At 33.7% G+C, this 144,179-nt stretch overlaps 3 protein-coding genes across 5 annotated transcripts; 2 read left to right on the top strand and 1 right to left on the bottom strand.

The window, feature by feature from the left end:
- Positions 1-16,750: 16,750 nt before the first annotated feature.
- LOC128163121 (twist-related protein 2-like) lies at positions 16,751-20,927 on the top strand. Its single transcript, XM_052826629.1, has 2 exons — positions 16,751-17,638; positions 20,096-20,927. Exon 1 carries the CDS (start codon positions 16,979-16,981, stop codon positions 17,609-17,611), a length of 633 nt encoding a protein of 210 aa, XP_052682589.1. The 5' UTR covers positions 16,751-16,978; the 3' UTR covers positions 17,612-17,638; positions 20,096-20,927.
- Positions 20,928-38,261: 17,334 nt separating this feature from the next.
- Positions 38,262-45,349, bottom strand: LOC128162116 (twist-related protein 2-like). The gene is made up of 2 exons (XM_052825315.1): positions 44,655-45,349; positions 38,262-40,685 (listed from the first exon to the last, which is right to left on the bottom strand). Exon 1 carries the CDS (start codon positions 45,245-45,247, stop codon positions 44,702-44,704), a length of 546 nt encoding a protein of 181 aa, XP_052681275.1. The 5' UTR covers positions 45,248-45,349; the 3' UTR covers positions 38,262-40,685; positions 44,655-44,701.
- Positions 45,350-58,867: 13,518 nt separating this feature from the next.
- Positions 58,868-122,303, top strand: LOC128163259 (5-hydroxytryptamine receptor-like). 3 transcript variants are annotated; one of them, XM_052826802.1, is made up of 3 exons: positions 58,868-59,196; positions 70,973-71,137; positions 115,766-122,303. In XM_052826802.1, the coding sequence occupies exon 3, from the start codon at positions 117,432-117,434 to the stop codon at positions 118,674-118,676; it is 1,245 nt and encodes a 414-aa protein (XP_052682762.1). In that variant the 5' UTR covers positions 58,868-59,196; positions 70,973-71,137; positions 115,766-117,431; the 3' UTR covers positions 118,677-122,303. The 3 variants fall into 3 exon arrangements, with proteins under 3 accessions (XP_052682762.1, XP_052682763.1, XP_052682761.1); XM_052826803.1 differs by lacking the exons at positions 58,868-59,196; positions 70,973-71,137 and adding an exon at positions 79,306-79,603; XM_052826801.1 differs by lacking the exons at positions 58,868-59,196; positions 70,973-71,137 and adding an exon at positions 110,216-110,610.
- Positions 122,304-144,179: the final 21,876 nt, after the last annotated feature.

The following is a 144,179-nucleotide window of genomic DNA, read 5'->3' as shown; positions in this document are numbered from 1 at the left end:
TAATGCCGAACTAAACAAAAATGTTAACCATTTGTACAATGATAAGTTAATCTTTCCTCAAAGTTTGGTTGTTCACGTCTCTGCCAAATCTAAGATCTTTTAGAAACAATATTTTTTGTCTCGGGACTGGAAACGGACAAACGGAAGTGAATAATAAAAACAAAAGCTGGTATTTCTCATACATTTGCTCAGCGTTCATCACTGTTTGTCAGGCTAGATGAAACACCCAAGAAAGTCAGTTAAACTTGTTAAAAACATGATTTGTTTGAACCTTTCCGGTAAGAACCGGAAGTGACAGTTGACCAAATTAAACCCGTTAAACACATACCCAATCAAATTTCTATCAATCATGAAAGTTCCGTGTCTAATTCGCTTACAGTGACAAAAATCTCGCGGACATCAAATTTATAAAAAGGAAAGCTACATAGAGACATTTGAGATATCTTACCGGAAGTAAAATTTATTTGCTAATTTAACATTATATAGATGACATATGTAAGATTGTATACTAATATTTTCAATTTATGTAAAATATATAAAATATGAAAAAAACAAACAAATTTTTGAAGTGCTTCCGGTGACGACCGGAAATTACGCAGATCGAAACAAAATAGTATATACACATGTACATACCTAGGTCTATCATCCCACAAAGTTTGATTGTTCAAGTCGTCACCGTTTTTGAAATCTCTAGGAAACAAGCTTTTTTGTCTCGGGACAGGAAACGGACAAACGGAAGTGTTCAATGAAAATGAAAGTTAGTATTTTTTAACCATTACACAACAGGACTTTATTGGCTATCAACATATCTTATATTGTCAAACAAAAACAGTTAAACTCTTAAACAACTTGAATTGTTTGAACTCTTCCGGTGTAGACCGGAAGTGACGGTTGACAAAATGAGAGCGGTTAAACACATCTTCTATCAATTGTCTATCACCCATGTAAGTTTTGTGTCTTTGTCACTTACAGTTTCTGAGATCTCGCTGTAATAATATTTGTTTTAAAAAGAGTACCTGAGATATTTGAGATATCTCACCGGAAGTAATTTTTTTTTGTTTATTAATCATCGGATAGATGATATATGAAAGCGCTTATACTTATATTTCAATTTTGTGTTAAAGAAATAAAATGCGTAAAAACATAATTTTTGAAGTGCTTCCGGTGACAACCGGAAGTAACAACGAACAAAACAAAATAGTTTAAACACATCTACAACTATAGATCTATCATCCCTCAAAGTTTGGAGGTTCAAGTCTTTATCGTTTTATGAGATCTGATTGTCCATAGCTTTTTGTCGCGGGACAGGAAACGGACGACAGGAAGTGGATTTTGAAAAAATTAAAAAAATACCTAAAGATATTTTCGTTCTTTATCAGTCCTAAAAATTTCAAGAAAATCCATCCAGCCATCTCTGAGAAATCTGGTTAAATTTTTCAAAAACTTGAATTGTTTGAACTCTTCCTGTGTGGACCGGAAGTGACGGTCGACAAAATGAAAACGGTTAAACACATCTTCTATCAAATGACTATCATCCAAGTAAGTTTCGTGTCTTGATCACTTACAGTTTATGAGATCTCGGGGTTCAAACATTTGTTTTAAAAAAGGCTACATGAGATATTTGAGATATCTCACCGGAAGTAGAATTTTTATGTTTAGTTAACATCGGAAAGATGCAATATATATGCATTTATACTTTTATTTCAATTCTCCCAGAAATATATTAAATGCGTAAAAGCATAATTTTTAAAGAGCTTCCGGTGACGACCGGAAGTTACGACGAACAAAACAAAATAGTTTAAACACATCTACAACTATAGGTCTATCATCCCTCAAAGTTTGGATGTTCAAGTCTTTATCGTTTCTGAGATCTCATTGTCCATTGCTTTTTGTCGCGGGACAGGAAACGGACGACAGGAAGTGGATTTTGAAAAAATGAAAAAAACGCCTAGAGATATTATCATTTTCTATCAGTCCTGAAAACTTGAAGTAAATCTATCGAGCCATCTCTGAGAAATGTTGTGGACAAAAACTGGGAAAAAAATAATAATAAAAAACCTTACAATCACTATAAGGTCTTCCGTTGGAAACGGAAGACCTTAATAAGAAAGAAAGAAAAAACCTAACAATCACTATAAGGTCTTCCGTTGGAAACGGAAGACCTTTTAAAAAACCGGCGGCGTGAACAGGTAAATTCTAATTAAGTTTAAAAACGTGTTTTGATACGATCCACAAGAACAGTCTTTTGTTTGCGGTCTGCAGTCAGCAGTCCGCAGTCGGGTGTCTGATATTCCGCAAATGTTCACTAGGAGCGCATGTTTTATAGGTCGTGAGTTCAAGCCCCGGCAGCGCCTCCAATAAGTGAATTTTCCTGTGCTGTATATTTTTCATATCAGTAATTCAAGTGTATTTTCAAAAAAGATTATATAGGAGATTGCATATCCTATTATTTTGCAGAAATGCCTGGTAACTTATCCTAATTTTTTGCAAGAAAGCATGTCAAAGTGGTAGCAAATCAATAACAAATTCCTGGAAAAAGTTATATGAAATTGAGGAAAACGTGTTGTCTGACCTTAAAAAAAAAGAATCCAATTTCACTTGGGTTTTTTCTTTCAAATTTTATGCAAGTTTTATATGTTACATATATACATGTATATGTACTCATATTTTTTGTTGAGTGATTGATTACTGATTAGTGTATATCATAGTTTTCATTGTAAAACATGTAATTTTGTAACTCATTACAGTAAAAAATAAAAAAAAATTGTCTTTACATCTAGGCAGCAATTATAACTCAATTTTAAATTTGTACTTGTTCCTTATGCACATTGCTTCTCTGTGGTTCAATATATCGCTCTTTGAACTTTTTACCATTGCATTGATATTTGTTTCAATCCAGTGTTTTGCATGATATTATATGTAGATACCTTTGATTGTGTTAAAATGAGTAGTCGTATTACTTCTATAAGATTATTGTGAAGATGATTTAATGAACATGATTAATAATGTTGTTTGAATTGTTTTCATTGATAAATCAATCAATCATAATTTATTTTCTATGTAAATTGTGTGTGTGTGTGTGTGTGGAAGGGGGGGGGGTAGGGGGGTCGCAGATTAAGGTTGTTTTCGTTTGATATTATTTTGGTGTACCTAAATACCTTATTATGCAATGTATCAAATGTTTTTTTTGTTATTTTTTCACCTCTTCCCTCTTTTTATTTATTCTTAATCTATTTATGTAGATTATGTAGATTTATGTAATTGTATATCTAGTTTTTAGCATGCATCGGATTTATTCATCCATTATTTTTCATTAATTCCGTGTGCATTAGTATGAACGTTACGGGATTTTAATTTTAAAAGAAATATAGAGTGCATCTTTAATTTGAATGAAGGAATGTGTAGCATTTGCCATTTTGAACTGATATATAATAAAAAATAGAACAGACATGCTCGTCAATTTCTGATGAATAAAGCACAAAATTCTTGTAATATCATTTGTGAATTAATCGAATCAGTAACAATTCTTTACACTGATGATTCTTAGCAGGCAAAAAAAACAATAATTTTTTCCGATTTACTTATTGTTGTCGCTTTATGAACACAAAATTCTTATCGGAGGCTTCGGATCTGGTTACGTGTTCCATGCATGTAGCATCGCTTTTGAAAGCGGGGGGCAGACCACCCCAAATCTTGACAAGCAACCCCCCTTAATAAAGCACAAAAATAAAAAAACCCATCATATTGCTTAGCTTCAAAGCTTCAAAATCGACAATTCTAATCCGTTGGGAGGGGGGGGGGGTGTTGATGCGATGTATCTTTAAATTTCGATCTACATGTGTGTGTGTGTGTGTGTGTGTGTGTGTGTGTGTGTGTGTGTGTGTGTGTGTGTGTGTGTGTGTGTGTGTGTGTGTGTGTGTGTGTGTGTGTGCGTGTGCGTGCGTGCGCGTGCGTGTGTGTGTGTGTGTGTGTGTGTGTGTTAGTTAAAGAAGGTGGGTGAATAAAATAAGGCCTGTAAACTGCCTATATGGGAATAGATTTACCAGGTATAATATGAACACATCTCATTATTTCTTTCTATATTATTGAAAACAATTATTAAATAAAACAATGTATTTACCATAACATCGATTTGTAACTTTTTTAAAAATGTGTTAAATATTTAGACTAGGTTGATTTAAACTGGCGTATGCGTGCCAAAACCTCCAAATAGTGTCATTTTTAGAACTACAATGCCTTTTCTTTTATAGAGTGGGTCTGGGCTCATGCGCGGATCTAGAGGGGGGGGGGGGTCGGGGGGTTCCCGACCCCCCCTGGAAAATGAAAATTTATTAAATTTACATAGTAAAATTATCGCGAAAATATGCCTCGGACCCCCCCTGGCAAACACAATTATCCTTCGGATCCCCCCTGGAAAAATTTTCTGGATCCGAGCATGGGCTTCCATATCTTTGTCATAGTCTATATCAGGTTAAAAGAAATATCAAACCGATTTCAATCAGCAAAAACGTGGAGAGATGACCCACTATACTTTAAAGATGTCATTTGGTATTGAACGTTTTAGAGAAATAGTCCGTAAATCCGTGGTTGAAGTAACATTTATCATTTAACAATGAAATTTGTAGTGATTGAAATGGCTCAGTAGTTAGAGCATCAGACATTAGGTAACATCATAGAGCTAGGGTTTTTAGGTTGTGGGTTCGATACCAACAAAACTTTAGAATAAATGTTTTTTTTCTTATCTTTTCTTAAAATATTCAAAACTGAATATAGATAGAAGTTGTGCTTTTGTAAACTTGTAATATAACATCATATAGTATATTTGGTTGGAAAAAAATTAATTTGAAATTGTATTTTACGACTTAACTAAATGGGCATTTGCGCTATCTTGTTCCCCCATCTTCTTTCACCAAATGGGGGCCCGCTCGTTCAAAGTTTATTTTTTCTACATCTATTTGTACATGTACACATTTAAGAAAAATCGACAGCCTCCCCCTTTCTCCTGTCTTGTTGTAAATTTTATTTACCGGGTCCCTCGATGCTACGATGTATTGTGGATTAACAAAAGGCTTTACATAATACATGTAATAAGATTGAACGATGCCAAATAAGCACATGTACTTTTCTCCTACCATAATTTTTATGCATGTACGTCCCTGCTTTTACTTGGAACTGTTTTTAGCTCACCTGAGCCAAAGCTTTAAAGGGGAGATAATTGAGAATTATTGAAAATTTGTTGGTATTTTTCAAAAATCTTCTTCTCAAAAACTATTAGGCCAGAAAAGCTTAAACTTGTTTGGAGGCATCTTCAGGTAGTGTAGATTCAAGTTTGTTCAAATCAAAACAAGAGGGGGATCAAATTTTACATAGGAATATAAAGAGAAAATCTTTAAAAATCTTCTTCTCAAAAACTATTAGACCAGAAAAGCTCAAATTAAAATTGGGAGCATCCTCATATAGTGAAAATTCAAGTTTGTTTAAATCATGGTCCCCCGGGGTAGGGTGAGGCTACAATTGGGGGATCAAGTTTTACGTAGGAATATATAGAGAAAATCTTTAAAAATCTTCTTCTCAAGAACTATTAGGCCAGAAAATCTCAAATTAAAGTGGAAGCATCCTCAGGTACTGTAGATTCAAATTTGTTCAAATGATAGTCCCTGGGGGTAGAGTGGGGCCACCATGGGGGGACCAAGTTTTACACAGGAACATATAGAGAAAATCTTTAAAAATCTTCTTCTCAAAAACTATTGGGGCCAGGAAAGCTTAAATTTGAGTGGAAGCATCCTCAGATGTGTAGATTCAAGTTTGTTTAACTCATGGTCCCCGGGGGTAGGGTGGGGCCACAATTGGGGGATCAAGTTTAAAATAGGAATAAATAGAGAAAATCTTTAAAAATCTTCTTCTCAAAAACTATTCGGTCAGGAAAGCTCAAATATGAGTGGAAGCATCCTCAGGTAGTGTAGATTCAAGTTTGTTCAAATCATGGTCCCCGGGGGTAGGGTGGGGCCACCATTGGGAGATAATTTTTTATACAGGAATAAATAGAGAAAATCTTTAAAATCTTCTGCTAAAAAACTTTTAGGCCAGGAAAGCTTAAATTTGAGTGTAACCATCCTCAGATAATGTAGATTCAAGTTTGTTCAAATCATGGTCCCTGGGGGTAAGAAGGGCCACAATGGGGGATAAATTTTTATATATAGAGAGAAAATCTTTAAAAATCTTCTTCTCAAAACTATTAGGCCAGAAAAGCCCAAATTTGGGTGGAAGCATCCCAAGATCGTGTAGATTCAAGTTTGTTTAATTAATAGTCCAGGGGTAGGGCGAAGCCACATTGGGGGATGAATTTTTACATAGATATATAGAGAAAATCTTTAAAAATCTTCTTTTTAAAGACTATTTGGCCAGAAAAGCTTAAACTTGTGTAGAGGCATCCTCGGGTAGTGTAAATTCAAGTTTGCAAAATCACAGTCCCTTGTGGTAGGGCGGGGCCATGATGGCGGTTTGAATTTTTACATCGGAATTTTTAGAGAAAATCTTTAAAAATATTCTGGGAAAGTTTTCGGTTCAAAACTCAGTACTTAGTGTGAAAGCACAGGTTATGCAGATTTAAGTTTGATGAAACCATGATTCCCCAGAGAAAAGTGGGGCCACGAAATGGGGGGGGGTACATAGGAATAGTGAAAAATCTTCTTACAGGTACAACAACAAAAGGGGCTTGGTATTTACCAAAAAAAAAGAGGTGGATAAAAATTGACAGATTTTCAATTTTTTTTAGCAAGGTCTACTGTGTTAGTTGTCAAGATATTTTGATACTGTAATGCTAATTTGATCAGAATTAAGGCAATTGTTGCTCAGGTGAGCAATGTGGCCCCTGGGCCTCTTGTTATGATTTTATTTTATATATATCAAATATATGGTATTTCTTTCGGATGTTTTATTATAAATTAAAATGGTCATATTTAAACATGAGTGCGTGTGTATATACATCAAATACATGAGTAGCGCAGTAGAAATATTTCGTATGTACGGGTTATCTTTCCTGGAACATAAGTGGAAACGGCAACTTGACGTCTCATTTCAACCAAACCGAACTGCACGCGCATTATAAGAGAATTCTCAGTTATTATTGGTAAAATTCGTCAAGGATGAAAAGAATTATGACCAAAGTCAAGTATTTGAGTGGGCAGATGTTACGATTTATAAGGCGCATTTCTATCGGCCGTAAAGTTCCCCCATTATTCAATGACGTTTTGGTTCATCACGGCAACTATCTTCATCATTCGATCATCACATTTTCTTTGAAGAGGTCGAAGCGAGGGATGGCTTCAATTTTGATCGGGTCGCGTTCGATTCCTTTTCTTGGCAATAGACGGCATAACGCTACGGTGGTCAGAACGGGCCCTTTGATCTTTGCCGCAATGTTTACTTTGAATTGAGATTGTGGAATTCGTGACCAGATATTTGACTCCCTCAACTATTACAACTGAACCAGCAGACTTCTTCCCAAAATACACAAAGGAGGTACTTATAGACAGGAGAAAACAAACATGGGTCATTGAAATTTCATCGCAAAATCAATTTAAACATTATGGCCATGACAGAGGAAAATTGCTTAGTTTTTTTTTTGCGCTATGTATATATATGTCTATAAGGTCTAAAGCTCAACAGTTTAATTTTTTTTTTTAATTATGAAATTTTTTTTTTTGGGGGGGGGGCATTTTGTTAGATGAAATTACTTATCTTCTCTACAAACCATGTAGGATATTTTATTTTTTATTTAAATTTCCTGCTTGAATAATTTATGAGTATATTTATGTGATATGAGTATGTTGCTAATGTAATTATTCCAAAGAGATTAAAAGTAAACTTTTTCTAATTTTCGATCATGTTTATTTAATAAATATTCCAATAACCCACGAGCACCTGGGTTTTTTTTTCCTGGGAACGTATACATGTATATTAATGAGATAGGCAACTTCTACATTCGCCATTTTTACTTCCCAAACTATCAATCCCAGTAAAATATGTCGTCTTTTATTAAATTATTTATATCCTCTTGTAAAAAGGGATGGATTTTATATATATTTTTAATCATAAATTGTAAATTGATTTGGATATAAAGAAAATAAACATAGATTTTTATATCCGTCCCTGTTTTTCCAACTTTTTAAAAAAAGTCTTTAAAGGTGCCAATTTCAAAACCAAACGCATGATTCTGCATTCGTTTTGTTGGTGCTCTACTATACAGTTTAATAGATTTACATTATATTATAATAATTAAAATTATTAATATATTATATAATATTATATTATAAATGTATGTGCTTTCTTTAAAGAAAACGTTCGAAGATTGAAAATATGGCAAATACTTGTTTGCATTATGGTTGTCTTATAATATTCAATCTAATTAAAACTATAGACATTTTATCTCTCTCAACATTCGATATTAATTTTTCTCGCTTGAAAAAGGGAATGAAAAAATTCATCGAATGGAGAAAGCAATGCTGAACATGAATTTGGTTTGTGACTTTACTGTTATGCGTTAACTTTCTGTCTTATTAATAATGGAGTAGCCAGTCGTCTTCTTACCGAAACCAGAGAACTATAACCACAAGATGGTCATCTTTAAAGAACCAATTATCAAAACCGGCCCTTTTACAAGCCCCGCACGTGCTGCAAATTGGGCGCGTTGCATAGCCCTGTTTGAAGTCGAGAGACCGTCTTGCTAAAAATTACTAAACATTCTCGTACGTTTTCATCCCTAGTTTGTTCATATTAATCTAATAAAAAGAAGATATGTATGAACTGAAGAGATATGCCCCAGAAGAAGGATATCGAATATCTGGCGCTTGCTAATAAACGCAAAGATGCACTGGGTATAGCTGATGATAGCGATGACCTCATGTTATTTCTACAGCTTGCACTGATTTTAATTTTTTAGACTTTCACACTTGAAGAATTGCATGTTCTGTTTACACCTGCAACAAAATCAAACACTCTATGGCTATTTACTGTTCGTTCTAGGTGCGACTCGTAGTCATATAGCAGATAATATTAGAGAAATTAAAAAATGCCAGAAAGGACACTAAATGTATATGTCCCATTATCAAAATTGTGATCTTATTTTGTCCACCTAATTGATTATAAAAAATAACAAACTTATACAATGACATAATTCTAGCGCAAGTTTGATATACATGATATATACAGTAGTTATTAAAGTTCTTCGGAAGTTAATTAATTTAAACCTTAAAATTGTCCTTATCTTTGCTTTACCACGAAAGAAGTTTTATATGCATTAAAATCACTACATACACGTATATGAATGACAGAATTACAGTTTCCTCCACAGATATATTTTCTAATGTTGGGACCAGGTTTACAGAATTAAGGGAATATTTGCATAAAATAGAATGATTATAAATACATGTATTTAAAAATAAATTTTAAACAAAAGTCGTTAATACACGTAGAATTTCAACAATTTTAAAAATCAATCGATCATTCAAACAGGAAATCTTTCTTACGAATGAGTTTTTAAGATTTTGGATGGATAAAAAATTATTAATCGAGCTCGAGCGAATGAAATTTTTTGAAAATATTCTTGTAGAAAATCATGATGGATTAAAAACTGACAACATATTTTGAATAAAATAGTTACATGATTATGAAAATTAAATTTTTACCGGTATATCGTTTACTAGTATGCATGTACATGTATATTTACATGTATGTACATACTGAGTATTATACAATGTCAATAGTGTGTCCTTCCATGTACTGTACGGATTACATATGTACAAGTACCTGTAAGTAAGATCTGCTTATCTTTGCCTTAACTTAATTATTCCAAGATTATTAAAATTTGATATATAAAAAGAAACTTAAACCACCGTCATCTTATCCCCCCCCCCCCTCTCCTCACGAACTCAAGAAAATAATAAATCATGAATAGAGCTGGAAAATATATTTCATAAATCTTATCAATTTTTCTTAGAACCGTTCTTGTCATATTAGTGTCAAGGTATCAATCTTCAAATTAACAAAATTAAAAGTCTTTTTTGCCGATAAAACGTACGTGTCATATTAGGACGCGGTACGGATAAAGTGCAAAACCAGCGAAAACCCACTGCCTAAGCTATTAGCATATTGTAGTACGGGTCACACTTTTTATCAGACTCATTAAAAATCGCTCCCTAAATTCATTAAACCACCCGCGATACCATATCTCTCACCTGGTGCTGACAACTCTCGCGTCCATGTTAACGAGACGACCCCCTCGACCCCCCCCCTCCCGCCCTACCCCCCCCCCCCTCCCCCCCTTGCATCCCACAATTCAGCATCCTTGCAATCGGAGTTGCAGCATCGCAGTCGGAAATCGCTTCAGCTAATTAATCCGGAAAATCCCAAGATTAGCCAAAATTTTGACACGTTCGGTATTTAGCACGGGCCATGCCATTTCTGCCGGCTGACACACGGGAAAATTCGCGTGTGGAATCTCGGAATGCCTTGTCCGTAATGCATAATGATTGAAACGAGCCGAATCAACTTAGGGGCTGCTGGTCGAAATTTGATTACTAAGATAATGCACGGCTTCTATATCAAATAATCACTCATATTTCGTGCCTAGGTGACGATTCCACGATTAAATTCGCTGCCGTAAATTGGTAGGCTACTTGGGAGATTAAAATATGCAAAAAATTGGAAATTTACTGTTTGCTTTCTTCCTGTAAAGTAATTTTAAAATAATTTCAGTACAGTCTTAAAAATTTTACATTCGTATTATCAAACAGATATATTTAAATTTTACATTTTCTTTTTATCAAATATTCCGACACATATATTCCAGCTTCTGAGAGCGATATATGAGTGGGGCTGGAGGGGGGGGGGGATATAAGACACTGCATGGTCAAAACTGTACAACATATTTTTTTTCATATCTTTAAATATTATTATCGTCATAATTTTGCCAAGATCCTGCAAATATAAAAATCCCTTGCGGCATCAACATGCCAAAACATCTAAAACACAATTAGGATATGGCATCGGCAATCGTCCATTTCTGTACACAATATTTCCGTCACACCTTCCGCTCGCCCATTAATCATAAGAGATTGAACGGTTCTACCGTAAATGGGGCGTGAAGAAACAACAGTGATGTCTCATGCGGTGCAATAATCAACAAATTGGTCAGCAACGGAAAAAGCGGGAAAACAAACGCGCCCTGGCCCCCAAAACAAACACGTCTGCTGAGAAATGGGAATGGGAGGAGGAAAATCCCTATTAAATCAGTTTTGACACCTCGAGGTATCCGCGAAATGTGTCAGGAATATTGTTTGTTTTCATACGTAACATTCTGGGGTGTAACGAGACAAGGTGTTATCCCAGGGGTCCGAGGGAGAATTTACCGTTAAGCAAATTATATACACACATCTTATGTATTAAGAAAAAATGTAAATGATACATGTAATATGTATACTAGAACCCCTTTTTTTATGAGAGAGGAATTCTTACATATGGAAAATAAAAATGCTGGCTATATTTGACACCCTGTTTGACACATTATTCCTGGATTAAAAAATACAAAACAAAATTTAAAAAACTCAAAACTGAAGAAAAAAAAACTTGCAAGATTCCAGTTCTATAGAAATGTATTTAAAACAATGAAAAATCATTTTTTTGCAAGTCTATAGAAGATAGTATGCAAACAGAAGTTTTCCCATCAAAGATACGAACGCAAATATGAAAATATGATAAAGCAGTATGGAAAGGGAAACGGTTGTCCATACAAGCAAACGATTTTAAGTTAGAAAACGATACAATCATGAAATGCATATTTGTTGATAAGATACAATGTTCATAAGAGTTCTTTCACGCTGAACCTCTTAAATTAGAACCAGGGAACTACATGCATGTACAAGGTACTTATATTAATCCCTGTCAGAGGGCGTGGTCATTCTATATTAATTAATTATTAATTGCATGCTTCATTATTTGTCTAAAAATATAAAATAATGAATTTATCTTTACATCTAAACTCGTACTTAAATGAGCTTTAATTAGGGTCTTCCGTTTCCAACGGAAGACCCTATTGTTTTTCTTCGGATTCTTTTTCATTATTATTATTCTTCCTCTGACTTTTCTTGAGGCTTATATCTCAAAAACTATTCAACCGATTACCACGAAATTTTCAGAACTTGTGTGGTATCGTAAATACTCGAGGTTGTTAAAATTTGAACGTATGACGTCACTTCCGGTTTCAGAAACTGACGATTTTGTAAATTTTTAAGGGTCATTTTGTCCACGCATCTTCTCCGAAACTAATCAAGATAGAAGCCTGAAATTTTCAGGGATTGTAGATAAATGTATGTAGATGCACCCCATTGCCTTTACTTATGAAAATTTTGCAAGGCTTCGAAGCTCGCCTGAACCTGAAAATAAGAACCAAATTTTTCCACGAAATTTTTGAACATTTTCTGAAATATCTTTTGATGTATACATATTTTGTTAAATAATGTAAAGCAAAAGATGTTTATTTTTGCAAGACCTTTAATTTGATTTCAAGGAAAAGGGGCTGGTCCCTCAAATTAGGGGCCAAGAGGGCTCTAAAATCGTCTTACAATAACTCTTTACTGAACAAAAATTTGTTATTAATTATAAAAGCAAAAATGTTCACTGTACAGCTGTTTATCTTTACAGTACCATAGCAAAGTCATATATTACGTAATTAGGGGTTTCAAGGGGCCAGAAGTTCAAAACTTTGACTATTAATATCTGAAAAAGGAGAAATATTTTGAAAAGCAATGTAGAACACAAAATGTTAAGAATAATGTTCTTAACAATATGGCAACTAAAAAATTTTTGTTGGTCGCCCCGATAAGGAGTTAAAGGGTCGGCCCCTAAAACACAGCTGTTCAGATATTTCGAAAACGTTTAACAATTCGTGAATACATGTGAACAAAATATGTTTACATTTGCGAGACCTTTATTTGATATAAAGAAAAAAGGGCTGGCCCCTAAAATTAGGGGCTAAAAGGGCTGGTAAGTCTTTTTATGATAACTTTTTTCTAAGCGATAATTTGTATTTTTCATTTAGCAAAAACAAAGAACTTTGTAAGCTTAATCTAACACTGAAATTCGTTTTCAAATCGGACCATGCACTACAGAGAAGTTCGGGTTTAAAATTTGATTTTTCCGGAAATTTTGATTCCGCGTTCTTGATTTCAAAAAAAGCGTGAAGTTAAATGAAAGATTAATTCGTACCAAAAATAATCGTGTCAAGTCGTACATAAACACATTCGGGTTTATTTTGTCAAGATATTCTTGAAATCGAAAAAGTTTTTGTTAAGTCGTACCAAGAATTATTCGATTTTATACTAAATTGTTTTAGTTACTCTTGTTCTTGGCTTAAGATACTTCTTACAGATACTTCTAGCTTTTCTCTTGACATTAACGGAAGACCCACTCGTTGCTTTGCAACGAGCTTTGCTCTAGTTTTGTTTCTTATTACAAATATCAATGATTCATACAACATCAATATTGGCTATGTCAATATGGTAAGAACAATTGGTAGACCTGTACAATTCGCCGATAGACTCCATACAGTTTAACTTTTTAATAACACAATCCATATTGATGTTACATCAAATTGTAAAAAACTTATCGATATTCATTTGGCATCATCTTTGAACATCAAGCTCTAGCGAATTACAATAAATTTAATGTATATGTCAATATCATCCGCTTTGCTACTGGGTCAAGTTCTCTTTTACCTGTTTAGTTTCTCATAACTTTTTATTGTTTAGAATAATAATCAAACATGAATTGCATTATAATATTATGTAGGCATACGAAATCTAAAAAATGTGATGATAAAAATTCAAATCTTAAATGACATCATCTACATGCAAAATGAATTGTAAAAATTGTTACCATGAAACACAAGCGCATGGTTTTGCTAAAGATAAACTGTAACATGTTACGATTTTTCTTTGGGGAGTCTGGATGAACAAAAGTTACGGGGGAGGGGGTGGTATGCTTGATTTGTATTTGTTAAAGCACCACTGATGCATTCATATTTTTAGGTAGACGAAAAGTTTCACAAATGGTAAAACGCTTCTAGATACATGTGTCTGTTTACAAAGTGTCTGTCGTAACTCGATTTCTTGTTGCTTATGCTTCTCTTCATCTTGTCAATACTCATCAAAATCATCGTCTTCTTTTAAAAAAAGAAATGGCGTTTCTGACACTTCGACTTTCTAATCGGTTGTCCACTAGGCTTGTTTCTTTGTGTCTGTACAATATATATCTTTTAAAACACTTCAAAATTTTCGTTTTTTAACACATCTTGAAAACTTCCGCACTTGTAACAAGGAAATTTATAAAAGCCATTAACAGCGTAACATTTAAAAAAAAATTAGCTTCCTGTTAAAGTACGTCGTGGGCAATTCTATACGTAGAAAAAAATTTCGGTGCCGAAGACAAAAAAAAAATCAACAGTTTTGAGAATCGGCGGACTTATGAATGAGTGTTATTTCTCTCTTTTTCCATCACTCCAATTCACAGACCGTGGGAACACGAAATCTTAGACTCTTGGAAAACGGAAGCAATGTTTTGGGTTTGTAGTAAATGTCTGCATTAATAGGCACCGTGTCACCGGGTTGCGAGTTCTGGGTTTTGCTTCTGCCGTTGGAAACTGAAGGAGCTGGTCTTGTATTAACACAGGGGGACCATGCTTGTTTTGATTTTATCAGCGATTGTTTTAGGGGAGGGGGGATTGTTGTGTCTTGGGGGTCCGATCCATCTACAGAAGCTATACCCATTTCTCCCCCAAAACGACGAACATTTTGACACCCACACCACAGTTCATAATTTATGACATATCTGAAAAATATTAATAGTTTAAATTTGTGTTGTAAACCACTGATAGTTTATTTTTAAATGAAATATTGCAAAATTATATAAGCAAGGATTCGCAAACAAGCAATCCGTTTCTTTGATTGACTATTACATGTACATGTAATATTTGTACCATTTTTTGTTGGGATTTTTTTTTTTTGGTTTTTTAGAGGGGTGGGGTGGGGGTGAATGGGGTGGGGTTGGTATTGTTGTGATTTGGGGAAATTTCTTCCCCCAAAAACGTGACCCCACCCCACCGTTTTCTATCTATGATGCAACTTGAAATATACATATAGTTCAATATTCTCTGCATTTAGAAAAGATGGCATTGTGTCTTGGGTATATTTATATATAAACATCTTCCTATGTGCATAAAAATGTGAACCACGTTTTTTTTTTTAAATTATAATAACTCTCGGATATATATTTGTTTTATTTTATACTGCTAATAGGAATGAAAGAAAGAAACCTGTAATTTATCCTTCAAATCAGAAAAAAGATACGCGTCTCTCTTTTTTTTTATATCATCATATTTATAATAGCGTCTAAAGGATAAAAGTCTTCTTATTCCAGAAACAAAAAAACTTTGACACCTACAGAAGGATCTACACGTACATATTTATATATACAAACATTACGGTATTTAAACTCAGTCGCGTTTTAATCCGGAAATGTAATTTTCTGATAATGTGTGAAATCAAACTCAACAGGGGACTGAAACGAGCGAATTATCAAATAAGGTTTGTAAACATCCTGCGTCCCTGTTTTTTGTATAGCGGGATCATCCAAAGTGCCCCGGACGAGTGCGGTGTGAATGGAAAAAAAATCCACAACCCCCGATTGTAATTTACGAGCGACAAGCAACACGTTCACTTATTTCACACATAGACCAAAAACACTAGTCACCGGAAGAGAGAAAACTATTCGCAAAAGAAAATGAAATCTTGTTTCTTTGAATTTTATTTCTTCCTGTGTTTTTGTACAACTCTTTTTTTTTCGTTTACAAAGGAAAAAAATCGTAAATAGTGTAATGATATTTATTGCCCATATATTTTCAGTAGTGATATATTTCATTTTCTTTGAAAATAAATCCTCATAATTTGCTCGGAAATGGAAAGTAAAAAGGTTTTGAACATCTGTGAAGCTTAATTAACCGTCATAGATTTAACTTTTTTCTGCTTTTCATGTTTAGTTTCGGATTATTTTACGCAAAACACAGGTGCAAAAATAATGCTTCCGCGCGTCGTTATAAAGACTTGCACCTGTCATGCGCCTGTTTTAAAAGAAGAGGGAAACAAAAATTTGGCCAGAGTTCTTGCATACCAATTAGATTACTCGAAATACTTTGCATGTCATGCCTCAAGATTGCTTGTTTTCACTTTTCAAGTCAATTAAAGTCTCGAAACCCTCTGAATGAACCTTTTTCTGCGATTGTCTATCTCAAATCTGTCAATTTAAACAAGTTCAAAATCTCGGCAGATTATCGAAGATTACGCATAAACTCCGTTGAGTGGCCGAATCGGCACGTTTAGGAGCTTTCGTAAATATCAACTCGGATAACTTCATCTTTTACTTATTTTCAAGTAGCCATGGGTCCCCTGACAGCCATTTCTAATGAATTTCCTTTTCTTCTTTCACGGTTGTCAAATTTATCACCGAAGACCGCGCACACGCAGGCGCTGTAACCAAATACTCCAACTGCGGAGAATTTGATTGGCAGTTCAGAATTGAGGCTGTGATTCCGATACTAGGCGGCTGCTTTCAGCTCACTGATGCGGTGGGCGTGGCGAAGTAGGCGGGGCGAAAGTGATGTGCAATGTAAACACGTCTATGATTTTATATACAGCCCATGCATGTGTTGCAAGGTCAGAGTAACTGGTGAATAGGGACTTGGTGTGCTAATGCGAACCTCATGTATACCCCCGATAGTATGTATCTGAAAAAGATGTTCACCTGCTTGTGTAATAATTGAAAAAAGTTGGGAAGCCAATCTACGACAAATTGCAGCTATTGGAGCGTTTTATTTTTATCTGCATACACCGGCGGCATTTGTTTTTGGTTATTTACGACATATGTCCCGATGGTTCTAACAGAACTATCTACCATGATTCCTCAGCACAGCGAGGTCAGCGGTGTAGGGGACTACCATCATCTCCAGTCCCAGAGCGCCTTGCTGGCCAGCATCAAACAGGAATTTTCGGAAGACTTTTCGCAGGAAAACTTCTCGGACTATCCCAAAGGAAAAGGCAAAAAGCGCAAGCGCTCGGACAAGTCCTGTGATAGTTTCTCGGACGCTCTCTCGCCCGCCACTTCCGACTGTTCCAGCAGTGATGTCGGACCTATCTCCAAGCGTTCCAAACAGCAACACAAGAACTCTAAATCTTACGCCGACGTGCTTTCCCAGAGAGCCATGGCGAACGTCCGCGAGAGACAACGGACGCAATCCCTGAACGAAGCATTTGCTCAATTACGAAAAATCATCCCCACCCTCCCATCCGACAAACTCAGCAAAATTCAGACCCTGAAGTTGGCCACGCGTTATATTGATTTTCTGTGTCAGGTGTTACAGACCGAGGACTCAGGGTCACTAGAGGCACAGCCCCAGGGGCAGGGACAGGGACAAGGGGGGTGCTCGTACGTGGAGGAGGAACGGATAGGATACGCTTTTTCCCACTGGAGGATGGAGGGAGCCATGAATGGTCCGACTCAATAGCTGTCCACTTACTTATCTGATAACCAGGTAGGTTCATGACGTATTTTCGTACATTTAATGTCTCTGATGGTGTTCGAAAACTGGTTTCATACGAATTCCTAATTTGCTTTAGGTCATATTGAATTGCAATTTGAAGATAATATAATGCGTTATATGTGTCAAATGAGAGAGAGAGAGAGAGAGGAGAGAGAGAGAGAGAGAGAGGGGGTGTGTGTGTGTGTAGACAGTTGGGATTTGCAGAATATGCACGCAATTTAAGATGATCGGTAATTAAAATAGGTACATTATGATGAATACTACAGTATCAAACATATGTAGGTAGTGAGAACTTCTTTTCCCCATAGTAATTGTGAAAATATATGTTACAGTTGCAAAATACGTATATTACTTCCGAAGAATAAAGGTCCATTATTCAAAGAATATATCGATACTACTTAACTTAAAAATGTTGAGTATTCATGCATATTCAATGCATTTGATTATGTAATGTTATAACACAATTATTCAATTTTAATCAGTGAGAATATTCAACTCACGATTAATATTAATTTTTCATCAAAAAAATTGTGAAGTTTTTACTTTTTCGTACAAAGCAATGATCAGTTTGATTTTAAAACAAATTGTTGATATTTGTAATAATTCGTCATAAACTATCTTATTGTTATCAAACAGCCACGGTAAACAGGAAACGGTAGAGAGAGTTATCTTATTAATCATTAAGCAATTGTCCTGGTTATGGTCATTCGCTGGACCACGTCTGCTAGAGTAAAATAATCCCCAGATCACTCCCTCCAAATGCCTTCTCCAGATGGATATCGCACCCTGTGTAATGTAACAAGTCCTCGCAAAGATCGGCCATAATTAGAGGAAATTCAGAGTACCCGCTGTTCACATTAGCGGCGAGTCCACCCTAGCTGACCAGATCTCATCCCATATCTCGCTGGGGGGTCAAGGGTCAATAAATCATAAATCTATTGAAAACTCATCAGATAATTTTTTTTATCAATTATCGGCGAAAAGAATTGAAAGGGCGGGGGACGAAAGAAGAATTTCTGAGAAACAAAGAGGTCGGCGTGATATTAGGAGAAGACGGACTTATGAAAGGCAAAAAGGAGTCATTAATCATTTTATGAGATATGAATCTAATGTCTGTAAAAAGAATGGCTCACGTGGGTCGATGATAACTCATAGTAAACATATACATGTACTATGTAAACAGGGTATAGATGTTCTTATTTTGTATTTAAATTAAAGATTTTGATCGAATAAAATTCTAAGAACTTTATATGAAATAAATAACATGGTTAATGTTTAAACAGAAAATTTAAATCTCATGGTTGAACTAAAAAATAGTACCCTTCTCCTCCTCCGAAAAAATCCCCATTAACGAAAAAGTTGTATAATAGCAAAATAATAACAGTTTCCCCAAAATGAAGTACATATCCCAGTCTATAAGTTTCTCTCTTTTCCCCAGCATAAACATTCCACTTGGAGCGAGTCTTTAGAAAGCCGTTAGTTTTCTTTTCATCTACTGTAATTACGTCGAGATTTCTTAATTATGACACAACTTGAGTATAAGGGTAAAAAGAGAGAATTTTGGTTAATAGCCTATACTTAATCATACTAGCCTATGATCTATCTATGTCAACACTACAAAGGGATATAGCTAGAACGAGAGAGCGCAAAAATGGAGAGAAAAAGAATAAAAATCATATTTATCAAAAGAGCATTTTCACGAAATCAGTGTTAGAAATTCTCAAATTAATGGATTTCAAATCTACAGTAATATTTCGGGTTCTCAAATGTCCGTAACATGAAAGTGATGAGAAAAGCAGGCTTGCGAACTTGAAAACAACTTCCCCTCGATGCCATTAAACCCCGAAAAGAACCCCTCGTTTCAAAGACATGTAAAAGAGAAAAAGTTGATTAACCGCACAGCTGCGAGAATAGGAGAGTCATTTGCAGGGAAGCAAAAAAGAAGAAAAAAAATTCCGGAGACCGCGAACGAGTCGTTTATTATAATGAAAATTGCACACACTCATTCTGTTGCTTGTCAGAGCGTTCGAAGTGATTTCTCGGTGTGTGCGTTTGGTGAACATTAAAAATAGAGTTTCATAAAAAAAAAAAATGATGAAATACAATCATAGCCATTTTTTTTGGAATTCTTTGTTTTTAATTTATCATTTTGAAACTTCAACACCCTTCACCTCCAAGGATAATCGATGACCAGTTTCAATGTTTCATAATTGTAATACAAATATAATTTATATAATAAATGGATGTGTCACACTCCATCATGTATTTATTTTAATTAAATACATTGCATAATATATTGTAAAGGAAAGTGACACAAACATGAATAAAAGTTGCACTTTCATATGATAAGAAAATATTAAAGTACATGTAAATTGATACATGCAATTAGAAATTTGTTTTGCATTGTAAAGAATGACAACTAATCAGATGATTTTTTTTTCATTTCAGATTAACTTGGAATCTTCATGCACGGACAATCCTACTATATTGATGAAAGAAAAAAGACTTCCCCAAAAAACCCCAAACCGACGGAATCCTGTCTTCTTGGACGAGAAACTCCAATTATTTGTTTGGATTACCAGGTGCATTCGACATAGAGATAGATTACGAGTTGACAGTAAGGCAGTACAAAAGACAAGATCGGACCCCCGATTTCTTCTGTGTATAGCTAAAACGGCCAGATTTACGCTGGGACGATAACACGCACCTGTCGGAAAATCCACGCACGTGCCGGCACGAAGAACGGATCAACTGAACTCTCGACTAGATATGAAGAGACGGTGATTATAAGAAACGAACCTAATAAAACCAACACAGTTGATATTCCTTTTGAAATGGTCAGGTTTCTTTCCTATTTAATTTTTCCAAAGTGCACTTACAGTTTTTTTTTACCATGGAAAAGGAAGAACATGTCATATTTTTGCTATTTTACATTGATCATTATAATTTTCCACTCATTCGTGTGTAATATTTTTTTAACCTGTTTAACCTATTCTTGCTCCTTGTATGTTTGTACATGTAATTTTGTTTTTTAACCTTTATTTTTAATTTTTTTTTCTCTTTCTCCGTCCAATACATCACTTGAACCTACAAACCAACCAATCATTATTTTCGTTATATAACAATCTCGGACCATGTCATTTTGATAATCGTTTTCAAAGACCATGATTTCATTGTAGATATTTTTACATATGTCGATGACAATTTTTATACAAAGAATCCAAGTGTGTTTGTGTGTTGACTTGGTTTTTCTTGAGATTAAATTATATATGTTGCAATACTTTTTGTTAACTTATTTATCATTTTAACTGGGGTGATTGGTATATATTTTTTTAAACTCTAATTACCCGTGCATATTTATAGAATTATATCCTCTGTATGCAATTGCCGGGAAATTTAAATATACGGTTTACATTCAAAATGGCCGGAAGTACAAGAGGGGGGGGGTGTATTTTGACATTTTTTGATTTACAATGCAACATAAAAGCTTTTCTTTTATTTGCACTAAAGATATACTGATGCAGCATTTATTTCGTCCTGGAATGAAATAATGAAATACGTTATTAGATGCTTTGAGCAACGATCGCAGAATGTCCTTAACCCCTCTCACCCACCCCACCCCCACACATACATAATACACAAAACACCCGCGCAGTGTACGGTCTATGTATACAGATTATGAAGCGAGTGGGCACCATGCTTTGGTTCTATAACGAAAGGAAAACGCCATGCAATTACACGCCAAAAGTGCTAATGCATGCGGTCACAGAATAACGTACCTCTACACTGACTGTTACAATGACCATGGATTGGGGGGGGGGGGGGGCTCCCCTCCCCACCATTTAGAATAAGATGGAATTGCATTTTACAAAAATACTGTCGCTTTTTTTATCGTTCTGGCTTTTGATATACTGATATAATTCAATAACTTGAGATACTGTAGAATAATACTGTGGAATAGTAATTTTTGAAATTTATGAAAACTTAAAAAGTCAATTGTATAAATTTTGAACTCATCTAGAAATCTTTAAAACTAAGTTTACAAATATTGGTCTGGTACTTTCGTCCCTGTCCTAAAACTAGAACGATGAACATTAACATTTCCCCACCCATCTTTCTACTGTATTGCAATTTTGCAAACTAAGGAAATCCATAATCTGGTGCCCGCAGTGGGAGGGGGTAGCGTGGGGTGGGGTTGCGACAGCGGGGAGTGTATTGACCGAGACAGTCGCTTTAGATACGACAGTAAGATTGTTTAAGTAGATGTCCTACTGTGATTAAACAGCCCTCTTTGTGGTACATGGGACATCTAATGATATAGGCGTCGGAACGGGTGGGGGATGGGGCTGGCTAGGGTAGGCTTAGCCTCCCCCCACAGACTTTTTTTTATCAGAGATATAAAACCATACCAACACCCCCTTTTTTTTTGCTTGTCAACTTTATTGATAAATCTACCCCCCCCCCCCTTTCAATTTGCTTCCAGCGCCACTGAAAAATAATCAGATATATCAATAGATTCCCCTCATAATCTAAAAATAAATAATATCAAAATTTTGACCTAAATCACCAATCAATATCTGGTCAAGGCTAAAAATTATTTTGCAAAAACTTAATCTGTTGATGATAAATGTGTCACAACGTTGTTATTTTATTTTTTTTTACTTCGGCTAATTGTGAACATGTCAATTGTTAAAATAAATTGTTAGTTTTTTTCAAATCCAGCTCTTTACAAAAAGATATATATTTTCTACAAGAAAATGTAGGTCGTTTTTCTTTGTTTCATTTGCTGCAGACAATAGGTCGCTTTTCTTATCCCTATATCTGCGGTGTGCATACACATAGTACTGTGAGAAAATCCCCCCAAACTCCCGACAAAATCAACTCGCGCATTCCAGACCCGTTGTTTTAGTTGCGATTCCTTCAAACAGAGACATTCTTCTCTAAATGATAATGCTCACGGAATTAGCCAAATTTTTCGGCGGAGGCTGTTTTCTCTGGTAACAGTTTGACACTGGTCGACGATGTTGACTTGAGAACTTCAAGAGGTAGCGGAAATAGAATTGGTATTGACAAGTGAAATCCCGACCGTGGAGATTCCCCGTGCGTTAGAGGGGATTCTGGGAATGAAAATGTCACTGCCAATTAGTGCATCTGTGCGTCTTAATCAGTTAAAACAGTCGCAGGCCGGTCATTGTTTGGGTTTGATGAGGAAAAGGAAAATAAAGAAATGAAATCATTTGTTCGGAAGACACAAAAAGTATATTTGTTTGATTATTTTATTTTCTTCTTCGTATTTCGAAAAAAGTAGTGGGTTTTTTTTACCCCAGGATCATAAAATTTTGAAAATGTCAACTATTGATGACGTAAGCTGACACGTGACTCTACCGACTCATTGACTTTTGGTAAAATATTTATATGATGAACTTGAGGTGTACTAAAATTATAAATTTTGGTAACATGTATTAAAAATGTTTGTTCAACAATTAAATCATAGGTAAAGCTATTGTGATAAAAAATATTCGTGTATATCAATATGTTTTACTTACCGTTTTTGACAGGATTTGTATTTTGAAGTGCATGGAAGCATTTGTTCAATTTTTAAAAAATTACAAATATTTAACTTCTTCCAACATGATTTGTATATTTTCTGATTCATTTCAAAGAACAAATTAAACGCAGAATGTATATTGTGAGTAATTTTCTGTAATCAGTTTTGGGAATTCATTAGGAAAACTGATGTAAAAGAAAATAAATCGCTCTAACACAATTGGTGTTCTAGATTTTAAAAAATCATAAGAAATTAAAGTTATTATAACACAGAGTCTTTGAAACGAAATGCATTATTCTAAATAGATTACTCACATTCAATTTCAGTGATGAGCAATCCTAAATAAATTCTTCTTTTTAGAATTTAAAATTTCAAAATTTTCATAATGATAATTAAGACAAAATAAATTATCAACAATATTATCAAATTTGAAATTTTTTTTTTTTCATCTTCATTCAACTTTTCTGTTTTCTTTGTTTATTATCGTTTATATAAAACCCCTGTTTTCTTGAAATGTAACAACGAATGAAGGCTAGAAAATTGATAACTACATGTAAAGATAAATAGAGATATAGCATGATAGTTGAAATTTCATAGCATTAATACTCGTTGATATACACTTAAATATCTTCAAAGATTTAAAATACTAAGATGTTATTATAAATGATCTATTAAATTCGAAAAGTAAAAACAAAAACATCAATATCACCATAGATAAAAAGAGGAAGTGAATTGATTCATAAAAAGATATAAAAAAAATAAAAAATATGAAAAAAGAAACCTTGCATCAGGAAATCTCAATATCATCATTAGATATATATAAAGTGAAATTTCCATACAACTGTCGAGAAGAAAAGAAACAAATTGATACAATGAAAACAAACCAGACTGATATATTACGTAGTAATTGCCCTAATCATATTATTTTCCTGTTTTCCTTTAGCTTTATTACACAGTTTTTTTTTACACTGATATAAAGCTCGGCTCTCTATAGATTACTCCTACAACTTTACATCAATTTCGTTCCTCAATGGCCCGGATGTATAATAAAACCCCGAACTTTTTCTGATAAGGATTATTTTTTTCCGGGGGATGAGGATTTGATTTCGATTTCCCATGATGTAAAGTAATGAAGATTTTAAAAGCTGATAATGAACGTGTACTTGACATGCTGGAATGAACTAATAAAAGTAACTGTGAAAATGTTTGATCTTCGTGAAATATCAGTTTTACCAAGCTACTTCTGCTGGCATTACGAAACAGGTGGTAGGTTCGAACCGAGACAGCAAGAGCCTGTGAGAAATCTTGGTGACTTTACCCATTAAGGTAGACGTTCACAGCGTCATCATATTTCACACGGAAGTACGTCATGTACGTTCGCACAAATTGTATAACAAACAGAAACTTTAGGAGCATATGTATCCTGACGCAACAAGTTGTAGGGTTTGATTTTGCTTTTTGTTCATTCGTTTGTTCGTTCGTTTGTTTGATTTTTTTGTTCGTTTGTTCTTTCATTCGTTTGTTTGTTAAGGTTTTATTTTTGTCAGAGTGAGGTTTATTTTAATCAGTAGAACGTTAACTTTATTAAATATTGTAATTGGTTATTTAGATAAACCCTTGCGTTAGAAATTCATTTTTGACTTGCATTCTTTATAAATATGATTTGTCTTCTCTGTATTCTAAGATTTCCCTTTTCCTAAAGCACCTACTTGTTCCACTTTTTAAAGCACATAAATATATGCCACCGCATGGGAGTAGTAACGAATGTCTCTTCACTTTTCATTCGACACAAAAAACCAAAAACAGAGCTGTCTGTGTTATTCCCTCTTAATTACTGCTAATTAGTCATAATTATATTACATCGTCTCTGTGGGTAAAAAAGAAACATGCATGGTTGTAACAGTTTTTCATTTTTGGGTGTGACGTGTGTTCGTTTTTTTGATTTTCTAGCGCGCAATATACATTATGGAACAGGAGCGGAAGTTGCGCAACTTGGTTATTTGACAATTAATGAAGACGAATGCGAAGATGCGATTTATCAATAAAAAAAAGTGACACGGGGATAGTTAGCGTTGCTGTTTTCATGCTTATTTTAAAATGAAACACTCCTTAATAGTCTGACCCTAACAATAGTACATCACTTTGGTATGAAATAATTAATGGGAGCTGTACAACTAAGATTCCGCATTAGTGCCAGTGCATAAAATGATAAATATAAGCAGTAACTGTAACTTTTCCTTCCCCTTATGTTCTTTGTGGCAAAAATATTACGTTGTACTACGAAGGCAAGAGTGCTTTTTAATTAAGAATCCATTAACTACAAACTTGTGAGCTAGCATGTCAAAATGCGGCTTGTTGATTTGATTTTTTACCCTCTTTCACTTAAACGCGTTTTTGTGGCAAGCTTGCTTTTTGTATATGTTTGTTTGTCCTGAAAAAAGAAAAACTTTGTAACTTCTGAAAGATTTAGAATTTCATAGATCAACATGTCACAACCGAGAATCGGAACAAAATGCGTGGAGGTACATTGTACAGACTAATTGTCGCTGTTACCGGTTTAGTTTAACCACTGCTACCTGCCGGTTTACACTATAATTTCAATTTATGGCATGTAGGCATATCACATGCAAGCTTTGGAATTATAACTTTCCGGGGGAAAGAGTAGATAATATACTTCTGAAAAATGCAGTTGCAATAGGTTTGATTTTTCAAAAAAGCTGTAAATTATTGATCATCAAATGAATATTGAAGAAATTATTTATTACTCTTTTGCATAACGTTTACTTACGTAATAACATAAAGACCATAGGAAATACTGAACTGATATTCCAAGACCAACGAGGAACTCTAAATAATGCAATGCGATTGATTATTGCCCAGAGTGATTTTCAAGGGCATTATCAATGGCTTGAAAAAAGACAATTTGTTTCGGAGGGAGAAGGAGCATTTTGGGGAGAGGGGCTGGGCAGCAATATAAAGCATCAGGGTTTTTCTGTGAGGCAAAGACTGATGTAATAAGTCTCCCTTTGTTATTTAAGACTTTTTCTTACCGCTATAAGCAACAATTCTGTAATATAGAAAAAGATAGTGTCTAGTTAAAGGAGAATAATTCTTTGGTATCGGTTGTTATACTTTAAATTCAATGCAGACCAAAAGGTTATATAACAATGTAATGAAAATGGTTCAGATAGGTTGCTTTGTTTCCATCTGCTTAATTAAGTATGTTGATTAAGTTAATTAATCTATGGCATACCAGTATATTACCAACAAGTTACCTCAATACCAACCTCTTCAGGTTATTGCAGAGCGGAAAAAAGTTTTGTATGCTAATGGGTTCAGAAGTTTAAGAGTGAGATAACTAATTAGATCCTGCTAATTTGTGAGCATAATTCGTACAATTTTTGTTATGGTATTCAATCAAACTTAATGATAAAAAATAAAATCTGTCCAATAAAAATTAAATATGTCTGGTAGGATCTTTTTCTAACAACGAGAAATGGAGATTATAAGTTGGTTTGTTTCATATTCGCATCTCACATATCACATTCCATTACACATATAATCTTATCCAATTGTTTGAGACCTAATGCAAATACCCTCTCCATTCTCCCGTTCCAATAAATGACTAACTCCGCATACCGCACACTAACCCCATCACACAGTTATGTTTTGTAATTACTGGCCTCGCCAATGACCCTGGAGTATTGGCTGACACCCCCTCTCACCCTCTCACCCCCAGCCAGACCCACTCTGACTTTATATCAGCTGACCCATTGTTTGTTCTGGACAGACATTCGGTAATCCGGATTGATCAGAAGAAGGGAAACCATAGAATATATGAAACGGCCCAGTAATGTAGATCGACGGGATCCCCTTTTGTTTTGGTCACTGTAATCAATGGTAATAGCTGTAAATGAATTGTTTTGTTTAGGAGTGGATGGACGGGTGTTTCGGCCTCTCCTTGGACCCCCAGATGTTAGCATGTTTCTTACTCACATAAATGTGTTATGTGCTGTATGCTAATTAGATACATAAACATCGATGTACTCTCTCTCTCTCTCTCTCTCTCTCTCTCTCTCTCTCTCTCTCTCTCTCTCTCTCTCTCTCTCTCTCCAAAAACTCTGGAATTCGGTTATTGGGTTATGTAATTATATAATTTTCGTGCAGTACATGTATTTGCTATGTGTTATTTAAACCACAATTACAGATGTATGCCAACCCTGATTATAATATATTTGTATGGCAGCATACATTTCTCGAGCAATCTAATTGTTATCTTAAATCAATTTGAAAATCAAAAAAAAAAAAAAAGACGAGAACAGCAACAATCCCCCTCCCCCCAAAAAACAACATCAACAAAAAGAACAAAACAACAACAACAGTTGAGAACAAACATCTTATTCAATCCTTTACAGTTATCATTAAACTTTAGCTTAATGCGACACTAAATTGAATGCTTAAAATTCTTTATAATACAAATTGTGCAAATATGCATGTACAATGTGGAGAAGATTCAGATAAAATGTTTTCATACATGTATGCAAAAATGGATAAATGTAAAATTTCTTTTATTATAAATTTGATGTAGTGAAAATTGTTGTTGACTAGCTTCTTTATAAACGACATATATCTCTTTTTTTCGGGAAAGGGGGTAGGAGGTTGGGGAGAATTAATCAGCTGATCATAGTTCATTTCTGAAACGACCAATTATAAGTGATTTTTATTACGATAACGAGTCTCCGACCGCTGCCATTAATTCGTCCGGACGCCCCGACTACCAGGGGGCGTGGCTGAGGTCTCGAGGAGTCTCGCGGAATCTCGCGGTTGATCTAAAACACCTGTATCTGGGAGTATTTCTTGTCAATAACGATAGCGCCATAAATCGATCATATCGGAAGATTGTGTCCAGCAAATATGCTGATTATTCGCCAATAACATTGACCGACCGAGTTAACGTCAGGAGTAGCCGTGGAAGATTCGAGTCATAACGGTGTCACTCAGACGCTTGAGTAACGCTGACGTGTTAAGGATGCAGAGAAATGACGGGTTATGTACGGCGGTGTTCCGAAATAATGAGTGCATCACATACAATGTCATAATGCTTTATTGTTCGTTATCATAATGATAATTTTGTGTATAATTATTGTTTTTTTTTAAGAAATCTTTTTATAGTAAACGTTTTACATGTATTTCGCAAAAAGCATACATGTACCTGCATGTCTATGAACTTATCTGCGGCGATTTTATTGGTAATTTGATTTTCATATTAGAATACAACAGAATTTTCCACATGAAAATGAAATCAGAATCAAAAGTATTTATATAACATTTAATATCTATAACTAGTGTTTATTTGAGAGGATTCTGGCGATATTATGTAGAGTTGTAAAGTTGAATAGCATTCGAAAATGTAAACGTATTTTTCATATCCGATGTTAAGTCTTTTCGATACATTTACTTATACAATTTAGGATTTTGTTTATAAAAGCAAGAAAAAAATAAACTTCATGATTATGATTTTGCGATGAAAAGAAAAACTAGTAAGATCGACATCTTAATTAGAATATAAGATATTTGATCGATATCTTAATTAGATAATACGATATTTGATCGATATGGCATTTTGTTAGTTTATTTATTGGTAAGATCGCCGTTATTCCCATAGAGTACCCTATGATACCAACCCACAAAAACAAAAACCGCTCGCTAGTTTTTGAAACAGAATTATCAGCTAGATCAGATTTTGATTTGATATAATTTTGAGAAGGGGGATTATAATCTCTCGAAGTTCTCTCCTGTGTGAACTAAGGTTTTTTGTTGACCATTTTGATAGTAAATTCTTAAATAAACCGATCGAGGAAGATATTTAATGCTTAAGTCCTGCGTGAGAAAATTTAGAAATTTCTGAAACAGGTCCGTCAGAAACACTGGCAGGGTTTCATCTGCGATATTTAAATCTTGTCAAAAAGTGATTCGATCAGTGGGAGAAACAGCATGGTGGCGATAAAAATAAAGAGAACAAAGAACGATAACTTTGGAAGGAGAGGTGACCTCGAGTATGACAAGTTGGCGAAAATGTATTAATTCCAAAAAAAAAAAATTAACCCTAAATTTCTTTTAGAGAAAATGGTGAGTATAGAATAGCATAAAAGATTGAGAGAAATTGATTAATTACAAAAGTATGTATTGATTATATATTTACCCTCTACACAACAATCTCTCTCTCTCTCTCTCTCTCTCTCTCTCTCTCTCTCTCTCTCTCTCTCAGTTTTAAAACTCAATTCTATCAATTCTATTCACTATCAATGGTCCTTATATAAGTTCTCTGCATAAAAACTTTACATGAAATTGAATGCTTAAACAGCTAAAATCAAATATCAAAACAAATGAACTCGTAAAACAAGCTCTTTATTGACATATTTTGAGAAACGAAAAACGTAGAATTTTGAGGAAAAGGAAGAAGAAATTAAGAACCCTCCCACGCGGCGGGCTTTATTACTTTCACGATAAAAATGTCATACATGTCTCAGAAAAAAATATCTTTAAAGGTTTTAATTGAAAACAACTGGCATATAACGGAAGTTTATATGAGTATAAAACTTAAAATGCAACGAATTATTATATTCTGAGATATTATAACTCAAAATAAAGATAAAGCGTTTTTGTTGTGGATGTGCATGTAATACTTGTAGCGGATATAACAAACCAGTCTGTAGGTCTTTACTCAACAATCATATACTGTATAACTCTTGAATATCTTATGCACTCTAACACAAAGATAATGTACATGTACATGTATACATATAACAATTTACGTATGTCAATATCTACATGATTATGATATTAAATTCGCAATCTATCAATGATTATAAATGATTATATTGATTAAGAAGACAAATAAGTTTCCATCACCCCACTCTCTCTCTCTCTCTCTCTCTCTCTCTCTCTCTCTCTCTCTCTCTCTCTCTCTCTGCGACACTGACCCTACGCCACTTTTGGGGATGTATATAGTAGTTACCAGTGAGAGGTAGGTAGAGAGGATCCCCTACCTTGCCTACATACTGTCTGTGTATACTGTATATTCTTCGCCGTCCCTAATCAGAAACATGTGATACAAGATGAGATTAGATTATCGGCCGATATATCAGCTAGCTCTGACGGGATCACGTCCAAATCCGTGACATTTATTATATCCCTGAACTGTACACCGCTAATTAATTGCGATTATTGTAATAAAAATCGAGGCATCTTATAATATACTTATCACCCCTAAAAGATTCGCTCTGCGGAATATCGGCTCTTAAAGCTATAGACACAGTTTTGTGCTGATAAATTGGCCATCAATTTTCTGGTAGATTAATGCGATTATTCAATACCTTGAAACGATGCGTTAGATGAGCTAATTATGATACAACTTTTACAAATACTCAATGATAAGGTTTCAATTAATTTCAAGCTGGCAAGATTTGCGTACATTAAAACTTCTTGCTTTCTCTTACCGGGATGGGAAAAGTTGTTCTGTGAACTAAGTCGATTACAAAATTTTGAACATAAGAAATATCTTTATATACATATACTAATAGGTAAAAAGTATATATGGCCGGTGTACGCGTTGTTGTCTGTCATCCGTCCTTTCGTGTATTTTCCATTTTATAGTTAACCTTAATAACCTAAAACTATACCCTGTATATGGGCAATTATGCCTCACGTGAAATCACGTTAATTTCACGTGAAAAGACGTTAATTTCACGTGAAACACGTTAATTACACGTGAAACCACGTTATATTCACGTGAATTTCACATACGGAGCTCACGTGAATTCACATGAAGCTCTTAACATCAATTAAGCTATTTTCCGAGATTTCATGTGAAGTTTTTTTTTACGTGAGGTTTTATCACCTGAGGCACATTTGGCTATGTCGGCAATATTAATATAAATGTACATCTGACAAGTGATAGAGTATTATAAAATGTCTGATCCTTATGTACCATGCATGTATATATTGCTTGAGTCAATAGATTGAACTAAAATATTGGAGGAAATTGATCATGTTGTTGAATTTATTGTAAGACGAATATCAGTTAAAATACAAAATTAAAAACGCTTAGGTAATGTACATGTAGAAGCTTCAAAGTTTATGTTATACAATTGAGAATGATACTAAGATTACTTTTATCAAAAGCAATGTGAAAAACTCGAATGAAACATAAATAAGCCGACGAGAGAATACAGTAAATTCCTGGTACACATGTTTTAAATTCTACATGATATGCATACTCTCAATTGTGAAATAAGTACAAAAGTAGTAAAATAAAAGAAAAGGTATTTCTCGAACAGTCTGGAGTTTGAATTATCTAAATTAATCCATGGAACTTTAAAGTCATAGAAAATTTCATCACGTTAAATTCCTTGTTTGATCTAAGTGTATGGATATGTTTTTTTTTTTTTAATTTTCAATCTAAAGTTAAAAACTATAACATGACAACTAACTTTTAATTTAGATTGAAAATTGATGAAGTAAAGGACATATATTTAATATAAAAAGTAATAAAAATCAAAATACCTACAACTTTACATAAGAAATTCATATTTTTTCATTATAACAAGTGTTGATTTTCTGATCATTATTGCAACTTTTGTGTACTTATGATGTAGATGAAGGAGAAAATAGAAAGGGAAAAATCCACTTAGACCAACAACATTTGCTATAAATCTTTCTCTAACTTCATTAGATTTTTTCGATACAAAGTGAGAGGTGATATAACAACTAACCGAAATAAAATGGAGGGTACTTAACACGTATATATGTAACCAAAAACATATGTACTTTTTAAAGCTTTAGAAAAGTCTCGCGGAAAACTCGCAGTTCAAAATTATCCGGGAGATTGTGTGTGGTCCGTTTTATTTTTACACACCCCCACACATTATAAAAAAGTAAATATGTATGTTTGCAATTCCGATTTTTTTGCTTTTAAAAAAAATGTGAAAATCGATATTATAATTTAATTATCATACGAGCTCAATTTAAGTTTAGGGGGATTAAGATTTAAGGTGGCTGGCTTTTTGTTTGAGGTTTTTCATGATTTTTTCGCCGAACTCTATCTGCTCTAGAAAAATAAATAAAATGGTCTGACCAAGAAAAAGATCTCAATAATCCAATTTTTTAAAAGCAGTAGGATTATCGTATTTGAGTTTAGACCAAATATTTCTATTCACAAAACAAAAAAACCACAACATAAACAGTTATGAAAGCAGCTATAGCGGTGGTCTTTAAAACATTTTGATTCGCCTTTCCCGCAAATGTCCACTAAATACACTCTCTAAAACGATGTGTGTATATACGTAACTATATGTCAAACCGTGAAAACCCGCGAAAGTATTGGAGATGTAATTATTGTACGCGCCTCCAAACAAGCCTTATTTCCGAGACATTAATATATTTACCTCCATTTCGTCCTATTGTTTTCGATAACTTTACTTGTTCTGAAGAAGGGAGGTAAACATGTATGTAACTATGTAGGTTTTTAGGGGGTCTCTGACAAAGGACTACATTTAAAGTAACTTTTAATTCAAAATGATCTTTTTACAAGTATGTAAGGGTTTACTTTCAGTTTTCTCTTTTTTACGAACGTACCAATGGAAAAGAGAGAGAGAGAGAGAGAGAGAGAGAGAGAGAGAGAGAGAGAGAGAGAGAGAGAGAGAGAGAGAGAGAGAGAGAGAGAGAGAGAGAGAGAGAGAGAGAATCTGTCCCTGCCAACCTCTGTATATACTAGTAAGTCACAGCACAGTGCAATAATAATATGCGTTCTTCCCTTTCAATCCAAATTATGCTTAGTTACTTCAACACAAATAAAGCGAATAATAAGTCGAAACGGTTGCCTAGCGTCTGATGCGAAACAGATGCGGTGTTCGGCGATTAATGATGTTATGTTATATAAAACGAAAACGAGGGGGATTCTTCGTCAGATGAAGAATGTAAACTTTACCCGGCAATCCGTGCTTGTTTCCGGTGATCATAGCTTTTTAGCTAATTCTTCAAATGTTGATAGAAAAAGGGGTGTTTTTATATAATCAGTTCCAGATTTTAATTTAAAAAAAAAATATGAATGAAAATTCCATTGCAATAACATTTGTCATTTACAACAGTAGAGTATTTTGAATAATGCAATTACTTTTCTTTTAATCTCATTAGAAAAAAACCTCTCTAATTTCATTTTTTTTTTAAAACTAGATTTGAATTTTTGTTAAAATACCATTACCTTGTAAGGTAAAATATGTATCGAGAACCTTTTTTGCGTCAAACTTTTATTTTCAAAAAGGAAAGCTACGTATATGAGCAATTATATATTTTAACAAAATTAAAGTCAATATTTAAAAAAAAAAACTTTCAGTTGATATTAAAAAGTGTCGCCACGCCCCTTAAAATTTTAGTTATCTAGAGTCTTCTTGCTCTTTTGAATTTGAGTAATTTTATTATACTAAGAAAATAAAATTATAAACGCTTTTAATTCAACCAGCACATTTTGCGAAAATCACACTAGCATTCATCTATGCAACAGAATGCAATACCCTCTAGTGTTGACCAAATTTTCTTTTACAAATTAACAAATTTCAATGCGTCCTTGACTTATAATGGACTCATTGACATTTGTTCACTGGTAAAAGACAATGTCCTTTATATCGCTATGTACTTATATAAATTAACCTATAGATCAATTAACAAACTTTTTTCTATGCATGTATAATGTCACGTTGACTGAAAAATTCGCAAATGTGTATCTCAGACATGTTTCTGAATCTTTTGATTACATTTTTTATATCTCATTTTACCTTTGACTTTAGCAATAATACCGGGTCGATTATATAAGTCATATAAACGAATACTACACGGCATTCAGTGAAGGAATGCATCAAATAGATTCGATTTCAAGATTACCCACTGAAAAATTTAATCGAGTTTAGAATTTAGAAACGAATACCAGGTGTAAGGTCAAAAGTGAAAGTAAAAGTAATTTTAAAGGACCTACATGCCAATATTTACTTTATAACCTCCTACCGTAGAAGAGTGTTTACTGGAAAGTAAAATAAAGTTCACCAAATCACAATAAATAAAAGAAATTTATTAGCGACTGCAGGTAGCCAGAATCTGTTTTGAATTAAGGCGTGTGTGAAGAAAACATTTTGCATTGAGGAGAAATGAAGAACTGAAGCAAACATATAAAAAAAGAGAGTACGGTCGTTTGGCAATTACGAACGGGCTTTTCTCAAGCACGCAATTAGACGCACGTGCCGATTTAACATTAGCTTAATGAAATCTGTATTGCTGAGAGCTAGTAAAGCCATTTGTTCACCGTTCACTAGTTGTTAGGCCTTGGTTTTTCTTTTAATACAATTACTGAACTAAAAGATGAAAAGGACCCTTGGTCCAAATAGCCAAGTTAACGTACGGGTTGCACAGGTGTTCGAAAAACGTAACGAAAAAAAAATAAGACGAAAAAACAAATAATACAAAACAGATTTACGCCCCCAAGTTCATTTTTATTTTATGTAAAGGATATATGGAAAAAATATTCTTCGTTTAATTTATTTCCCTACTTTTTCATGCATAAATTTTAATGATTTGATTTAAAACATTTTTGGAAAACCGCCTAAAAACACTCTCTGATGTTTATTTTACCTTCTCTCCCGCCAAATATCGTATTAAAAAGTTATGCAATTGCTTTTATTGTTGATAAATAATATTAAAAACAAAAACCTCATTCTAGCATGCAGCATTTTGGATTTCCTCACAATGGTTCTAAGTTGAGACGTTGGTGATACGATTGTACTACTATTTGATTGATATTGTACGAGATGTTCTCTGGCGACAGATATTATCGCCTCCTACTTTCTTGTACATTCTTTCATTATCGTCGGTATTGTGTGTATGCTATAGAGTGCAAGATACGTTGAATCCGATACTTGTACTACATGAGAGAGAGAGAGAGAGAGAGAGAGAGAGAGAGAGAGAGAGAGAGAGAGAGAGAGAGAGAGAGAGTATTCACCATTTTCTTTCTATATTGCATGCATATTGGGTTGGGGTTTTTTTAAATTATTATTACGGTGTTTTATTTTTTGAATGCAGAATTACGTTCTCGGCTATAAATAAACCAGATTTTAAATACACGGATGTACTAACATACTGTACCTACATGTATATATGTATTTCCTATAAAACATTATACTGATACTAGTACTCGTTCCAAGAAAAGAATCAGCTGTAATTTTGCTTTTACTCCATATTGCTATAGTAAAACAATAATTATATAATAATCATAAGGGAAATATGAATCATATACATTTCATAACAGAAGGCAATAATGAAACAGAGAATAAATGGAACACTTGGTGGTATTCATAAAAATTGTATTCAATTTCTTTAGAATATATACATGTACAGTATATGAGATTCAACTGTTGCGAATGTAATTGACTACGTTTATTTTGTCTTAAATCATAGATAATTTTATTTGAACTGAGTTTTCAACCTTAGATGTTATAACTTCCTTCAGAAAAGAAATGGACAAGTATCTGTTATCATACGGATTTTCCAGTGCTTAGATTATCATAGTTTAAGAATTGATAATAATATATATATATAATGCATTTCGAAATAGGGAGGACATTACATTTGTGAAAAATTGATGTTTTGTTGTAAGTAAATAAAAGAGACCAGTCCCGAAAATAAGATATCGTACATGTAGCCATATACGACTTTTGATAAGAAGTTTTTGGGGTGTTTTTTTTTTATTGTTTGTTCCTTTTTGTTTTAAAGATATACGAAAATATTCAATGAATAAAGTTAAAGCAGTATATTGCGGTTTATTTCCGTATTTTTAGATGAATCTGATAGTTTGCCACCCTTTCTCCTAACATGTATACGAGCATTGGTCACGATTTGAGCTGGAAATTTTCAAATCCTATTCTCATAGTTTTATTGTGTAATAAAATTTTAGCTTTGTATCTTGCTTAATTTTATATGTATAAGCTTTACACTTAAAAATCTGACATGAACATATTGGTTGACCATTAGAAATACCATGATAAAGCATTTAAGCCATGACAAAATTGTTTGAAATTTTTTTGTTCAAATCGTGACCATGTCAATTTCAAAAAGCAGGATCCTCTGTGCATTAAGAATCCCTACCCTCTATCTTACAATAAAGCCAAGGAGGTACATGTGATATACCAACGTGTATTTATAAAATGTAAACATCACTTTTATCAGATGAACGCCATCGCAATTTAAGTCGAATTGAAATGTCTATTGAGATATACCTAAAAAAAAATGGATGGAATTTAAGGATTCGTGTTTTTCTGAATTCTGAAAAAAATGTTTTATTCATTTTTTTTTTCAGTCTAAATCTTTATTATTTTTTCTGTTGATTAACAGAAACTTGACAGAAATTTTAATTATAAGGATTATTGCTCAAGAGTTAACGAACATTCTCGAAAATGTGAAGTTAACTTACTTTGCGAACATTAATGCCACCAAACATTAACGATACTCGAGTATCTAGCCCACCATGTTTGACAATTCAATGATAATGAGATGCAATGGTTGAGGATTTTACATGAATTAAAAGGGATGGATGGTCAAGACCATTTTAAAGACTATATATAAAATACATGTATAATTATATTGATCTCTTTTAGAAAAAAAAGCTCTGTAAAAAAAAAAAAACCCAGAAAAATACTCCAAATTACGAATTTTTTTCTTTACATAAGAGTTTATAGCTAAACATATTTTGATCGAAAAACTTGTTGACCACCCAGACTCCTGAATGAATGTATAATACATTTCCCATTCCATTCAATTTAATTTCCCTAAAACGCATGAATGCGGTAATAATCAAATAATATTTTAGGGACGAACAGAACCAAAACTAGAGTAATTGTTTTGTAACGTCGACGTCTGATGTTTCAAAAGAAGAAAAAGCTCTATAGATACCCTACGGTGTATATATCCGGTCATTTCCACGATGATCTAATTTTTCGCGTTTTATTTTCACGATCTCTTTTACCTTGCAAAATATTCAATACGCAGACGGTATACCCAACATTGTACGCTGTAAGACAAGTTTTTTTAAAAATCGTAAAAAATGAATGCTGCAAATAAATTTAAAAGGTTAGACATTTTCCCCCAATTTCGCAAATTTAGTGACATGTGAAAAAAACCTCTCAGATTTACGGTATATATCCCGTTACTTATAGAGAAATACGATTCATGGTGATATTTTATGAATATTTATCCTATGTCTACATGCATCCAACAATGAAATTATTCAATACTACATCAACTTATATTCGTGTGCGAGAAATTTTTGCGAGGTTTGCGAGAGCAGGCAAATGCATGTATTTCTCACCGTGATTCGGTCTTTAAATGCGTGAGTTCAGTATTTTTACTTTGGTGAAATAGGGTACTTTTAAAGCATAATTATAGTGAAGATCATTGAAAAACCATCTACATTATATTTTCCAACCTTTCATCAATCCTATTTTGCATGTTTTTCCTTACCATAACCATCTCAAATCGGTAGAATATTCATTCCAGTAGTTTTAAACAAAACAAATGCTTTAAATCTTTTCCTTTGCAAACGTTTTAACATAAAATTCGCAAAAATTTTGAACTGTGAACATATCCATCTCAATGCCATGCATATGAGGTTTTATTGTGTGCAGGACTGTCCCACAAGTTATCCACGTGGATTTGCATGTTATAAGATGGTCATCCTCATTGTATATGATTTTTAAATACTGTGGGTTCATTAGAATTCGTGGTGGCTCAATTTTTGGCATTCGTGGGTAGTCCTCTCCCACGAATTTAAATCCTCAACGAAAACAATTTTAGAAAGAGTTATCTTTGTTACTGAAACAGTAACCGACGCACCCACGAAATTACATCCCCGCGAAATAGCAAAAAAGTCATAATCTACGACAATTGGCCCCCACGAATTTAAATGATTCCACAGTATCTAAACCAAAAAGATTTACACAAAGACTTTCGATGACAAAAACTTTCAGTTTAATAATATTTAATTGCTTCAAAGTCTCATGTAGCGTAACTTGTTTTATAATTGTTGCAATAAATACATTCTCTTCAAAACTCTTACTTATTTTGTTTGTTTATATTGATATATAGTGTTTGTAAGAAAATGAAATCTTGTCAATCTAATCTAATCTAACTGATGTCTAGCAGGCATTGTAAACGACAGCAAATTCCAAAATATATAAAATTGATAAGAAAAATATAATATTTTTTTTATTATATTTGGCTATGGTCCTAAAAGACATGAAGAGCAGCAGAGGCCTGTCCATGGAGACAGCACCTAGGGTAGCTGAAGACCGAGCCAGGTGGAAATCCCTTGTAGACGCCTCAAGCACCTGACGGCGCAGGGAGGATTGGGTGAGAGAGAGTTTATTTAATGCTTGATTTTCATTTGTCAAGTCTTTTCTTTTTTTCAAATTGAATCGAATCAGACTGAGTAAGTTAACAGATTATAAATGTCAAATGTTAAAATAGAAAAAAGAGAAAAAAAAATCTTTGAAGATTCACATAAAACTAAAAGATGCCGTTTCCAAACGAGACATTCAAAGACCACCTACCAAGTTAATAAAACACAAATATAATAAGTTTGGTTCATTTACCCTTCTTGTAATTTTAGAAGGTATATTTCAGAATTACTGTAATTAATTACGCCGGTTACGTAAAGGCCTTGTCAACGTCAAAATTATTACTTGGCGGTCTGGAAAACAATGTTTCTGTCTGCATTCAACTTTTATCTAAAGCTATCGAAAATTTAGTTTTATCTTCAGTAGGGCTAATGGACGTTTGGTGCTCAGCAAAATTAAACATCAGATCTACCTTAATTAGATTAAAACAAATGATTTGTTAAGCAATAAACTATAATTATTTTGTAAAGAAAACCCCTATCATTTTTATCTTTAAAGTTTAACGAGGCCGAGTACAGAACGAGTACGCACGCTTTCGCGCAGCGTTTCATTTGTATCTTTTTGCTTGTTTGACGCCATGGCGTGATAGTTTTATCTGCAGATATTCAGCAAAATTTGTTGAAAATGGCTCGTTTAATGCGTAAAATTAATGTTATATTGTGGAATAAACATAACTGTCTCGAAGTATAAGCTATATTTGGGCTCGGGTCGAAAAAGTGAAGAGGGTTCAGCAGGCCAAACCCTCTGTCACGTTTTCTTAACCCGCCTAAATATAGCTTAATTCATATATTTCAAGACAGTAACCATGTATTTTATATTAATGACCCTTAATATGTGATGTTATATATTTTTTTATTACTTAAATATGTCTGAAGGCTTTAATAATACTATAAAGATCACCTTTTCCGCCTTTGTCAAATAAAAAATAGCCATTATCTGACAAATCTGGGAAATTGGGCATACAAAAATCAACTTTGATAAGACCCCTGGAACAAACCAGGAGGTAAAAGGTTTTTTTTATTTGACAATTTGATGCCTTTTAGCAATAACTTTAATATGTAGAACAGAAAAAGAAATCCCTAGGGCAGAAGTTTAAAAAAATGTGCAAAATTGATACATTTCAAGCGAAATCCCATAGGGTCCTATGTTAAAGATTAACAAACTTTGAGATGACCCCCTAAACAAACGGTATGGTAAATGTCTTATTTTTTAATCTTAAAATAATAATTATATCAGTAGAAATTCAGGTAAAAAATTTCATTAAAAAATCTAGGGCAGAACTAATTAGACCCGGCCTCGTTAAGTTTATAAAGAGCTCTTCATCTTAAAGAGATTTATAAAGTGTAAAAATGGCCACGACCATCCAGACCTCTTAAATTTGTTAGGTAATACATGTGAGGACGGTCACGGTCACGTGGTAACCATATATATATTTGGTCAATAGATTCTACAACATGGCGAAGCGAAGGGGGTGTAAATGAAAGCAAAAGAAGGACTACATATTTATTATCGATGTAAAAAAAACCGACTGTATAAGTGTATATTTGTATATGCACAGCCCGGCTATCGAAACGCTCAGTGAAACAATATGTCTTCACGTGTAAAAACTAACAATGTTTACTGGAATGTAGCACATATTAACGTATAGTCACAGCATCGATTGTCCAGATGTGTACAGGATTATTCACTCCCTTGCTAAATCGTCTTTCACAAGTTCACAAGAATCGAAGTACCACAAAACCCCACTGTAATTCCAAGAAGTCCAGCCATTCTCTTATCACCGTACAAAAGATAAGTTATATCATAATCTCAGTCTTGAAGAGAAGAAGAAGATTTCCAGCACTCCCTTATAGCCTAGTGATCGTCATTTCTTTCAAGTCCCTCCGCAATTGTGCTGACAAATTTCTTTGTTCTTTTTGGGTGATGGTGGTTTATGATCTCGTTGACTGCCATCTTTTCTCTTTCTTGGCGAGATTTCTGCGAGATGAATCGCTATCTGCAAAAGAAATGATCTTTTTATATTCCAATTAATGTGCGATATTAAACGATACCAATAAGCTCTTCATCGCAGGGAGGAGGAAAACAAGTTTATAAGCACGAGATTTGATGAAAATTAAAAATGGCGGACCACTTTTTAAAATCATGCTTTGAACACCGGGGGCTCTAAACTCTTCAAATAAAACATGTGTCAAACCTGACATACATAAAAGCTGACCAGTATTTCACCGTTCTGAAGAATAATGGTCATTTTATTTGATTGGATTGTGAACAGATAAAACAAGCGTCGCGTCAACACTGATTAACGTAGCCTGGTGATTTATGGGATATTATAATTCGGCTCTCCAATCAGATTTGTTCTACTGATTAATTTAATGCGCATGTCAAGACTTTTCATGCTGAATTTTGATTAAAACGGCTTTTTGACACGGTGAGTTTAATCAATCAATTTCACAAAAACTGTTTTCTTACAATGGGTGAATTTGTGATCGAAATTTTGTAAACAGAGTTCCGGGGTTTGCGTTAATTATACCACCGAGTTTCTCCAAGTGGATCCCTCATCTGGTAATACTTAGAGAAAAGCTTGGTAAATTGTGTATTTATCTCCTGTTTATTTTCACCTTCAATCGGTTTGTTGTTATGCAAGAAACGTCTTCATTGCTCTCTTCAGGGTGTGTATGAATTGATGATTTCATACAGTCAAAGGGATGTGGGCTAATAATCAACGTTTTGCACCGAAAATTTAACTGTTACGTTATTATAACTTCAAATAAAACTAGTTTTTATCAAACGTACTACATATTCACGTACTCATAATTTCCTTAAAGCATATAAGCACACTGAACCTACCGTCATAGGTTTACATGTACATAAATAGATATTACGTAACAGTATTACTTTGTAAAGAAATATAATTTTATGTACATTCACCTATGTGCAATATCTTAAAAGTTTATTAATTTTATCTAAATTATAAATTTATCATAGAAATCATAAAACGTTCCCTTGATATTTTTTATATAATATGTTGCAATGTGTAAATCAGACAATTTGTACTACCAAAGCAACCAAATATACTAATACTGATTTATATAAACTTATGGTTTAAATTTCGATGTGAGGTGATGACACAAAAATGCTAACAGAAAAAATTATTGACCATTGTTGTTGTTCAAGTCAACATACAAGTTAATCAAATTATGATCATACGAAATTAGCCGTGTTCTTGTTAACTATTTACTGCCACTAATAAGTAGTATACATACTGTAAGTCGTTTTAATTCCACGGTGTTAAAACTTAACGATTTCTCAAAAAGTATCAATCGCGATGGTTTTAATTTCACGCTTCAAGAAACCAGTTGATCAAAGTATAAGCATTAACACGTTTTAAAAAAAACTCTTATGTTAATATCTACGATGGGTTTAATTTTTCGGAAAAAATAAAAATCGCGAACAGAGTGAAATTAAAACCATCGTGATTATTTGCCAATCTACAGTATTATAACTGATAGACTAAATAACAATTAAAATCATAATAAGCTTTATAAATGATAAGATAGAATATCTGTTGACAACCGATAGAGTATTTGTCAACAGTCACCCCATCCCCAACAATAAACAAATGCCAAAGGCGGCGGATTGTGACGTAATACATGTCGGAAGCGGAAATGGAAGCTCACACCAGATGTACACCTAATAATCATCAAGAACTTATTCTCACATAATAAAGGTACTCACACCATCTCATGAATAGAAGTACAATGACCTTGATAGTAGCATATGGTCACTTACTAGTAATTTTTCGGTAATTCAATTTACATGTACATAAGCGGACCCCCACCTAGCTATAATTTCAGAACTCTCTGCTTATATACACATGTTTCCTTGGTCTAGATATCGGATGTAATGCAACATTTTTATTCATTCTTTTTTGGTGGGTGGGATGACGGGTTGTTCACATTTTGTACACGTTTTTTTATAAAGTAGATGTCACATGTACGTTTTTCAAATGCAGTTTATTTTATTTTCACGTAAATGAATTTTTTTTATTAATTTGAAAAATGGAATACGTAAGTATTACTATTATGCCCCTATTTTTAATGGCAGGATATGACAATGTCCTGTATGTCAAACTTTTTGTGACGACTTAATTAGAATGTCTCTTTTTGAAGCCGAGTGGACTATTACATGTACTAAACATAACGCAGACCCCGAGAATATTTTGAAATGTTAAGTGGTTTTTTTTTCTACTCCGACCATCCCCCCCCCCCCTCGTATTTTTTCAATTTTGTACACATCCACGAAAACTAATAACACACAGTCTAAAATTAAAAATCAGTTTTTGAGAAAATGTTTTCTCCCTTAACACCTATGAAAAATGTTAAGTGAAGCTTTGTAGAATATTTATTGCATAAAAAGAGACTACACGTACTATCGTTATTTCGTTCATTTTTAACAAAGGACACGTGCCAATTTCACCTTAAAAATCCATCTAGAAAAGAAGTTACGACGAAAAACTTTTATGTATATGTTTGCAAATAAGACTTTGCTTATTTGCAAACTTTTACATAAAAGTTTTTCATTGCTTTTTTATCTTCATCAAATTTAATATCTGTGTTACTTGAATTGATAACAAATTATACCACACAACGTCAATTTTTGCTTAATCTATTTTATGTTAATGGTAGATAATTTTAATTGCGTAGAGGTACCATAAATTAGTTTGTAGTGTATAGAAGTTCCTTTCAAACGCGCAAGAAAACTCAAATTTTGAATGGTTGTCATTGGTACAAGTGACGTTTTTGATAGAAAAGATCGAAATACAAGATAGGTTAGAGAATCACTCTACAACTTTGATTTTCTATTTACATTTGTAGGATTGGCCCCTATGTAGAGGTCATAAAATAACCCTCAACAGGAACATTTTTTATTTTTATTTTTTTATCAAACTGTGCTTTAATAATTATATACATGAAGTACCTTTCGTCAGAATATACTATGAAATGAGGCCCAGGCACAAGGTAAAAAAATTGAAACAACTTCAGTCATCTGTTTATGGTGTACATTTAAATGCCAAATATCTGATATCTGAAAAGCAACATTCACCGATAAATGTGGTAATTAAAAGTGTTTTAATTAAAACATTTACATTGTTATTAAAGTTTGCAAAGTTTGATGATTTTAAATGCTAACTTAAAGTTTTTCATTCAATCTTGCTACTAGTATTTGATATTTCTATAGACTAACACACTTTTAACACAAATTATATTATGTACATGTACATAGTTTATGACAGTTAGCGACAAAATGCGTGAGGAAACAACAATAATTTGTTGAATAAATATCCATACTGTATTTAATATTTCAGGTGGACTCTTTATTGTTGCATGTACGAGGAAAAACTATGTGTTATCAACATACATGCCATTATGTCGTTTTTATCAGATATACATGTATTGAAAGTCTTTCAATCAAACTTTCAAATAACTTGTGATTATCCCTCATTAGGAAGACCATGAAAATAATATAGAAAATACGTGTAATAAAATCTGATTTCAGACAACAATCTTCCAAAGACATCGTTTATTAACTTTCCGTGAAGCGGTTCTAACCATAGGAGTGAATCGCATTTAATAGCATAGAGTGTACCAATCTCATAGGAGATTTTGAAAAGAGATTGCAATATAATGTACTTAATAACATAAGTGTTACATAATAATTGCATAAAATATCAATTAAAATTTGAGACTTATCATTATGTTTATCATAAAATAATTAAAATATCATGATGATATAAAAAAAAAACCTGAAGTCGATATTTTAAAAATATGTAGTTTTTTCTTGCCAGTAAAATTTTTACTTGTAGGTTGCCTTTTTCATATTTCTTTTATTCATATTCATATGTAAAAATTTTTAAATTTGTCTTCTATTTCTAAATTCTTATTTCTTTTTCCGGAGATCAACTCACCGTGTCCGTTTTCCTATTCTAGATACAGGATTGGTTGTCGGTTCGATTCAGTCGGAGGGCAGCGACCAGTTTCCCTCCATTCTCCAGACAGAGAAGGCGTAGCTCAGTCTCTCATTAGCCACATAATTACAGCTGGTCATTTTCCCGCCATTTCCGTACAGATCCACTAATTCCTCGTTACGTAATACGTTATACAGGAAGTCGATATAGCGCGTGGCCAGCTTCAGAGTCTGAATCTTGCTCAGTTTGTCAGACGGAAGTGTCGGGATGATTTGTCTCAGCTGGGCGAAGGCCTCGTTTAAGGACTGTGTCCTTTGTCTCTCGCGGACGTTGGCAAGGACGCGTTGCGTCTGAATTTCCTCGAATGACAACGATTTCTTTTTGGCTTTCTTATGCGATATCCCGTCGTCAGCGCTCTCTGGGGACGACATGCTCTGGAACCCATCGCTACTGCCTTTAGAGAAACTTCGCTTGCGTCTGCTTATTCCTTCGTCGTCATAAAAATCACAACCGTCCGGAGGGATTTCCTGCTTAATTTGTCCGGAATGAAAAATGTAATCCGGAGAAAAACGAGTTCTCGCGAGATTTTCCATGATAAAAAGAATCCCAGTGTCTCTCAAAGTCTTGTAGAATAATATTTCACGTTAAACTGTTCGCGAATTTGTCTTATCGAGCAAATTAAGATAAACCCGAAGCGTTAGAATGAAACGATAAGATAAAATTTAATCGCTATATAACAAGAAAGCAAGGCACCTGATGAAGCGCTCTGATTGGCTCTCTCTAGAGATTCAGACCTGTCAATCAAAACTCTCAACATCTTTGATGCACATGTATATGGAATCTAGTCCCGATCATCCTCTTGGAAGAAAAAAAACCCCACACCATACGCTATAAGATGGGATTTTATGGTTCGGCATAAAACATTATTGTTCATATATCACCCGCATCTGTTGTTACTTAAAATAACTTTTAAAATCAGAGATGTTTTGGAGCTCTTTTTGTTTAACACTCAAATTTATTAATTTCTTTTTTTTTTTATTACTTATAAGTTATAGCTGTCATGCCAAACGATAATTGATTTAAAATATCCCTCATGTTTTCAATTATAATAAAAAAAAATCATTAGAGTTCGCTAAAACAAATAAACAATTGAAAAAAAAGAATTGCACGTTTTTGAAAACTTCTAGACAAAATTTATTTTAAACAACACAAGTAAACCTCATTTAAAATTATATGCCCGCATCCTATTCAACATACAATGCATTAATCCGAACGAATGATATAAACGATTTATTCTACCAGCTATGCAAAATCATTTATACATATAGAAGAAAACTAATCAATATAGTTATACATATAGAAAAAAAACCCTAATCTATATTGTTAAAACAACCTACATGCAATAACAATTTAAGAAATCAATGTAGTTTTGTTGGCACCAGAGGGCTTCTTTTCATAGGGCGTCATAGCATAAGCCACGTGACTCTAAAACTCACAATAAATGAGTTTGTTAAGGAGGCTGGATGGTCAATTAATTAACCAACAAGATCTACCTTTATTTTTTAGGTATGCTGTTTTGGACTTTCGGTACATGTAGGATGTAACATCTTTTCATAGTGTCAAAAAAGTTAAATATGACGCTGGTTTCAAGTGAAATATGCACCGATTTCGCATTCTTAGCTCAAAAGCCAGACAAATTTTGTTGATTTTAAGATCCATGGCTGAATGCCCAGCAATGAAATAGACAGGCCTACGTCACAATGCTGTTTAACACAACTACCCAAAGTCCAAGCTCTTGTTAAATTGGTTTTAGCTTTAAAAATTCAAACATTTTTATTCTTTTTTATTCAGAGCTCTTCTTTTCAGGGAGATTAAAATAGACTGAAAATGGTCACGACCATCTAACCCTCTTAAATGTTTGGTTGATGTATGTTGTTTTTGAAGACTTTTATGGAACAAAAGAGGCGGGAATTGGTTATCTTGTGACTTTTTTAAGGTATAGCGGTGCGTCTGGTATTTGACTGGGACCTTGAGTATATATTCAAATACTTTTATATTTAAAATCGTTGACTCGAGTGTGATAATGAGTAATTTTTCTATAGGTTAATATGTATCACGTTGTTAAGATGGCAGTGACCATTTTAGACAACATGTATATAAAAAGAAGAATTCTGTATTTGATATAAAACATTCAAATTTGAAATTTATGGATTTTTCTTAATTTAAAAATAGTTTGTAGCAAAAGAAAGCATAATCAAGTTTTACGGTATATCTGATGGTTAATTTGTTGACTAACCACCCCCCTTTTCTAACTACCTCCTAGAAAGTAAAAGATAAAAGGTATCGTACAGGATCTACTTATACCATTCTTCTACACCTATTTTTGTATTGAATTTGAATCACATGTAAAATGAAATGTCTCCAATTACCTTTTGAACGATCATTTATCGATGACTTATTAAAACAGTAACAATATCATGCTTATTTTAATTGGTTGATGTTGTTTTAGTTAGTTTGAATTGCTAACTCTTAATGTAGTAAACAAGCTTTACACGATTGATCATAGACTTAGTTTATATGCATGTAAAAATTGTGCATACATTATTTTATAAACTCCATGTATTTATGCCTATTACACCATGACTTCGCGATTAATAAAGCATAAACTGCTCAAACCCAGTTTTCATTCGCAAAAGTTCGTAAGCTGTTTGGTTTCATCTCTAAAATTTTGTAACGTACAATTTGATTGGTATTGTTTACCTACAAAAGGCTTAATAGCATATAATGCTTTGCATTGATTTGTGTCAAAATTGTTTCATTCCATATACTGTGACTTAACATTGGAGGCAGTAATTTTACGTTTGAAATTTTTTTAATTCGCAAATTTATTTTTGTTTTACTCTCGGTACATCATCAGAAAAATCTGTTATATATAGATACACATAGTTGTCCATCTCTTTAACTTTACTGTAACAAATGTATTACTGTGATTTGAACGACTAGACCAACCGTGGTAATTAATATAAAACACCAACATTAACGATGTTATAGAATGCTATACATGTACAGTGTTTAATAGATACAGTTATAATACTGAAATTATTGATAATTCCTTTGAAAAATTCAAAGTGCATTAAATTTGGGACCAAATCAACCCTCTTTGAAAAAAATCAAAGTGTGTTAAATTTAGGACCAAGTCAACGCACTTTGAAATTTTTTCAAAGTGCGTTATGAAAGTACTGATTTGAATCATCTTGATTCAATTTTTTTTTTTTAAATGATTGCTTTAATTTTTTTTATAAGACACGTATCTTAAAATATTTACCCATAGATTTCAACTAATGTGATTTTTATTTTCATGAATAATTTGTATTTGAAAAAAATACAAGGTCTTATTGACATTACTGGACATGATTTATTAGATATCAATTTAATATCATGCATTTATTCACATTAAATTTTAAACTCTACAGTGCGTTACTTGCAACCAAAATAGATTTTCTCATTTTCTTGTTGAAAAGGCACAAAAGTTCGTATAAAATAATTGAGAGCATACATCTATATCCTTCTTTGAACAACGGACTCATGTTTAACCAATTTTTTTAAAGCAATTTTCGATAACAGAAGCGAGTTATCTCTCTTTGTTCTGGAAAAAGAATTTGTTACACCATTGATAAATGCATGCACGGGGTCTTGCTGCTTGGTTTGATATTATAATCAATAAAGTATCAAAAAGTTCTTCAGACAAACCAGTCATAATATACGATGAATTTTTGTAAATTCAAAGGAAAAAAAATATAAACAATATCAAAAAGTCTTCTTTTGTCAAAAACGGCTTAGTTCACCTATATCATTTGGTTTGTCCCATTAATAAATACAAATTTTCAGGAATTATGTTGAAATTGATATATCAACAAAACATTGTTCATATTATCATAATGTGATATTATGAATATATTTCCCGAGTGACAAATGTAAAAAACATCAAATTTTTGTCAATGGGCAATAACAAAATATATGTCTATTGTTTAAAGCGTCTATGAAATTACAATTCAATGGACAATGCAACTTTTGAATAAGTAGATATTCAATACTGAAATGTTTGCTTATTGTCAATTAAAGCATTGCGCATAACCGGTATTTTTTCGATGACGTCAGGATTTGAGGAGGCTGGGTGGTCAACAAATTATTAACCATCAGATCTACCTTAATTACTTTCAAACATATTTTGTTTTTTTACAATAAACTACCGTTAAAATTCAAACATTTTAGCTTAAGATTTTTCGTTTACCTCTTAAGTCAGACAATACGTTCCTCAGTTTTAAATAACCTTTCCCAGGAATGTGTGTTTTTGATTTACAACTATTTTGACAAGCTTTTTTTTTTGCAACAAAATAGGATACCTTAACAGGCATTTGTGCGAGATACTAGAGTTTGCAATTTCCTATCTTATTGAAATTACATATTCATGTCCAATCGTAGAAGAAATAAGAAAGAGGCGTAATTAAATAAAACTTTTAAAACCAATTTCTATTACAATCAGGATTATTTTTATTGGAACTCTTTATTACGAGGAGATACATGTACAATAAAGATGCTGGAGGAACGTGCCCTCTGACCTTAAACAGAGCTCTTCGTCTAAAGGAGGTAAATATAACCAAAAAAGGGCCACGGCAATACAACCCTCTTATAAAAATGATTACTGCATCAATAAACAATTCTGATAAGATGAATTTTTCTTATTTCAAATCTTAAAAGTGAATGGAGAGGTGATCACTGTCAAAACCAAAAAACACTGAAAGAGTAAAGTCAAGAAAGCATTTTTCAATGCATGTATAAAGTAAAAAATACAAATACAAATGTTAAAAGAGAGGTAACTGATAAAAATATATTAAATATTACATGTGATCAACAAAGAAAATAATACCCATTTCCTGCTATCATAGGTACACTCTTTTTATGCAAAAGAAGGCAGCTTGCATGCAAAGAGAGGTAACTCTTGTAAATAAAGTGATCTGTACACATCATAAGAGAAATCAAGAAAATTGTTGCTATATAACGGTTAAGTTCTTATATCCATAAAAATTTTTTTGGCACTTTTGGTTGGCAGAAAACGATTGGCCTCACCTGTATTCAACAAATTCATAGTCGTTCCTTTTCGAATTGGTCAAGCGTGATATAAATTGCCATTCGAATTTAAGAATTTTGATCTTGCCAACTTTAATAATTTTTCTTCAAATTTAAGAAACTTTTATTAAGTGAATATGACTGAAATCATCGCTGTCCATTTTTAAGGATTGCGTACAATAAATTTAATATTTTTTTTTGGGGGGGGGGGGGGCGTAGAATAATATTTCACAGTATACAAAGACGATGCAAGTGCATGAATATTTATTCTAACCGTCACGAATATTTCACCATCTTCAAATTACAGCAACAAATTGAATTACTGATAATATTATCATAAAGGAGCTGATTTTACTGAATAACTTGTGTAGGATGTATTGCATATGGTTATGAAGAAGAGTAACTAGGTAACGAGAGAGAGAGAGAGAGAGAGAGAGAGAGAGAGAGAGAGAGAGAGAGAGAGAGAGAGAGAGAGAGAGAGAGAGAGAGAGATGGTATCATTATCATTAATATTTTACTCAATACATACCACGACATCACATAAACATTTTAGCTTTACGTAATAAATCTCGAATGTGACAAAACCCTATTATTAATAATTTGTTACGAGGATTATAGACAAAAGGACACGTGATATTTATGCTCATACCGATAACCATCTGAAATCAAATAAAATGTGTCTCGATGCACGAGGCCCATTACAATAAACATTTATTAGTTGCATTAATTGTTAAAACTCGTTCCGAGTTGATCATTTTTAAAATCACAATCCAGTTGGGGATTAAACATGGCTTTAGATTTAGAATAATTTTTGTGTGTTTTAATGATAAATGGCATCAAAAGCACTTCATACAGTACGGATGCTGTTATTGTGGGTTTTTCTCAGGTGGTTACGATTTAATCGACGTGTTTCAATAATAAAGTTAATGTGCCCTGACAGCATAAAGCAACATCAAGCTCACGTATTTCATTTTATTTTTTTAATTTTTGTCAATTTGCTCACCGATTTTAACGCGCCACAAATCAAGATTAATCTGAATATCGCTACCTGTTCGGTTATTGTCATTACCTGCAAGTGTTATCTTAAATAATTAATTAAATGTTGCCTGTTGTTTACGTGAAAAAGGGATACATTCTAATAATCCATGCATCTTTATTATATTTAAAGGACATCTTTTATTTGAGCTTGAGCACTTTTTGGATGCAATGCAATTTTATTGAAATTATTTGTTTGGTGTTTTTTTTTTTTTTCTTTCGTTTGTTTTTTTCTCTTAAAGAAAATAATTGATACGATTACTTCTTCAATTTCTACGTGAGATTATCATTTGATAAAAAATCATCTCTGAATCATCTTTTCTAAAGAATTCAATATATATGCATTCATTACACTCAAAACACCGCATTCTGGGAATAAAATTCCAAACTTCGATCTTTAGAAAAAATACATGTATTCAAAGTATTAAAAGAAATACATTTAATTCTTTTTCCTGCTTTGATAAAATTAAATTGTTCTTTTCAAGGTGAGATTCTTTATAAAAAAGAAATACGTTCGCTTATTTGATATCATTGATTTCCTGTTGTAATGAAAATAAAACATATTTCTCCTTGAGAACAAATTGTTTTGTCCTTCCTCTTGGCAATTGCACATGCAAATAAACTACTCTAAATTATTCCTATTCCCTTTATTTTTATTTTTTTTAACTAAACTAATGTCTATCCACATGCAAATAAAGCTATTCTTAATTTTTTTCTATTCCCATTGTTTTGATTTTATTATTTCAACTAATGTTTCATCAACATTCATTCAAACGATCGTAAACTGCTCTCACAGAGGAAAATCATCCATTTTCGTTCTCTTGTTTCATGCCAACGAAACAATTAATTTTAAAATTGTATAATTTTTTTCTGTAATTTCACAGTCGTGGGAGATGAACAATATGCATTGTTATAATAAAAACGATATTTACATTTACCCAGTTGCCATTATCAACCAAATATTAAAAATACATGTTCAAGTCATATTTTCCAGAAAATATCCAAGGAAATGCCGTAATGATATTTTTTCCTGTACAATTGAAGTCTTTTGTTCATGATTTTTTTTTCATTTTAAATCTGTTTTTTTTCCTATCAATATTTATGATAAAGTATACTCAAGGAAAGAAATATTCTCTCTTGCAAAATTTAAAAGAAAATTGTCAAATCAACTTTATTGTTCCTTTAAGTTACAGAGCCAGCTCAAAGTTAAGGGCGCATAACTCTACAACGAATGAAAAACGTAGAAAAGCTATTTTTAAAAGTGTAATAAAATCCCAATAGCATGTTACTCGGAAATTGCCGGTCCGTTTTCTCATCAATATCGTCATTTTGGCATGTCGGTTTTTACAAGGCATTCTTATTCTTCCCCAGTAAGTAGCCAATACTCCCCCATTGAATTGTTTAACAACTATCACACGTTTGCCTCCGATCCTAATTGAGCGAAGATGAACAAATTATTTTTCCTATTTCCGTTGTTAATTCATGTTACATGGCAAGGCACCGATGAACACATTTTCTTTAAAATTCTCTTTTCATAGGCAGAAACTCGAATGATTCGTTCTTCATTTACTTAATCGAAGTGCATATATACATTCGATGGATATTTAATAATCATTTTTTTTAACCTTACAGAATTTTCAGCAATTTTTCTGGTCGGTTTTCAGGAAATACTTTTCTTTTTAATTTATTTTTTCAAAAACGAATCCGACATTTTATCCGAAATATCTTTTATAACGTTAAATCTCGCGTAAATTATAGACAGTCAGATTTTTGGAAACCGCTAATTATCGTTCCTGATAAAAACATTTAAAATGACATCACGCGCTCGATAGATTTTCGATGCTCTGAATTTGCCAACAAATAATTTCAAAAATTGTTTTTTCTTGCTTTGCTGTCGGACAAAAACAAATTATGAAAAAAAAATTTAAAAAGAATTATCTAGGGAAATTCACGGCATAATCTCTCCCTGCCGTTGGCTTTATCCCTCCATAAACGACATGTCGTCCATTTTGGTAAATCCTTGCAAGATTTCCCCAGATAATAATGCAGCTTGAGCACTAATTCTGCACAATGGAAGAAGATGCTTTAGGTTAAATTGTTTTTATGCATCAATTTGTATGTCAATTTATATGTCATCGCAATGGTATTTGATCACCATATGCATTGTTAAGAACTTTAGACGGAAAATCTCTGTTTTATCGGTTTTTAAATGTCTGCTTCGTACATCATTATAAGTGACTATGATTACATCCAACTTGTCCAATCAGTTTTAACCCATTTCAATTCAAATTTTATTTTTACGTTATTATGTCTGTCTGTCTGTCTGTTTGTCTGACCGTCTCTTTATATTTCAGTATGTTATGCAAGTCGAGAAAATAAGGGTCGAATGCTTTTAAATTTGGGATCCAGTCATCCAGACTGCATGAACAACTAACAGAAGGCATGTTTTGTACTTTGCACGAATCAATTTGGTAAAAAAAAAAAAAGTTTAAGGTAAATACACTTAATAAAAAATTTAAACCTTATTCACAACAATTGCCAAAATGCATAGAAAGGGTTGTCTTACTTCGCGTGCACATCGAACACGTGTTCATTTCCCACGTAGTGTATAACGTTTGCAATCATATCAAAGGCGAGCATGATTCCAAGTACTAACAACGTGTGGTCATTTAAATCAGGTTTTTTTTAAATTAAAAACTCATTTTTTAGAGTTCTCTCTGTCACTGCACGATCTACTATAATATAGTAGTGTCATTTTGAATTTACCGGGTTAAAGTAAATACTAGTACATTGTAAATCTTGTATTTACTGCCACCCAATAATTTCTAAATTTACAACAAGACAGTCGATCGAAATTAAATATTGTGCCAATGTTCGACGACATAACAGCAGAACATTAAAGAAAGGTATGACACTGAATATCTTTAGAATTTAAGGATTTTAAAGTATTTCTTTCATAAAGCTAAAGGTCGTAAACTTTAGTCAAAATTTCAGCTTTCACAAACTACTTAATACATGTACAAATGTACATAGATTAATACCGTAAATGTGTTGGCAGTAAAACACTTCAGTATTGACACAATAATCCTAACTGACGTATTGAGTTTGATTTTTTTTTGTATGCGGTAACAAACCTTTTAAATCCATTTTAACAAGACCTTGGACTATGAGTAAAACGTAGCTATCTATTTCTTGCGTCACAACAAGTTAATATGATGCTGTTTCAAGCGAAATATACACCGATTGCGTAGTCTTAGCTCAAAAGCTAGACAATTTTGTTGATTTCTAAGAGCTATGACTGAATGGCCAACAATGAAATTGAAAGGCCAACGTCAAATTGCTGTTTGACACAATTTTCCAAAGTCCAAGCTCTAGTTAAAATGGTTATATACTGCGCACAAATTCTGACTTAAGGTTATGCGAGCTCTGTGGTCTTTTGGACCTTGACTTCAGTCTATTTGGTTGGTGTGTCGTTGGATATTCCCTACCATTGAATTGGCTGTTATTATTTTCTTTAAAACGCTTTTTAAAAAAAATCTTTGCGCCCAGTGAAGTGTTCGGAACAATAAAATACTATTGAGTCATTTCAATTTGAAGGGGTCAAATTTTGTAAGCTGTCAATTTTCTAATGGCGAATTTATGAAGTAAAAACCTTGTGGGTTTGTTGTACGTCTAATAAATAAAGACCGTCATTCAGAATTTATTTAGGAAGTAATTAAAATCGTGGTAAGGGAGACCACCGAAATCTACCAGAAATTGAGCAACTATTAATTCTTATTATTCTTAAGTATCTGAATATGTCGAGGCACGAATAGTGCTTTCACCGCTAATATGGCGGAAGTCGATGATGAAATGGGAATTATGCGCATTTACGAATTTATTATCTTTGAATAAGTCTTATTATCTAACGAATATCTTAATATAATATAATTTTAATTTATTTAAAGATAAAGGGGAAAGGACTTTAAATTTTCAATCATTATCTTATTATAAAAAACTTGATAATTAAAACTGACATTATTTGCATGCCGATATACATGTAGTAAATGTAAGGAATTGAAATCATACTGAAGTATTATAATACTGAGAAATAAATGACTGAAATAAATAAAGTTTTCACCAACAATAATATCCGAAGTAGCACAGAAATATCCGAAAAGTAACGATGAAATGGCGAGAAGTAACAATGAAATGGCGAGAAGTAACAATGAAATTGTGAAGTAACGAAGAAATGTCCGAGAGTTAAGTATGATTTGGCCATGAAGTAACGAAGAAATGTCCGAGAAGAAACTAAGATTTTGCCGTGAAGTAACGAAGAAATGATTGAGAAGCAACAATGAAATCCCGTAGAGTAACGAAGAAATGGCCGTGAAGCAACATTGGATGCCGTGAAGTAACGAAGAAATGGCAGAAAAGTAACATTGAAATGCCGTGAGGTAACGATGATTTGGCCGTGAAGTAACGAAATGGCCGTGAAGTAACAATAAAATGCCGTGAGATAACGATGGTTTGGCCGTGAAGTATTAACGAAATGGCCGTGAAATTACAATAAAATGCTTGAGGTAACGATAATTTTGTCGTGAAGCAACAATGGAATGCCGTGAAGCAACAATAAAATGCCGAGAAGTAACGAAGAAATGGCTGTGAGGTAACTATGAAATGCCGTGAAGTAACGATGATTTGGCCGTGCAGAAACGAAGAAGTGGCCGAGAAGAACAAAGAAATGCCCGCGAAGAAACAATTGGACAGTTATGGTGGTCTCTATTGGAAGGGACCGTCACTGTCCGTCTATTTCTTGTACAGCTTAAGACACGTACGTCGCCTAATGATACCAATATCGATTGTACACACAAACTTAAATACCGAGTTGTTTGTCTGAACACGGAGCGGCTACCAGAGACAAATTGGGAAAACAAGACGTGTGATGGATCTAGCTGTAATGTTTACATAATGAACGCCATTGCCCAGCTTTCCTCTGGGATACAGAAGAGAAGGTCTTTTTCAGCCTTGATGGATGTTTTCTTTATTCTGTCTCAACATGCTATTTTTCTTTTGGATTAGGTAGTTTTGTTGAGAAAGAGAGAGAGAGAGAGAGAGAGAGAGAGAGAGAGAGAGAGAGAGTATTGTTCATCCATTGCAATATGAGCTTGTTAAATTAAAACACAATATTCTAACTTTTAAAATATATGTTTTACTCTTATTAAGTTTAACTCAATTTGTCAATTTATACTCTAGAGCACTGTTGTTCCTAAACAGACAAGACAGAAGAATAAAACAATTTCTGTCACAATTTGTTAATAAAACCCAGGTACAATAATAATGAACATTTAATCAAGGCAATAAACATTGTAATATAGAAAAAAAAAATATAGCATTTGCGCCAAAAAGATAAATATCACGCATGAATTAATCATTGCAGTGTAAGCCTTTGCGACCCATTGTTCATGCATTCCGCTGTTGCTTTCTTTATTAGCTAAACGAAGTTGCGAAATGGGAAGTTAAACTGCGACAAACGTACAAGGAAAATGCTTTATTACTGCCGGTAAATATAGTTTCGCGACAATTTACCACAATTAAACTTGACGACTAGTCTGCATTTCATTCCTTTCACACGAAGAACTGATTTAGGTCTATCTTGCAAGTACATTGTAGACTTCATTCACAGCCAATGTATCTAATCACAGGTAGCCATTGGATCAAGGATTTTTTTTCATTGGAACCAAACAGCAGAAAAGTGTTAAACTAAAAGAGACGTAAATGATTCACACATTTGCCTTTGGTGCCGAAGTTATATTTTTTCCGCTGTTCAGCAGAAAATAATTTGTTCTTACGTAATTCATACCTCATTCTAATCCTATAGGTGTTTGGTCTTTTAATCGCGTGTGAAGGTAAATATTGTTTCACTTCACTTAATACCATTTTCAATCAAGATTGAAAAATTCATTTAGACTTAATCTAGCACTAGTTATGAAAACATACCTGATAGGTTTGTGAACGAAGAAGGAGCGGTGTAAAATAGTGATATAGACTGAGCAACTTGTGGCACTTTCTAGGCAACAATTTATCGCGATTATAGACTTTACACTTAAGAATAAAACAATTCACTTCTGATCTATTAAAAAACCTGCTGAATGCTGAACGGATTAGGTAGTTTTGGAGAGAGAGAGAGAGAGAGAGAGAGAGAGAGAGAGAGAGAGAGAGAGAGAGAGAGAGAGAGAGAGAGAGAAGAGAGAGAGAGAGAGAATGCACAAACTATTAGAAATAAATCCTGTACATTTACTGTGTATGTGATATGTACTGAATACTGTGCACTAGTATGGACTTCTTCGATATTTTAGTTGCTGTCGTACGCTTCTTTACTGAAGTAGCTACTTTAATTGTGTCTTTGTGTTGTCATGTACTGTTAAAATTTTTATTTAAAGGTATTTGTAGACCATCTGTCATTGAAAAAAAGCCATTAATATTGCGCTTAATTTAATTAATTTTTCAAGTCATACCATTTCGCTGCCATTACCATTTCAAATTGGAAACTGACTTAGTCATTTCTGGATGATTGTATCAAAAAACATTACACAAAGTCTCTTAATTAAAGATCAAGAATCAAAGGGATTAAAAAAGCACTTAAATCCAGATCGTAATTAAGATATCCATTTTCTCTTTCATTTCAGACATGTCGGCACGTGATTTTTCGGAAAGTCTCGGTCAATATCAGACATTATGAAGAAGACACATCTCACACCCAAGCCATCGCGAACCGTAATTACCTACAATTAACACAGGCAGGATACCATCGATGCGTTCCGAAGATGGAAGTCATGTTTGACTTTGAGGAACTAATGGATATAAGTGCCATCGTTACTCTATGTACAATTACAACATATTCAAAACTAGTAGACTTTTGGACTGCAAACCAACGAGACCATTTCTCTGATCATTTGTTAACCTGGAGTTGATTGGTCCAAGAAGCAAGATGGAGAAAGCAAGAAAGATAGACATAAACAGAGAGAGAGAGAGAGAGAGAGAGAGAAAGAGAGAGAGAGAGAGAGAGTATGGCACCACTATAAAACAATGCAAAAATCAACAATGCAGTCAAGAATTCTAGTAGAGTCTTGAACAAAAGGTTAACAACAGAATGACCATCTATTGATCAAGCCTGATTCTTCTAGCCCCTCCAATCAGACGAGGTATTCTCTGATGGCCTCGCGCTTGTAGGCGGCAAAAATAGCACCAAGGTGAACTTGTACGGCATTCATCACTAGATCTCGGTTACTGTGATGGGAAACCGAGACAAGAATTATGAAACAAATAAAAAAAGGAAATGATAATACCCCCCCCCCCTCAACAATCTGCATCTCCCCAGACCCAATTGAAATGACAACCCATCATTTCCCATGATAATAAATTAAAGAAAAAATAAAAACCACAATCATTTTTGGCCCTCCTATAAGGATGGAAATAGAAACAAACAAAGAAACAGACAAAAGCTGAAAAAAATGAATAAATTGATAATTCATATACATGTACAATGTATGAGCTTTTTGATATTGCATCATTGTCTTTATGTACAATGTACCATGTTTAAGTGGTGTTGAGTGAAGAAATGAACTTGGAAGATGAAATTGGAAAATGTTAGGGTATTTTTTTGCTGTTTTTTTTCCTGTTGCTTGTCTCTTCATTACTACTTCCGGTTCGTCTCTGTCTCCGAGCTCAACTCCCTTCAGCCTCACATTGCTTAATTAAGATCAAATCAAACCAGACATGCGCCAAGGAAAAAAAACTGTAAGGAAGAATATAATAATGAAGAAAAATAGCTGACGATTGCGCTAATTAATGTCTAGAGGCACGTTTGACTAAATACCATTTCCAGTTATTGAATTATAACAGAAATTAACGCTTTTGTGCTCCATAGAGACGGGGGAAGATCGAGAGCGAATTACCTCCAAAAGACGCTGACGGATTTCCCGGCTTTCGTGCTAAACAGAGAAAGCCTTTCTTTCTTATGTAAATACTAAATGAGGTGCAAAAACGGACGGGGATTGATTCATCATCGGGCTTTGTGAGGCTCAGTACATTACAGCGGCCACGTCTGTCCAAACTCATCTCTCGCAGGGTAATTATTTCATATAGGATTTATATTTACAGAAAATGGAACGAATTCTCGCTTTAATTTAAGTAACTCATCGAGCAAGGAATAACGAAGTTGTGCTTTGTGATTGAGACTTGTCACACGAACTAGTGAGCGTTTTTGGTTCTTTCTTTTTCAAATCATCGTGGTCACTTGGATGTTTTTGTTTTAAATTACATTATCCAGATGGTTTATGGTGGACTAACATAATATTGTGTATGGGCAACTTTTAAATAGATATAAATAGACGAACAGGTAAGTGAAAAAAATATATATGATTTCCATATATTTTGATTGAAATCACTTTTTTGAGATGCACAACTTAATTATTTCAGTACATGTAAGTCCCAAATGAGTTTCGAATCGTTGCTACTTGGAAACCATGAATGAAATTGATATGTTTAAATCTGATGTGCAGTCAAAAGTTGCTCACGAGATTTTTGAGGAAAATTAAGATACATTGTAAATCATATTAACGCAAATTAGGAATATTAAAACACACATAGTAAGTACTGATCTTTCAATATGCTACATGCAGGTTGACATATATCGCACATGCTACAATTATTTCATCTGTGTTATAGTTTGGAGACATAAAATTTACGTTCCAAAAAGTTTATTTAACATAGAAATGAATATATTGATTATGAATATCAAAATTTTTCCAATTGCAAGTCTTCTTCTTCTTTTTTTATTTTTTTTTATTTTTGCTTTTTGTTTTTTTTTTTGTTTTGCTTTCTAAGTACTTGCATTACAGGTTTATGCAAAACACGAATTAATGATAATGAAAAGTAAGTTTAGTGTTCCATGATAGAATATATATCAAAACGTCTTATACTCCGAACAGTAGAGTAGGATAAACATGTTTCGTTTACTAGTACATGCACTTGCAGCATCATTGATCAAAGGCAAATGAAGAAATTTTGTGTACTACGTAAAATATAGATATCGATCTTTTTATGATATCACACAATTCTACAGATCTACTCCAAGATTTCACTCGCAATCAATGACCCCGACACTCTTGGATGTCATTAAATGTAACCTATAAGAACTAAGAGTTCAATCGACTGAGATTTGTGGCGATTTAGATGATACAGAAAATCGAAGGAATAACTATTATTATTTGTGTACAAAGACGTGATAAGGGCGTCAATAATTTGTCTGTGAGATCATATAAATGGTGATATAATCTCTGTTTGTGTTTCCCCATGTTTGTCTATTTATCTGTCTCTCTTCTCTTTGATTATCTCAATATTAAATCGACGTCTTATGTCCTTGGGGTCATACATGTTGTTAAAGTAGGCAACGAACCAGTGAATTTTATCTTATATGTAGCTAATGAGACTAATGACATATCATTAATGGCCTAACTACTAGTCATCTATTTTCTTTCTAATTATTTGCGTATGTGCAACTAAACAATTAAGAGGTCCTTAGCACTGGTATTAACATACAGACATTCCATTTGGGTATTCGGGGAAATAATGTTTGAAATAAGATTTAATTCATGTCTTTAGGACAAAAAATCTGAATTAATGAACGTATTTATATCATACCAGCGCCGGGTCTTCAATGGTCTCTTGTGACGTCATAATACCATTAAGGTGGTATTGGACACCTCCACATTGTGACGTATTATTTATCAATAAATAAAATCAAGCATTATTTTTAAATAGTTTCTCTCCCAGATTTGTCAACTAACAGAGTAGCGCAGTGGGTTAGAGGGTTCACCATGGGTCTGTAAGTCACAAGTTCGAATCCCGCTGGGGATTTAAAACATTTTACATTTCCATATTTTTAAAACGTATTTTTTGATTAAATACTGTAAAACTTGAAGATTCTAAACCGATGAAAGTAGTTTATTCTTATAATGTACTTTAATCCACATTAATATTGACAGATGACCCATGCAACCTTAAGGTCACACGACACATTCCTTAGTTATAAATAACCTTTTCCAGGAATTCGGTATTAATTTACTATTCTACTTTGATAAGCTTTCTTGCAAAAATAATTTTGGAAATCCATTTCGTTGAAAAACTGGATATTTTCATTGGAACTCTTTTTTGCGAGGAGATACAAAAAGGATGCTCGAGGAACGTGTCGTCTACGGGACGTGAAACAGTAAAACAATCGTTAATAAGACTTGAAAAAATAAAATAGTTGAAAAATAATTATGCTTTCAGTTTAAACTGGAATTATTTAAAGTAACAAGCGCAATCAAAGGATAATAAGTGACAAAAGCGTTCATCATTTATTAGTGGAAGCGACTTAACAAAGGAATCGTTTTGAATTACAAATTAAAGTTAGTGTCTCAAGTGGATGGTGAATAATTTCGACAAGTCTTACGATAATTAAAACCAGATCGGGAAAAATAACTGTCTTTAAAGTATATTGTATTATGTACATACTAAAGATTAAATTCAATTTTTGGTATCACATCCAGATTTTTGTGGTTGAGCAGAAATGATATTTAACTTTATCGTTGGTAATTGAAAATCATAAAAAAAAAATATAGATTGATGAACTACATAACCAATAAATACATGTAAATAGATAAAAAAAAAATTATTAAAATCATCTAACCAAATTTGCCCAATATTTCGATCTGTGACAGATCTCGTTACGAAACTTAGATTTGAAAATTATTAATCTTATCGTAGTCCGATAATACTAATGCATTGAACATGTAATGCAATGTGTAAGTAATACAATGTACATATAATACAATGCAATGTAATGCAACCCACTCGCCTGTATCCCTAACTGACTCTCTTGGAAGACTGACATAAATAGCGCAGTAATACACCAATAAATTGGGTCGTAGTACGCGATGACCTTAGCGTAACACCCACTCACCGCTTGTGTAAATACAACACAATATAGTGCAGATAAACAAACAGCAAAAACTCTTGTTATAATGACGTATTCATACGCGATCGAATAGAGAGAAAACCTGTACGAGTGTCTCATTTTACTGTGAGTTCTGATTAGAGAGATAATGTAGGGATTAGAGGAAATAATTGTGTGCTTACTTACTGGCCAGCCCCCGGCAGCTGACGGAAGGTTGACATTAAGAGGTTCTTGATTCCCCTATGTTGTAGATGACTCCATCTGGCTGTAGAGGGCAGTTGTGGTCATTTACACCACTAATGGGACCAAGACCTCTTTTTTCTTCATATGAATGTTATAATGGTAACCTTTTTTGAAGCAAAGGGACTATACAAATACTGTTAACATAGTTTTATTAGCGGTAACTTTATTTAGCGAATTACCATTGATTATACATTGATTCGCTGCGACTTATTTTTGCGTCAAATAAAATGAAGATCATTTTTTATAAACATTCATGTGCTCAAGAACTATTTAAGGGACTGATTTGCGGCGTGAAATATTTACGACCAGAGCATTTTCTCTCGCGCAAATACATTGTAAAAGTTATTCTATAATTAACAAGACACCCCGAGCGAAGCGGATGTTGACAATGGTTTCCGAGGGATGTCAATTTCATCTGTTGCCCTCCAAAACAGGCACTATATATTTCCTTATACGGATTTCTTAATTTTAAGGAAACTTTACTGCTTTTGATTTTTTTTTTTAGAATTGATCAACAAATAAACTTGTGCGAACCGTACGCGCATAATTTACGCGCATGTTACAATCGTTGTGTTACCCGTTGCCAGGTGTGTTGCTAACGCTGCGAGTAATGGAACAGATTATAAAGTGCGTCCAAAACAATCAAATTTCAGTATTTATCATGAAAGTATGATAAATGATTTTTGTTTATATTTCAGAAATTTCAATTCATGTAATTACATGTAGATAACATTATAAAGTACCTGTATGTAACGTGACAAACTGTTGACAAACATATTTTCAAAGCTTTCTGAAGTTGAAGTTTTAAATTGCCCGACAATATAACTAGCGAATTCTGTTTTACTTCCAGTGGATTCTTCAAGAAATTGAAGCAGATTTATCTCAATTTTTGTTAAGTTTTTAATATGCGAGAAAAGAAATGAAAGAAAGGTTAAGAACATGTATGACAAAAGACTAAGTGAATTAAATTATAAGTTGTTAAATACTATTTTGAATTGTAATTCCTTTCAATACAAATGTTAATCAAGGTCCATGCAAAATGTGAATTCTGTCCGTGAGAAAAGGAAGAGATTAAGCACCTTCTATTTGATTGTCTAACTGTACAAAGATTGTGGCAAAAACTGTACAAAGATTGTTGCAAAAATTGAATAGTATTTTGAATTTCGATGTATGCTGGAAACACGTCATTATAGGATTCTATTTAGAAAAAAAATTCAAAAAGTTTATTTTCAAATACGATTATATCATATGTATCATTTGTGGTTTATAAATATAAAAAGTAGAATGAAAGAAAATTTTCAATCATGTAACACACTTTTCAATTTTTTCAAAAGGGATCTCTCTAAAGAAATGGATTTGATGTTGAATTTTTCAAAAACAAAAATATATAGAGGTAAAATAGTAGAATTCATTCGATTGTTATAATTTGTTTAACTGCTTGTCCTGACCTGGGGCAATCAGATATTGTAAAGGGTTGCATATTTCTGAATAAAATATATCATAAAAGAAAAAAGAGTAGTTCACATACGTTGGTGGAATTAGATCTAACTCTTTTAAACCTCTACACTAAACTAGATACTAGTATTTCCCGATATTTAGATGACTTTTTCGTTAGCAGAACTAATGTAAACCAGCTTTTATTCTCGCCGACTTTATTTCGCGATTTGCCGGAGATAAACAGGTTCGCGACGACTATTTTTCGCGACCATGCTTAATCCACACTCGTTTATCACCTATACGACAAAGACTAGTTAACGGCGAGAAATATTCGCGACGAAGAGGCTCTCGCGAATCTCGCAAAAATTTCTCGCACGCAAATAAAATTTGGATTACAGTATCTTGTCGATCTATAGTTTGAGAGAAAGTTTAGAGTCAGTTGATCCATACATATTGTATCACTATAAGCACCAGATTCTGATTTGGGGAATGTTCCTTGCAGTATGAGGTACTGTAAACCAACTTTTATTCGTGTGCGAGAAATTTTCTCGAGGTTAGCGACAGCCTTGTCGTCGCGAATATTTCTCGCCGCGAACCAGTCCTTTGTCTATTGTTTTTATAACAATACAGACCTGGAGAAGGCTTGGTCGCAAACATTAGTCGTCGCGAACCCGTTTATCGGCAGTTAATCGCAAAATAAAGTCGCCGCGAATAAAAATCGGTTTGCAGTATGCTGATACGTATTTCATATTCATTATTCAACCATTTCGTATCAGTCTGTTAGATATATTATTGAGAAGACACACTCTGACTTTAAACGTAATCACTATGGGCAAATTACTAAAGTTCAGGGTCTTTTATCAAGATAAAGGTTAATTTGCTCAAAATGATTTATACTAAGCCATGTTTAAACTTAAATAAGCCCGAGTGGGGATACCAAGTATTGCTTTGTCATCTAATGAAGTGGATTTTGAATTCTATTAAAATTTCTTTGATATAGGCTAAACAAATGTACTGATGGTTCAAACAAAACGACTCAGAAATGTAATTCTATAGTGTGTATACATGTTATAAAGTATAATAGCACTTACAGCATTATGACATAGAACCATTTTAACAAGAGCTTGGACTTTGGGTAGTTGGTGTCAAACAGCAATGTGACGTAGGCCTGTCTATTTCATTGTAGGCCACCCAGCCATTGCTCTATGAAATCAACAAGATCTGTCTGGCTTTTGAGCTAGGACTACGCAATCGGTGTATAATTCACTCGAAACCAGCGTCATTTTTAACTTGTTTTGACGCAAGAAATTGATAGTAACGCCCCACTGAAAGCCCAAGGCCTTGTTAAAATAGTTCTAACAGAAAGCTAGATATTGCTATAAACTATCATATACATGTGCTTGTTTTCACAGAAGAAAATATGGACAGCTAATAAATATTAAGGTATCTTAAAAAAATTCTTCTTCCATCGCATTTAATGCCAACAGTAACATTTTTGCATTTCCAACCAATATATACTATTCATTCTCAAAATATAGATAGTTCATTCATGAATATTCACCAGCAAGAGTTTGTCAATTGTCATTAGTCTTACGTTGTAAAGATTTCATATAGTTTGTTTATGAATATTCATTAGCAAGCTTTTGTCAATTGTCATTGGTCTTGCGTTGTTAAAGATTTTATCCACATTTATCGACATTTTATAATTATTATTGCTCTACATATTTAAAGATGGTAAGTCAAGAGAGGTTGATTATTTTGATTTCAAATATGGCGGTCCATGGAATCAAAATAAATTGGACTGAATTAATACCATTCGAACGCGATCTGATACAATTTTACAAACATCAAATTGCCTCACCCTGTGTCTACCAATCAAAAGAGCTTAGGATAAAGTAAAGTTCGTGCTAGTGCATAATTTTCTTCACGTGAAAGAAAAAGAAGAAAATTACAGCAAACATTTGAGAGCAGTGGTGCTTGATTAAACGACATCCTGCATCAGTTGTGACAGTTGTCGACAAAGGACGCGAGTTTAAACACAGAACTCTCGCGTAACCACCAATAAAAACACACAACTCTCGTGCAGCTGCCGATTTCTCCCTTAAAAACAAGTCGTCCCTGATATGAAAAGGTTATTATTGGAGTCTCTTCGTGTGCTTTTGATGGGTTTGCCGATAGCTTTTTTCCCTTTCTCTCTCTCTTTTGGGACTAAAAGAGCATGATCTATTGTTGTTTTATGTTCCATTTAGTTCAAGACGATTTGCATTTATTTAGCCCTCGTGTTGTTTTTATTTTGCTGCATTATTGGTGCAAGGTTCCTTGATATAAACATGGTTGTATATAAATTTTAACAGATTAAAAAAAAAAAGTTTTTGAAGAGATAGTTAAAATGGCGAGGTCAAAGAGGTCAAATGCTCTATCATAACGTATTTTGTATACAATCTTGTATATAAAAAAAACTTAACAATTTGTTCTCATGATGTTTTGAAGAACTATCCATCAATTCTGCATTTTTTTCCCAGCATGCATTGCAACAAGTGCATGTATCTGCCTTACGTGATATTCAAATATATTTAAATATGTAAGAATTATTACTACATATGAATTACTTTAAATTTGGATAAATCATTAAAGAATTAAATATTTGGTTGTTGTGCTAATAAAGATGTTGTTTGCTTTGAAATACGTCCCACACACCTCGTGTACACCTTTTAGAACTACCGGGGATTAGTGCAAAAAGATAAACATGTTTATATCATTCAAATGTAGAATTATTAATGCCGTCATCAATTTATTTGGAATTTCCTGTTGAAAGTTATGCAACTAATTAAATGTATTCCACCCACTGTTGCTTGTTTGCCTTTACCAATTTCATTTTTGGAAGAAATGTTCTTTATTTTGGTGATTTTATGCCAGGAGTTCCTTTAACAATTAATGGGCAATAAAACGTAGTTCTCATAGAGAGTGAGGTAATGTGTTAACGCGCGTGGAACCTTGATTTGAAAGTAAAAGTGGGCAATCAACCTAGCCTTATTCAGACATGGCCATTGAGACAGGTTTTATGGCTGATTCTATATCAATATCATTGACTGGGGAATTTCTGAGCGCCATGTGGGAAGAGAAGAGAAAAGACTATAGCATTAGGATTACTTCAATCCCAGAATGTTAACATTATCAAAATGTACGACTGTCCTATAGCCAGGTTTAATATCAGCGATTAACATTTAAAAATGAATTTGATTAATTGGAAAACTGTCGTAATTCGTTCTCTCTCTCTCCATCCATCCATCCATCCATCCATCCATCCACCCATCCATTCATTTCAATTGCTTAGTTCATTTATTATTTATCAAGACATTTAAAAAAAGTAAAATGCATTGCAAAAAAATTGAATTCCACAATGAATGTAAAAATGCAGTCTCGGTCTTATCGAATAAAAACGAAATATGAATTGATGAAAAAAAACCCCAACCAATATTTGTCTAATTGTCTGTTCGTGCGTCCTTCATTAGTCATTTTTGTCTCTGAGTAATTTTCTTGCATCCGGACCCTTTTTAATTAAAATGGAGACCGAATGAAATCCTTGCCCTCAAGTGAATGGGAGCCGAGATTCAGATTGCATTATTCCCACGCTATTGCTATTATTTCGCATGGTGTTTTTTCTCAAACATAGTAATAATACCACCATTATCTTTTAAAAGATGAATCTATCGCAGTGATATTTATTCTAAATTCAGTTCTTCCGATTCATGTTATTGTGGGCGCTGCTCGTTCATTTTCTTTTACGAAACAGCGCTCTTGGTAAAGATAGTGATTAAGTTTAAACAGTGAATATTTTACAAGATTGTGTGGTTTATAATCAGGCCATACAACGTGATAAATTTACTTCAGATATCAAAATCGATACCTAGACGCAGTGAAAATCTCTTGCATTCTATCAAAGCTGCCTGATTCGATACTATGATATAAATATTTCATACAAACTTATCGCCTTGCAAATTACAACTTTCTCCAGATTGCATACGTATAATTTGTCTCTTTTCAAATATATAAAGATTAAATGAACTTGAGGAAACATGTAATTGGTGTTGGGTCACAAAAAAACAAGGCTATTTTTTTCAATATTATTGTAAAGCTTGCGCAGTTGGATGTAACAACAAAACAACTTGAAAACAAAACAAACAGTACAGAATAACAACAACCGCTTTGGGTGAACGAGCAATATTCTGTTCGAAAACGAGATTATAGTGAAGCTGAAATAAGCGTACATCTCAAGATGACCAACATGCGAACAGGTTACAGTACAAGTGCATATTTCCTAGAATTCCAACTTATGTTTCGGAGCATGCATATTACACGCAAAAAAACCTCTTACGTAGCAATCGCAACTTCTCGGGCCTTTCCGGCAGGCTCGGATAAACACCTCAAATGTATTACACAGGTGTCCATGACAAACCCCCTTTCTAATATACTTGATATAAATACAATACATTTTTGGCGTCGATTTTAATCAACTTTCCTATGCAGTTACTCTGGCAAACCGAAAGTGAAACAGTGTTTGGACCTAAGCACAAATCATCACCGCTGACAAGGCATAGATCTTGAAAATGATAAATTCGGTGTACTGTATGCTGTACCATTGTTTTTCAAAAGAAACGTATTTATAAATACCTTGAAAATAGTCGGATTTTATAATTTATATAGTACGAACAATTTAAATATTTTTTGTAGTTGTATGTATTCCTACGCCAGAGTTCAATATAGTCTCGACAAGCAGAGAGTCTCTCTTGGTAGTCGGAGATCAACGGAGACAGCCGAGCGTCTGGTTGAACGAGACTAGAGTTCAATATTGCTTGGATCCAGAGGTGTACAATTTTTAGACACATTTCGATTACTGATACACAGTTTGATGGAATTAATTCTATCTTTAAATATTGCACAACACGATTCATAAGGTTTTTTTTTTTCGAAATTCTTGTCGAAAAAGTTCGAGAATTCATATAAAAATGTGCGTAATTCAAATACAGATTAGAAACTACTTGCCAGGCAAAATAACATATCGTTGATTTTAAAATTGATAATAATCAATAGAATCAACTCCCGACAGTACTTCAGTACTTTGATTATTTTTACGATCTGCTGAGATGTGAGCTAGACTTCATTAAAGTCAATGAAATACCCTAAAACATACCACAGAAGCGATACACGTGGCTGTCTAGCCGATACTTACTTTAATTGGAAGCGATTCCATTTTGTGTATATATACTTAAACATCCGTTAATACATTCGAAATGTTTTTCCGTGCCTGTCGGAAAGGCCCGAGAAGTTGCGATTGCTAACGTAGATTCTATTGCATTACAATGCGCAAGTGCAATGAAAGTGCAAATACAAACAATCAATTTGGTTTCGTTCCCCCCACCCTGGAGTCAATACCTAGTTTTATGTTGTTAACTTAATAATACAAACTGCAACTAGAGAAAAAACGTGGTTTAATTTACATCGGGACATCTCTCTACTTGGGTGTAATTATCAGTTACTCTTTTGAAACAAAAATGTAAAACAACAACTTTTCCAGCCATTGAAGCAAATTTTATAAATATTACTATACATGCGGGCCCCTATATTCATGTACTAATTTAAATCCTTGTTTTAGTATATTCTACAGTTGTAAATTATATTTGCCATCAACTATGCTACTTTGTATGAGCCATTTGATTGATTTGCTTTTATTGTTTTTCACTTCATGTATCATTAATGTTTGTTTTGACGTTACGGCTTTGGCGATTCAATACAAATTGTAAACTTTTTGTAAACAAATTCGATAAGCAGCGTTTAATTTAAAAAACCTAAGGATTATTAATCGAACCTCAGTGTAATAAAGATGCATGATGACTCTACAGATTTGTTTGTTAAAATCGCTTTGTATTTCATCACACATTTGTTTGTTGTCCATATCTCTTCATCTGCAATTGTTTTGATTGAACATCAGATAACACATCTATAGCTTTAATCCCGTTAATTTGTCTTTTATCCTTGTTGTAAATATGCAATTATGAACTTTACTCAAAACCCTAATAAAATAAAGCCTTTACGAACTCGGGAATTCGTATCAATTTCACCACTCAAAGTTAACCACTTGATTATCTGCCAAGTAGTATGAATTGGTCTAATTCTGCTCTAGATTTCAATGGATTCTAGTTTTCAATAATATTTTATTCGATTAGCGAGCAATCCCTGCTTTTCGGCTTTGATGATATATACACGAACAATATGGACTTGGAGTTAATAATATATGAAATGAGTGTACTGTGGAATCATTTAAATTCGTGGGGGCCAATTTTCGTGGATTATGACTTTTTTGCTCATTTGTGGGGATGTAATTTCGTGGATGCGTAGCCTACTGTTTCAGTAACAAAGACTCTCATCCGCTTGACACCATAGAAAACACTGGCGATTTGCGCCTTCATGACTCGTGACATATTTTAGATCTTGTTAAGCATGTAAATACATACCGGTATAAAGGTTTGGTCAATATTAGGTTCCATTGAAAGGGATCCGGAAGGCAGTGACCCCAAACTGCCATCACTTCATTGAATGGCGAGTACACTGTTTGCGCAATAATCACCATTTAGTTCATTCATGTCTGACCTGTCGGCATTTATCATTATCCTTCATAATGAGCACTAATAAGAACAGGACCTGGGTAAGGTTTCACTCACCAAGGCGATAACTGTTTGCTCTCTCTCTCCCCCTCTCTCTGTACTTATATTACACGTTCTCTCTCTCTCTCTCTCTCTCTCTCTCTCTCTCTCTCTCTCTCTCTCTCTCTCTCTCTCTCTCTCTCTCTCTCTCTCTCTCTCTCTCTCTCTCTCTCTCTCTATGTTGGAGTCTAATTCTGTCTCCTGACTGCTGCTGTCCTATATCCTTGTTAAAGGGAAAATATCATGACATCAGAATAAGAGATTAGAAACAAAAAGGTTCACGTAAAATATTTATAACCACGAAAAATATAAAAAGAGTGCAAAACCAAAAACTGCCAGCCCCTTAATTATAAAGGTTGATAGTCACGAACGATAACCTCTGGGATTCTTTCAAAATAAACTGGAGTAGAACCGACGAGCGTTGTCCCTAATTGCCTATCCAATTCTTATTCATCAGATCTCTATCGCTTACCGAACATTTTTGTTTTTCAGCAAAAGTCGACTGTTTTGTCGATTTACTGAAGTTGGGTGGCATATATATTACATACATGTTCTCGAGGCTGTAGTTTACTTTTTTTCGGCGCTGGTGAATCCGGAAAAAAAATTTTTGCATCGTGATTTTTTTTTTAAAATTTGGTGCTCAGTGTTGATGACGAAATATTCGAATCATTTTAACCTTTGACCTACTGTTTCTTAATGAGGCACACTTTAATTTCCCGACTTAATTGTTGCAAACTCTGCGATGAATTATAAAATAGCTGCTGCCTATTGATCCTGGCTCTCTATCATTTCAGCTCCTCTCTTTCTGTGTGTGTATGCGGATATTGCACTCTACTATTGGAAGAGTGCAGTGTTGATGCAACGGCGTGACAGCAAAGGAATCTGGCGCGCTTGTTGTGACAAATAACTCTAATCCGCGTTCAGTATGGTATTTACACGGAGATGCTGAACTCACACAGGTATTACAATTTGCTACTTATTTATTACATTTTTACCTTTAGAGCACATGTGAACAGGTTGCTATTACGTTATTATTACATTTTTGTGTGATTCAGTTAAGATGTACAAGATGTAGTATATAACGAAAACCTAAATGTATCAATATTATATTTTTGTTTAATATCTTCTCCTTTATATGAAATGGATCGATTTAAGATTAACATTTAATTGTTCTCTACTGAGAAGTTCGACTCGTCGGTTTTTAACTACTTGGTACAGGTATCAATTTCTGGTGTCCGGTCTTTCTTAATTTGCACTTTTACACGAATCAACGTTCATAAATCAATACGACGTTGCGACCACAGACATATACAGTGTATCAGATTTCATATATTGATACTGTACATGTATTACTTTAATTACATGTATTTATGCATATATACTAAAGAAGTAAAGCATTTTTATTGATTTTTTTAATCAAAAGGGGACACATATAATTCATACGACTAAAAAACTTACATTTTTGTAAAATCAATAAAAACGAATCCCTAACTTGTATTTTTTTCTGGAAGCTGTGAGAAATCAACAAAGTTTATTTTCTTAAAGAGCGTGTAGAAACGTTCCATCACTTTGAAATTGGGGAACTAATTTCCGATTTGGCTTCTCCACGCAATTTTGTACAAATTGCGTCTTTTCCTCGCAAATCAAACACTTGAATCAAATTGATTTTTTTACACTGAATACACGTATATAAACTTCGAAAAATCAAAATAAAACTGTGAAAATTTAGTGCTTAATTAAAAAAAAAACGAGTTTTAAAACTTTAATCAGTAAAAAAGTTAATTTTTATAAAAAGATTGAAAAATAGGTCGTAGGAAAAATTCGTCATTGCTTTTTCAAAACAGTTAAAAAATTGTCTGTCCATTTCTAAAGACTGATATTTTCCCGATATTTTGTTATTTTCTTTCTTTGTGGAAACTTCCAATTCCATCCACCAGAGAAAGAGAGAGAAAAAATATTTACAACAGACCAGATGCGGACGTTGTTCTATCGCAATGTCTAGCTACTACATCTGTCGTGACAATAGCCTTCTGAATCTCTCACAACAAATACAATTATCTTTTTTCTTCTTTTCACAATCAACTATAAAACTGCAATATATTGGCACGTTTATCTAATTGTCCCGGTCGTCAGTGACCCAGATTTCGACACTCAGCCTCGTTTTGTAACATTATCAACAAATTACTCTCCGTGCGGTTTTCATTACCGGTTGCAGATTATTCATAGCCTTCTTTGACCGTCTGTCTCAAAATCAATAGGTATGTTCTGGTTAAGTTATTTGTAAGCTATTTATAAAACAGAACAAGAAAAACCACAGAATTGGTCTCGAGGAACGAAATGTTGGAACTTATTTAACGATTTGCGCACACCGATAAAGTTCAACAACTTACTTCTCCGGAATTCATATGTCCGTACTATCAAGTCTGAATTTATGGTTTCCATAAACAATTTATATTTATCATTTTACAGACTTGAAAGTTTTAATGTCAGTGCTGAATTTTTAATTACAAAAAAACGTTTCCCACCGGTATATCCTGGAGAGGCACTAGACTTACATATAGGCATAGCGTAATGGAAATTAACGAATTGAACAAAAACTTTTTCTTTTTCTTTTTTAGAGCAAAAAGACTTCCATTAGCGATAAAACTTTGATGTAAAATATCAGTTCTCTATCTTATATCATACAGGGAATGAAACATCAATTAACGATAATTCACTTCGTCCAAGTGCTGAAAAATGTTTACAAAAGTCCGGATCCCAGCTTCCGGTGGCATTCTACAATGTGCATGCGCATTAAGCTACGTTTGAACCAAGCGGATATACGTTTTGCTTTAATCGTGATCATAAAACACCATCATAAGTGCGTGTAAGTCAAACTAAAGGTGAATGTGTTTTTCTTTATAAAAGCATGCTGGCAATTTGAAAGGCTTCATAAGAATTTCAACTTCTTTGCCTTAGTTGTCTTCTCCATCTAGGTAGGGATAGGGACTCATCATGTCTTTCAAATCCGACGTAAACATATGAATAGATTACAATTGCCAGCAATGATGTTTTGAAAAAAAAAACCCATGATCCATTAATAGATTGAACTATAACCATAATTCTTTTAATACATTTATTTTTTAAACAGGAGGTGAGGTAAAAACAAACTTTAAATAGTTATTATAAGTGACATGTTGTAAGTTTTAAATTTACTGGTGGCAGTAAATTCAAAATTTACAACATGACATTAGGGCCATTTTAAAAAGAGCTTTGACTTTGGGTAGTTGTGTCAAACACCACTGTGACGTATTTCATTTCTGGTTATTTAGCAAAGGCTCTTTGAAATCAACACAGTTGGTGTAGCTTTTCAGCAAAAACTACGCAATCTGTATATATTTCACTTGAGACACACGCTAGTTTTGACGCAAGAAAAAGATAGTTACATCCTACCGAAAGTCCAAGGTCTTGTTAAAATGGTTCTTTGTCATACTGCTTTACATTTTTGTGCAGTTATTGCGTAGGAGATTCTGTAAAGTGAAGAAAAAAATAAAAAAAATGGGTTAACGACGACACGACACAGTAAGGTGTCACGGTAACTACGGAGCCCGCACTCTGCCAGCGTCCATTGTGACTTCATTGCTATCTATTTAAAAACCTCTGATTGATTCATTTGTAAAGATTTGCAAGAACCTAATGGACCAGACGCCCAATAATCAAGATATTCATCGCATCTTGCCAGCAAATGTGGAGTGTGTATTTATTTATTGACAATGCAACAGACAACCTCTAGTATACCTATCCCTAAATCAATCAAAGATTTGATAACATTGATATAGCCATTGTGTAACTCGTTTCTTCTGTAATTTCCCGATGGATGAAGGTGTGAAAGATTTGTACTGCTTCCACAACATTGTGTTTGTGTTTGGATGGTGGGGAGTATTAAAGGGTGTTTCTTTTCCTTGTATGTTTATTTTAAAAACACGAGGTTAATAGCAGTTGATTGCGTGACTCCCTATACAAAGAAAATAAAATTCAAATGTTAGGCGATTTTACAGCCCTGGGAGGAATTGATTTTGAAGAAAATATCGATACAGCAAATATAAAAAGTTGTTCGGTAGTAGTTTAATGATGTAACTTGGCTGGATAAACTTGTCAAATATTTACCTTAAATTATAAATTAACCATTAAAACATGAGTTAATTGATTGTCTGATCGACGAATTGATTGATTAGAATTGTTATGGAATACTTGAAGTTGAACGCCCCATCATATAGTCTCCCCCTTCTCAGATCTAGACCCCATTTGTTTCAATTAAAGTATACAATTATTTTATCTTGACTTTGATGATTGAAAACGAGGCTAATCCCCGTTGTTCCGGCATCTATCGGAACATAGATTATACGTCACGTACTTGCTTTACAAAAATCGATCAAGACAGGGAGGCAAGTGACGTCATCCATGAAATGCTTATGATACTTTAGTCATATAGTAAATTTTAAAGTTTGTATTTAAACTAATCCGGTATATTCAAATTTGGTTCGTTACAATTAAACCTTTCGTTTTTATTAGGATGTTAGACTAAAGGGGGAAATGAAAGTGACTTCGCTTTAAATGTGTTTACTGCAACAGTGAGTTTCTGTAAATTTGAATGAGAAAGGCTCAATTTATTTGCTGTTTCTTCATTAAAGATTATTAATGGGTTTTTTGTGATTATTATTTCTTCTTTCCAACAGTTCATGCCATTTAATTCATGAATGAGTCATTAGACTTAGTATAGTTAAGTTTTAGTTTAGAGTATTTTTTTTAAGTATAGTAATAGGAAAATACGAACATTTATGCGGAAACTCTATTAATTCTATACTGTGCTTTTGTAACCTTGAACGCTACACACACATTTTACGTACATAATCAAAATTATATCAAAGGGGAAAAAAGAGGGAAAAAAATAACAATGGAAAATGGGCTATTTTACAACCAGAGACTTTCACTACTAACAGAATGAACAATTCTCCGAAGGATTTGTTTATGTGTCTTACATTATAATGCAAGACAAACAAAAAAGGACATTCGTCCACTTGGGATTTTTTGCTCAACGTGACGCCTAGGTCCATGTTCCCATGATGCAATATCCGGAAAAAAAGCTTTTAAACATTTTGTTTTCATTTGTCGTTGGGAGCTAGTCCCAACAGGCTTCCAATTAGTTCTCCACTGGAAACGTACGTCATATTTCTCTCTCCTTCTGATATGAAAAAGCAATTTTCTGAAGCCATATCTTCGCCGATCTAGGAGATAAAATTACTCTCTACAAGCAAAGTGAATAGAAGCATTTGACAGGAGAGTTCCACGGTCAATGGTTTCTGGTGGCCGTTGAGCCCCCTTAATCACGCTTCTTGTGTTCGCATCAGAGAAAGCGTTATAGGCAGTCCTTAGATCGCCATTAACTGTTACAAATGGTCGTTACTGAAATAAACTACCTTCAACTCTTGAAGAGTTCTGCATTTAATTACTGATCTCGTTGGAAGTAGAATTAGTTCGAACTATACATTGTTTTTCCCAAAAAGATAATTTTTTGATGTTACATCTTGACCCCTCAAAAATTATCAAGAAAAAGAAATAATCCAAAATGCTATAATTTCCATTTTGAAATTTAACCAACTTTTGTTGTATAATTTGTCATATTTAATCGTTTGTCTTATAGTTAAAAATACTGCTGCTGAGAGAGAGAGAGAGAGAGAGAGAGAGAGAGAGAGAGAGAGAGAGATTAAACGTTTGTTAATTACTTCAAAAAAAATTTTAATAACTACTTTTGTACATATTGAACGTATTGTCCTGTGTCTTGCATATCTACAGGATGCCAATTAGTGAAAGATCCTCGCGGATGCATTTGAATAACAAGACCGAAATACTGTTTTACCTTAAGATAGAATGGATATAATTGTATTCACTGAACGGCAGTGTTTGCCAAACCATGTATTTCAAACTATGCATTTACACGCACATCTGAAGTGATGCCTTTTAATGCATTAAAGTGTGGGATCTTTTAAGCTTCTATTATTAATTCATACTTTGATATTTTATCATTCCAACAATTTTCTTGATCGATTTTTTTCTTCCTTGCCCGAACTTAGACATGCGATTCCTTATAAAAACGAAACACATGGTGGTTCTTTTTTAACCTAATGAAGTACATTATCATTTAATTTAAACAATGTTTTATTCAATATATATATATGTAGTATATTGAATGGGATTAGGCAGCAAGCACATCGTTTTAAGTCCATTACTATATAATATAGTACCTGTTTTATTTTAATCGTTCTAGAAAACCCGCCAACTTAACTGCTTAAAGAGTTCGCTTTTAAAAAAGCTTAATATTAATGTTCGAGAGACGTACTGCTTCAGAAATGTATTGTCATTATCAAGGACAAAAGCCAATTCTTGTTCGCGAAGAAATTTATCTCATGGTTACTAGTAACCGCTTAGGTTTATGGCATGAAGTGTATGAAGAAGGCCGAAACTATAGGGACATAAACCTGCAACTCTCCGGAAACCTTTGGCAATCATTTGGAATTTGACTAATGATAACGGGGTATACATTTCTTGAATCATTCAAAGTGCGGGGACCAAAGAAGATGGGTGGATAAGGTGTGTAAAATGCCTATATATAAAGGACGGATAAGAATTAGATACTGAAAAATTAATTAGAATATCGACAAATCTGATGATTTTTAAAGCAGTCATATTTAAAACAATGTATGTTTAGCATTACATCGATTTGTAACCCTTATGTATGTTTAGTACTTGGAATATGTTGATTTATTAATTGCATTTATTTGCATGAACTATTATTGTATTTCATTCTAAAAGGCAAGTGACATTAATGGCGCTTTTTTAATATGACTAGCTTCGGAAGTGACGTTGTCAAAATATAATTTTTGGAGATCTTTGTAATGTCTGTAATATGATCATAGTTTTTGCTGTACATGTAATGCTGAAGTTTAAACACTATTATATTATATATTATATTATAATTTATGCATGATTTATGATTCGACCCTACAACCATTTGGAAGCTTGTTGTTATGATGCGTCAAAACTTGTAAAACCGGCTCCTATCGTCAATATATACATGGTAAAGTATTTATGTTTTATTACCGTGAAGCTAACAAAATGATTAAATTTTGTTGCATTTGACCAGAGGAATGCTGAAGTGTAACCAATATAATAGTTTTAGCACGATTTATGGTTTGACCCTTTAGTGATTTGGAAGATTGCTGTCATGATACGACAAAGCTTAAAAACTGTCTCATATCGTCAATATACGAAGCCAGGTCAATAAAAAATAGGAAGACAATGTAGCTGTCTATCATATTTTTTTCATAAAAGTCTTAGCTAACAGATTAATTCATGTACAAACACTTACTCTATTGATATACGAAGTTTCATTCCATTTGATGAAAAGGTAGCTGATTCTAAAACATATTTTGTTACCATGGCGAATGATAACGTTGAAAACATGACGTCAAGATGACGCGCTTACAGTTGATAGAATATCTAATCTTTATATTTCCCATGGTCATGATGCTTTTCACCATACAATTTAAAGCGGAACTGTATCACTTGAAATCTAATTTGTTCACATTTGTTTGAGAATCATACGTTAGTTCCTGGAAGTTTTCCCTTTTTTTTGTTTGTCAAGATTTTTTGGATGAGTCTGCCCCCCCCCCCCCCACTTTTAAACCTGTCCCGTCATTATTTGGTACATAGAATGTCAAGACAATTTTTAATTTGAGGTTTCAACATTATTTGGTTTAAGCCCAATTAATAGAAATGTTATATTCAACATTATTTGGTTTGTTGTTGAGATAACACACGTTTTTACCGTGCGCCGTGACCTCATTTTTGCGGATTAGATTCTAAATAATACAAATACTAAAATTGTACTTATGTTTTATTACCGGAAGATAACAAAAAGACTTATATCATCGATGTATATGCGATAAATGAATAGCTAGCACTTACAAGTTAATCCACCAAAGTACGGTGAATGGATATCGATTTTTAATTACATGGCCGTTACATGTTACACAAAGATACATATAAGTGATTGTTTATGCTAAATGACTTTAGTTTATGGTACTACTAGTACGCGTGCACTCACAGAGAGAGAGAGAGAGAGAGAGAGAGAGAGAGAGAGAGATGAGAGAGAGAGAGAGAGAGAGAGAGAGAGAGATTCAGTTACAATTATGAAGAAGAAATTCCTACGTAATGATCATAATTTTCGTTTTTCAACATTACTCATGTTTTTTTACAAGAACTCTCAAATTTATGTACTTTTGATTAATTTTGAATATTGCTGCCAACAATATTTGGCAACTCAATAATATGAATGCAGTTTTGTTTTAAAAAACTCTCAAAAAGTGGTAAATGTAAATTTTTTTAAACATTACAGAATTCCAGCTATGCAATTATGTGCATCGATTTCGTGATACCCCCCCCCCCCCCACCCCACCCCCACCCCCCCCCCCCCCCCCCATCCTCCATCTTTCCGGATGAATTTTTGGAACGATTCATATAAATAATCAAAGATGCATCCACCACGTGTACATGTACCTTCTTGATTTTCTTAAATTCCGAATTTTTATAGTACTGGTATTTATTTATATTATAAAACAAATTCTAGCTGTACATGTATGAATGTGCATTCATTTTTTTTTTAAATTTCGATTTTCTTTTTCCGAATCAAACGTACCACACCTGTGTGAATTTAAAGTCATGTTTCCGGCATAGATTTTAATAAAGTATGAAAATCTCTCTCAGAAGAGACGATTATAATACCAATGGTTTCGGAGTTTTTCTCATCTCTGTGCATTCTTTGTGCCTATCATATTTTCTGTATATAACTCATGCCATGCTTGACATAAACTCTACTCCTCTGGTTTCATAAATCATATTAATGCTTGGATTTGCATCAGATATTGACAAGCAGATCTAATGAAACTTATCAGGCTGTAAAAACGCTAAATGGAGGTTTGCTTATAATAACAATTATAAAATCAATAGTAGGTTTATTTATGAGTTTCCCACACACACCGGTATATATAGTGTACTCCACGGTATTAGCAAATGAAGGCATTATCTAAACGATACCACAAAGTCTGAATCGTAGAAATCAAAACGGAATCTCTCACCACGAGTTACAGTCGGTGCATAAGAAATTCTTTTTGTCTTTTTAATCTAAAAACATTGGAGAGCAACAATCAGTATGGCTTGCGATCGTTGACAAATTTGAATACGTGCTCAGTTTGGATTTCACTTTTTACTGTATATTCCACGAGGCGTTTGAATATTTATACATTATTGTGATGAATCATTAAAACGTTTGAGAGGTGAAGACATATATCAGGAACTATAAGAGTGCGCAAGGACTAGGACCTACACTTGTAAGTAAAATTCATGGATGTATTGAAATTGTATAAATTCATCAAGGATGATTTTCGGCGGGGTGGGGGGGGGGGGGGGTGGGGGGGGGGGGGGGGGGGGCCAAAGGGGAAAATGTTTTTGAATGGTAAATTATGCGCATATATTTTTTCTTTATCGCAAATCAAAAGAATATTTTCTCAGCAGTCTTTTTTCTAAAACATTTTATTAATAAAGTATATTGATTGGGTTACACCGGTTATGAATCAGATCTAAGATAACAAAAAATTATAAAACTATTGTATACTTTTTTTGTTCGATGCGCAACATACGACAGATCGTAAACAGATATGATCCATCTGCGACGGATCGTTGGTTCAAATTCTGGTCGCAGTATCTTTAATTTCAGTTGAAAGATGAGGTTTCGAGTATTCTTTTCCTTTCTGTAATAGAAGAAGTACATAATGTAGAATGTATTCATTCTCTCTGTCTGTCTGTCTCTCTCTCTCTCTCTCTCTCTCGCCTCTCTCTCTCTCTCTCTCTCTCTCTCTCTCTCATATAGGTTTAGAAACTACAGCAACAGCATGTCATTCTTTTATCTATAATCAGTGTGTTTTCCTGATTTTTTTCCCCCCTATAAACAATTGCTGATTTAACAGTTTCTCGGAGTCATTGATTCCAGGGCCAAATGCATACTTTGAATTAATAATGAAATCATGCTTACAGCAAAAGTGTGCATTTCATTCCCTTGAGTTTTGCAAATATTGCAATAAACTGAACGAATGTATGAAATAACGTTTATTGAAAATCCGTCATCTCTTGGACTTCGGTACGTGAATAAGCTTTTTAGTGTTTTAGTTTTAAGAACTCAACAATAATTCGTCATCAGGTAATGACTTCTCAAAATATTCATTAAATACTAATGTCTTTCACTAATAAAAGACAATAGTTAAAATGAAAAGCCCCCTAAACAGTAATATTTGTAATGTGTTGTGTAAATAAGACGATTTCATAATATATGCGATTTAACGAAAATGCCCCCCCCCCCCGAAAGATTACTGATACTGTGTGCGTTAAAGGGTTATTGAACAGTAGCTTAGATGAAACATAAAAAATGTACTTGACAATAATTGTGTTTTATTTATTATCGGATTGTAATTACAATTCAATGTTTTCAGCGAAAAATAACACATAAAATCCTACAGCTGTTGTATAGAGGGACTTTGATATACAGGGATCAATTTTTATTCAGTAGATTATTGCAAAAGAGTCCCCTGTCCCCTCTTTTTAAAATTTATGTAATTCGGGGTAGAGGGGAATTTTTTCTAATTTCGATTTCCATAATTTAAACTGTTTGCGCATATTACCCTTGAGAAAAAAAAAGACTATATGACGTCAAGAATGGAAGCACGAGCAATTCGAACCTATCACATTACTAGACCCAAATATTTAACAATCCTTTTGGTTTATTAAAATCGCCAGTGAAAACAATTTCCAATTTATAATGAAATGTCACATTTGATTCCCATTGGCAAATGACAGTAACATGACTAAAATTGTCCGGATGTTATCTATCAATAATTAGGTCTATGACCCCATTTCTGATGGAATATCAAAAATCCATGTCTAAAGTGACAGCTTTTAATTTCATATTTTAATAAGCATCCAAAAACATAACAGTTTTGTTCAGGCTTAATTAAACAACAACGTGCCTTGTCGAAATATCCTTTTACTTTCATTTTAAGTTGCCTTTAACGGTTTACCATACAGTCTGAGGCTGAAGGGGCACTAAGTCGATGACAGGACATGATTTGGATTGTTCGGTTTCTGCTAATTTTAGGGATCAGAGGCTGGGTGGTCAACAGATTGACCATCAAATCTACCTTAACATTTCGAATATAGATTGTTTGGCTATGAACTTTAATTCAAATATCTTCATGAAAAGCTATCTTTCTAAAGGAGATTAAAATAATAGTCTAAAAATGGCCGCGATTATCCAGCCTCCTTAAAGAAAATATATGTACATGTAACAGTCAGAAACAAAGGTATTTTAAATCCATGTGACGTAAACCAAAATGAATGGTCGTACTGTTCTTTGTTTTGTCGAGGGGGTGAAGTGGGGGGGGGGGGGGGGTGGCAGTTCAAATTCCTTTTGAGGGATGAAATAACAACCATTAAGATGTCGGCTTCAGATTTTTTTTGCACAACTAATACTGAATGAAAAAAATCTAAAAGACAAATGAGATATTAGACATTGGCGGAATGAGAAGGTTATCTGAATATAGAAGGCTGCGATTCCAGTTATTGGGAGATTTAATACCAAGTCTCATGAAATGGAGAGACACTAAGTCAAGTTATATCAATATCAATCTAGTCTTTGCATGGACCTTAGAAAAGATTCTAGCCGTGACGTACCATATTAACAGTCTGAGAGCGGCAAGGTGCTCAAATTCATTTCTAATTTTAACAAATTTTCCAAAAAATCAAATATCGTTTCTAGAACGCATATTCCTGACCCCGAGCAATACATTTGTAGAGAGCATCTTCAACTTCCGTTTAAGACAGCTAGAAAGTCATGACCATTTTAAGACCTAGTTGATCTTCTTGTGAAGAAGGGTTCTGTAATAAAACATAAGAAAATATAATGAATTTTATATCTTAAATATATATTATTTTTCTTTAAAATAAAGAAGATAATACATGCATAGCTCAAAATTGTTATCTTAGCATTCTAAGTTGGTCTGATGAGTAAGTTGTTGGACACCCAGCCTGCAGCCTCCATATAATTAAGGTGGTGACCGAATTTGTCTCTTGATTTGTATTGGTGACTAAAAGGTCAAACTTGCAATGAAACACAGATTCGAAGACTGCGCCGCTAAATCCGTATTTTATAGGACATCAAAAGGGCGAAACCAGAAGGAATTATGCTTATTCATTGTTCATTTGTCTCACATAATACAGTAGCGAGAAAGGGAGAAAGAAAGAGATAGAATAAAAGAGGAGAAGCACTGTGAGCATATGAATTGAATTGTCAATAACCAATGGTGATCATTAACTTTTGCATTCATTCAATATTCTCCCGCCGTTTCTTGTCAATCAGGAGCAAGGCACAGGATTGGATGACCGATAATTGCGATTAAAGTAATCCTATAGTGGCTTTCTTCTAGAATGTCATGCTAAGGGCTGGTCACCTAGATCTTAAGAAAAACTCTTCGATTTCTTCGATCCCGACTTCTATTTAAGATCATATTAATGGCGGCCTTTGGTGTTGTTGTTTTGGTGCTTATGCTCTTGTCAAGAACTTTCCATTCATATTGAGATGTGACCAAGTGCTCTCAAACTGTCATTTCATTTTGACTTTTATCTGGATATTGGGGTCGTTCAAGAGCGAAGGTTATTTTTTTTTGTCGATGCAGACTTTGATATACCCATTCGGATCTTTCAGCCACTTTAACGACGTAAAAGGGCATGGAAATCCAAATGACAATAAAACCTTCTGCTTTTCACGATCTTCTCTATATTTTGTATTTCATAGAGAGATTCGAGCTCCAAACATTCAAACAAGTGCAAGTTTATTCACCGTAATTTTAAATCAAATTACAAAATATTCCTATGGTTAGACCTGGTTTAATTAAGAAGTTTAATGTTCTATCTCATATATATGTATACGAATTCTCTGTCTCTGTCTGTCTGTCTGTCTCTGTCTCTTTCTGTCTCTCTCTCTCTGTCTCTCTGTCTGTCTGTCTGTCTGTCTGTCTCTGTCTCTCTCTCTGTCTGTCTCTGTCTCTCTCTGTCTCTCTCTCTCTCTCTCTCTCTCTCTCTCTCATCTCTCTCTCTCTCTCTCTCTCTCTCTCTCCTCTCTCTCTCTCTCTCTCTCTCTCTCTGTGTTGGAGGAGTGTAATTCTGTCTCCTGACTGCTGCTGTCCTATTTTCGGTGTGCTCAATGCGTCTGATTTACATATATATTGCTAAACACCGGCGCACGGATTCTACCCTCATGAATTAATTACTTCTCGGAGTCAACAGTCCTTTGTAAAGAGATATATGTATATTTATATATTTGCTACACTTCGGGAAACAAGGTAGGGATCTTTTGTTCGTTCTTTGTATTTCTTTTATCAAAGGTTTGCTGTCAGTGTATGAAACAGCTATGTTGACAATTACTCGTATGTAGAACGGGCGTATCAATGAAATAACCGTGACCCTATAGACGCTTACAAAAATGTTCATCTGTCATACAAACATTCTTTTATGCATTGATATGGGGTTTGATTTTGGTATAGTTGATTTTTTTATTGATTACATGTATATGTGTTTAATTCGCATTTTCTGGAAGATGCACACCTGTTGTGTATGATAGTCTACCGCGTACACGATTTATTCGCTGCCTGTTTTGATAATCGGCCTTTGCATTCCACAATTTAGCGTTTGACCTTTGACAATGACCTTGACCTGAATTCTATTCACGGTCATTTAAAATCTTATTCGTTTAGAATAAAAAAATTTTTTTACACTTGATTATAAAAAGATACAATTTATAAATACACGATTTCATTTTAAAACAGGGATTTGGTATTTATCAATCTCCATTGCATAATTTATTGCAACAGTCTTCAATCTAAAAAAAAAAAAGCACAGAAGCACTTATTGTTCAACTATTACCGAAGATTGAAAACAAACCAGGCTAATCCGATATCTTATCAACTGTATTAAAGCCTTCAAAATCGGATTTAGGCACTTGTGGCATTGACTGTCGATCGTTTATAATAAAATTGGGGGGTCCACTTAATCGAATTAAAACAATCCTTTTATCAAATGAAAAAAAGAAAGCTCTGTTGTATAGTCTTGTTGTCAGAGGTCACCGTCTCTCTTTCCATTCTGTGCATTGATTCCAAGGAGACAGAGAATTGTGAATGCATAATTATCCGATTAACTCCCGACTCTTTTTGAATTTTGCATAACAAAGGCAAGTGGTTTACGTGCAAGAACAAACATTTCGAAGACTCGTTAGAGTTTAGTTACATGAAGATGCAGTTTGTAACACCTTCATTTAGATTCAAAACGCCTAAATTTGATTGGATTTTGGCAAGCGTTTCTCATGAGACCTTCTATTTCAAAAATTCATGTATGCGTTGTTTTAAGAATTGAGTTACATGCACGTGTAGATTCAATGGACAACGCCCCCCTTTTTCGGATTCAAAAACAAATATATTTTGTAACATTTCCAGCATTTTCTATTTTATGTACGATGATTTTGCCGACAGACAGAATCTTGTCTGGAAGTTGCCTTAACGTCATTACATATTAAGATAGAAAATAGGATCTGCAGAAAAGTCGTGTATTTTCTGCAAAACACTTTGACACCACCAAGGCGATCGATAAAGAAAGGCAACGCTTATACTAAATGAGTTACAGCAAAGTGATAAATTGTCTAAATTTCCTTTCGTGTCAAATCTTTCTTAAAAGTCCACAGTAAATGAAATGATGATTCAAGATAACGTACACTGATGATGAAAGCATGGAACCTTCTCTCCAGCAATTGCGCTGCAATAAAAAGATTTGGTTTTCACATTGAATATTCTCTCATTCTGCAAGTTTTAAGTTTAATTACTTTCTGTTAAGAAAGAGAACCCTCATGCTTAATTCTTTACAATTTTTTTTTTTAAAAATTAGATATAATCTGAAATTTGTTAGCATTTCAGTTACGTTTACTCTGCTTTTGGAAAAATATAGTAATAAATTTAAGAAATAATAATATAATCTCTGAGATTTGTTAGAATTTCATTCTAAATCTAACTTGGTTTTGAAATAAAAACATCGTCATTCAAACGTTTTGGATACTAATGAACCGTAAGATAGGAATTGCATTATGAAATTTTACTCATAAAATACTTTCTCGAGTTGATTGAAAGCATTGTTTTGTTGGGTGAGGGGGGGGGGGGGGGGGTGAGGGGGTGGACCATATCTAGCTAGACGCCTTTCATTACAGACACATGAAAACATTGTCTCTGTTGTTAAAAAAAAATCAGTTGCAGACCACCATTGACAATATTGTAATCAATGTTAAAAAATCCGCAGTTGATATTTTCCAGAAACTTGAGAATGGTTATACATGTTTACACTGGAAATATGATTAATTTTTAAGCACCGGATCAAATTGTATTTAATGAACGTGACTCAACACAAATTATTTTCACTAAAACATGATTCCGAAAAGCAACGGTTTTGTACATGCATAATAGATATTTTGTTTTTACGAATGTCAAAAGTCCTGTGAACCTTGATCTCAAGAATATTTTTCCCATTCAGTGTTATCTGTCTGTCGTTCTCTCTGCAAACTCTACTAAACTGTAACGGGTTTACTAAACTCAAGTTTCATTCACTTATTGAACTATTGATATCCTTTCAAATGAACTCAGATCAAAGACCATTGTGCTCGTCTGTTTGTAATTTATACAGGTATGAATTATATATAAATACATAAAACTCGATCGGGATCGGATAACACACTTGATCGGGTTCAATACTCATATTTGTTAGTGTAAATGTTGACTAAAAATGCATTGACTAAGCGACTTGATAAAATCATTTGCATAAAACAACTTTTCCTTCGCATTAGAGCATTAATAGTATACCATAAAACTGTTTATTCACAGTCCTGGTTGTTTGTTGACCTATTTTGTTTCTTCTTGTAAACTTCCATGCTAATTCTGACAAAATTATGTGTAGCATCAAATGGAGAAAGTGGAGGGGGGCATATATTGTGAATTTCTTGATCCACACCACATGGTGTATTTCTGTGAAAACTAACGTTTGGTGTTTTATTTTAGAAGTTTCGTTTCTTTCTATGCATCTTTGAGTCCTCCATAGGCTGTATCAATGTATCAAACTAAGGTAATTCAGGTGATCGTAAAGGCCCATGGGCCTCATAAATAAATCTTGTTGAGTAAACAGTTTTGTTATAGGTTTTTTTTAAATGCCCAATCTATACAAGTATTGCAGGGAGAATGATGGATCGATGCTTTATTTACAACATAAGTTACATGTAAGATATCGAGAAAGAGATATCACAGAAAAAATGGCTTTCCGAGCTTCGCTCATTTTGTCAGATTTTGTGTGCGAATCAGATATTAGAGAGGTTCATTTGCATAGATGGATAATCTGATTCTCCCAAAAGTTTAGTGACATACGAGCAAGCATGCTAGTGCTACCAAACCGAGAAGAACAGACCATCGTGTTTTCAATATAGATAAAGACATCAGTATGCATGCTCTAGAGGTCTAGTTGATTTATTGGCGTTTGACCCTCTCCTGAAATGGCTGCATTATTACCCCTAAAGAAAGTCAATCCAACAACTTCGACGTATCTTGAAAAAAGAGGTATATTTAACAAAGAAATTGATCGCCGTTGAAGAGAAATGTTGAACTGTCTTTATTTTTTTTTGGGGGGGGGGTGAGAGAGAGAGGGTGTTGTGTTAAGGGGGTTTGAGACTTGGGGACAATATTTTGTTGCGCTGGATCTATTTGTCCTTATGCTTTAAAGAATGTAGTCAAGTGTTGACAAGCTTAAAAAAATATATTGTTAGCGGTCATTTAATGAGAGAGAGAGAGAGAGAGAGAGAGAGAGAGAGAGAGAGAGAGAGACGCATTTTGGAAATAAGGGTTGGAATACCTTTCAGAAGTACACCCAAGGTAACAATAGGATTGAATCAGCAGGAACAGACAATGCTTCTATTGACTTACCAGTATATAGCTGATTTGTTAATGGATAGAGGGTGACAGGTGCTACATTTGTACAAATAGTAAATGCGGCGATATGTTCGGAGTGTCTTTGAACTCTGTATTGATTTCATACAGAAGTATTTAGCTGTCATAGATAACATTTCTCTCTATCCGTTATATGTTGCTGCACTGATATTCAACAATACAAATTTTAAAATAAACGAAAATTCCAGAGTCATGGTGCTATTGTTTTGCTTGCAGCCTTTTTATAAGAGTAAATAACACCGCATTGAATGCTGGTCTATGATTGTCAATACAGCAAAATTTGGTTTCGATTTGAGATATCTATCTTTTTTTCTAATTTTTGAATGTTAAGTACCAATTAATTGGTTAGAATATGAGATCTTTTTTCCTTATTCTTTGTTGTAAAGTACAATACACTAATTTGATATCAATTTTATCTTTTTCTGATTTGAAAATGGTAAGAACTACTTAAATGGGTCGAATGAGACAATAATTTTTTTCTAAGATACGTAATTAAGTATTTGATCGACTGTTAATGTTTTTAATTTATATGACAGTTGGAGATATTGATGCCTCCCTTAATACTATATTCTAGTGAGGAAGATTCACAAAATTTTATATGAAGGAGAAATATTCAGGAAATAAAATAAGGATTATATTTTTTTAATCCATATTACAAGATGATCAATTTAGGACATTTTAAAAAAAAAAAACCCACATGATCCAAGCTAGAGGTAAGGGTGAAGGAAAATGAGAGAGGAAAAAAGTTCAGATCTATCAAACAAGCAAAAAATATACTGTAGACCAACTTTTATTCGCGGGCGAGATAATTTCGCGAGAGCTTTATTGACGAGAAAAATTATCGGCGCGAAACAAACTTTTTCGTACGGTTTTAATAAGAACACGAAAACTTGCGAAAATTAATCATCGCGAACCAGTTCATCGCCAGTAAATCGCAACATAATGTCATAATTTTAACAGTACTGGCACTGTACCAGTTATCGGTTAAATTTAAAGTTTTCTTTTCGTATTTCCTTGTTTCTTGATATTTTTGGATAAAACTTGACATACGTTAAATGGTGATTTCCTTGTTTATCCATCTGTTAGATTATATCATTGTTAAGAACTCAAAACATATTGCTTTCGTGCTTTTTAGCACGAACGGAATTTGCCATGATTTACAATTTACTGTATCAGTTATCGGCTTTGCGATAATAACATAGCAAAATCCATGTACATGTTGATTTGATACTCTGCATAATGTACTTTGAATTATGGCCCTTTTTGGGTCAGACTAAAGGTAGTAAGGGTTATAATACATTAACAAAACTCATAAAATTGTTCGTTTGTTATCATACTGTAATACACAAAATCGTTGACTTTTCAATACACAATATTGTGCAATCAGGCGTTCAAATGCGCTATGAATCTCTTATTAGAGTTTAATAAATTCCTTTTGTTTATACATTTTAAATGTATTGATTTTATATGTCAAATCATAGAAGGGATATAATAACGTATCACTTAGAGGTAATATTCTATTTTTAACTTATTACGCCAGTTCCCCCACTGCTGAAAGTGCAAAGATGTAAATCAGCGGTAAACAATGATCGTTCAAGATCATGGATAAATCATATTTAAGAAAGTTTTTAAGCAACTTACTTTTCTTTATTCGAAACAGACGACTGAATTGAAAATCTCGGATAGTCGCGTGCTATAAACCCGAACTCTCAGTTTAGCCGATAACTGGTCTTAGCCGATAACTGGTACAGTACCAGTATGGCTTACATAAATATTCAAATCTTCGTTATATAGTTTTTTTTCCTTTTCTGGAGTATCTGAATCTAAGAAAGAAATACTTTATGTGTTTATGGGCGGAGGATTATTTGTATTGCGTAGTCTAAACGACATCAACCATCCCAATTTACCCACCCACCGTTTTTGCCTTTTGGACCGAATTCCTGAAATAAAATATATCAGTTTAACCATCTGATTTATACGAGTGCTGTCCTGTTATTAGAAAAACATTACTTAGACACTGGTGTCGCAATCTTTTACATGTATGTCCATAATAAATAACACCCCGCTCTAGAAAAAAACCTATCAGTTTTATTTTGGGATGCGGCAATTCTGGTATCTGACACATAATTAAAACAACCTATTCATCAGTGCTATCTATAATGAAATATTGGATTCTTCCAGCAAAGGAACAACATTGAGTCTTACAATTTTCCTATTAGTTTTGACATGAACTAATGTTGTTTTGCCAGTAATGGTGGAGCTGATCGGCAAAAACGCGTCAACTATCGAAGTTTGAAAAATTGAAACACTTTATAAAGCAATCCGGAAATCTGCGGGGGACCAGATCCGTTTAAGCCCGGTTCCTTTTTTTCTTCTCTTCTTCCGGCAAAAAACTGCCTAAAGCGGTTCCAGTATATTGTTGTCATTTTACTGAAATTTAAAAATCAATTGCAGGGTTCTAAATTGTAAAAAAAATAACTGTATTTATTTGTGTAATGATTTCTTTTATTATCTGTATATGGAATGAATAAAACTCAAATTTCTTATATCCTTCACTATCCTTACGTTTTTCTTGCTCTCCCATTCGTTCGCTCTCTCTCTCTCTCTCTCTCTCTCTCTCTCTCTCTCTCTCTCCTCTCTCTCTCTCTCTCTCTCTCTCTCTCCGCAATTATAAAATTGAATTCCGCCATCGATCGCTTCATTACTCTGATCCTGGCAGTCAACATTAAAACATTTTTATTGCGCAAATCACAGCTCTCTGTTATTAGAAAATTAAACAAAAGTGATATATCCTCTTGTTCATTTCTATTTACATAACAACAAGCAGCGACGACCCCCTTCTATGGGATGGGGGGAATATCCTTTTAAATCCGTTTTCCTTCAGCTTAAATCCATTTTTCCTCCTGCTTTAGTTTGGAACTAGGAAAATACGTACTTCTCGGGAATTTCAAACAACATTGAGATATTTATTTGAAGTGAGCATGCAATCTAGTGAAGGTGGCTGGTCCTTTTAGCAAAGTAATTGTATTGATCTGTGGATTATCTATGTAAGTTCGATCCTCATGGCAATAGAAAACGCACTATGCTGAATAAGCTGATATGCATGAAAATTAAAAGCGTTTGACAAAAGTTTCAAGGGCCTGAGTTGAAAGGATCTGGTTCAAATCTCTCTCTCTCTCTCTCTCTCTCTCTCTCTCTCTCTCTCTCTCTCTCTCTCTTTCTCTCTCTCTTGCACAGTGTTCATGCATACCAATTCCCATAAACAACTTCCAACATGAGAATATTTCAAAGCATTACCTTTTGGTTGCAAATTGCATTTCAATTATTTTAGGAAAAGTCCCGTTCCTTCTCCTTTCTCTCTCTTTCCACAAAGATACCCAACAGTCACTACTTATTCTCTAAATTTGACTAATGGATCATAATGCGATATTCATTGACAACTTTAATAGCAGAGATTTGTCATCTATCAGAAAAAGATTAGTGCCACAGAAGCAAAGCCAAGATAGCTTGTATGCTGGTATGCTTAATTAAGCAAAGGTCGCATCACGCTGAGGGTTTTTTTCCCTTCTCTTACGCCGGCGTATTACTACACCATTAATCGTTTTGTCCGTGCGCGAGGGAAAATAGTCATCAGCATCAAACTAGCTTTTAATCGTTAACAACAGATATTATATGTTTCATTTAGCACCACACAATTATAATGCTAAATATACTTGTGGTTTTTCATCAGAAACAAATGCAGCTTTGTACGATATGAAGATTTTCACTGCCTGTAATAACTTTTCTAATGAAATCTGAATTATCTTCCTGAAATTTGTTTCATTCAGCTTTGCAGCTTTTATATAGAACTCTTTGCTAATCAACATAGTTATAGTTCATGCTAAAATACAACTCTTTTTTTACCATTAATGTGAAAAGCTTAATTGCGTGATCTAAGCAAGAAAAGCAAGAAAATATTGAATTGATGCCCTGTTAGGATGATGAAGCTTTTTAACCGTTTAGAATAAAAACCAGTGGAGAGAAAATATTTGTATTTCTAAACTTCAACAATGGCCAGATCTTTGTTCATGTTTTACATGGATAAAATCATTGCACTTAACGCTGCTACGATTATTTTTTTTTACAATAAGCGTCATCTTTTTATTTATTGTTTGCGCAGGGGGTGCCGATTTTTCAATAACACTGGTTACATGTGAATCAGACCTTTTATTTTATTCAATATCACATGTCTAAAAATGAAAGAACATCTTTATTTTTTCTTTAAATAAATCGTTGATCATACTCGTCTTAGTTGTAAATAATACAGAGAGAGAGAGAGAGAGAGAGAGAGAGTAATTTTGATATTAATATAATACATATACATTATACTTATACATTCTCTCTCTCTCTTTCTCTCTCTCTCTCTCTCTCTCTCTCTCTCTCTCTCTCTCTCTCTCTCTCTCTCTCTCTCTCTCTCTCTCTCTCTCTCTCGTATTTAATGGCCAATACAGTTATATAGCCGGAAGGAAGAAATATCGGATGCTGTTGGTGTGATCGCTTCCAAATGGATGAATTATCAGGTCAAACATTTTACAGGTTCACTTACAACTTTTATTGGTGAAGCATCGCTGATATACTGTACTGTTAAACACTAACAGTGTAGTTGGTTGAACATTTCTGGAAGATGATCACAGATCACTTAATTACCATATGTAGTAATTAGGTCTTTCCACCTTTCAGGTGAAAGACCTTTTGTTTTCTTTATGTTTTTTATTATTCTTATAATTTTTCTTTTCTATTTTCCTTGGGACAGCTTTTTTATTTCAAGAGATATTGAAACAATTTATTCTTTATGTAATTGGTCATGAAAAGTTATGGTACCAAATGACCCTTTGCTTGAAAACTCCCAGAACTTACAAAGTTATTGCCCTTGTGTACGAATTGCTTGTTATCGCTACTCCTCTGAAACCATAAGAGATAGAGACTTGGAACTTTTACCAATGTCTTCAGTACACTTAGAGGGTTCTTCAATCTATTCATTTCAAAAGGATCTGAGGCCCCATTCTAGTAGTTATTGCCCCTGAAAGTATTTATATTTCTATAAAATCACTTCCAACGTTTTTATTATTTGTCATAGAAGCTTCGGACCACTTGAGATAGAAGCGTGCATCTTGGCCGAACAAAATGACATAAAGGTCAAAGGTCAAGGTCATCTGAAAACCTGTTAATTAATGAGTTTTTAGATCTCTTTTGTTTAGTGTAGTAAAGAAAAACTTTTTCATGGATGTAATAGGTCATCTTAAGACATTTTAAAATATATACCCTTGGCTCCTTCTTTTAAATAGTTACAGAGTTATTGCCCCTTTTGTACGAAAAGCTTGTTATCGCTACTCCTCTGAAACCATAAGAGATAGAAACTTGGAACTTTTACCAATGTCTTCAGTACACTTAGAGGGTTCTTCAGTCTATTCATACCGAAAGGATCCGAGCCCCCCTTCTAGTATTTATTGCCCCTGAAAGTATTTACATTTCTATAAAATCACTTTCAACTTTTGTATTACTTATCATAGAGACTTCGGACCACTTGGGATGGAAGCGTCTACCTTGGCCGAACAAAATGATATAAAGGTCAAAGGTCAAGGTCATTTGGAAATCTCTTAATTAATGAATTTTTGTATCTCTTTTGTTTAGGATGGTAGAGAAAAACTTTTTCATGGATGTAGTAGGACATCTTAAGACATTTCAAAACATAACCCTTTGACCCTTACCATGTAACAATTATAGAGTTATTGCCCCTATTGTACAAATTGCTTGTTATCGCTACTTCTCATTAACAGTTAGAGATAGAGACTTGAAACTTTTACTAATGTATTCAGTATACTTAGACGCTTCTTCAATCTATGCATACCGACAGGGTCCAAAGTCCCTTTCTAGCAGTTATTGCCCCTAAAAGTTTCGAACATTCAAGAAAAAACACAAATATTTACTTTTGAATTAATAATCATAGATACGTCGGACCACTTGGTATTGAAGCGTCTACCTTGTCAGATGAAAATGACATAAAGGTCAAAGGTCAAGGTCAAGCAATAAAAAATTGCAAACTTAATCCTTTGACACTTTTTTTTATGAAGTAAAGCAGAAAAATTTCTTTATTCTATTGAAGCAATCTTATTTCAAACATGAGGTGGAAAGACCTCTAATTGTTCGAGAACAATTAGTCTACTAGTTGTTTAATATAGTTGTTTTTTCTCTAAAAATGTATCTGCTTAATGTTTTAATAATTCATTTCGTAAACGTTCATGCCATAATTGGCAAGACTGCGTTTGACCTTAGAGTACTCTTAGCTACGTAGCTCTGTCCGTGTAGATCTAACAATCTTCGTCGGCAAAACGCTTGTTTTAATGTATAGAATGAATGGTACAGATAAGCATCTCATTACCATAGATCCGTGTACGCTAACATCTGTTCAATGATCGGAGGTTTTTGGGATCTATTAATCCCTTGGGATTACTCTGGCTAGGATCAAACACCCGCTAGCAACAGCCATGGGGACAGGGAGGGTCAATGAACGGTAGAACAGCGCGTCCAAATGAGGGACACAATGTGTGAAGTAGCAGGGGGAATTCTTCTTCTCAAAGTATCAATAAAATGGCGCGCATTGATCAAATATGATATTTATGCGTGTGAAAAGGTAATTCGTGGACGTCTTGAGGGAGCTCTTTGCTAGTTTAACAGCTCCTAAACAAGTTTCATTGACTGTGAGTTATACTCGGAGCCCTTCAGGTCTCGTGTTTGCTTTGGATTATTAACGCACGAGGACATCCGAATACCTTGACCGCCATTTACCTAACTAAATAATCCTCATACAATAATCTTGTCAACACCTATGTTTTCAAAACTGCTTTCGATCAAGTTTTATACACTCTCTATGAAGCGCATTTCTATAGTGTATATTGACAACAGGAAGCTACATGTATAAGGAGGATATTTATATTGTGTGATAATTAAAAATAAAATCTTAAGAATTGGATAAATCAAGACTCTAGTCTGTCCAAAGTTATTGTTTCTGTCACCTTTGGACGATTTTTAATAAATAAATAAAAAATACAAATACCTGTGAAAGAAGTACAACTAAACTTGATGAAAAGAAAAATATCAAAGATGTGTTTACTGACATATCATCCTTTTTACTCGAAAAATTTCACAGGAACGAAAACAGAGTTCTTATTCAGATTTATAATGGGAAATGTTTACATCTTTTCTCCATTCGGAAGTCACTTGGAATATCTCTCACAATATTTCGACGTTATCATCCGGTTACTTTCATGGCTTTTGCAATGCAAAATTCCTGTAACTTTGTTTTCATTTTGAGTTGTGTATTGAAACCTGAAGGGGTAGAGGGGGCGTTTCAAAACAGATCATCTGGACTTTTTTGTTTTAGTAGATGAACGTAGTTTGGGCAAAGATGTATTTATGATTATCGAAATATCGAGCAAAACGTGGTGGGGAAGCAGAAACTTGGGACAGAGTATAGTATAAATTCACAAATTATCAATTTATTTCATACGATGATTTAGACTTTGAGAAAGTCCCTAAAAAGTCATCGATCTTTCCCCCAGTTGATGATATAACGCGCTGTTGTGCGGTTATTGTGAGCTTCCGCAAAACATAGTGCAATGTACAAAGTACATGTAGTTAGAGATAACCATACCAGTTGTTTACAAGTAAAATATCGTTGAAAATCAAATTTAACCTTGAATAGGTTAATTATTATTTGTAAGAGTAAGATTGGTGACAAACCGTTACTACATAAAGAGCCGCTATTGTTCGTCGATAAAGGGAAACATCTGTTTTTATTGATAAACAATTTTATGACTAAATTACAAGTGAATATTATGAATAATAAGCTAAGGATGATAGCTGTCGATAAAAAATAGTTATTGAAAGCATTTTGTTAATTTTTGGGCAATACATCTTGGAAACTCAACTGACGTACATGAATTGTATCCTGATGGATCGATTACATCTTTATAATCTTTATTACTTTAAAGTATAGTCTTTACTCATAGTATTTCAAGTAATCTAAATAGAGTAGCCATGTTCTGTGAGTGTTCGAACGTTGCTGAGAGATGCAGGTTCCTAAATAGTGTTGATGAGAAAAGCCATGCAGTTTTCCATGATCAAAGCTCTTAAAAGTGCTGCTTTAAAATTGAAATTCTTCGCACTTGTTAAGACTGTTGACAGGACAATTAATCGATATCGTGTCATCGCACACTTTGTCTAGCAGGGTTTGTTCTATTCAGCTGGATATACAAAGTGTTTTTCAGTTGAATCAGGTTGTTCCAATACACGTAGTTTCGATGAACTAAAATCAAAGTACTGAAAGTATTGACTTCCATTTTATAATTCTGGTGGGGGTGGAACTGGATTTTGATGAATATTTAGATACGAACGAGCCTGACCTTGCATTGAGTAGTAAATAACTTATAACTTCTCTTAAGTTATAAAGTTGTGTACAAAGGAATAGAACTTTATTGTATTAAACAAAAAGTGTAACAATATTCTCACCATCGTAATGTCCAATATGAGGTACATTGTAACATTTACATGACTATATATGGGTATGATACAAGAATGTATCAATTAGGATTAATACAAAATTATATCGGGAATAGTATTTGGTATAATACGCTTATTGAAAGGATACAAACGAAATGCATTGACTTATGATAATTCTTCTCAACAAATGGAAACGAAATGTAGATCTCTAAGAATAATGTTTAATATGTCAACAGAACACAAAAAATAGTAAAATGTGTATCTATTCTACTTTATTTGAAGTTTATAGTTTTCTATTACAAGTAATACTGCATGGCTGTACTATAAGTGAAATTCGCCATTTGTAAGTACAATAAATGTGCAGAATTATTTATGAAAGGTAATTCAAAAAACCCAAAAATAGACAGGGTTGGATGAGCATTGAAACGTGCTTTCAGTAAATAACAGTCAGAAATGTCAGCAATAAGTTTCTGAAAATGGGTTCAATTTGCATCTTTTTAGGTGTAAATGCATTAATGCACAACTTTTATAAATGGTAGAGACACATGCACAATCCTTGCGTGGGGGTCTATTGAATGTATTTAAAAATATACATATATTTTCGCTTTTTTTCGCAGGAAATTTTGTTTATTGCGTTGTGTCACAACATAAGGAAAGAGGAAGAGGGGACAAACGATATGTTTTCAACTAGAATAACCCGACAAAAATGCATAGTTGTCAGCAGAGAGTAGAAAGCTTGGCTGCATGACCAAGGTCGCAAAAGGGTGTGTTTTTGGTCCCAAATTGAATGAGGACAAGAAAGATGTAATTATGTAACATGTTCGTTCTTGCGAAAAATACATTTATTTATCATAATACGCACGAAGGCTTTAATTGATGTATTATTTTGTTTTAATTTTGCACAGCTGCTTTAGGCGTCAAAAACCCTCAAATTTTTTGTACTGTTTGCAAAAATGTTTGATTAAAGATTTACAACTGCATTTCCTTAATATCAGTTATTATACACAAATTTAAAATGAGAATGAAAAAACCCTGAAAAATAACATAAAATTTTAGGATATTAACTTTGAAAATATAATTTTGTTTTCTTTTTTATTATGATTAATACCTTACCAGGTGCTTTAAGCTCTTCCTTTATTACTTAAAAAAAAGTATTTTGATTAAATTTTATGACCTTTACTCTGTCAACTTGAATTATAAAGGACGTGATATTATATTGAATGACATTGAACCTTGAAGTTTAAGAATTATTTCAGTTTTCATTTAATTTTGACCTATTTATTTACTAATTTCAGTTATAAATCTAAGAACCCTACGGCTTAAGGTAGATGCAATTTTATTTCATTGCGACATTTTTGAATATCGTAGATAAAATTATGAAATCAAAATGATACACCAATGGAATATGGCAAAAACAGTTTAATGAAATAAAACACACCCACCGGAAGTGGTTTTGTGCAAGAGAGCATTAATACATATCATATATACAAAGAGCTTAATCTCTCTCACTTTAAAGGAGATTTAAAACCAGTGTCGCTATTCTCACTGAAAATCTATGAGAGTATGTTTTGTCCAAAACCTTCAAATATTTAGTCTATGTAAAGATAACATGGTTTGGTGTAGAAGCACTCGAATTACTTCATGTCGGCAATGCTGAATAGAATCAATTTTCTTTCTTTACAATTATATATGGGACTTAAGTATCTTTTATGAAATCAAATGTGTGAATAATTGATTTCCTGTTTGCAACGGAGTGATTGATGGCCCAGGCCTTACAAAACTATATTGCTTTTTTTTTCCTCAACAAATTCGAGAACCGCTCAAAAGAGTCTCCTCATCACTTATCAGCTTTTGATTTCGTAACATGCCAATGGGCAATTTAACGCTCACGATCAAAAAGGCTCCCCTTTTATCAGTCCACGTAATAAAGATACCGAGCTCTTCTTCTTTGGAGAGAAAAAAGGTCGCATCGTCACTCTCGCGCCACTAATGGCAACGCCTCGTTGTATACTCGCAGATTCCGCGTAGATATATACAGCCGAAGTTCTCATAAACACATCCGCGACAACAAAAATCGATTGTGGTAATAATGACATTTTCGGTGTAATAATGAACGGGTCTGTACCAATTCTGCATTTAATCTTGTCTAAATTTAAAGTTGATCACGAGGTGTATAGGTTTTGTAGCGATCTCCAACTTTCGATGACTATAGCCAGTCTTAATCATTGTTCTGTATTGTAAAGATCGAGCTTTGCTCTACAAACGATCAAATTGGTCTGGCTTAAAAGTAAGACACTGGCTGTACATCTATAGAGAGACTCGTCTACATCGATTGCCTGTGCTCGGCATTCTGGTATATATTTACATCTTTGTGTGCATGCATTAATGAGTGTACCTTTTTCAATACCCTTTTATAAATCCTTCATAATTGCAATCTGGCATACACACAGATAAAAGTTAATAAAACTTATCCCTATTACGATTTAGGGGATCGACACACTGTGACTTTTATTCAATATGTCAGTACGACAATACACAGAGACTTTTGGCGAATTGTTACAGTAACAAGTAATATAGTAACATTTGGTCGTCCACTGTTGTAGCGCAGTTAATATGGCAACGCACTTCTGACCCTTTATTTCTGTTGCCGAGATTCATTTTGACCTTGAACCTGGTACATGTAAATGTATCTGGTCAAGGTCGAATTATTGATCTAAACGTAGATCAAACACATGTCTTAAAGCGTTTACATAAATGTGACCAGATTATAAAGTTTTTGTCTTATACTAAAATTCTTTTTTTTTCTGCGTTCGAATAAAGGGCAAGGTCACAATATTAATGATGAAAGTCGATATTACTTGTATATGGAATAGTTCGGCCGTAGCGGCGCGTTGGTTCATCAACAACTCGTTCCATTACTTTGACGACACAGGATCGTTTGATCACACAGTCTCAATATGTCCTATCACTCTCGTATGTAATTGAGTTGTCTTCTTAAATAACAGTCTTGCGATGGTATATTAAGTATCGTCCAGACAGCCTTAGATAGTCCAATCTTGAAAATAGCCAAAACCATCTGCCATTCTTCAACCGCCATACGTAACACTAGAAGCTCAATGCTCATGTATATTCTCCTAAATGGAGTTTTACAAGGACTTTCATTTTTATTTATTGGGGTTAGAACAAGTTTAAGTGGCTTTTGATACGAAATCTGAAACCGAAAACAAATGCCTCGTTTCTCTGTTCATCAACAATTTTTCACGAAAATATGTCCCCACACTAACCCTTTATTACAATTTATAGTACTCCTTCACTCGTCCTCCTCTATTAAACTCAGTAACTGGATATCGTTTTTGCCATGAGGAAGTGAGAGGGAAATGTTATAAAGAGTTTGAAAGCAATGTTTTTCTCCCTCGAACCCTGATAGGAGACATTTATATCAAAAACCATAATAGATGCTAAGTGCTGGTTTGACTAATCCCCCGTCAGATATTTAAACAGAGTCGCTATATTTATTTCAATATTCCAAGCAAATAAACTTGGTTGCGTTTTTCTGTTGGGAATTGCTATGAGAATGCTAGGTTTCTCTCCGCTTTGCTGCATTTATTTGTTCTTTAGCCTGGGTCACTGTCCTCCACTGAAGCGATTTGCATTCTTTGGTCACAAGAGCGCTAGTAACCAAGAAAAAATATGAAGACTTTTGATTGGTACAACAGTATTTATGATTCCTGCACAGATGGCCATTATATTATGCGTATTGCTGCAGTGCAATTTGTGGTGATAGTTTGTGAAAACAATATACCGTATATCCGAGTTTTTTCGCGTGTCACATTAATATTATAAGCGAAATTTGAAAAAAAATGTTTAACTTTTTCAAATTTTTCGTCAGTTTTTTTTTTTTTTGGCAATATGTAATTTTCTAACATCAAACAATACCGGATATTTCATGATGTTAATTTGATCGCGAAAAAGCGAAAATTAATCATGGCGAGAATTACCGGACATACTATAGATGTTTAAAATACACGTTGCTTTTTCCATTCAAAACTCAATATTAACCAAATCTTTTCCAACTATTTTAGGCATTAAATATAACCAAAAAATGCACAATATGTGTATTTACATTTGTATAGATATTTTTCTGCACTTATTTTCTTTGAATCTCAATTGTTATATCCAGTTTGGTTCTTGTCGTTATACATTTTAGATTCAAAACCAATCTGTTGAAAGCTATCTATATTTCTCTAAAAACAACATGAGATGACGAATCTAAGGGTGTCACGTGATTTGTGTCGTCTGCTTTTACGGTAAATCATTCGACCCATTCGTAGTCCCACAGCGAATTAGTCATAATGGGAAAAAAAACTCTCTCTCTCTCTCTCTCTCTCTCTCTCTCTCTCTCTCTCTCTCTCTCTCTCTCTCTCTGTGAAAACTATAAATACAACCGCCAGAGAAGTATTAGGATTAGGGCACCTTTAAGACTTCTCTCCATAACTCTATCTGAATTCCCGCTCGGGGGAGAATTACTCTTGGAGACCTTGGCTCTTAATGTTTATCTTTCCCTATCATAAGGTGGTGTACTTTTCAACAAATATATAGGCTAACGGAAATTACCTAGAGAACGACTGCAGCTATAGTTCTGCCATGTGCAAAATTATGTAAGCCCTTGAACACTCTGTAAAGTGGATTCTTTTGATATAGAATTCATATTACCGGTCGTTAGAGCTGAACATTAAGATCATATGGCGACTCATCAGAATGGCTGCAGCAGATTAGTCTCGATCAGCCAGACGCTTGAATGTTTTTTCCGCGTCCCAAGTGACCAGATTTTGGCATTGATATGTAAACAGATATCTTTAATATGCAATCGGGATTTTTCAAATATCGTATATTGGTTTGGATCTGAAAATTAGAGCATAGTTTTTTTTGTTGACTAGCAAAATGGGTTTTTAAATGAGCGGATCGTTTACAGCGATGTGAAAAACTGAAGAAAACGTGACGAGATAGAATTGGTTTCTTTTAATGCTGTCTTCTTCAATAGAGATATACTTTAATTTCTGAACATATTTAAATCAGCACAGTCATCATGTAAACTTAGAAGTTTACTTTCCTACAATTATAAATAAGAATTTCATTTTCAAAATGATTAGCTGACAATCGATTATGTGAACGCTGTGTATATTGATACTCCGTCTACGCTTATAAACTTATACCATTTGGACAAGAATGGTTTATCAAATTATTGCCCAGCTCTTTTTGAAGATACATGTACTTTCGATTGCCATTAGTGCGCTCTTCATATTGGAGGCGCGTTTAGTAGGGTCGATTTGGACAAAATTAGAGCAAGATGGACATGTAAATATCAAAATGGACATTGCGTAGATATAATGAATAATTGAAATCAAATTTAAACAAGCGAAACCAAGACTTATGCGAAAGTAATGATGCTCTGATGATTAAAATCAGATCCTCGAATCTCCATCGACATCTTTGTTTTAGTAAATGGCTAAAGAGTTAGAAACTTTGGTTTTTTGTTTTTGTGTTACTTTACCTTAAATTTAGTTAAAGGCTAGAAATACAATGCATATATCAATTAATTAATAGCCACTAAATTTTTAAATTGTCCACATTTAATTTTGTTAACCTAATTTTTCGATTGCCGATTGTTTAAACAGCCCTATCCCAATACACGTAAAAAGTCGGTTATTAGATTTTCTTGACAGAGATGTCACTGTCAGTTGTGTGACGTCATAAGGGTGAATTAGATTCTCTGTCCAAACGAGTCGGGGATTTTTTCCGATTCGTGAATGAAAAGCCTAATAGAATTATTTAGTTATCTTTTATGCCTTTGGCATTGACCTATATAAGTATATTAGATTTGTTTACTGTCTGAATGATACTCTAATTTCAAGAGGAATTATTTAATGCTAGATCATCAATAGAGAGTATAACATTGGGTCAAGTCTAGTGCGGTACATGAGAGAGAGAGAGAGAGAGAGAGAGAGAGAGAGAGAGAGAGAGAGAGAGAGAGAGAGAGAGAGAGAGAGAGAGAGAGCATTCCCATTATGATTAACTCGCTGTGGGACTATGAATGGGTCGAATGAATTACTGTAACAGTAGATATAAATTACATGACACTGTTTGATGCGTCATCCAATACTGTTCATTCTAGTACTCTAAAACTAAGAACGGAAAAAACATGCATGTAATTAATCTATCTTCAATTATCTCTCAAACTATCAGTTTTAAATATATTCTATATCGATATTATAGTATTGACGTTCTAATTTTTTCTTGATGATTTATAAAACTATTGCAAGTTTTTTTTTTCTTGCATTTATTGCAAACTAAATATCGTCGGCGCATACGAGTTTAAAATAGATAGTTTTATATCTATATGGGATGTTCAAATCTTTTGAAGACATCGACTTCACACTGACGAGATTTCAACGAGAATTCAAATCAATTACAGACAACAGCGCTACCTATCAGCAACCGAGATTAAACACCTCAACAGTGTATTAAGTATGATTCTTGCAGACACCTGTATCAATAGATCCAAGACTCTTAATCTATCTATTTATCGCTCAAAACATTATCCGCATCATTTTTTGTTTTGGAAAGAGGGAAGGGGGTTGATGATATGAACGCTTTTTATACATTCATAAAAGAGAAATCTTGTGTTCGATAATTTCTTATATATTTTGATTGTATGGGCCCCTACATACTCATTGTATACTGTAAGCATTTTTGATATGGGTGTGGTTAGAAATTTCTCCGTTTAATACTGGAGAGAGAGAGAGAGAGAGAGAGAGAGAGAGAGAGAGAGAGAGAGAGAGAGAGAGAGAGAGAGAGAATGTTTTATTAACCAGTTTTAGTCAGCCACTTGGATCGCTGCTGAAGTGAATATCATTTTTATTTCATCAATGAAATTTTTAATCTGAAAAGACAAGTGGCAGAGAGTGGGTTTAATCTGACTACCATTGAAACCCATTGACCACTCGTTGTGATCCTGCCGGCTTTGTTATAGCATGCAAGCTAAGACTTAACATTCCTAAAAGAAACGGCTTATATTTATGTATAAAAGAGCAAAGTTTCTTAAGTACGCACTGCAATATTTTATTAAGATTTTGGCACTTCCTTTGCCTATCGCATGTCTTCGGAAAATTGGGTAATGAAAAGTATCTGCACGGAAGGAGGGTTAACCAAGAGTTTTGTTCGGAGAATGGCGGCTTTGGCATACAACATACTTGTACCAGTAATTGCCGCTAATTGGTCGGTGCTTGGTATTTGTAAAGAGCTTGGCTTCAGTGTGTCCAAAAGGTTTTGACATACACATGTATACCAGTCCTGATGCATCAGATTCGGCTTTTCCCCCTTGTTCAAGTTTTTTTGAAACTTAAGGTTCTGTCATCATTTTATTGGCCATCTTTTATATATAATCGCTAAGGCGATCTATAGAGCTTCTTGGGTTTGTTTCCTTTTGTCGCTGTATGCCGTGAGACACGATTTGTGTGGTGTATCTTCGGAACTTTTAAAGCTCCTTTTCATAAATTATTGGGCCGTCCTTAACCAAAACTGGTGCGTGGTGTCATGCAAGAGGGGAACTAGAATATAAATTGTGAAATGTATGTCCCCTTACCCCCCCCCCCCCCCTCCGCACTCATTAATTCATGGAAAAATTGTCAAATTATATTCAAGTAATTTTTAAGAATTTTTTTTTTTCGTTTGGGTGAAATATGTCAAAACAAAATAAAGATTAATAGATAATAGTAATCCTGGTCGCTTAGACATTTTGTAAAATCACACTGCTGTAAACTGTGCATTAGAGTGGAAGATATCATATTTTCCATTTCCTTAAATATGAATAATAGAACAGCTATCGCGTGTAAGTGAGATAAAAACTTAAGGCATACAATCAATGATTGAAACGCTCAAAGATCATGAATGAATGTTAACGCATTCTCAGTGGGAAACGGAAGTGAACCATTACATGGAATTCTGGGACAATCATCCACCCGATGAGCGCTGGCTTCCGGCTCCCAAACGGTGTATCATGGGTTTCAAAAGACGTGTAATTAACGCCAATAGTTAGATCAGCACGATAGCACTATTTACATAAAAAGCCAATATCCTGAATAGCATGCAACACCCACTATAGTCTCGTCGGGTGATCCCGGCGACCTGTTCGCTTCTCATCAGACGAGGTTTCTAACAACGTTATTGCAGAAACATGTTTTACAACTGTTCTTTATAGTAAACAGGGTTTTTCTTTTTTTCTTTTTAAAAATTTTGATTCAAAAAAAGGGGAATGTTTTAGTTGTTATGGTATCATATGTTTAGACATTTTTTACTACATGTATTTTTTTTCTTCTAGGCTCTTACATTTTACCCTATCTTTGTGTGTGTATGTAGAAGGGGCGGTCTTACTATTCTGTTTGTACATGCATAGGTAGATTTAACTATTCCTTTTGTGCAACGTACTGCTTGATAATTTACAACCTTTTACTCACTTTACATGGATAATTAAAGAGGAATCCAGAGAGAGATAAACAATTAAAAAAGGTGAAATCTTTCTTTGTTGTGCATGTTTATTGGAGGATTTTTGTTTACAAAGCTCGCTGAATCTTGTAGTATGTAACTTTTGAATGCTTGATGTCATTATACTCTTATAAACTAGTACATGGACCTTTTTATGTTTTAATAACTAACGATGAATTAATTCAATTGATGTTTGACTGGCTTGTTGAACTTGCATGTGTTCTACGAGCTCCGACTGCGGGTCAGTAAATACCTACTTTCTGTTTGAAAAATACATTTTTAAAAAATATTTGGTTGGTGCAGAAGACAGATACTAGTATGCGAATGGAATTCTATAAAATACGTCGTAATGTTGCAGCTAGAGCTGTAAGTGGGATTTAATTAAAATAATTAACGCATCTTCTTGTCGAAGCCAAGATAACGCTGGGACAGTTAAATTCGTCGTAAAACCGTTTTAATGGCGTCTATCTTAGTTGGTTTGGAAGGAAAATTAATTTCAGCTCGTAAAAGCCCATCTAATACCTCCTCATTGGGCACGCTTGTTGTAAAAGTGATTACACTTTTACCGTTCCCCTGAAACAATTGAACGGCAAATGACCCATGAATTTCACGACTTGAAGCATAGCGATCGCTAACTATTCTATATGAAGTTGTCTGATCGCTCTCATTGGGTTTCAACTTTGAGGTGAGCTGTATTAAATTGTTCTGCAGAGACAAGACTTCCTGTTGAGGAAATCAAATTGAAACCGATGGCTTAAATGTCTATAAGAAATTATTAAGTGTTTCATTGGGTGTGTTGAGTCCTCTCTTATGGATCTTCATATGATACGAACTTAACCTTATATGATCTTTATATCGCTTATAATGAAATACGCTACTCGAGAAATGGAGAAAATATTCAAAGTAATCGAAATTTAGACTTTTTTTTTTCAGAATCAGGATCTCATGACCTTACGTCTTATATAGTGTGTCCAGAATTTTACTAAAAACCATAAGAATATAAGATTCTATTTCCCCCCCCCCCCCAAAAAAAAAATGTGATAAGATTGTGAAAATTTACACTTGAGATATCTCGCTTGATGACAATGGGTCAACGTCAAAGGTAGGTGATAATTTAAATAAAGAATGGCCATCCTCATTAGAATTTAAAATAGTCATAGCGGTAAAATAATCTATAAATTTTATACACTGTAATTTTGAAAATATTTTGATATTTAGAACCATGTGACGTAGGCCTGTCTATTTCATTGCTGGCCACTGTAATTTTGAAAATATTTTGATATTTAGAACCATGTGACGTAGGCCTGTCTATTTCATTGCTGGCCACTCAGCCATGGCTTTTTGAAATCAACAAGATTTGTCTGGCTTTTGAGCTAAGAGTACGCAGTCGGTGCATATTTCGCTTGAAAACGCGTCATTTTAAACTTGTTTTGATGCAAGAAATAGATAGCCACGTCCTACTGAAAGTCCAAGGTCTTGTTAAAATGGTTCTAAGAGGCAAGGTCAGAATAATAAAAAAAATCGTGTACATACATGTATCATGTATTGTAATGATTTTGATTTTTTTTTTTTGCAGAAGTAATAAAATTATTTGTAAAAAATAAATGTTGGTCCAAAAATTAAAAAAAAATACAAATAGAGAAGTTCGATCAATCTTGTAAAAACGCGGAAGTAAATAAAGGCCATATAAGTACAAACTATCTATATCTGTCTAGATCCAATATATCTTTATCAACACTGTAACCCTTATATTCAAAGACTCAGCCATCTTTAAAATCAATCTGGACGAGTAGCGTACAAGGGTCTCTTTCATCATATTGTTTTGTCAGAAAACTGATGCATCGGTTCATAACAATGTGGCAAGAGAATGGCGGGCGTGAAGGTTTGGATCTAACGGCTTAGAAAATTAACTTGGCAACACGAAGGGGGGAAAGACTTGCCATGCAACATGCATCGGCAGTAGCATGGGGAGCTGGAAATATGTTAATTATACATGCACCTATTGTTGTAAGGCAAGTTAACGAAGGGCTGCCATATTTTTTTTTCAGTGCATAATATATTATTCTTTGATTTTCGCAACGGGTTTGGGGGTGGGGGGTTGCATGTGTTGATTAGATTTTCTATAGTCTTGCAATATTTTAATTCTTTTTTCTTTGAAAGACGTTTGTGGAATAACGATCAACACATCCTATTTTGTAAAAAGGAACTCCTTTGAATGTATACACAATTTAAGAATGTATATTATATCTGTTTTCATTACCTCTGGATCTTTCCTAATGGGATTTCGGCTGAAAAAAAACCAAACATATAAATGTACTACTGGCACAGTACCAGTTATCGGCTAAAATTTAACGTTTTCTTTTCGTATTTCCTTATTTCGTGATATTTTTGGATAAAACTTGACATTCTTTAAATAGTGAACTCCTTATTTATCAATCTGTTAGTTTATTTCATTATTTAGAACCCAAAACATCTTGTTTTGTGCTTTTTAGCACGCCCCGAATTTGCCGAGTTTTTACGATTTACTGTACCAGTTATCGGCTTCGTGATAATAACATAGTAAAATCCCTGTACATGTTGATTTTATACTCTGCTGAATGTATTTTGAATTAAGCCCCTTGTGGGGTCAGATTAAAGAAGTCAGGGTTTTGATACAATATAAACAAAACTCATAAACTTGTATGTTTATCATCATACGGTAATACACCAAATCGTACACTATTCAATACATAATTGTGCAATCAGGCGTTCAATTGCGCTACGAATCTCTCGGAAATTAATGAATTCCTTTTGTTTATACATGTTAAATGTATTGATTTTATATGTCAAATCATAGAAGGGATATAATAACGTATCACTTAGAGGTAATATTCTATTTTTAACTTATTACGTCACCTCCCCCACTGCAGAAAGTGCAAAGATGTAAAATCAGCGGTAAACAATGATCGTTAAAGCTCATGTATAAAACATATTCAAGAAAGTTTTCACGCAAACTTACTTTTCTTTATTCGAAAAAGACGACTGAATTAAAAACTCTTGGATTGTCGAGTGCTATAATCCCGAACTCTCAGTTTAGCCGATAACTGGTGCAGTACCAGTACTTAGGTTTTTTCGGCTTAATTGTTTAGTTCAATCAGTAAGATTGACTTGCAAAAATTTTATAGCCATACATGAACTTGTTCAAAGGTACATGTATATCTACCATATTAAAAAATTAAGACGACGATTTAACATTTTTTGCGTTGCGTATTACTCTCTCTCTCTCTCTCTCTCTCTCTCTCTCTCTCTCTCTCTCTCTCTCTCTCTCTCTCTCTCTCTCTCTCTCTCTCTCTGTGTTCATAAGATACATCAATTATCAAACTTTATACTACTCTATTGCATAAATGTTTAATTTTTTGTATGATTTATATTCCAAATGTGGCTTTTAATTCTAAACAAAGTCGACATAAACAGATGTGATGTATCATATGGTCTGCATTCAGCACAGATATTCGATGATAAAGTAATCAAATTTACATGTTTATGAAAAGAGATCTGCTTGTTTACTTCAATATTGTCCAGGCACATTGCGTGATGCCTCAAATTACGATCAGCAAATCGAGTAACGAACTGTAAAATCAGCTTCATCCGTGTATCAAATTGACAATATATTGTTTTATAATTTGTTTCTACACAAGATATTCCTTTTAAAAATACACATAAGCGGTTTGCCAGTTACACAAAATCCACAATGCGTATTGAGGTATTTTTCTTAGGTACATGTATGTACATGTAAAATTTTTTTTATCAAAATAGATTTTTAACTGCTAAATATTTACGAGATGTTGGAAAGGAAAAGATTGATATGAAATCAAAACAGTATACACTAACTGTTCCACATCTTGAGCCATTTTTTATAATTCGTAGGAAATAAACGCGCTCAGATATAACCCTTTGATGTCCCATGTTCTATGAATATTGATCGAGACTACCCCCGCAAAACGCTGCATGAAAAAAGAATTTTTTGATAGCGCATGTTATCGCCAGCGTGGTATTTAATGAGTAATTAGAAGCACGTCTGGATGATTATGGACATCTAAGTTTAAATTCACCCATCGGCCTTCATTGCCTAGTTTTTGTGTACTGTAATCTTTAATATTTAACATAATAATTGCATTTATTATAATTATTCTATATTGAATATGATTATCTTACTATTTGTGTATTATCATTCTACTCTTAGATTTATCATAACCACCATCATTTATCATTATTATAGATAATTTGGTTTTTCAAATTTGGTGTGAAAATCCAATCTTCCTCGGAATTTGAAACGACCGTTTTTCTTTCACATCAAGCCAATAAACAATACGTATGGGAAATCTCGCTCAAGTCTCGTGAAATGACGAGCTGTCGCTCTCAACACCTCTGTATTAATATATTGTTAAAAAACTGAGATTTCATGATTGGCCTGGTGAAAAATTAAACACCTCATAATTGAATTTCCTTCATTTTCCTAGAATTACTCAAACCTGTCCATCAGCTAACATCTACCCAATGTAATTAGTCCGAAGTATTTATTATATTTCATGAGACTGCCAGCCACAGTAAATATCAATTCTTTGTCTATGGCCATCAACTAATTTCTCAAATAGTTTTTTTTCTCTTTTGAAGCTAAATAGTTCAATATACTAAAATATTTAGCCTTGTAACTATAAGATGCATTTAATACCGAGCGCAGCGAGAGGCGGCGAAGCCCGCCTTGGGAAGCGAGGATTAATGGTAACACGTATATATAAGAAAATCAGTGAAAAATGAAAGTTGAATCAGGGGTACTAAGGCCAAAAAAATTTTCTTCCAGCCCTGGGCGCTGCCATATTGGCAGCCATTTTGTTTTTTAAAAGTTAGTTCGATCATTGATTGACTGGTACTTATCGATGTTTATTGCCCCTAAATTCGATTACATAAGTTCCAGTGTTTCAATAGAAGGTAATTTGAATTAAAAGAAATTAAAAAGGAAACCAGATAAGTTTCAATAGTGCTTCAATCAAGAAACATGACTTGTTCTATGTATGTCTTATCAAATTATCAGATGGAAAATAAAAACATTAACGTCAAGGAACTGATCTTTTAGATTCTGAATAAAGTATTCAATTTTATTACATTGGCATTCATATGAATTAAATTGATGAACAATAAAAGAAGAAATAAAAAAAATTCGGAATCACGTAACTCTCTTCGGCTATTTCCGAAGACAAAATTTGAACGTTTTACGTCTGAAATATGACGTCCAAATGTAGACTGAGCACGCGACGTTTAGTTTAACTTTGACGAATGATTTGAGTAGGCAACCATGCTGGCAGATCCTACTTTTTGCATTTTAAATAGATTTTATTATAAAAAAATCAAACTGCACTGTGATAAATCTGCGCTCGGTCCAACGGTCACACCGTTTACATATTACAGTTTTTACGTGCAAACCCTTTACCCCTATAAACTTATTGTGCAGTACAACAGAAATTAATTTTTCCCGTTTTATAACCGACTTTTCCAAACCAACTCCTTTGCTGTTCTGTTATGTTAACTAAAAGCAGGTCAATATTCAAAGACCACCTGCATTTTATCATCTATTTTCAAGTTGCTTCATCTGTTTTGCTTTATCTGTGGAGAGGAGGGAGTGGGCTTGAGGGGTTACAGCGAACAGAATATGTGACGTAATGATCAGCATCGAGTTTGTTTTTAAATGTACACCGAGCTGGATTCTAATTCATAACAGATCAAGCTGCGGATTAAAATCCGAACCCGACCCGATTGTGTTTGTGTAAAAACTGTTGCAACAGTAACTATTTGTTTCGTTATAATAGCGAGCTGGAGGTGGCCGACAGATAGTATGTATACAACAAGTATTGATATAGGCAACAATTGAAAACGGACGGGGGTCCTTATAGCGAGCGAGTGAACAGCGTAATGCCGTAGTCACTGTTTTTCAATGTGCTTAGATCATAATATGTTGTTTGTAACACTAACCAGGCGGTCGTGCTTTCGATGAATAAATAGACGAGGCCGTTGCGTTCTACGGTGAAGTTCTTCATTTATACCAGCATTTTCGATTGTGGATTTTTTAAATTAAAATCGCTTGATAGTGACTACGGGAATTAAATGCTTAGATATTTGGGATATATTATTTTCCATTAGATTCAAAACGGGTAAGACAGTAGTTTTTTTTCCTTATGTATTTTATATATCTATGTAATTTTTGAGAGCGCTGATGTATCCATTGCTTGTTGCTATTATTTCTATTCTACCAGCTTCACAGCTGTGTAGGAATATATTCCCAAACATGCGGGCGTAATAAAATGACAGTACCGAGAACGCTGTTCAACGAGCTATTGAGAAGCTGTTTCAAAACGTGATACAGAGTCAACATGTGCTGTAGCTAATTTTTAAAATATTTTGCATTCATGTCTAGTAAATCAAGCATTGAATGGAAAAATAATATCTTGATTAAAAGAAATTCTCTCTCTCTCTCTCTCTCTCTCTCTCTCTCTCTCTCTCTCAAACAAAAACAAAAACAAGCGTTCATCCTTGTGTTCTCACCTGTATAACTTTACCTTTATAAGATATTCCCACCTTAGTACTTGTTTCTATAGTTCTATGTAATTTACATATACGTATATGTAACCTACCATCATCTGACTACAAAACATATTTGTTTTAAGGCTAAAATTTAACAATTCAGTTCCTTTTTTTTCCCCCTTTTTTGTAATCAGTTTCAGCCGTAACAGTAATGTGATTAAAAAGTAATCATACAGCAAAATGAAAGCATACAGAAATTACAATTTACAGTGATTAATTTCTTTTGCATTGGATACAATTTGCTTTTGAATTACTCTGATGCAATAATTTAGTATTATAATAATGTGTGTGCGTCATTTCGAAGAATCTGAAAGATGTAATGTCATGAAACACTGAGAAAGTGCTCCCATAACTATATGAGATTTCAGTTTATAGGGTGTTACGTAAATGTACCCAAATATCTATGCTAATTAAAACCGGAAGTACAAAATGTTTACCAATTCAAGGTTTCCTCGATATCTTATCAAACTGAATAATTATTCTATACAAATACCATGTATTGTTGGGGGTGTAGATGTGTTCACTTAGTGTGGGACATAAATTTCTTTCTTTCTTTTTTTAAATCGACCGAGAGCACGATTCTCTTTTATTATCATATGTTGTTTTTGCTAAATGTTTATGGCTTTCATTCTTCTAACTGTTTTCATTCCTATGAAGACATATGTATTAAAGTTATGAAAAAATATCATTATATTTTAAAATATAAATTATGCTTATTGGAACGAATTATCATTGTAATCCTATCATGTTAAAGCTTTCAACTAAATATCCTTAAAAACACCTAGAAAAAAATAAGCGGTATATAGTGTGAAAAGGATCTCTGGTACATGTATTTATAAATATACCGATGGAAATTGCAGTGTCATTGTGTCTACAGGTGTTCTATTTTCTCTTTGTTTCCGTGTTAAATTTCTGAATTTGATTTTAGATGTTTCAAAACCCTGTTTTAGCACCAAGTGTCTAGTAACCTAGAGTGTTGTGTTGAGGGTTGGTTTGATATAGGCCCTTTCCTAGGATTTCAACGTTTTTGTCTTAGAACCTGGTGTAGATGTCATCTCATTAAACGTCATCGCTTGCAAAGATCATCTCACTTTGTCGTGAAAAGAGGAGAGTTACCAAGCGCCTCATTTGCGATCGAAAATGCCTCACTATATATAACCTGTAGTTTTCTTCAAACTGACTTTCTATATTTCCTAGGCCTTAGTGAAAAAAAAAGAAATATGAATAAGCTGTTTCTAATTACTGTAATCTAGAGATATATTAAATCCAAACAAAATTTATTAACAATAGATATGCCTGTCGAGATAGTACATGTATTTACGAAACTTATACACTCGTTTTAGAATAGTATTATCAAGGTTGCTTGACGTACTACAGACGGTTTTTACCTCTTAAAAGATGAGCGTACGAAATGACCTATTATGACTGATTATAATTGAGTTAATTATATATGTCAGTACTTTGTTATAAAAGAGAAGAACGTTATATACAACTATATACACTTAGTCTACTGTTTTGTAACATAATTGTAGACCATTCAATACTATAAGACACCTCTGTAAATATGTTTCATGTAACAATTCTTCTTCGTCAAAGGTATTTGCTTGTTTCGTATTCGTCTGTGGTTTTTTGTTTTGGTTTGTTTTGTGGAGTTGTATTTAATAACTTTTAAATTACGCTCTCTTGGGGTTGTGCTTTGTTGATCTATCTTATAAAACGGTCGCTCCTTTTATAAACCTACTTTAGTTACTCCTGAAGTTTCTTACATTTAACTACATTTAAAGAAAAAAAATCGATATGTAAAGAATCAAAACTCAATTGTTCTACATTGACGCTGTAAGTGTTGTAGAAGACATGGTTTTTTTTTAATTTATCAATATAGTATGCTAATTATGATAAAGGGTGCCGTTTTGAAAGAGCGGCTGTTGATTACGTACACGATTTACACGTGACAACAAACATATTGCCCTTTTAATCCATAAATCATTGAGATATATTATCCATGTTCTTGTATACAAGACAAAGTTGTGTCATGTTGTAAGTTTTGAATTCACCAGTTAGCAGTAAATACAAAATTTACAACATGACACCCAATGAATTCAAAATTTACAAAATGACAGTTGGATGAAAGCAAGAAATACAATCATTATATGAACACTGATGTTTCTTATTCACACGAACCCATTAAATGCTAGAATACAATATGGCTGCAATGGCAATGTTGCACACGTGACTCTAGCCAGTATAAATTATATTACATGTAATCCGATTTAGGATTTACACTTTTCCATCCGATTTCTTGCGGGGGGGGGGGGGGTGGTAAAAATGTCTTTAATATTTTTCCTATAATTTATGCACAACCTTTCTTTTCGCCTTTATATGTGTGTCCTGAACTAGTACAGACAACGAAATCTAAAAGCGTTTTTTTTTTCGTTTAGGCGTTTGCAGTAGAAGTATGCATGTAAATGTTCATATTACTCTTTTGATTTAGACTCATGCAGCCATTATCAGTGCGATGCATAAATGAGATTACATTTATATTTACATGTAAAATACCATATACTGTAATCCAACTTTAATTCGCGGCGATTTTATTTCGATGACACGATATTGAATAAATGGTTCGATGAGACATGTTTCCTATGTTTATTAATGCACAGATTATTTTTTAAAAAATTAAACAATACTAGTAAAAGACATTATTTCGATTGGAATTGATTGATTATTGAACTGTGATAAAACGTTTGCAATTTTGTGCACAATTAGTTCAATGTTACAATTTAAGGCATTTTACTTCTTTGCTGAGAGATATATATTCTGGTTTTCGCGCACGCGAATATAAGTTTGTTTAAGTATTTGTTGACAGAGATAAATATGACCGACTGTTATACTCAGTTAAATGATATCAAATATTCAAAGCCTAAGTAAGTTTCTGAAGTTTGAATTTGATACCTATTTAATTACACGTCCAGTACAAAATAGTCAATATATCGACACAAAGCCTTTACCAATATTCTCAACTAAGTACGTTGTATACTAAATGATTAGTTAGAAGTGGCAAAAAGCTTTACAATTGATTTTCTTTTCTTTTTTTTACGCACATTAGTTCTATGGAGGTTTAAACGTGTATTGCCTGTGCATGAAGATAGATCTTGTTACGTATAAATGTACAGATGTTCATATGGAATATTTTAATATTTGATTTACAAATATCACACCACAAGCAGAGTACATGTATTTCATAATGAGTGAAAATTAGAGTCAAATTAGAGCAATTCACACAGACCTAGTAGGATCTGGGGTTTCATCAGATCATCATGGGTGATTTTAATCCCTCTGTGTGCAGGGCTATTTTATCCCATTAATCAATGACAATACACCTGGGAGGATATTCTATTCGCATAAAATCTATTCTATGATTCCATAACGCCGTTATAACCCTATTATAACTGCCTTGATTTGCCGTAAAGCTGCTTGTTGACTGTAAATCAGCGCTTCTTTTCTTTCGTTATTTGGCGGTCTTTAGATCTCGATAAAATTATCCCTTGTAACATATTGTCAAAATGAAGATGCTGGCAATTCAGTGAGAGAGAGGGAGAGAAAAAAAATAAACGTATAAAAGATTTCTTTCTTTTTCTTTCCGCTTTATTTTACAAACATCTGCGCGCCGAGTAGAGCTATATTTATCGGGGATCTCTTTTCCCCTCTAATCTTTTACATGATTAATAATTATATCGCTCGCCAGACTCATCTTTCTCGCATTTATTTAACAACAACAAGTCAACAGTAGGTATTGAAATAGCCCGTGTTTAACGGGCGGTAATTTTTTAGGCATTTAGCTTGATCGGTAGCCGCGGTCCGTTGAACCCTCACAGGAATAAGCATTTAGATCAGTCCGCATCTTTGAACCTCTTTGCTTGAATTTATGAAAATTGCTAATTGTACCTTCGGAGAGGTCCAAAAGGCAAAGTGGTTAATTTGCAATTTCCAAGTTTAACACGATTTATCTTTTCATTAGATATTTATTAGTATATTTCATCTTCGAATTCACAACCACTTAAATCTGCAAGCTTTAATTTTTAAAACATGACTTTGAGTGCCAACAAATTGAATCGAGAGAAACTGTAAGAAACACGGAAACGCGTTTTATTATACTCTAAAACAACGAGAGAAAAGTTTCGTTCTTTGTACACCAAATAGAAATAAAATCAGTATAAAAATATATTTATGTATGTCTTCAATGCCTATAAAACCCTATTTTTCTATCACAATTTCGCCACCACCGCCTCCAACTACAAAACGCCATTGCCCTCTCCTCTTATCTGGTCTGCGATGGTAAGGTTTCCGCCGATAGGACGTTCTACAATTACAGCCCACGTCCCAAATTCATACTGACCCCCAACCCACTTCAGGCATCAATAAATATAGACAATAAATATCAAGCTATCCAATCTTTTGGCCAGCCCAAAAAATTATAAAAAGTATATATTAAGGACAAACACCATATATATGCCTCCTCCCATATTTTCCTCTCTCAACTGAAATAGAAAAACTTACTAGTAATCAACAATGACAGTGGTCAATAATTCAAGACAAAAAATCGGAATTATTGGAAAACAATTGTGAGGTGGGCGGAGCTATCGGTCTGATTGACGCTCAGTGTAAAGATCAGTGACAGCATATATTTTGGTTTTTAAGCTCAAGTATTTTTGTTTTCATTTACAGTCACTTCAAAACTACAGATGTTAGGCAGAGCTGCAAAGGAAGCATCTGTGTCCGGTCTCACAGCCATCCACTCCCATCGATGACTTAGGACGGAGGAGCCGCCTATTGATCCAGCCGTATAAAATTTCAACAAATTCTGCTCGATGTTTCAATTCTCTTTCTTCTGAACTGCCATCTTTGCTTAAGCGAACAATCGCACCAATTCGATTCCCATTCGGAATACCCTCTGGAATTTGGTGTATATTCGTTTTCTTGCATGTACGACATGATCACGATGAGGCGCGTTAAGTCACACCTCTCTCGATTGCCTCTGGAGGCTCTGAGACAGCTACGGATACATTAAATCGTTAGATAATGCCAGGCGGCACCTAGGGGTGGATCACTTACCATGTGGCTATTTCATTCAACTACAAAGAATGGGGCAAAGACGTAATATAGTAGAGAGGGCGAGTGCCTGAAATCAGTAAGGGTCCGGTTCTGAAAATACCAACGCTGACGCTATAATCCAACCACGTGATCAAGTTTTTTTTTTTCAAAGTGAGAAAAATTAACACCGAGAAAGTGATAACCCATACAACTCTTTACGAACACAAAAAGGGAGTGTTTACATTGCTATAACTAGCCCGCCCATACCAGAACAGAGAAGAAAAACGAAGGACACGTAAGCTTGAAATTCTAGATGACAAATGGCAACAGTTCACGCCGTCACAATGTCGGCGACGTTTTGCGATGAAGAAAAAAAAATATGATGGACGCATTGTCATAGAGACCCATCTAGTCGGGGCGAGAAAAAACGATATTGCTTCACGGAAGTGACGTTTAACCAAACACCGAAATTCCAATTCCAATTCTCAAGTTTGGATTATTCGTACGTCTTCTGGGTTCAAGAGACAAGGGACTTTAAACGCTACTGTTTGCTCATTATCCCGAGCAGTGGTTCGCTGAGTGTTTTTGATGATAAGAAATTCATTTAACTTGTATCAACTATTTAGTCAATCTTTCATATTGATTCTGGAAAGAAAAGGAAAAAAATATCCGGCGTGTTGCTGGGCCTCTCTTATAAAAACAATTTAAGGTTGACGTGTTTGAATCTCCGAGGACTGTATCCAAATAGGAGTGATTTGCAATTGGTATTCGCAATACAGGGCGACAGTAAAAGTCAAACCTAAAACGGACAATTTGCGGGCATTTGTCATGAATTGCTGGATATTGAGGACAAACTATTGAATTACCGCGCTGGAACATTGAACAAAGGAGCTAGACCCTACTTTTTCCGGTGGAAGTTCCACTCGTTCAATATACGCTCGTTAAGGAACTTATTTTCATCGACTAATTTAATTCAATAAAATTGTTCTGTCAGGACTCGTGGGAGATATATTTCGTATCATAACACCTAACCGAATAATTAATTCATGGTTATTACAACGGAATTTGAGATCTGCGGTAAGATTTCTGAGTTATTTTAACACCGTTGTTCGGTAGATCGAAGTGGGATTCAAATTCACCGGTTTGTGTGTGCGTGTGGTAGAACCAGCAGCCGTAATCGTGTCTTTATTACCTATAAGGGAGAAATTGGAAACTTCAAGTGTCTACTGTGAGCAATGTGTTTGCATATGCTAGAGACGTGAATTCTGAACGGGAGTCCAACACTGGAAATTTCGTTTAAATGATTATGGAAACAAATTTAACAGCCTCGCTATCGGTTCTCGTGGGGTATAACAGGACCACAGTATCCTTTGAGGTGGAGGAGATATCCACGCCCGTGGTGTTTGGACCCCAGGTCAAAAGTTTAGACTTCGTCATTCCTACCACGATCTTTTTGGGGCTTATGGTGTTAGCGACAATTATAGGTAACGTTTTTGTCATTGCGGCCATACTGCTTGAGAAAAACTTACAAAACGTCGCCAATTATCTCATTTTGTCACTAGCGGTGGCGGATTTAATGGTCGCCACCTTGGTGATGCCCATCAGCATTCTTAATGAGGTCACAAAGACCTGGTTTCTCCAGAACGAGGTTTGTGACATGTGGATTACGTTTGACATGCTTTGCTGTACGGCGTCCATTTTGCATTTGGTCGCCATTTCCGTAGACCGTTATTGGGCGGTCACCAATATAGACTACGTTCGGAATAGAAGTGCCAAAACTATTCTCATTATGATTGCTATCGCCTGGTTTGTTGGGCTCTGTATTTCGATGCCGCGCCTGTTGGGCTGGCGAAATCCAGACAATGTGCCCAGTAAGTCGGGCATGTGTATGATAAATCAAGACATTGTGTATACATTTTTCTCCACGGGCGGGGCCTTCTATGTGCCGACCATAATCATGTTGATCATCTATGTAAAAATATATCAAGTGGCTCGGTCGCGAATCAGGAAAAAGAACTTCATCAAAAAGCAGAGCAAAAAACAGAAGTACGTTATAACTGTGCCGTCTCCCACGAATGGACTGACGGAATCGTCACCTAACGGGATCACCGAGACTTCAATCATGCTGGACGAGACTTCCTGTGTGAACGGTTTAAACGGATGTAGTGATAAAAATGACAATTCGAAACTTACTGCTAACACTTCGAGCGAGGAGGTTAAATTGGCCTTGCTTCCGAATGCCTGTGTTAATGCAGCAAAGGCCAAAAAGCAGAAGGAGAAACTAGAAATGAAGAGAGAGCGTAAAGCTGCGAGAACACTTGGTATAATCACTGGCGCTTACATCGTGTGTTGGCTTCCATTCTTTATCATTGCACTTTTAAATCCATTTCTTCAAAACATACCCGACATAGTGCATAGCATCGTTTTGTGGTTGGGATACTTCAATAGTTCACTAAATCCGGTTATCTATACGATTTTCAATCCGGAATTTCGCAATGCCTTTCAGAAAATTCTGTTTGGGAAATACACTAGACGAAGAAATTGATCGAAGAAAATTCAAATATTGCATTTAAAATAGAATTCAGTATGTCAGTCGGTGCAAACTTAACACAATAAGGTATATTTCTTTTGGGTAAAAAAAAACATTTACAGTGCTAAAAGTGATCAATAAAGCAATATCATGACTAAAGTTTACATCTCCTATCAATCTTGTATAACAAGTATATATATTATATATTTGCAAATCATGATGCAATCGCTCTGACAATACACAGGCATATTGATATTTAAGCAAACTAATATGAGTTGTAAACGTCTGTAAGTTAAAAAACTTTTATTTTCATTATTTGTTTTCTCTGAGAATCAAAAATGTTGTACTTTGAATGTTTCTTAGTTTTAAAATCATTGTTTATGTGTGTTGGTTACTTTCTTACAATTATTTTGTGTTTATAGGCTCAATGTCAACTGCAAGTCACCAAGTTCTTGTTTTTCCTCCTTTTGGTTTCTTTTTCTATTTATTTGAATTAGTTATTTTTGTTCTGTTTCATTACAGGTGTCTATATATATATTTTTTTTTGGTATTAGTTTGAATTAGAATAATTAAATTATTTCTTTCAGACCTGTTTGAGTGAATGTAAATTAATCTGAATGCTTTCAAAACGATTTTTATTTAGCATGCAAGTGTTTTCAGTAATCCACTGTACAATATATTGATTTATATGTATATCACAATCAATCGCTAGACTGTTAAAATGGTCAGTTTTTCCATTTTTGAAATGTCATTGTTTTCCACACCTGGTGGGTACTTGTTATTGACGCACGGTTTAAATCCTATTTACATCATACTAACTTGCTTACAAAACAGTCAAGATTCAGTCGGAACTTTTCGGACTTTTCCGGGATAAATCGGTAAAAACGATAGCACGGGGAGCGACGATTGAAACAATGTTATTTTTGTACTGCGTTTTTTATTCATACAAGTAAGAAATATAATGATTTACACGTCATCCTGTAGGACCTTTGGTTTCTTTCTTCTTCTTTTTTGTTTCTGATAATGTTTGTATGTCGTCTGATGATAAGCAAAGACTACGTCACATCCTGTTTTAATCAGTTAACGTCTGTTTCTTTGGGGGCTTTTTTTTATTAAAAAAGAAAATCTCTATTTTCATGGTATTTTTAAAAGAATAATCAGGTTGAATAATTTAAAATGATTCCTCAGTCTAATTTTGAAGTAATTGATCATGAATTTTAAAAATGCTTATATTAAAAATCCTATTGAAAATAAAGAGTCCCGATTAAAACGTAAGATGCACGAATGCCTGCAATAAAATAGTTCAACAATTGATTTACAGAGAGAAGGATCAATCCAATGTCTGCTCAATTAAAATTCTTGCTGTTTAGGGACAATTGAAAAGCCTTTCTCTTTTATTCTCATCAAACAAATACTGAATTCAAAGTTTGCGCTGTCATATCGATTACCATTTGATCAAATAAACAGTCCTGGTTTCGACTAAATACAAAATATTAATTCAATCATATTAAGAATTTGTTTAGATCAGTGCATTTTATTCCATTTTTTTTTCTCAACAAAATTAGATAATCAAATTAATTCACTGCAAAACAATTTTGTACAAACACGACCAGACTTCAAAATTAAAAACAAACATAAAAAACATTAACAGTACGAGTGTTGGAGATTGAACCTATGAAGGAGCTAATTTTAACTTAGAACCATTTCAACAAGAGCTTGGACTTTGGGTACTTGTGTCAAACAGCAATGTGACGTAGGCCTGTCTATTTCAAAGCTGGCCATTCAGCCATGGCTTTTTAAAATCAACAAAACTTTTCTGGCTTCTGAGCTAAGACTACCCATCTATGCATATTTCACTCGAAACCAGCGTCATTTTTAACTTCTTTTTGGTGCAAGAAATACAGATGTAGATAGTTACGTTCTAGCGAAAGTCAATGGTCTTCTTAAAATGGTTCTACAACAACACAACTCAGTAATTAGCCAGATACAAACAACTAGTATAAAGCGAACGATTGAAAATCAAGATAGTGCCTGTCACGTGGAAAGGTGTTTTAAAAATATGTTTTCATTGTCAGAAAAAAGGATTATATAATGCCATCATAAATATTTGTTTTATTTTCTCAAGATGAATTTCATTCAAAACGATATTTTGGCATAACAAATCAGTCATTTTAAGCCGAAAAAGAATAGCCGAACCCTTTTCCGAAGGATATTCGGAAAGCTGTTTATAGCAGTGTACAAAAGGTTTAAAAGAATGAGGACAAATAAATCAAAAACAAGATTGTAGTATTATGGAAATGAAACAAAATACAAAATGTTTTGCAGTGACTCTATTGATTTTATTTGATACAGTTATTATATTTTCATGATATTTGTTTTCTCTCTCTCTCTCTCTCTCTCTCTCTCTCTCTCTCTCTCTCTGAAATGGAAAAATAAACACACCAATGGCAGCATCTAACTCTTTTTTTTCTGATTGCCTCCTCTCAAATTTCGAGTTTTGTTTTCTGTTAAAAGTAATCATTCACTTATAAAAGGCTGGTTTAGAGCAATACGATCCTATAGGGCTTGAAGTATATGCCCGGGGGACAGTCCTGGTTTTTTTTTATTCTCGACTGTAACAAAGTTTTACGCAGAATCATTCGGACTGAGAATTAAGTTGATGTGAGCGAGTGGATGGTATTTAGACCCTGTCGATATCTGTGAAAAGTCTAATTTTTGTTTTATATTTATCTTGTTGTTTCATTGTTATTTTTTGCTTTAGTTGTTTGATTCTTTTGTTTTGTTATCTATGTCAAAGTGGGGTGGGGTTGGGCTTTGTCGTTTATCTTTATTTTTGCGGAAGGGGGGAGAAAATTTGTTGTTTTGATTTGTTTGTTAATCCCCCCTCAAATTTTATCTTTTTATTACTAGACCTATTTTGACACTACAAGAGATCATCTGAAACAGAGGGTGTTTTCAATTTTAAGTTAATTTTTATTGTGTTTGTTTATTATTCTTTCAGTACCTGTATACGAATTTTTTGCAAATAATACATGTACAAATTTATATTACATTCCATAGATTATAAAAAAACACGTTTTTCTTGCCTGCTCATTCACGCTTACTTAGCGCATTGACTGGCTATTTTTTCTCCTATATATAATCGACCCTTTTTTAAATTCAAAGAAAATGTTTGGTAACAAAACATAATTCCCATGCAAAATACCTTGTATTTGTACATGTAATGTTGGCTATTTTTTTAAGATTAAAAAATTTGGATTTATTATATCACAAGAAGTCATACTCTTATACTGGTCATCTTATGAATATTCATATATACAAATTGGTCAGTGTGTTTTATTTTGCAAATTAATGAATATGCATTTTTGAGCTGTCATTATATTTTGACTACGTTTGAGATATGTATACTATTTGCATGTCATTCATGATGAGAACAGCAGTGATATATAGATTTGTTTTCATTATATCGTGTCATCTCTCAATTTACATGTACGTGCTATACCATACATGTTTTTCTCTTTTATCTCTATCTTTATAAGAAATATTATATTAATAAATTATGCATTGTATGTTATTGATGTGTGGAGAGCAGATCTTTGTCACTGATTATGCTTTCACTAATAAAACTTTCTATAAACATGATCCAGATTTTTTTTTAATTCATTGATTTTTCATTCATTTCCAGGATATCCGTTTATTCAAATGTTAGGCTGTCTAGAAATAGTTCGAAGTTTTAACGTTACCTTCGAATAAGAACTTTTTAACCTGTACAAGAGGTTGAACTTTGCGTAGTTTTGTAATACAGCAATGCACATGACGTAGGCTGTTTGCCACGAGATTTGTCTGGCTTTTGAACTAAGACTAAGCAATCTATGCATATTTCACTGGAAGCCAAGGTCAGTTCTCAGTCGGTTTGATGCAAGAAAAAGATAATTACGTCCAACTGAAAATCAAAAGTTTTGTCAAAGTGTATACATGTACAAATCCTTCTTGACCAAGTTGTTCAGACTGGTTAAGTAAACTTTAACCATTGGTCAAATCACTTATCCAGTGGTTAAATTTTTGACCAGCGGTTAAGCTCTGGGCTGCATTTTACAAAAGAACTTACGACAAAGTCGTAAATATTTTCCCTCTCATGGATTGATCTTAAATGGAAAAAAAATATATAAACTCATTCATTTACAACTATTTTGACCGCCATAATCATATTTCACAGCCATTAGAATAAAACATTGATTAGTTCATTATTAATCATCATTCATTAATGTGGTCGTAAGTTCTTTTGTAAAACGCAGCACTAGCCTGATTCTCAAAAGTTAACCAATCTGCAGAGCTGGGCTATGTCTTTTGACCAGGGGTTGGACATAGATTCTCGCTTGTTGTTGATGTCAGTTTTGGCGGACTACACAAGAATAATTGAGTAAATACTAGTACTTAGTTTAGTTGATATTGTTTTCATAATTTCGACACCACAATTAAATATAAATAATGAATGAGACATATTTTTGAATTTTTATTGTAATATAATTAATATTACTTTTTGCATGCATATCCATATGCAGTGGGGCTTCAGATATCCGGACGCCTCAGTTTACAGACTATTATTTGGGAACAGATTTTTTATCTATAATTTGTTTCAATTCAACTTCCAGTCTGGTTTTTTCTTAAAAAAAAGATATGTTTAACTATAAATTTTGCTTCATTTAACTGGACGGTAAAATCTAATGTTACTCCGCTTAATACAATAGAAAGATTAGGCCTATGCCTGTCAGTTGAGTCTCACAACTTTTTCACTAGCTAGATCTCCATTAGAGCTCGTATAAACACTCTTGACTTCCAAAATCACTTTCAAATATTACCGACAGTATTGGTTAGACGGGATTAGACACGCCTCACTAATATCTTTACACTGTCCACCTGTCAAGTGCAATCACTTTTTAAAATACCACTCTACTTCAAAGTAAGAGAGTGTGCTTAACAAATCAGGAAATTTTTTACAGAGCTTTGCGTTATTCATATTCAATAAAAATAATTTTAAATGAAGTGTCCCGCGAAGTTCTTGTTAGATTAGGTCAAAAAAGGGAAGTATAGGAAGAAAACAATAAGGAAACATGTCAACTAACCGGAAGTGCATTGGTGGAATATTGGTGTGTCTAGATATAGATTGTTGAAAACATAACGTAAAAAGGCTCATTTCACACTTTATTCAGCTAGATTTTGCTATAATTAGAGTTTAGTTGATATTTCCTGACGAAATAAAAATAAAAAGCAGGGTTTCTTGTAAAAAAAAAAACACAACAGGTGGATTTCAAAGGACAGCTCTAATTTGTTGCTGCTTAGTATGACCGGCAAAGACAACAGCATCAACACCCATTATACAAAAAACAAATAAATTACAAGTATTATTCATGACTACAATATGCCGATGTCGTTGTTTCTATAAGACACCAGGCCGTGCTGACAAATTGAATACCAAAGTGTGATATGATATATGTAGAACCGTTTTAACAAGAGCTTTAATAGACTTTGAGTAGTTGTGTCAAACAGCAGTGTGACGTATGCCTGTCTATTTCATTGCTGGTCACTCAGCCATGGTTCTAGATTTGTCTGGCTTCTGGGCTAAGACTACGCAATATATGCATATTTCACTCAAAACCAGCGCCATTTTTAATCGTTTTTTGATGCAAGATTATGATAACAACATCCTTCCAAAAGTCCAAGGTCTTGTTAAAATGCTTCTAATTTGTCTGCACGGCCTGATGTGTCATAGGGCCAATGATGTCCAACAAAAAGCGTGGAACACGTAGAGGTCTTCGGCAAACTTCGGCCGATATCCTTTATAGCCAGTTGCCGAAGTGTGCCCACATGACAACTCCGATTGGTTCCTATATCTTATGAAACTTCTTACATTCAATATGCAACAACACATTTAGACCGTATGCTACATGTATTAGTGCAAGTATAAATTAAAGTCAATTAAATATTAAATTTCATCACCAATATATAACATCTTTACCGCAAATTTTTATGAAGCGTAATTTACAATTTATCTTCACTGTGAATTTGTTCATATATTCCTCCACGAGCCTCGTTGTGAATTAATTTGAATATATCCATGGATACAGGTCTATGAAACCTGGTATTCTTAATCCTATTTCAGTTTTTTTTTCGAGAGACGCTTAGAAAGCCTAATTATTGTATCTCGAAAATAAAAACACGAAAAGAGAAACGAACAAGGTACAAAATCGCACTGGTTTTGGAATATGGAAAATGCAACTATAACTAATGTAAATAAATATCATTCACGTGTCTCTTTATTTGTGTTATTTGTTAGTATCAATGTGCCAGACAATTAACAGTGGTTCAACAATAATGTTATTGCCATTTCGTCATTTGTTATTGTTATTAAGTTATTAGTCCACCAAGTTTGTTTTTATTATCATACGCGTAATACACTCAAGTACGTGATAATATTGAGGTCAGAAATAAGGAGTATTTTGTTTGTCATTTGCAGTCGTGTAGGTTTTGTTTTTTAAAGCGTTGAATGCTTATTTTGGGGTGTCATGGGACCTATAACACACCAAGCAGTGCAGACAATTGGCCTGAAAAATCGCGCGTTAGCGCTGTATGATAAATTGTCTGCACAGCCCGGTGTGTTATTGGATCGACGACATCCAAAAATAAGCATTCAATGCTTATATTTATATTTCTATACTGATGTCTATTTTTATGAATTATTGTGTATTGCCGCTATGAAGCCATTATATGCGCTCTTTGTCAGGGATATTAAACATACACGGAACAGCCTTATTAACAAGCTATTTTGATCGCTTCCGCGACTTTAAAGATATAGTGCCAGAGACATTGTCAAAAAATTCTTTTTCATTGACGAATAGATAATGATTTAGCGATTTTTTTCCATAGTACATATTAAATTGGTTATGTAAGTTTAAACAATTCAAGTAATACATAAAAAAAATATGCTCAAAACGCGTTATTTGTGTTCCTGGCGCATGAATTAGCTAAGTACATGTATATTCACAGAAGATTGAACGTCGCATATTACCAGTGCAAACATTAGGGAAAATATACACTGAATGTAAATATATTTATATTGATGTTTGTTTGTATGAAATATTTTTGTATCGTCGAATCAAATCTTGGATACAGTATAATGACTGATGAAAGCCTTAATATGTACATGTAAAATAAGAGGGTTTACATAAAAAATTAAAAATGATCAAGTTTTTCAGTATAATTATTTCTGTGTTTTTTCTAGCATTCCGCATAAATAAATGGTCATAAAATAAAGATAAACATGCTATGACACAGCATTCATTCTGCTTTTAAACTGAACGCACGATCATTTGCTAATAACAGTTCCTAATTAAAACTCGTCTTTTCAAATAATGTTTGTCAGAATTTGTTGTTTCTTAATTAACCAAAACGACGTTGAAGAAATTTAGCATTCGATGCAAACATGTATATGCATTTGGGTTTTCGTGTTTTTTGTTTTGCGTTTGCTGTTTTGAGTTTTTCCGCCTTTTTTGTATTTCACATGCTCCGACACCTAACGTTATATATTCCGCCGCTCAGCAAAGTCATAAACTCGAAGTATTTAGATTATTACAGAGAAAAAGAGCTATCGTGTGGTGTTCAAATATTAGATGAAAATTAAAATGACCAAATGGCATAACACACATTCTACGTTCTCTATTAAGTCATATTTACATTTTTTGCGCAGAGAACGATTTCAATGGTAATTCAGTCAACATCCGGTACATACATGTATCCGTGCACCATATAACTACATGTATATCTTGGTCATTGCTAACGCATTGAGCCTTGCAAAAAAACAACATTTGCGACCCACAAAACTGATGAATATCAATTCGCAATGACAATTTCTTTTAGAACGAGTATTCCTTTACTTAGTTTTCTGTAGCATCCAGTGATGTTGTCGTGTTGTCGTGCATGAAGTGATTCGCGACAACAAATGACCATGGCCGACAGGTGTTGCATACAGAACTCGCGAAGATTTCTCGTAAGCGAATTTAAATTTCGGTGACTGTTACCGTAGTCTACATGCTAGCTTTTAATATAACTTTTGTATTGATAATTATCTGATGATGAAGGATCGAACATTTCCCACGATACGGAAACACACGTGTTATTTACCTGTAATTACGTTATTTTCTATTGGTAATTGTAGACGGTTTATACCGTATATATCCTGTCTTGGATCTTTTATAAAAATGTTATATTTTACCATTAGTACAGGAGTTCAATCGCAACTTCTCGGGCCTTTCCGGCAAGCTCGGAAAAACACCTCGAATGTTTTAACATTACCGGATGTTAGAATTTTATACAAAATGGAGTCGCTTCCCATTAGAATAGGTATCGGCTAGACAGCCTTATAAGTCGCTTCTGTGTTATATTTTAGGGTATATCATTTACTTTATTGAAGAGTAGCTTACATCTCAACAGATCGTAAAATGTGTTGTATTTATATCAAGTTTTATAAAAAAAGGGGGGTTGTCATGGACGCCTAGGTAATACATTCGAGGTGTTTTTCCGAGCCTGCCGGAAAGGCCCGAAAAATTGCGATTGTACAGGAGTTATCACTTGACGTTTATTCTTTACGAACGACATTTTAACTGCGTACTGTAGTATTGCAAATAAGTTTAAAGAATGAATCGCTTTTAAATTCTTTAAGAATAATACCGGTATATACAGATTATGACTTTAAGGTTTGAGATCTCAAAAAATATTTTTACAAAGTTCAATATCTGAAGTCCAAAGTTGTTTTAAAAACATAAAATAACAACGTTATTAACAAATATCGATATTGATATCAATGATTTGTTTATTTGAGGAAGATATGCACCGACAAAGGTAAATTAATATTAAAACAGAGGAAACTCGAACTAATTTTTTCATTTTCTTTCTTTCTCTTTAAAACTTTCTGTTGCAATGTAATTGCAAAAGTTAAGTTTCTATGTGTTTTTTCATATCATTTTACATATTTTATCGTTGTATTTACTCGTCTATAAATTTATATCACTGGCTTGCACGCGATTGGAAAAATCTTTAAAATACATGAAATCGATTCAAGATAAAATAGCTCGAAATTTTGATCATTGACCTTATATTATATATTGTTAATGTCAACATAATACAGACAACAAAAACCGTTTTAGGCAATCAATGGTTTGGAGCCCCTTTTAGTCAGTTTTTCGTAAAACTCGATCAAAAATGGGTGCAATTTTGGAAATTGATAGAGGAAATTCGGACTAAATTAAACTTAAAATATGAGCTTAAAACGATTCAGTAAAATATAAAATTAGTAAAGCTATTCGTATTTTATTATTTCCCAACCTATAAATTGTTTTATTATTTTTAATAATTACAAAATAAAGAAAACCTTGAAAATGGTGGACAATTTTGACAATGTTTTCAAAAAACATTCAGAGGTCACTAGCAGAAAAAGTAGGTCATTGACCTAGTTATTTGAAAGTGAAAAATAGCACCACAATAGTGGGGCTACAATGTGCAATAAGTAGTTTTTTGTTCCTATTAGTGGATTTTTTTTTGCCCCTGAGTAAACGTAATCCTTAAGTTCACATTGTTTGCAATTTACCAGATTTTAGTTATCTCAGTGAAAAGGTAACCTTAACACTACCAATAGAATTCAGAAAATCAGTTTAATATACAAAGCAATTTCATAGTCTTGTACTTTTGTTCGAAATTGTCTAAGACGCTCTAGAATATAATTTAATAATGCATCGAACTTTTACAAGATAGAATTCCAGCAGATCTCTGATGAGATCTCAAACGTTTCTTATGAGCTCTTATACGATAATGCTATAAAATGTTAAAAATTTTGATAATGGAGTGAATGAAACCTACTTTTCACACCGTTCTCTTTTTTCATTTTTTTTAAAACAAATATTGATATTTTCGATTCTTCTTTTTTTTTTGGGGGGGGGGGGGGGGCAGGAATTTTGTTTGGATTGGTATAAGGAAATGGTTTTGAATTTTGCAGCGTGTTTAGACAAATAGGTATTGTAACAACGTTCGTGCCTGTTCATTCCCCTGCTCCTCTGTCAACGTTTATTTACTTATGTATACCATGAATATATGATTTCATAACAATGAACTATAATCCCCACTTCCTGCAGTTAATAACCTTGCTTGTCGATCAGAACCTCGTTTGTTCAAAGCAAAACAGAATTGATTTTCACACGGAAATGAATAATAGATGATAATAGATAGTCATTTGAGAGGGGTGTATACAGACTTTTAATTAAGAAACTGAAACCAGTAGACAGATGATACCATAAGTACAGGGTGGAACAAAAGTTCATTCCCTGATCAAGTAACCTATCGATCAATTACAAGTAATTATTTATAAAAGAAACATCAAAGGATACGAAATAAATATAAAACTCTCTAGTACTTATAGTGGGAATATTCTCTGTCTGTCTCTGTCTGTCTGTCTGTCTGTCTGTCTGTCTCTGTCTCTGTCTCTGTCTGTCTGTCTCTGTGTCTCTGTGTCTCTCTCTCTCTCTCTCTCTCTCTCTCTCTCTCTCTCTCTCTCTCTCGTTTTATCTTCAGTTTCATCAACGACACTGTTAGCAAATTTCTAATTTTCAAATGATGCTAAGTTATAGATGAACGCTTTTGTAAAGCGCTAAGCATAGCTCAGCGCTTTATTGTCGTAAGATTTCTACTTCCGGTGCAACGAATAACCGCCCCTATGAGCAGAGTGTTGCATCATTTAAACTGGTTAGGGAACCAGTTTCAGGAGTTTATGCACATTGGGCTATTGTAAATTTAATGTACGGGGCTTACATACGTCATTGCAGGGGCTGCCACTTAATTAGTGATGAGGAAATATATTCCATATACAGAAGCTGAAATGTTATATACATATACTATACTAGTATCTTTTATATACAAACAGAAGGTGGGTTTGTGCTTTTCAGTACTATCAGTTCATTAATTGATTGTTTACTATAATTGGCTAGCTAAAGTGTTTGAGCAATTTATGTTAGTATTTGACCAATTTTAAATACGTTGTTTTGAAAAGGACTATAACCAGAAATCTGCCCCCCTCCCCTCCTCATTTTAACTAATTTTTAAAAAGTATCTTATTAAAATCACTAATGCTTAATAATAACATTATTCAGAGAATGTCTCTAACTTTAATATCGATATTAGTCATCATTGTTTATCATCCGTTTATCAATGACGTCACCAATATGGGCTTTCCCCCTCAATTTTGCAAACAAAGGAAAATATCGTATTTTTTTCTTCATATTTTGCCATGACTTACTTAAAGGCAGATCTGTATGGAGGGTAATCGTGTTCAAAAATCCAGACATGTAAACTTGTAAATCCGAATATGCAATCGTGTTGATGTGTGAGTCTGAGTATGAATATGTGTAATTCTGATCGTGTAACCTATAAAACTCGGGCATAAACACGTGTAAGATTTGACTCAGTTCCTTCGCATGATGCACATTTTGCAACCTTATTGTTTACATTAGTTAATTAAACCTTCAACTTTGCACACTTTTAATCCGCAGTTTCTGCATTTGTAACTTCAGGCTCGGCAATAGCACATCTGACATGATACAAATTGACAAATGTAAAGTCTACAAGTTTGTCGAATTTTGACATGACCTTATATGGAAACAGTGACGTCACTGATAGAAAAAGGCTAGCTGCAGGTAAAGGCATGCCGTAATCGCCGGAATAGGGACGGAATAAATAAAAAAAATATTAGGTAGGCCTATAATCATATTATCTGGATAACAACATTTCATAGAGTATTATTTTTCGGAAAATTAAATTATGAGATTGATGTACATTTTATCAAGAGAATGTATAAAAGATGCGAGTAAAGAATTCGATCGGCTTCAGATATCCTCTTAGAACTGAAAAACATTTCATTTAATGACTTTGTTTGAATACACGTGTATAAAGATACATACGCATTTTTATTCATAGGCATCGGAACCGGGAGGAGGGGGGCTGGGGGGGGGGGGGGGGACTTAGCCCTCCCCCCTTTTTTTGCCAAGTTAGACCTAACCATTAGGAACATAGCAACAGGGAGGATTCACCCCCCCCCCCCCCTCGCAACAAACAAAATTGTTCCTTAAAAGACCTTAAAAAGAATGAAATATTAATAGTGATATTGAAAATTAGAGTCATAGTAGGTATACTAGCACCCCCCCCCCCCCCAACACCACGGATTAGGAATTTCATGATTTGGGGGGGGGGGGGGGGACTGGGTAGGTAAAATTGGAGTTATTGATATACCCTCCCCCAAGGATTAGAATTTTCATGAATATGGGAATTCTTGTCAATATTTTTTATGATAAGTTTAGCCCCACCCCTTTCAATTTGCTTCCGACGCCACTGTTATTAGAGTACATGCAATAAATTGTTAAAGTATAGGCCTCGGCTGAATTAAGAAAATATCTCCAAATGCATCCTTATCGCTACCACAAAGTTGTGACAAGACCTCCCTCCCCCCACACCCCCCGCGAAAAATTACACGGGGTCGGCTAGCTGAGTTGCAAAGTTATCGATAAGAAAAACAAACTATTCAAAGACATTGGTTTTGAGATTGTGATTAATATGAGACATAAGAAGCGACACCCTCTTTAAAAAAATGAATAAAAATTCTAAAGAAAAGGTTAACTGTCGTGAAATTAAAATATGTATCAATATTATTTTAAGAAATGTTTCTTTGCATTGTCGGCAATATATAGGGAAAAAAGCATACCATGCAGGTAAAAATTGACATCTTTTTTTATTATTTCAAGCAATTATTACGGGATATGAGTATGACGTCCTGAATGTCGGTTCAATACGGACTCACTTTGTGAAGTTGGTTGATAAAAATTTTCTGGAGAGCTATTATAATACAGCCTTACAGCCACTTGTGAACAAGCTGCAGGTCTGTAGCTCCCTGTCTAAAAATACAGATGGACGATCTGGGAGCTACAGTGCCTCCCATAGTAAAACATCAATTTACGGCGCACAAAAATACGCGCTAGTTTTATATTATTATTGAAGATTGTGTTATTATTTATCTTTCACTTACACAACAATAAAAAGTATAAATACATGTAAAGTAACAATGACTAAGTTCAACAGCTGATATTTTTTCATAAATTATCAGAAATCAAAATCCTAGCAATTTGCATACCTCTGATGTATATGTATAAATGATCTGCAAAAGAACAACTTCATATCTTGAAAACTGTTCGAGGAGTTATCGGTACAATAAGGGTACCTTTTTGACAGCCACTCGTCCGCTTGCAATTTTTACTATATATTTCAATAATCGGAAACCCGGTTAAAAATTCTCTCTCAAATTTCTTAGAATTCAGAAGCAATGTAGTTAATTGGGACCTCACGGCAGTCTTGGAACCCCATGCCGCTCAAAATATATTTACCCCCTTAGGAAATTTCTTGATCCGTCTCATTTCTAGAAAAGAGTACGCATTTACTTATATTCCAGTATAAATTACATGTCAATTTTTTTTTTTTTAAGAAATAAGATATTAGGCAATTCCTTTTATAATACGATGAGAATTATATCTATACGGAAATTTGCGCATTCGTGCACATCGGCAACGATTTTTTTTCTACATGAACCTCTTCCTGTTTGGTCCAGCTTCAATCATACCTCAATTTTTTTTCTAAAAATAATACTGGTGTTTTCGATAGAAAAGGTGTCGTTCATTAAAAGTTTATTGCAACAGTTTAGCTGAATATTATGTTTATTTTTCGTTCATTCCGGCGGTTACGGCATGCCTTTTCCCGCAGCAAGGCAGTTGCCATATAAGGCCATGTCAAAATTCGACAAACTTGTAGACTTTACATTTGTCAATTTGTATCATGTCAAATGTGCTATTGCCGAGCCTGAAGTTACAAATGCAGAAACTACGGATTAGAAGTGTGCAAAGTTGAAGGTTCAATTAACTAATGTAAACAATAAGGTTGCAAAATGTGCATCATGCGAAGGAACTGAGTCAAATCTTACACGTGTTTATGCCCGAGTTTTATAGGTTACACGATCAGAATTACACATAGTCATACTCAGGCTCACACATCAACACGATTGCGTATTCGGATTTACAAGTTTACATGTCTGGATTTTTGAACACGATTACCCTCCATAGATCTGCTTTAGTACGATATTTTTTTTTGGTTAATACAATTGTACACTTCATAGTTAAAAATAGCACTTAGGCGAGCATGCGCTTGATGTTTCGTAGTTGAAAAACCATCGGAAACTACCAGTATTTGCTCCAAAATAATAATTAATTTTATCAAAATAAGACAATCTTCATGACGTCATTTCTAAATAAATGTAATAATTTTTCATGTACTCAATTTGAATATAATTTTAGCTATCTTCAACCGTATTTTTATAGCTCTCTATCAAACTTTACTTTTGGGTAGAGAAATGGAAAATACTGCATACAGTCCTTAAGTTAATCGATATGATATCGAAATAAACTTTTCGTACACTCTGTAGCTTTAACCGTAACCGTAATTCAGCTAGGTTTAGACAATTAAAAACAATAAAATAAAAATATTGTTTTGAAAATATAATAAAATCGATATAGAATCTCAGAATGGGCTTTTCGAACACCCTGTATACGTGTAAATAGCTTGGATGTTGAAACCCCGATCCGTCTTGTTTGAACCATCAATTAACTCCCTTCCGCCAAATCACATTACGCCTGCAGTTATACTAAATACAGTCTGTACGCGAAACTCTCAAACACGTCCACCAACTGTTTTCTTTATGTGTCCGTTGCCTTTTGCTCTCCAACTTTAGACGAGAAGATGATCAGCGATAGGGCATAATGAGAGGCCGAATATTCCATGAACGGGTTAATGACTCCAACAGGGAAGTACATATTTTAATTTAATGATGTAGATACGGTCTCTTTCATAGTTTTTACAAATAAATGAAGATAAGGAGAGGTCTTTGTCTCCCTCAATGGTTAAAGCGCCGTCTCTTTCCAACTATTTTCATAAATTGGTCAAACTATCTGTTGATAAAAATCCTAATGGAACTAATTCTGCTTGAAAGCCTTTCGAAGTTGCAGTTAAGGGGGATGTGCGGCCATCTTGTACATTTTAGGATAAGAATGTAAACTTTTCTTGAACTAGCGTGTTTCTGCTCGAGACTGGCCAACCATGTTGCCAGAAGATGTAAAAGCAATAAATATGAAGTCCTTCATGCTATTTTGTTTGAAAAGTATACATAAAAGAACAGGACAATGCCTTTTTAATCACTCAGAACAGCTGTTGAACTGAGCAGCTACAGACTTATTTTGAAGATTTAAAAATAAAAAAAAAATATGAAGGAGATTCATTGGTGTCCTCTCTACAACCATTTGTTGAGAAAAAAGTACTTGCATACTTTTCAAACAAAATGGCATATAGGTCTTCATATTTTTAAGTCCCTCTTAAGGGGGATGTGCGGCAATCTTGTAGATTTGATAATAAAAAGGTAATCATTCCTTAAACTGACCATTTTTTTGTCCAAAACTGTAGTTATAAGATGAAGAAGCAATACATATGAGGTTCTACATCTTGTATGCAAATTATTCACTACAACAGAATGCCTTTTAAATCACCTTTTTTATTAATCACTTAAGGGGGATGTGCGGCCATCTTGTACATTTGAGGATAAGAATTTATTTCTTGAACTGGCTTGTTGCTGCCTGAAACTGGCCAAAAATGTTGCCAAAAGATATAAAAGCAATAAGTATGATCGATTGATTGGTTGGTTGATCGTTACATTTCAATTCCAATTGTAAGTAGGGGTTCTAAAAATTGAATTATTTATGTTGGCGATCAAGATTTCTTTATCTCGCCTTTGCCTACAACTACATTGAATTTATATTAACTCTTTACATTTCAGGCACGTAGCATCGGGGGGGGGGGGGCAGGGGGGGCCTGCCCCCCCCCCCCACACTTTTTCGTGCAGCAACAATTTTTTTAAAATTTACATATAAAAAAATGAATTATAATGGAGTTGCCCCCCCCCCCCCCCACTTTTTTGGAAGTAAGTAAAAAATTGATATGAAAATAAGGAAAATGAGGAGTCAAATTGAAGTAAGCTGTCTCCCCCCTGATTTTTGAAAACTTTTAAATTCCCTTATTTTTTTTTTTTTTGCTTGTCAAGATTTTTTGGATGGGTCTGGCCCCCCCCCCCCCACTTTCAAAAACGATGCTACGTGCCTGCATTTATATCTAAAACACCCTTGCGAATGTTATTGTCATTTAAATTTTAGACCACGTGGTTTTATTTGACTCTTTCAGTTTCGCAGTGAAAATCGTGCCTCGTATTTATAGTCTATTTTATAGATTCTAGGTACTTGTAATCAAATATAAAATCTAGAGATTTATTGATTTTAAACTTTAATCTTCATTATTTGGTGGATCAAATGAGTTCTAGAAATAAATGTGACAATAGAAAATATAGTTTTTTCCTGTTGTTGCAACAATTAACACGCTTAGTAGCAATACCCCAAAAGGATTAATTTTCGATCCGCGCCTGACCTAGTAATAGCATCAATAGTGAAACAGACAATACTATTTTATGCAGAATGTTTCTTGAAAATGGCTCGATAATCAAAATTTTAATACAAAACAGACACGCATTATTTTTTAAAAAGCATAGTATTGCAAACCAAAAGCATCAAACATGGCTATGATTTTATCAAGCAACCCAGTGTTTATGTTTTCAACCACGTGTAGAATGGTTAAACACGAATGATAACTCTATTCTGAATATCATCGTTTAGTTTCAATAACCATTAAATGATGAAATAAGGCATATATCTTAATAGATTTTCATGTTTTAACATAAATCAAAGTAGGGTGTGATATGAAAAACGACCAGTACTTATGTACTTTGAGAATAATATCCAAAACACTTATACATTTGCTCAAAATTTCACCGGAACTGAACAAATCTCGGGGAAGTCTCGAGAACTTTCATTCGAGCACCTCAGTCTGTATTTAATACATACTTAGCAACGATTAAGAAAACATTCCGAACACATTCGCAGGGGTGTAAAATGTCTTAAGCGGATATATATTTTCAGTAGATTCGCAACTTCTCGGGCTTTTCCGGTTAAGTTTTGAAATTTTCTGATAGTCGGGAAGGCCGATAACACTGATTGATTGGAGCAAAGAATCAAACATTGATCTTATGGACACTAACATCTACTTATGATTGCGACCCTCAAAAAACCCGGGAAAAACAACCTCAAATGTATTTTTAAAGCGTTTATGAAAACCTTAAGGTAAATGAAAATATAGGGTATAGGCCTCATTTATTAATTATTAGGTTGCCATAATTTTCCTAGATGTAATTTCGTCGATATATAGCAAGTTCGGAACAATTTTAATAGTATCGTTCGTACATATAGTACGCTCCCTGTGTACAGTATACCGCGGTAGAGGATTCAAAGATATCTAGTCAATATCAAATTAATGCAAAGCGGATATCTTTGCTACAAACTCTAACATTTGGAGGATAAAGACATTTGAGGTGACCGTGTTTTTCGGAGACCTGCTGGAAAAGCCAGAAAAGTTGAGATTGACCTTATGGTGTCAAACTTTCATGTCCAGCATTCACCATGCACCTTACCCTCAGTCGCCAAAATATGTAACAGGGACCACCACCACCCCATGCAACACCCCCCCCCCTTCATTTTCAGTCCTTTACTCTAATGATTATACGAAAGGTAACTTTCTTTGGTGTGTCCCTGATTACATAAAAACGGCAAATCTAATATAGGTCATGCTGAGAAAAAGTGTCGTTTTCGAAGCATTAACCTAGTAGCTTTTAACTGAAATTGACACAGGCACTAGACGTTATATAATTTTCTCATGATAAAAATGTACATACCCTCTACCTAATTGAGAGTGTATTTTTTATTATGAGATAATATAAAATTAAAAATGCCTGACGTCAGAAGACTGTGGAAATATGAGACAGTGACGCCTTGGCCTTTTTCTATGTTAGAATATCAGAAGATTAAAATAAAACAAAGAAAGGATGTCATGATGTCCTTCCTTGGTTTGAGTGTACTCAGTTCATCAACTCAAGTCCTGCTACACCGTGGTCTTTAAAAAAAATATTTTTTCTTCAAAATAAATTCATTAAAAAAATAAAATAAAATTTGGGTTTCTTTAATCAATACGGAGTTTGAATGCTAGGATCTGTTTACTTGTCAAGGTGTACATCATGTAGTGACTGGTTTTATTAACTTTTATTTCGCAGGTGTAATTGTAAATTGTATGATTAGTTTGATTATTTGTATTTGTGAGAGGATGTTGGGGGGGGGGGGGGGGGGTCATGATGATTTTTAAGACTTCATCTTTTATTACATGTAATAAAAATTATACATTATCTTTTTATATGTATCTAATATATTTTCTGTATTTCTGCAAAATTTCCTCACAATAAATTAAACAGCGTCTGGTATTCTTACATATGCAATTGATCTTTTTAAAAAAGCATTGTTAAGTGTAGAAAGGGTATTTATGTAAATAAACACATGCATAATGATATATAAGATAAGTTCTCAGGTCTTTAGAAACTCAAACAATGTCTTTATATTGAACGTTCACACCAATAATATGTTTGCCTCCTTTAAATTGAATAAACTCTAAATATTTATTACTACAATGAATTGGCTATTTATGCATGGGACGTCCTTCCTAATATGAATTACAATCATATGAATTTACAACATAAGTTTTATATGTTGTATATTTTATTCGTTAAAATAAATTGTATAAGGTACTGTTCTTCACGATGTATATACTATCTTATATTTTAACAAATCAAACAAATTATACAACATGACTATAACATGACATTGTCGATGACGTATAAAATAAATTATGCGCAAGGTAAACGTGACATTTAAAAATCAGTCTCGTTAAATGACGCAAATGGCTTGTTTTCAAAATAAAAAAAAAATAATCAGGAAATCAGTACATTTATGAAAATTGGCCAATTTTAAAAATATTGTAAATGTCTGTTGAAAAACAGTAAGCCTAGATTACGCCCTTAATTGCTAATGGATTGATAGAACTGAAAATGTTTTCTAGGTTAATGCGTCATTTTAAAAATTATATGACCTAGTTTGAAAGATGTGTGTACTACATTTAAAATAACACATACTTATGTAGGTCTGAATATTTATAATTAATAATAAGTACATGTACACGTATTGTGGTAGAAATCCTTGTTTTGAAGAGGGAATTTCATTAATTTGGGATTCTTTTTTAATATTTCTGTAGAAAATGATACGTGTAGCCTATATTGAAGATTTAATATTTTGTCAAAATATCTGTTTTTCAAATTTGAATTAAATAATAATGCATGATTCTATTTGTCAACCGCTGCATCTTGAACCTCGAAGCACTGCAATATTCCCACGCTGAATTCGTAAAAGAAGCGTTGCAGTTCCTACATGCTATTTTTCCCTAAAGGTGTTGCAGATAAAATAACAAAAATCAAAGTTACAGAAATCGGTGTAAATCTTTTTCTGAAAGGCTTGTTTTTACTTTTATAAGATTAAGAAATAAATTTTAAAAATTAAATTGTTACACAGATAAATATGGCAGATATTGTTCTTTTTTAAATGGGGAATCCTCATTGTTGTGAAAATGAAAAACTTCTTCCTTAAAACAAAATTAATTTGATGTTAACAGCAACAGGTGGATTTTTTTTTTTTTGAAAACTGCCATTTCCATTTTTTATTTAAAAACTGAATTTAAATTTTTTTTTACAACTGTTGATAAACAAGTTCTACAACATATTTTAATATCTTTCACGGATGTTAGCGCGAGAGGGTCATTGGTTTTGGAGGAAGCCAGAGGGCCCGGAGAACCAACTCCTCCAAGTGGGCGACCACCGTACTCTTTCACATACAACCACTGCATGTCGTTCACGGGGATCGAACTCGGATCGCATCGTTGAGAAGCAATTGTCCACTGCCCTACTTAGACACCCAATTTTTGTTTCAAAGAGGCATATTGTTTAAAAATCCAACATTTAGGGGGATATAAATACTTCGAAATCTAAAAGCGTTGTGATTAATTTCTACGATTTACATGATATGTAAATTAGTTGAGTAGTTACGCAGTTAGAATAAACTCTGACAGAAACAGAATTTATTTGATAGTGTTCGAATCATGGAACGATTGAAAAAAAAATAATGATATAATTCTTTCAATTGCATGAAAAGCTATATGCATATAGATGTATATGCATATAGATATTTTTTTTATTTATCAGAATAAAGTTGTTTAACCGCTTGCTTGTCAATGTGATAATTTGCATGTGTGCATAAGTTTTCCCACTATTTTTTACTGTGCGAAGTACAATAAACTTGAAATGTACGCATCAATGTAGAAAGTTGGTGTTTTCGCTTTTTTGAGGAAAGTATCGCATAATTATGCCATTCTTAAAGATACATGTACATATGTTGTTAATATTCTTTTAAAAAGGAAAATATAACGCAATACATTGGTAGATGAAAATATGGAAGGACAATTTTGTTCAACCTTTTATCTAGACTACATGTTTGCGTTACATAGATACTGTAAAAACTACTCTACAGTAGCCTTTCGGGCTTTATTGGATTTGACCACGCCCCGACCGAAATTATCACCTAATAATACCCAAAGAACGATTCCTTATTCCTTAAATATAGCATAGTTATTAGGTGCGTATCCAGTGCCCGATGCTATAAATCGTGACAGTGTACAGTGGCTCTAAGGATAACAGTGGATTAGAAAAAATAGTCTGAAAATGACACTAAACAACAATTCATTTTAAATAATATACAATGTTAAATTATAAATAAAATAAAAACTGTCGTCAGAAGACTGTGGAAATAGGAAACAGTGACGCCTTGCCCTTTTTCTATGTTATAATATCAGAAGATTAAAATAAAACATAGAAAGGGTGTCATGATGTCCTTGCTTGGTTTGATTGTACTCAGTTCATCAACTCAAGTCCTGCTACACCGTGGTCTTTAAAAAATATAATATATATTTTTTCTTCAAAATAAATTCATTAAAAAAAGATTTTTTTTTTTAAAATCAATACGGAGTTTGAATGCTAGGATCTGTTTACCTGTCAAGGTATACATCATGTAGTGACTAGTTTTATTAACTTTTATTTCGCAGGTGTAATTGTAAATTGTATGTTCAGTTTGTTTATTTTTATTTGTGAGAGGATGTGGGGGGGGGGGGGGGTGTCATGATGATTTTTAAGACTTCATCTTTTATTACATGTGATAAAAATACATATGTTTTTATGTGTATCTAATATATTTTCTGTATTTCTGCAAAATTTCCTCAAAATAAATTAAACAGGGCCTGGTATTCTTACGTATGCAATTGATCTTTTAAAAATAGCATTTTTTTTTTTAGTGTAAAGTATATTTACATATATAAATTAATATTTATCATGATAAATAAGATAAGTCTTCAAATACTCAAACAACGTCTTTATATTGAACTTTCACATCAATAATATTTTTATCTCCTTCAAACTAAATCTTTGTGACTACAATGAATTGGCTATCTATACATGGGAGGTCCTTCCTCATATGATTTATAATCATTATTAATTTACAACATAAGTACATTGTACATGGTGTATATTGTGTTCGTTAAAATAGATTGTATAAGGAAGGAAAGTTACATTTAATGACCCCATAACGTTTTAAAATGAAACTGTTCTTCACGATGTATATACTATTTATTTTTTTAACAAATCAAACAAATTATACAACATGACTATAACATGACATTGTCGATGACGTTTAAAATAAATTATGCGCAAGGTAAACGTGACATTTAAAAATCAGTCTCGTTAAATGACACAAATGGCTTGTTTTCAAAATTAAAAAAAAAATAGTCAGAAAATCAGTACATTTATGAAAATTGGCCAATAGAATCTGCGCAGTTTAAAGATATTGCAAATGTCTGTTGAAAAACAGTAAGCCTAGATTACGCCCTTAATTGCTAATGAATTGATACTAACTGATAATGTTTTCTAGGTTAATGCGTCATTTTAAAAATTATATGACGTAGTTTGAAAGATTTATGTACTACATTTAAAATAACACATACTTATGTAGGTCTGAATATTTTTAATTAATTTATAACTACATGTACACGTATTGTGGTAGAAATTCTGGTTTCGAAGATGGTATTTCATTAATTTGGGATTCTTTTTTTAATATTTCTGTAGAAAATGATACGTGTAGCCTATATTGAACATTTAATATTCTGTCAAAATATCTGGTTTTTTAGATTTAAATTAAAAAATAATGCATGATTCTATTTGTCAACCGCTGCATCTTGAACCTCGAAGCACTGCAATATTCCCAAGCTGAATTCGTAAAAGAAGCGTTGCAGTTCCTATATGCTATTTTCCCCTAAAGGTGATGCAGATAAAATAAAATCAAAGTACTTTTTGAAAACTGCCATTTCCAATTTTTGTTTAAAAACTGAATTTTTTTTTTTTTTACAACTATTGATAAACAAGTTCTACAACATATTTTAATATCTTTCACGGATGTTAGCGCGAGAGGGTCATTGGTGTGGGAGGAATCCAGAGGGCCCGGAGAACAAACTCCTCCAAGTGGGCGACCACCGTACTCTTTCACATACAACCACTGCATGTCGTTCACGGGGATCGAACTCGGGTCGCATCGTTGAGAAGCAATTGTCCACTGCCCTACTTGGACACCCAAGTTTTGTTTCAAAGAGGAATATTTTTTAAAATCCAACATTTAGGGGGATATAAATACTTCGAAATCTAAAAGCGTTGTGATTAATTTCTACGATTTACATGATATGTAAATTAGTTGAGTAGTTACGCAGTTAGAATAAATACTGACAGAAACAGAACTTATTTGATAGTGTTCGAATCATGGAAAGATTGAATTTTTTTTCCTGATATAATTCTTTTAATTGCATGAAAAGCTAATGTATATGCATGTAGATAATTTTTTTTTATCAGAATAAAGTTGTTTAACCGCTTGCTTGTCAATGTGATAATTTGCATGTGTGCACAAGTTTTCCCACTAATTTTTACTTTGCAAAGTACAATTAACTTGAAATGTACGCATCAATGTAGAAAGTTGGTGTTTTCGCTTTTTTGAGGAAAGTATCGCATAATTATGCCATTCTCAAAGATACATGTACATATGTTGTTAATATTCTTTTAAAAAGGAAAATATAAAGCAATACATTGGTAAATGAAAATATGCAAGGACAATTTTGTTCAACCTTTCATCTAGACTACATGTTGGCGCTTACCTAGATACTGTAAAAACTACTCTACAGTAACCCTTTGGACTTTATTGGATTTGACCACGCCCTGACCGAAATTATCGCCTCATAATACTCAAAGAATGATTCCTTATTCCTTAAATATAGCATAGTTATTAGCTGCGTATCCAGTGCCTGCTGCTATATATCGTGACAGTGTACAGTGGCTCTAAGGATAACAGTGCATTAGAAAAAATAGTCTGAAAATGACACTAAACAACAATTCATTTTAAATGATATACAATGTTAAATTAAGCACCTGACTTTACAAAGGTCATTATCTTTAACTAAATAGTAAGATCATCTTATAAAAATGACAAAACTGAAAAAGCGACATGGTGAAAGACGGGTTAGGTTTCAAAGAATTTTGTTTTTTAATCAAAATTCACAAAAACAGCAAATCAAAAGCAAAGTATCCTTAAAAAAAGGGATGTGGGGGAGTAAATGTTTAGTTTTTTTTTTAATTTAGCCTTTAGAGTTTATTGTTAGTAATACCAGGTATCACTGGTTTATGTTTGCAGTTTTAGCTATGAATTCTGACAAAGTTGTCAGTTAGATATTGTTACATGTATACATATACTCAACGACTTATTTTCCTATTGTATATGCTATTACAGTATAATAATAAACAAGTTCTGAATAATGCATTCAACTTTTAGCAAAACAAGAGTCGCATATTATTTTCGGATTTTGGGAAATTCCAAGTAAACTGTCACGCAATTGTCAAAGATTTAATTGTTCTTTACTGGTGTTTTCCGTAAAATTCCTTTCGATTACATAAACTTTGCATCTGACAAACTGTGGATGAGGTTTCTGAAAAATGAACATGTAGACAAAACCGTTGATTAAAACATTTGGATTATGAATCAGTTCGTGGGAGTTTTACTGACTGTCTTGAGTTACATTCAGTGGATAAATAATTCCTTTATAAGCCGAAACAACACTCCCTGTGCGTGCACAGTTTTAACTGCCGACAAGTGTGTATGAATTAATGCATTCGTTTTCTCCATCAGATGTGTCGGATTTGTCTAGAGTTAATCCGCCATCACGTAAAATAATTCTGGAAAGAAAAGACAACTATTCTGATATGTATAAGGACATGCAACACATAAAGAATAGAAAAGCTGTTGAGTAGTCCACGATACATTCATTCTTTGTTTTACACCACAAAGCTAGACGTATTGGGTTATTCGAAAAATCCAGCAAAACCCCCCAAATTTCAAATAAATGTCTCTGTATTTTGTTGATATATATGTAAAACAATAAAATGTTCTTATTTTTTTATGCAATTAAAATTCATAGGTCTTCAAAATGTTTTCCAGTGCATTGATTGAGATAGATTTAAAGTGCTTTTCAAAATGCCGAGATAGAGCGGGTTTTATTTGATCAAAAATATTAAAATAAAAAATGGCAACTCATAACAATTTTTGATTTCATCTAATAGATTTTAATATATTGTTTCAAGGTGTGTTTGTTTTTGTTGTTTGTTTTCCTTTTGTTTATATTTTGTTTTTTGTTTGTTTGTTGGTTGTTGTTGTGTTTTTTTGGTCGGACTGGATGGTACATTTTTAAAGTATTATGGTACGTAAAACAAATACGTTATTTACCATGTCCTAACATATAAGGCTAAGCCCCCCTAAAAGAAACAAGCCTTATCCTTTTCAATTTCTCGACGTGTAAGGTTTCTTGATGGCTGCGTATCTTCTGGGATGAAATGTGGCAAAACGGGCCAGACATGTTGATTCCGATCTCCATTGAAAATGACAAGCAAAGAGATAGTGAGCAACGACTTTCATTTTTAGTAATTCCCTGAGAACACGCCATATTTACACCGTAGATCTATGGTAAATATGTTTTGGAAGAAACGGCAGTGGTTAACTTCCGGACGTCACGCCATGTTTGGACCAGCGGGCCATACATCACAGGTTTTCCCTTTTCAAAAGTTCAAAAGTTCAAGTTTATATCAATTTTTGTATCACTAAGTCACTAAACTGAAATGAATTCTTACGCTGTGCTTTGTTTATTGTTTATAATGTTTTATTACGAATGGTTTTTTTTTCTATTTATTTATTTACATAAACTATACTATGAAAGCATTTTGAA

Source organism: Crassostrea angulata, chromosome 9 (genome assembly GCF_025612915.1).
Source record: "Crassostrea angulata isolate pt1a10 chromosome 9, ASM2561291v2, whole genome shotgun sequence".
Taxonomy (NCBI): domain Eukaryota; kingdom Metazoa; phylum Mollusca; class Bivalvia; order Ostreida; family Ostreidae; genus Magallana; species Magallana angulata.
The sequence above is the reverse complement of the archived record's forward strand: the minus strand, read 5'-3'. Positions and strand labels throughout refer to the sequence as shown.

What these genes read in the sequence shown, in the direction of transcription:
- LOC128163121 (XM_052826629.1), top strand. Translation starts at nt 16,979, where the DNA reads ATGGTTCTAACAGAACTATCTACCATGATTCCTCAGCACAGCGAGGTC.
- LOC128162116 (XM_052825315.1), bottom strand. Translation starts at nt 45,247, where the DNA reads ATGGAAAATCTCGCGAGAACTCGTTTTTCTCCGGATTACATTTTTCAT.
- LOC128163259 (XM_052826802.1), top strand. Translation starts at nt 117,432, where the DNA reads ATGATTATGGAAACAAATTTAACAGCCTCGCTATCGGTTCTCGTGGGG.